This window comes from Raphanus sativus, chromosome 1 (assembly GCF_000801105.2).
Source record: "Raphanus sativus cultivar WK10039 chromosome 1, ASM80110v3, whole genome shotgun sequence".
NCBI lineage: Eukaryota > Viridiplantae > Streptophyta > Magnoliopsida > Brassicales > Brassicaceae > Raphanus > Raphanus sativus.
Window position 1 is genome coordinate 3300872 of NC_079511.1, and position 135636 is coordinate 3436507.

Below are 135636 nucleotides of genomic sequence, written 5' to 3' on the forward strand. Positions count from 1 at the left end.
TTAGAGTGGGTTTTACGTTCCCAAAGTGTTTGGTGATCTATCTATTTCTTTTAATTAAATGCGTATTAATCACAATGAATGAGCAAATTGACCATTTATAAATGTCTCTTTTGACACTCTACAATCTACATGGTTTACAACTTTACACAACGTTGCCACCAACTTCGTCACGATGTATTTTTTACCGTTTTGTAGCTCTTTTCTCTCTATTTACCATTGCAGCTTAGGCCCGACTATACATATTATTGGGCCTCAACTAAACCAAACAAAAGGTAGCCCAAAACGGTATTTGATAAAGAAATTGAAGATCAACTACAGATTTTGACACTTGAACCGGAGATAATAAAGCCCAGAAAATAGAATGCTACCACGACCAACTGAAAAGAGTAACCGGCCTATAAGCCTTAGCTATGTCTTGAGGCCTAAAACACTAGCTTACTGGGTCAGGTTTGATTGAGCTGTTATTGAGTAAGAAATGTTTGCTACCTTCGTAAACACTTTACTGGGTCGGGTGGATTATACTGACAAGTAACAACCTTATTGCTGTTACTCTCTGAAAACATCGGTTTAACACTTAACTAGTACTAGATTTTAACCCGTCCTTAAAAAGGCGGATATATTTTTTTTTAATTTACATTTTTAACATTTTTTGTGTGTTTTAATTATATATGTGTTTTATTTGTATAATATTTTCTTAAATGATTAATAAAAAGTTTTAATAAATATATTAAAATAATTGGATCACACTTATATTAACATGTCATGTTTCTGTTTTAATAGTATTGATATTGTATAACTTATAACCTTGTTGTGTATGTTTTCTATTCGATATTATTAATATATATTGATTTGGTTTGTACATTTTATTTTTTCAGTGAATAATATTTTTTTTGTTTTGTATTCTTGATAGGTTATAAATTTATAATTTTAAATGTATATGTTGGTGCTGATCCAGGCAACCTCACAAGTATTTGGTTTTACTTTTTTTTTTGAAAGTGAATTTTATTTTGTATGAATGGTATAATATACGTAGTGATTAATCAAAATAGTTTAGGTATATATTCTCTATATATAGTCGTCAGCCTAAATCAAAGGTATTGATGATATTGTTATCGATATAATTTATTGTTTGATTAGATTATTGTAAGTATTACTTAAATCTATTTTATTTAGAGAAACTAATTTATTGATTATCTAGATTATAGGAAGTAGTTTAGTCCATAATCTATACTATACTAAAAGGCAAATAATCTCATCATTTAGGTTGTCCACCTAGGACTGGAAAATCGTCCAATAGGAAGTAGTTTTTTTGCCATGTCACACAGGAGTTGGGCTGTTTTCTTTACTCGATCCGTGAAATGTAAAATTTGGCCCAAAAATCCAGTTCAAAAGAAACCCGACAACGTTTTAGATGAGACGGTCAATCTCTTCTGCCTCTCCTCCATTAAATTAAAGCTTTTTCTTTTTTTTTTTCTGCGTTGGTTCGTTTTCTCCAATCGAACACCTCCGGTTCGAAGCTGTCCCGGTAACGCTTCTTCTCCACTCCAATTGATACTGTTACTGTTGTTAATCATGGCATTTAAATGTAGATTCCCACTGCTTCCTCTTCAATTCATATTCTCTGCCTTCTATGGTACTACAGCATATAGACCCTCATGGAGTTGTTCCCATCAAAATCTTCGAGTAAGTAGCAACTTGGCCTGAATTTTACTGAAGGCATGACGTCTTCCAAAGCCTACCCCAAGGCGGGTAAGGATTTCAGATATTCGTTTGAACCTTTTTTTTTTTTAATTCGTTTGAACCTTTTGTTTCTGATGGTTTTGATTATGCAGTTAATGGATTGGCAAGGGTACGATAGAACCAGAGATTCTGTTGGTACTTTTTTTTCTATCTTATTGTTTGTAGATTATTATTCGCTGCTTTTGCTGATCAATTGTAAAGTGTGATGAATATTTTTTTTTAGTTAGATTTTTCATGATTTCAAGAAGGTGAGGACTTCATCGCTCTCATGGCTGACAAAAAGTTTTCATACCGAAACAAAGCAACTTTGCGATGCTGAAGGTTTTGTGTGTTTTAATATCTAACCATGGATTTTTGATTGAGTAGGTTATAGAACTATGTAGGAGCTGCTGGAGATGAGGTTTACACTCTCTGTCTTCGTACAGGAGAATCACATGCATCCCTCTGTTGACCTGGTTAGCACGCCTCTAATAGCCACACTATTTACATCTATGAAGAATCTTCGCTATGACCTTATGTGATTTATTTCTGGTTTTGTTGTTTCGATGTAGCTCTGACAAGATTGTGTATCTCACTTAATCTTGCCGCCAAATGTGTGCAAATCTTCTCAGTTATTTTACAGGGTTAGTATAGATTTTTTTTTTGTTTGTTTTCACATTGTTATCACTTACTTCTGAGTGCAAATATGTTTATTAAAATTGTTTCAAGAATGTCAGGAGCCGCCTTTCAATGAGGACATGCCGAGGTTGCAGATAGAGAACTTTTACTACACTCGTGAGGATGTTCTTTCTGAAGAGATCAAGTTGAAAGAGAGTGTGACTTGGTCTGTGCATAGACCAAACACTATCTTCGGCTTCTCTCCGTATAGCTTGATGAACATTGTGGGGACTCTCTGCGGCTACGCAGCCATCTGCAAGCACAAAGGGTCTAACTTGGTTTTCCCGGGAGCAAGAAGGCGTTGGAAGGTTTCTCGACGGTGTCAGACGCTGATCTGATTGCTGAGCAGCAGATTTGGGCTACAGTTGATCCTTACGCCAAGAACGAAACGTGTAACTGCAGCACCGCTGATGTTTTCAAGTGCACACATCTGGGGAAGATTCTTGCTGAGCAGTTTGGGATCGAGGAGTCTGGATTCAAGGAAGGGAAGAATGTGGGGTTGGTGGAGATGATGAAAGGGAAAGAGAAGGTTTGGGAGGAGATGGTGAAGGTCAGTTGCAGGAGAAGAAGCTTGACGAGGTTGGTGTGTGGTGCTTTACTGATGTTGTGCTTGGTGTTGAAGGAATGATTGATAGTATGAACAAGAGGAACGAGTATGGCTTTCCTGGTTTCAGGAACTCCAACAACTCTTTTATCTCTTGGATTGATAAAGTACAAGGCTTCAAGATTGTGCCTTGATACATATTCTACATAACATACGCTTTGATGTTACTTTGTTTATTTGTTTAATGTTTTGTTGGTTTCTAGGTTCTTCTTTTTCTTATGTTCTCATCACGAACTGTAAATTATTTTAGATCAAGTTAATGTTATGTTTTTGTATGGGATGTGAGTTACTTTCGTTGAGTTTGTTTTCTAATGATGATGAGACGTACGTGGGGAAAATATTAACTATGAATACAATGAAAGCTACGCTTCTGTTTATTAAAGTAAACAATAATGAGAGACGAAACAAAATTAGAGGCTGACATGGAAACAATGAAGGAAGATCTTTATACAAATTTGAACATATGGTCTTTAACCAAGAACAGTAGAGGGAGTAAAGTAAACAAAAAAAATCACAAGTATACTGTGGTATTTAATGTCTGGAGCAACAACAATATCTGCAACATCAAAGACGGGAAGGACGAAGGAACCTATTTTAACTTTATCCAAACTATTTTTGAACTCTTTGTTTTTGCATATTTTTCTTACTGATGAATATGAGTTGTGAACTGCAGGTACCTCCTTTACAAGCAAGTATTGTGTTTTCCTATTTTATAACTTGCATTTTCTTAAATTTAAATATGTAAAAAATATTATGTTTGCTATTGTGATTAACCCTTTTTCACAATCAGGCTAAAAATGTATAGTTACCTATAAAAAATCAGCCACTCCTCACTGCAATCATCGTAACAGGATCGCGTCTCTCAAGGCTGGGGATAAGAACGACGGTGTTATGCTACCAATTGTGGTGCTGAGAAGGTGAAAAGTGTAACGTCTGCTGTTTTGTGCTCTCATGGAGACCCACCGGATCCATGGCAGCCTCGGAGAGACGGAGCTTTTGTTACGGTTATCGGATCGAGTGTTAATATTATTCTGTTTTTTTTGGCAGTGTCAATGTTGATGAGTTGATTTTATCTAATAACAAACTAGATCATCACCCGCGCTTCGGAAGCGCGGGATATTTTATGATTCAAAATTTTGTTAACAATATTACAAATATTTAATATGTAAGAATTTTGTCTATTTAAAAAACTGCGTTTGAATCAACATTTTTAAATCCAATTTAGATCGTCGAGCCAGTAAACCCGGTAATCCGATATATAATTATGTTTGAATTGGTTAAAAGGTAATGGATTAATAAGATTGATTTGAATCCACTTTGAATATATCATATAGTACGACTATTATATAATAAGGAAATAATTTACTAACATTAATTGTTAGTTAATAGGATTAGAAAATATATCATATCTAATAGTAGGTCCAATTTTAAAATCCACCTAGAAAAAGTCACAATGTTTCTGTTTTAATAAGATAGATGAGACGTACGTATGTCTCATTCAACCGGAGTGGGGAAAATATTAACTATGAATACAATGAAAGCTACGCTTCTGTTTATTAAAGTAAACAATAATGAGAGACGAAACAAAATTAGAGGCTGACATGGAAACAATGAAGGAAGATCTTTATACAAATTTGAACATAGGGTCTTTAACCAAGAACAGTAGAGGGAGTAAAGTAAACAAAAAAAATCACAAGTATACTGTGGTATTTAATGTCTGGAGCAACAACAATATCTGCAACATCAAAGACGGGAAGGACGAAGGAACCTATTTTAACTTTATCCAAACTATTTTTGAACTCTTTGTTTTTGCATATTTTTCTTACTGATGAATATGAGTTGTGAACTGCAGGTACCTCCTTTACAAGCAAGTATTGTGTTTTCCTATTTTATAACTTGCATTTTCTTAAATTTAAATATGTAAAAAATATTATGTTTGCTATTGTGATTAACCCTTTTTCACAATCAGGCTAAAAATGTATAGTTACCTATAAAAAATCAGCCACTCCTCACTGCAATCATCGTAACAGGATCGCGTCTCTCAAGGCTGGGGATAAGAACGACGGTGTTATGCTACCAATTGTGGTGCTGAGAAGGTGAAAAGTGTAACGTCTGCTGTTTTGTGCTCTCATGGAGACCCACCGGATCCATGGCAGCCTCGGAGAGACGGAGCTTTTGTTACGGTTATCGGATCGAGTGTTAATATTATTCTGTTTTTTTTTTGGCAGTGTCAATGTTGATGAGTTGATTTTATCTAATAACAAACTAGATCATCAACCCGCGCTTCGGAAGCGCGGGATATTTTATGATTCAAAATTTTGTTAACAATATTACAAATATTTAATATGTAAGAATTTTGTCTATTTAAAAAACTGCGTTTGAATCAACATTTTTAAATCCAATTTAGATCGTCGAGCCAGTAAACCCGGTAATCCGATATATAATTATGTTTGAATTGGTTAAAAGGTAATGGATTAATAAGATTGATTTGAATCCACTTTGAATATATCATATAGTACGACTATTATATAATAAGGAAATAATTTACTAACATTAATTGTTAGTTAATAGGATTAGAAAATATATCATATCTAATAGTAGGTCCAATTTTAAAATCCACCTAGAAAAAGTCACAATGTTTCTGTTTTAATAAGATAGATTAACGATTTATTGTCATCTTTCAAACAAACACAAATCGTTATGTCTACGAAGAATAAAAACACCTCATTTATTTATATACATATAAAATTTTTTTTTTCTTTTCACACCTTATCAAGAATTTTTTTTGTAAACTTAACACCTATGTCATAATTTATTAAATATTGGTAAATGGTTTTAAATTTTTCATCTTCTTATTTTTTAAACTAAATCTATTGCCAAAAATTTAATAGCTTCTAAATCATTATAATTCATATTTTATTTTGAATCAAACCAAAATTATGACATTATTCTTTTTGTTAACAAATAATCATTTAGTGAAAATATATATTATAATTTTAAATAAATAAAACTATAATTATAATAAATAAAATTCATGAGAAAGAAGGTAAATCAATTTACGCAATTAATCTTTATACATTTCATTTGATTTATACCAACGAAAATAAAAATAATAAACAGCACCACCAATTTCACTAAATCTAAGTAAGGCAAAATGATGTGTCTTTGTGTTTTCTAAAATAAATAACTAATTAAGATATTGAGGATTTTATACTTTAGGAAGTCTCCCACAGTTACGTATATGCAAATATCGTTTTTATAAAGGACAATAGGTTTACTTAGGCCATCTAATTTTATTACGCTGGAGATCTCCAACACCTTTCTCAAACCAAAAGCTTCTCACCGATTCCCCTTGCTCAGGAAACTGGTATTGTTTAAGTTATTTTTGTATTCAAATTAAATATGAGTATATTCTGGTTTTCTAAATGCATGAGAATCTTTTTTTCCTGCGTTCTAGAAAAAGCGTTTTCGAAATAGCCATATGATACAAAAGAGTATGCGGTGTTTCAGGCTTTAACTCATTAGTACATTCTGGTTTCTAACGAGAGGTAGAGACTTATTTAGTTATCTTTTGGTTTAAGCAAAATGGTTAGAAGTTTCGTGGAGTTATTTTTTTATTGATGTTTCAAGCCAAAACAAATATTCTTAGACTATTCAAGAGATAGAGATTCAGTGTACGAATTATTTGGATGATTATTGTTTTAGTCACATCTATTATCATATGTATAAGTTTCATTTATGATTTTCTGTTTTATCATATGTGTTTTGTGTATAAAGTAAGAAAAAATTGATTTTACCTTTTATACATTAACTAAATTTCATTGATCTAATTTTAATTTAACAATATTATTAAATATTATCAAAATTTATAGAAGTGTAAAAAATAATGATGTATTACATTTTCAATAAAAAAAATAAAACAACGTTTTATTTCTACTTATATGAATAGTATGTATATAAATTAATTATTTATGAAAATGAAACTATATGTTTAAATCATTAACGAAACATTGTTATATTACACTAAAAATTAAATAAATTTAGTAAAACCAAAAATTAAAAATATAGCCGAAAATACATTAGTAGAACGGAAAATGGCCGAAAATTAAAAATATGTTGGAGGGAGAGTTTGTATTCTGGTCCAGGCGCCTGCACGAAGGATACTCCTATGTCGAATGAGACATTAAAGAAAAATTTTAGGGGTTTGAAAATATCTTCGGCCAAAGTATATAAATATCTAACTATGTAAATAAGTGTGTTCCATTTAATAAATGCAGATGACTCAGGTTTTGGAGGAACAAAATATTTAAATAATCATTATAAAAAATTAAGTAAACCACGTATATTCGGAATATTCTGGATAGCACGGTTTCTTAAAAATCACATCTATGCGGTATATTATGGATTACCAAATTAAAACCACTTTTTAATCTCGGCTAGGTTCGATTATAATTGGTTTGCTTTACCGAATTGAGTACTCCTAAATAATGCATTAACTTTCTCATTGCTGAAAAATACACAACACTCTCATTCCAAACACAAACATTGAAACATATGATCGGAAATAAACTATCAACACACTTTTCCGCGCGTAGCGCGGAGAAAGAATCTAGTATATGTAAAAGCTTAAATATCGTTTGATAAAGGTAACCTAAATGTTTGTATAGTATATACGTTACTTAAAGCATTAAAACATATATAAAAAAGAATTGATAAACATTTTCTTGAATGCAAGTAAAATAGAGTGAATAAGAAAGAGTTACGTGAGTGGACATTTGTAAAGAAATTCAGTTTAATTAGAAAGAATATTTTGGAACAAATTAGCAAATATAAAATGTAAATACAAATTTTATATTAAAAATGTAAACACAAAATGAGAAAATAGATACCAAGGCAGAAACTTTAACCATTCCTCTGTTTGTTGGAGTGCACGATGATCCAGCTTTGAACCGATGTCAGTGTAGATTGATTGATATTTTGATTTGTATTTACATTTACATTTGCATTTGTTTTTATGAATTTTGTTTTGAAAAGAAAAAAAAATTGGTGTACTGTGAAGTTCAAGTTGTAATGGTCGAGATGCATCTCTTGAGATGATGGACGTCTAGTTTTTGGAAACAAATTATATTAAAGTTCTATTTGTCTTTTTTTGAAAAAAAAAATAAAGTTCTATTTGTCGACATAAAGTTTTAATGGTTGTTGTTATACGTTAGTAATTTGTTTAGCGGTAGATTTAGGAAACTATTTGTTAAGATAGGAAAAGATAATGAATGCTTAAATTTAGGCTTAATTATTACTTTAATGGCATAGATATGTCAATAAATTATTTCAAGATAATTCTATTTAATTTTTAATGGCAATGAATTGTAATTTTTGTGCAAAACTAAGGGGTAAGTACTAAATGTACTTCAGTTTTAATAGATTAGAAGTTTACTGGGTCGGGTGGATTATACTAACAAGTAACAACCTTATTGCTGTTACTCTCTGAAAACATCGGTTTAACACTTAACTAGTACTAGATTTTGACCCGCCCTTAAAAGGGCGGATATGTTTTTTTTTAATTTACATTTTTAACATTTTTTGTGTGTTTTAATTATATATGTGTTTTATTTGTATAATATTTTCTTAAATGATTAATAAATTTTTTTAATAAATATATTAAAATAATTGGATCACACCTATATTAACATGTCATGTTTCTGTTTTAATAGTATTGATATTGTATAACTTATAACCTTGTTGTGTATGTTTTCTATTCGATATTATTAATATATATTGATTTGGTTTGTACATTTTTTTTTTCAGTGAGTAATATTTTTTTTGTTTTGTATTCTTGATAGGTTATAAATTTATAATTTTAAATGTATATGTTGGTGCTGATCCAGGCAACCTCACAAGTATTTGGTTTTACTTTTTTTTTTGAAAGTGAATTTTATTTTGTATGAATGGTATAATATACGTAGTGATTAATCAAAATAGTTTAGGTATATATTCCTATATATAGTCGTCAGCCTAAATCAAAGGTATTGATGATATTGTTATCGATATAATTTATTGTTTGATTAGATTATTGAAAGTATTACTTAAATCTATTTTATTTAGAGAAACTAATTTATTGATTATCTAGATTATAGGAAGTAGTTTAGTCCATAATATATGTAAAAGCTTAAATATCGTTTGATAAAGGTAACCTAAATGTTTGTATAGTATATACGTTACTTAATGCATTAAAACATATATAAAAAAAATTGATAAACATTTTCTTGAATGCAAGTAAAATAGAGTGAATAAGAAAGAGTTACGTGAGTGGACATTTGTAAAGAAATTCAGTTTAATTAGAAAGAATATTTTGGAACAAATTAGCAAATATAAAATGTAAATACAAATTTTATATTAAAAATGTAAACACAAAATGAGAAAATAGATACCAAGGCAGAAACTTTAACCATTCCTCTGTTTGTTGGAGTGCACGATGATCCAGCTTTGAACCGATGTCAGTGTAGATTGATTGATATTTTGATTTGTATTTACATTTACATTTGCATTTGTTTTTATGAATTTTGTTTTGAAAAGAAAAAAAAATTGGTGTACTGTGAAGTTGTAATGGTCGAGATGCATCTCTTGAGATGATGGACGTCTAGTTTTTGGAAACAAATTATATTAAAGTTCTATTTGTCTTTTTTTGAAAAAAAAAATAAAGTTCTATTTGTCGACATAAAGAGGGGTGTATTGGACCGAGGATTTTAGAGTGTTTTAATTTTTGTGGGATTTAGGTGAGTTTTGAAGTTATTTGAGTAGTTTTAGTAATAGTTTTAAAATTATAGGTGATTTGGTAAAATGTTTTCTAAAATTTCAGAGTTGTTTGGGTGATTTTTTCCATCAAAGAAATAAAAGTCGAGAGACTTGAGGCAAAAACATAATACAGTTTCGAAAACATACCAAAGCAATAAAATAACGTCTGTAGATGCCTTAAACTAGAAGAAACCTTCATATGAAAGAAGAGAATAGAGGTACAATGTGAAACCTCTTGTACCAGCAAGACTACCCAAGTATGAGACACAGTTAAGTGTGATCACTGCCTGTTGCTTCAGCTCTGAGAAGAGATGAAAGCCATGTAGGACCGCATCTGGACATATATGATTGAAACGTGCGGTATTTGGTAACACTTACTGAAAATTTTGTAGCTATTGCATTGACTTCAACATGACTTACCACTATTTGGCATAGATCGAAGGCGTTCAAAGAACGAAGAATCCTCGAAATCTCATGTGTTAAGTTAGGGAAAGACAAGGGTGATGAGAGACCTTCCCATGATGTTGTGGAGGAAAATTCAATGATCACTTTTTTTGTCAAACATAATTTTTGCATACATTATTGCCACATACGTCATGTCGTTACACTACTCATAAACATCACATGATTTATATTGCAATATTTTAGTTACATGTGCAAGCTTAATCCTAGCAATAGAAGAATAGTTTTAAAACCGTAGCCGTTTTAGTGGCTCAGCAAGAAGTTTATGTAATTCTCAGCAGCCACGGTACTTCACAAGACTCATAGAACTTGGTAGCTACTATGTAAAATTGTAACCATTTTAGTGGCTCTGCAGTTACAAATTTGTAGTCGTACAAAACTGCAGTCACCAGTTGGATTGTTATTTGGATTTGATTCTTACAACAGATCTTCATAGGCTTGACTTTGTGTTTTTGAAAAAGCGACCATGTTCAGGAAATTATTGAGGTTAGAACCTCTGCTTACGGAGAAGATTAAAGAGATGTGGAGAAGAAAAATGGAATCCAGTTCATAGAAATCCAGTTTGGACTGTGTTTCTTTTCTAAATACTGTCACACTATGATCCATAGAAACCCAGTTCCAGATCCTCCGTGCCAATTAATCATGACTCGACCACCGATAGAGTTTAGGCAAGGCAAGTCACTGATTCATACGCAAAAGATGAGAGAAACCCAATGAGGAACGACTGATTATTGAGAGGAAAAGAATTTGATTTAGATTTCAGTGTAATAAGAAAATAGATCTGAAATAATTCTGCAATTTTGTTTCTCGAATGTTATTTTATGAAGTCTCTTCAAATAACACATGTATAGCTGAGTTTTCTATACGGACAATTTATAACTAAAAGTGGATGCAAAGTATTCTGAAATCCAATTCACAATTATTTTTTCAAAATATTGTTTAGTTTTGAATAACACTGGATTTGATTTAGTTTTTATAAATTGTTAATTGAATAACATGAGATTACAAGTGATTTGAGATGATTTCACATAAGTTCCATGTTCAATAACACATGATTTGGATTTTGTTTTTAAACTCATCAGTTGAATAACATGGAATTTTAAACAAACTTCAAAACACTCTAAAATGCTAGGTTCAATACACCCCCCAAAGTTTTAATGGTTGTTGTTATACGTTAGTAATTTGTTTAGCGGTAGATTTAGGAAACTATTTGTTAAGATAGGAAAAGATAATGAATGCTTAAATTTAGGCTTAATTATTACTTTAATGGCATAGATATGTCAATAAATTATTTCAAGATAATTCTATTTAATTTTTAATGGCAATGAATTGTAATTTTTGTGCAAAGCTAAGGGGTAAGTACTAAATGTACTTCAGTTTTAATAGATTAGATTGTAAAATCACAAATTTCTTTGTTTTGCATTTAATATGCAAGTGAATCACATTTAATATGTAAAATAGGTAAATGGATCACATTTCAACTAAACTATGTAAATAATTAAAGTTCTTAAATGAGAGAACTTCAAGAAAATTGTAGACTTAACGTGTATTAGAAGCATTTAATGATAACCCAGTTTTCAAATTATTTTACCGTCTGAAAAAATATTCTTGTCAACCACCAAATGTATAAGCAAAGAATTCTTAACAGTATTGGTTATCCAAACAAGATTGTTATATTGGGCTGATGATGATGTTAGATTCGGGTTAATTACGAGATTCTAACTTAAAATCAATTGGTAATTAGTAGAATGGTTCTAACCCTTTATATATTAGTAGATTAATTCTTATATTTCTGATGTGGGATGTTTTTCATCAATATTCTTCCTCACGTTCAGACATCTAAGTCTGAAGCGTGGACAATGTGGGAATAACATCCACAGAGTAATAATTGTAGTAAATTAGGTCAAATGATCTTATCGCTCAGATAACATGTCAGAGTCGGGTTAATTATGAGCTTCCAACTTAAAACCAATTGACAATTAGTGGAGTGACTCTAACCCTTTATATAATAGTATATTAATTCTTATATTTCTGATGTGGGATGTTTCTCGTCAATAGATGAGTTTGATAATCTAAAGACTATTTCAATAAACAAACTAATGTTGACTTTATGTAATCTAAACCTAAACTTAGTTTGAGGGATTCATAATGACACAAATTAAAGAAGAAAGCAATGGCAGATTTAGATTTGCGAAAGCTCATTGACTGATGTTTACGAATCAAAGGAGACATGTAACCATTTCTAATAGAGGAAAGGAATCTGAAATGTGGCATTGAGATTTAGGTGATGACAGACAAGGGGAGTGGATGTTGACCCATCAACAAAATTAAGGATAATACTAAACATATCCAATTAAAATAACACTTGATAATTGAGATGTTTATAATAATTGTTGTTTTCATATGTTTATTTACGATTAATGCAAGATGGCTGTTTAGTGTTATCTTATTGGTCGTCTACATTATTGTCATTGTAAAATAATGTGTATTTTGGTTGAACTGGTAGAAGCGAAATAGTTTATTCAACTTAAATAAGGTAGGTTAACCGATTAGAGGAAGCTGTTCGGTATTGAAGTTTACAAAACTATTTGATCAAAAAAAAAAACTATATGTTGAAAAGAAAGTAAGAACTAAGCTTTGAGGAAATGGTCACGTATATAGTATCACTATATATATGTATATATCAAAACAAGAAGACTATACACGTAGTTGTATAATTATATTCATGCTATGGTTATCCCCCTCCGTATCCCAAAGGTCATTTAAAAAAAGAGCTACGGTTTGGATACAGAAACTCACTCGATTCTGTCTTATTTAGATATACATGTCAACAAAAATTCCTTTGTGACACAATATTACATTGTCTTCTAAATACATGTTTAAAATGTACTAGTTATTACTAAATATATGCAAAGTTTAACATTATATGATCTCTCATCTTGTATTATAATCATATAACAACATCATTAGATGATCCGTATAAAATAACCTAGATAATCTAGCTGGGGGCCTTGTATTCATCTAATCATTTAGAGAAGCAGAGTAGCTACTAGACTAAAATTATATTTACATATATCATATTCAAACAAAAAGTATGCTATTATTTTTTTGACAAAGTATGCTGTACTTTTCATGCCCATTCAAAGATTCTTGATAATATGCGAGGATTTTTCGTTTTTTTAGGGGGGAGGGTGGGGAGGGTTAGAACAACACACAAACTACTTTGAAATGAGAACCTCATGAAACATGCTGCGAGGGATAGTAAAAGAAACGTTTACCGTACTCCTTTCACATATACAAAAACGTAGTTATTTATGTATATAAATTCATCTACGTGAATATGAACGATAGAAAAGATGATAGATTATAAAAAACTTTGTGCTTGAATAAGCCCAAAAAGAGACTTGATGAAAAGGAGCCAATAAACACAAACAGGCGGTTACAAAGAGGGAGAGATTGTGGAGTAGGAGTCAGTGATTCTAGTGGGTTCCTCCTCTTTTTCTGCTCTTTTATTTTAATTTGATTTGCTAAAATACAAATCATCATTTAATTTTCTTCTCGATCCCTTTTTTCTACCTCAATTAGATTTTATGTTCGGTCCAATTAATCTTGTATCCAATCTTCTTATTATCTTCTACATTGGACAAATCTCTCTTCTTTAACAAGGATAAAGCTCCTTGAACTCTTATAATTTATGTCTTCAATAATTCGACTTATTTATATAGTTTCGATATGTATGGGATGTATTGTATAGAGATCGGCTTTCTGATCAAACACCGCAAATTACTAGGCTTTGACCCTTGACAGCTATAAAGTTGGTCAAGTAAATAGTTCTCAAGTTTTGTTGTACAATTTTTCAAACCCAAGTATTAGTCAGAAAAAGTAGTTATACACACACTATACAAAAAAAAAATAGCCGGGCGAGAAAGTCTGTGAAGGACAAGATCTTCCGTGTGATTTACCTTTAAAGATATACTCAGTATTTTGTTTTTTCGAAGTTAAGCAAGTGAACTTTGTGTTTAATTGCTGTGGAAATAGATTAGAGAAAGGTGGTGAAAAGGAAAGAACGGCGTTTTGCTGGCGGAACACTTTTTTTCTGTAAGATATTTTCTCCATATTGCTCTATAAAAGTCGTTTTAGTCTGAGAACGTCAGATCTGTGTTTAAGAGAGAGAAGAGAGAGAAGTTAGATCTGTGTTTTCACCGGCGCTCGGCCGGCGCGTGAGCGTCCGTGCCGGCGCCGGAGCCGTGTGTTGTTAATTCCTTTTGTTCTCCTTCGCTCTCTCTTTGTCGATCTATCATCGACAGCCTTGTCCGAGCTCTGAGTCCGTTAACTTCCTAAGCGGCGACTCGGTTTTGGAGCAACGACGCTGTCGGTTTGAGGTCAGCGGCGGAGAGAGCGACTTGCATGTTCGGTGGTGGTTTTTCTCCGGGAGGTGAAAGCTCATTCAGTTTCACAATCGCCGACCTTAGCTACCGGGATGGGAGTCTTCCTTAGATTCGCCTACGCCGGCTCTTGGTGACGGAGAGCGGAGGATAGCATATCTCCGCGCTGCCGTTTTTTGTACCCTTATTCGTTGGGTTTAGGTCACTATGTTCGAGGTGTGTTTTTTGCGCGGTGAGTTTGCCGTGAAGATGGGTTAGGTCACGGCGGAGAAGCTCTCGGAAGACGAGGAAGCTTCCCGGCAAGGTGACGAGATGAAAGGAAAGAAAGCATGGGTTCTCGGTGTGCGTGTCTAGCGTGTTTTGTGATACAGAGTCGGAGGAGTTCTCGAGGTTCGATCGAACTCTCCGGCGGGATGACTACGCGGTTAAGAGCGGTGCTGGGTCGGTCGGAGGCTTGGCGTTTGATAAGCGACGACGACTGAAGACTTCGAGGTTGAATGCTCCGGCGATGGTGTGGTGGTGGTGCTCGAGTCGAGGCAGAGACGACGCGTTTTCGCGTGTGTGGTGTAGATCTCGCCACGTGGCGAGCCAGCCTCCTCGACACGCTCCCCAACTGGTTCGTGCGGAGTTTGTATGTGGGCCGAGGGCCCGTTAGTGTTTGTTATTTTAGCCCTTAGTTGATGGGCTTGTAGTCGGATCTTGTTGTATTGAGGCTTTTGCTTCTTTCTGGGCCAGGCCCTTTTATAATATATTCACCCTTGACGGAAAAAAAAAAAAAGGTGGTGAAAAGGAGAGACTGATGAATCACAAAGGTTTCTTCACATACAAGTAGAGAGAGAGAAAGAATAATAATAATAATTTAATTGATTACAAAGAATATATAATAATTATTAATATTTATTTATCATTTCCCTGCCTAGACTATATATATAGACGCCCACATATTTATATATTTGTATATATGTCTCTGAAAGAGAAAAGATTGGACCCTCTTTGTTTTTCTGTTCAGCCATAAAAGAAGCTTTTGACGAGAAAGTTTACATTCTACTTTCTCTCTCTCCTCTTTTCTTCTCAAACACCCTCAAAGCAAATAGAAAACCTCACAAAAAGGTAATAAATTAAACACATAATATCTATCTTACTTTCATGTTCATCATCAACTAGCGTTCCTTTTTCATATTCCAATCATTTGTTATCCTTGGATGATTGGATCAAGAATTAATTAACACTTGCAATCTCCTCTCTCTCCTAAGCTCGAAGTTTCTATTAGTGAACCCTTCTCTCAATTTTTCAAGACTAACTAATGTTTTACAGAAAGACTTAAGAAGAAGACGACGGAAGTAGAAGGGAAGATCAAGAAAGAGGAAGATATCACCAACCAGGAAGATGGCCACAAATCATAACCATACTCATCATCTTTCTTATTCACTTCTTCATGGCCTCAGCAGCAATCCTCCACCTCCTGGATTCATGTAACAAAATCTCCCCTAAGTCTTTTCTTATTTTTACATACGTATGCATACATTTTTTTTTGTGACACACATATGTATGCATACATAAAAGCTCATTTTTTTCTTTTTCGTAGTTTAAAATTAAAAAGGTCTTCTTTTGCTAAGTAATATTCAATATTAATTATAACTAGTTAGTTCTGAATTTTCCTATGGGTTGTTTTATCCTCAAATTGTCATATTCTTAGTAGTAAGAGAATAAATGGTCAACGCATGAACTTAAAAATGGACTACATAATATGCGGAATAGGTTACATGTGTAGTAATTGTAATTCTGGTGCAAACATTAATTTTAACATAGGCGATCGTCTAGTTATGGTTATATTAATTAAACTGTTCTTTAAAATATTTTATATATATATATATAATTTGTTGCTAATTTTTAGTTCTGAATATTCTTTCTGTAGTGCTAATTGAATAATGAATTATTAAATGAAACAGTAACCAAGATGGATCCTCCAGCTTCGACTTCGGAGAGCTAGAAGAAGCAATTGTTCTGCAAGGTGTTAAGTATAGGAACAACGAAACTAAGCCACGTAAGCCCCTCCCTCAAATCTTTGCATGACGTGAGCGTTCCTTAACAAACTCCAATAAAGTTTTCTAAATTTACATTAAAAAAAAACGAAATTGGAAAAAAAGAAAATAATGATAAACCTGAGAGAGAGTCTGAACAAGTCTTTAGATAGGTTTGTGTTTTGGTGATGATACGGAGGCAAAAGAGAGCCTCGGATGGCGTGACTTGTTTATTTATTTCTCTTCTCGGTTTTTTTCCTTTTCAATAAAAAATAAATAAAAATTGTTTTACCAACTCTCTAACCTCCTCTATATCATATACACACAATATCTTTATGCTGACAAGTATTCGTAATTAAATTCGGTAAGCGTGTCATGTTATATATAGATCCACGTGATAAATGATGTGTTTAATTCTAAGCAGTAGATTACATCAAACTCACACATGCACATAACTTTCATATACTTCATTAAGAGCATATGCTAAATGTAAATGCGTAAACGTAATGATGGTAAACTTGCAGCTTTATTTGCAGGAGGAGCTACGACTCTGGAGATGTTCCCTTCATGGCCAATCAGAACTCACCAAACTCTTCCTACTGTACCCTTTCTTCTTCTTTGACCCTTTCTTCTTGTTTTCTTCTCCTTTTTCGGCATTCAAAAACAAAAATAAATGATTTACTCTCTTTTATATTTACATTTTACTCTTTTATATACATGTTTTAGCTTTCTTGTTTCTCTTACTATCTAATTATTTTTCCCTCAAAACCGAAAGCGATTTTAGAATTCTTAATTACTCCTCTCTGCTGACTTTATAAACTTGGAAGCAATTTGAATCATACCCATTTGTCAATTTTTATACGCTTAAGGTCAAATCCTCCTTAGTATTAATTATGCCTTTTCTGACTTTCTATTAATTATGGAGTTTTATCATACGGTCATAAGTACGTTTATTTTGTATTTGTATTGCAGGAGGAGAGTTCCAAGTCAGGAGGAGAGAACACCGATTCAGGATCAGCAAATTTCTCAGGCAAAGCAGAAAGTCAACAGCCCGAGTCTCCGATGAGTAGCAAACAGAATCATCATCTCATGCTTCAGCAGCATCAACGTAATAACAACATGGCAAACTCAGGCTCAACATCTGGACTTCCCTCTACTTCTCGAACTCCAGCTCCTCCAAAAGCTTCTGAGGATAAGGTACTCATTTCATCATCATCATCACTTTTTAAAAATCCAATTTTTGAGAAGAGATATAGGTATATGGAGCCATGTAACGTGCATGATGTGATGTACATGATATGTGTATATATGCTTCTATCTCTCTCTCCCTGTCATACTAAATATACATGCACATGCATTTCATATTTGTGTATGTCCTATCAAATCTTCCAATAAAACAAAAACCAAACACAGATCCCTAAAAGGAAACGGATCAGAGGAGATTCAGTTTTTGACCTCTCTCACTTCGTTGGAAAAAGACAAATTCAATATACAAATAAATAAAAAACCCCCAAAAGTGAAATAAAGCAGAATCTTCCTCAGTGTTATTTTCTTTTAGTTTTCCTTTATGAACGATTAAACAATATTTTTTCTTTTTCTTTTTGACATCCATTTATAACAATCTTAATTACACATATTTTATAAATTAATTCATAAACTAATATATGCCGTTTTATTAATTATATATAGATGTTTATCATATGACTCAGCTTAACTTACACAATTCATTTCTGCTTTTCTTTTAACTGATCTGAGTTCTGTTTTTATTTTTTCCACTCAATTGTTTTCTATTTTTATCTTTGTTCTCTGACACTGCAGAGGAAGGCTACGACTTCAGGCAAACTTCTTGATGCTAAGGTACTTTAACGTTTATCATCATTAATTCAGACACATTTATTCGTCTCCCCCGAGGAGACATATATCTATATACATATACTTTCAAGTGAAATTTTTAAGTTTTTGTTTGGGTTCATATTTTCCCCGAATTAGCTAGTTAACCTCTTGTTTAAAAATGTGCTTAAAATGGGATTATTTCAGACATTGAGACGTTTGGCCCAAAATAGAGAAGCTGCTCGCAAAAGCCGTCTTAGGAAAAAGGTAACCATTACAAACCCTTATCTTTTCACATCCCATTAATATTACTATCATTTTTTTAAAATGTTCATATTTTCCTTTATATTCATTTTTTTGTAACTTCCTTTATATTATTATTGTTGTCAAATAATAGTGTTTCACATATTTACAAAGATATTGCTATTGTAGTTCTCATCAGCTAGTACCTTAGTATGTGTATATATATAACATTTTTTAACCGAGCTAGTAATGTTGAGTTATATTATGATCATATACGTAAGTAATAAATGCATAAAATATATGGTTTGAGCAGGCTTACGTGCAACAGCTAGAATCAAGTAGGATAAAACTTTCCCAGTTGGAGCAAGAACTTCAGCGAGCTCGATCTCAGGTTTAATTTGAAATTTAAATAAGTTATAGTCTTATAGTATAACCTTATTGTGCTGATTAATTTATTTACCATATCTTATTATCTATGTCCATATAGGGGATGTTTATGGGTGGCTGTGGTCCACCTGGACCTAACATCACTTCCGGTACTGAAACCTAAAACACCATTTGCAGTATTATTTTATTAAAATACTGGTTGGACCCAACAACTATGTATATATGTGTATGATTAATTACTATTAACATATTGTACGTACGTAGGAGCTGCAATGTTTGACATGGAATATGGGAGGTGGCTAGAGGAAGATAACCGGCACATGTCGGAGATTCGAACCGGTCTTCAGGCTCATTTATCTGACAATGATTTAAGGTTGATCGTTGACGGTTACATCGCTCACTTTGATGAGGTGTTACGATTAAAAGCTGTGGCCGCGAAAGCAGACGTTTTCCACCTCATCATCGGTACATGGATGTCCCCTGCCGAACGCTGTTTTATCTGGATGGCCGGTTCCGTCCATCTGACCTCATCAAGGTTCGTCTTCTTTTCATGTCGCTCACATCAATGTGACGTTAATACAAAACAATAAAATATATATTTTTTAAAAATACTTTAACTAGAGAAACTGTATTCATTTCGTTATAAGTCAAAACTAAACGAGAGATGTTTTTTTTTGTTAGATACTTGTGTCGCAAATGGATCTATTGACGGAGCAACAACTGATGGGAATATATAGCCTACAACACTCATCGCAACAAGCGGAGGAGGCTCTCTCGCAAGGCCTCGAACAACTTCAGCAATCTCTCATCGATACTCTAGCTGCCTCTCCCGTCATGGACGGTATGCAACAAATGGCTGTCGCTCTCGGCAAAATCTCTAATCTCGAAGGCTTTATCCGCCAGGTTCTATTTTCTCATCTATGTATCTTTATTCTTATTTCATTTGCTTTTATAATTGCATTCTACATTATTATGAACACGTAATTATGCACGAAAATACCAACATATTGGTATTCTTTGAACATATTTGAAAAGAAAAATGAAAACGTAACTAGAAATTTAAAATACATAGAAAATAATTTAAATATATAATTTACTTTTGGTATATCCATATATTTTGCGTACATGTATTACAAACATCTGGGCCTTCTGGGCCTGGGATACCCCCAGGTTAAACAAAAAACATATGGGCTGGCTAACTTTGTCTAGTTAAAATTTGATCAGATGTTGCTTTCACGTATTGTCTTTTTGTGGATTATGTCCAATTGGCCTTGTCTTTTAAATATCATTGCCGCTTTTCCCTCTACCATATAATAATATATGTTCATTTCATCATTTGGTCTTAAATTTTTAATTATTCCAAGAACCAAAATTCTTTCACCTACTTGTTTTTATATACTAAATAGCTGAAGAAAAACAAAGAGAATATGTTAAAAGTATTATACATCTCTTTCAATTCTTCGAAGTTTTGTTTTGAACTGAATAGATTTTTTTTTTATTTGGATCAAATTGTTTTTTTTTTCATTGATCTGTTTACAAGCTATTGACTTTTGTAATACCCATTAGGCAGTAGGTGTCCCGTTGTTATCTTCTTTATAATTCTACCAAAAGAATTAGTGAGTTAGAATGTTAAGTTAAATAAACTGTGATAGCTAATTGTGTTCTTTTTTCTTTCTCAATGAAATTGTTAATTCAATTGAAGGCTGATAACCTGAGGCAGCAAACTGTTCACCAACTGCGTCGGATTTTGACCGTTCGCCAAGCCGCACGTTGTTTCCTAGTCATCGGGGAATATTACGGACGGCTCCGAGCTCTTAGCTCTCTTTGGTTGTCTCGACCACGCGAGTAAGTCACATAGTAATTCATTTTCTGTCTTATGTAAAATCATTAACTTATGGCTATTATTAATGTGAATAGGACTTTGATAAGTGATGAGACATCTTGCCAAACGACGACGGACTTGCAGATGGTTCAGTCATCGCGGAACAACTTCTCCAATTTCTGAATCGAAATGGAAGCTTTGTATGACTAAATGGGCCATGTCCCTTTGTCTTTAAGTTCACTCTTCTGCTACTCTGTTTCCTTTATGTTGTACTACTAGCAATGTTAGGATCTTCTTTCAGACTACAGTTTTATGCTATGAAATTAACGTACCACGTAAATCGAACCAACTTATGTGCCAAGTAAAATGAGAAAAAGAACAGCATCTCAATGTGTTCAAGAAAGAAAAAAGAACATCATATTCTCGATATGATTTCGATACATTCATGTTCTAACGAGAGTGTGTTACTTGGCTCCGCTTATTTTACAGTGGCACACTGAATTTCTTTCTCTGAAAAAATCAGTGAATACTTTTACATTTACCACAAGCGATGTACAGGCTTGAAGACAAAAAAAAACCATTTTATGGATTAGCAGGCCGTAACTGGGCCAGACGACACTTCATAGGCTAAACACGATAAACATCACAATGAAAGCCCAATCTAGGCCTTAATAAACCCATCTGACCTATTAACAAATGACAGACACACAGATGTCTTGCAATCAGACACATAGATGTCTTGTAAGAAAAAAAAAGTACATTCATTGGATAAGTACAACATTCGATTTTCACTTGTATACAAACAACTTTCAACTTTAATTTCCACTAATGACGACGACTGACTCTTCCGTTCTTTGTTAATACTATTCAAACTAACTTACTTGTTAATTAACCCAAAGTGACTCTGTTCAACAAAAGTCAAACAGAGAGACAGAGAGAGAGAGAGTTTGATCGCATCGCCAATGGAAACAGCAAAGCGTCGAACGATAGAAACCATCGTCTCCAAGCTCAGCTCCGTCTCCGAGCAAACCAGAGCCGCCGCTCTAGCCGAGCTCAGACTCATCTCCAAACAAGACCCCGACAGCCGTCCCATCATCTCCGACGCCGGAGCCATCCCCTACCTCGCCGAGACTCTCTACTCCTCCTCCCCTTCCTCCCAGGAGAACGCCGCCGCCACTCTCCTCAACCTCTCCATCACCTCCCGCGAGCCGCTCATGTCCTCGCGCGGCCTGCTCGACGCGCTATCCCACGCGCTCCGCCACCACGACACCACCACCTCCCCCGCCGCCGTCCAGTCCTCCGCCGCCGCGATCTACAGCCTCCTGATCGCCGAGGAGTCTTACCGCCCCGTCGTCGGATCCAAACGAGACATCATCTTCTCCCTCGTCCACGTCATCAGGCACCGAGACTCGCATCCGAGGTCGATCAAGGACGCGCTGAAGGCGCTCTTCGCGATCGCTCTCCACCCGGCGAACCGCGCCACGATGGTCTCCCTCGGCGCGATCCCGGCGCTCTTCTCCCTCATCGTGAAGGACTCGCGGTGCGGGATCGTGGAGGACGCGACGGCGGTCATGGCGCAGGTGGCCGGGTGCGTGGAGAGCGAGGAAGGGATGAGGAGAGTGTCGGGAGCCGGCGTGCTTGCGGATCTGCTGGATCCGTGCACCGGCTCGAGCCTGAGGATCAAGGAGAACGCGGTCAGCGCGCTTCTGAATCTCGCGAGGTGCGGCGGGGACGAGGCGCGTTTGGAAGTCGCGTCTGCGGTTGCATCGGGCGCGGATGAAGGAGCGATGGAAGGGATCGTGTACGTTGCGGAGAACGGGAGTGCGAAAGGGAGGAAGAAAGCGGTTGATCTGTTGAAGCTCGTTTCGAATGATTCACGTTTTGATCATCTGATCAGTGATAATGATAATAATCCAAGTAGTATCTGATCATCTGCTTATCATATATTTGTTACACTTTGCTAATCCATTACTTCATTCAAAACACACACTTTATATACATAATGTATTGTCATTGTTACACTTTGAACATTTTTTTTGTTTCTACAAATGAATCAAGAATCAAGAATCCTTTTTACAAACACCAAACAGATCAGACGTTGAGTTCAAGAAGTGGTTTATACAGCGTTTGTTCTTCACCGAGCAATAGAGCGCGTAGAATGGCATCGCAAGTGCCATCGTAGTGGACAATGAGATGTCCACCTTGAGGGATCTCGTGGTAGTTGATCAACGGCTGCTTCTGTAGGATGCATCTTTGAAGTTGAAACGGGACAACTTTGTCTTCCTTCCCATGCCAGATGTGGACAGAGCTCTCTCCTGTGATGTTTAGATCTGCTGGTTCGAAGTCCCATTGTCCGAAACAAGCTACTAGATCGTCTCTTAGAGTGTCGAAAACGTTTCTTTCCCGTAGCTTATCCTATAAAGTAGAGACATACATGTCACAACTGAATCCATCATTCATCGCAAGAAAACTAGGGAGTGAGTGTGACCTTAGTAAGCATGGGAAAGCCGGTGGTACGCTTGAGAACCTCCACGTCATGGCTGTTGAAGTAGACTGGATTGCTCTCGAGAACCGAACTGTTTGATGGTATGACCTTTTGTACAACCCACCAATGTAACAGTCCAGGTGCAAACCTCGATATCCTTAAACACCATCTGATAATACCTCTCCTGTAGTCTTTCTTTATAAGCTTCTTAGGAAGCGATGGCCACCGATAGTTCACAACCGGAGCAACGAAAGCCACGCCGGATAGCCTGCAAAGGAAGATAGGATTCACACTCCTACTAGTTACTTAAAACTTATTTGTTTTTTTTTAAGGAGTTGATGATTTTGCCTGTGAGGTATGTGTTTTAAACAACCCCAAGTTGGGTAAGATCCCATGGAGATTCCAATGAGGTAAAACTTAGGTCCTATCTCCAAATGATCAGCAAGTTCTGCTATGTCATCAACTTCACTTTTCAGGGAACGTTTAGTGTTTGCATCCGAGTCTCCATATCCAGAACGGTCGTAGAATAGAAGATACACTCCAAGCTCTTGTATAAGCTCCTGAAAAACTACATCCAGGTCAGTTTTTTTTTCTTTTTCCAAAGAAAAAGTATATAACAGAGGTTCTTTTTTTGTTTGAACATCCAGAGAATATTTAAAGAGCATGTTTTACTTTTGAGGCAGAGAAGTTCATGTCTTTAGAGCTTCCAAAGCCATGAACAAGAATGATCTTGTATTTGGCTTCCTCCTTTGAAACCCCACTTTCTCTATAAGCTAAGAATCTCCCATCACGAAGCTTAACTCTATTCGAGTTTAAACAAGAATCCTCCATCAAACACGGATATAATCACTATACAAGAAGAGAAAAGCTTTTTTTTAGTTCAAGATAAATGGCAAAACCAATAACATCACAAGTTCAAAGAAAAAGAAAGACATACCAGAAGAGGAGATAATTCGCCTTGAATCTGGGAGGAACAGAGAACGGATTGAATGGTCAAAGAAGTGATCTATTTTATCTTCTAAGTGTACAAGATGATTACTGATGATTGATAAAGAAGATGGCTACTTGTAGAAAAAGCAAGTGGCCTCCTTGGTGTATTGAATTTGAATAGGAATAAAGAATTTAGAAGAAGACCAAAACAAAATATTCCTCTTCAGATACCTTTGGCTAATAAAAACATTCTCCAGACTTTATCCTGTTCGCTGTCTTTGTTAAACTCCAGACGCCACTGTCAATTTACCAATCTCAGTTTTGCTTCTCCCACAAGTTAACTTTTTTTGCATATGGTATTCAGAAACTTCCCAGAATAATTCCTTGGAGATAGAAATAGAAATGTTCCCAACATCTAACTTTCTGGAGTTTTGGAATATTCCTTATCCCAAAGGAGTCTATACTTCTATGTCACATACCCGGTTTTGGTAATAAAACACAATGGGCTTTTTAAAATTGTCATAAATTATGGGCTTGTTTGTGTGCAGTAGATAACAATGAATGACTAAAGATGGTTACGTGAAGAGAAAGCAAGTAGCCAGACTCCTTAAACAAACTAAGAAGAACAAACATAATAATCCTCTTCTGATTTCTAAACCATCCATCATGTTTTTAATACATATGCTGGCTGTCTTTACATCTTAATTAAGTTCATGCCACTCCCAACTTACCAATCTCAGTCTTGTTGCTGCCTGCCACAGTTTTAGCTTCCTCCCCTAAGAGCATTTAGAATTCAATTTTGGCGCCGTTTCGCTGATTGGGCATGATAATCATTAACCTGAGATGACCTTCTTGGCATAGCTTGACAAGGTTCCTATGCTGTGTGAGGATGGCACTACTGTTGCCTAACAAAACATGAGCAATCACGTAACTCTCTCCTTTCTCATTTGCAAACTGCCACTCCTTCACCGTCAAATTGAAAGAATCTTTAGCTGCTGATACCGTTGCTTTCACCTCTATGTACTCTTTCTTCCCACCTCTGTTTTTGATTACTAGGTCGTAAGGTAACCCGGTCTCGCTCTGCTCGTTTATCCAACTAACCACAGCGTCCTTGCCGTATTTTGCAGCATAGTATCTGAAAGCGATCTCTTCACCTTTTTTACCAGTGTATTGGATCAGTGTAGCCCGATCTGTGCCGATGTGAAACTGGTCTCTTGTGCTGAAGTCAGTTGAAGGGGAATTGTTCCATTCGTGAACAAGATTCCCTGGCGTTGAGCTATTCACGGTATGGAATGGGATTGGCTTCGTAGCTCGTGAACTTGTGCCTGCACTATTATGGTATCCAGCAACCAAGTTTCTATTTGTGATCTCCATTGGTTTCTGTTCCTCAAGAGCCTCTGTTACAAGCTCCCTCTGATTAAAAGGAGGAAAAAAACAAAGTTACTATTCAATTACGGCAACTTTTCCTTCAGCGAAAGGAAAGACAGTGCAGCAGCACACTTATGGAACGCTGAACTAGATGCTTTTGCCACAGGACAACCAGATGAGAGGTGTAAACAGAACAGCAAGGCATAATTTCATGAATGCAAATAGGTTTCAGTCTCAGACATTCCCCTACAGATATGTCACAACGAAAGAATCTGAGACCTGAGATATCTTGGAAGGTTTCCATTAATTACTTCAACAAGAAAATATTGAGACGAAGTAGGGGCTGGAAGAGACAAGGGGGGGGGGGGGGGGCAACATTTATCCTTTTTTCAGCTTGCCACAGTGCAGAATCAAAGAGCAAGGCTGAACTAGGGAATCTTTTACATTTGCTGAACTCAACTCCAAGACTTTGCAACTGGGTGCTAAGTCTCAGCGCAAGAGCAGGGACGACTGAACCACACAGAAAAAAAAAGTGCACTAGAAGAACAGAAAAAAAAAACACGAGTAACAGCTTAAAACCAAGTAGTTGTATAAGTATGAGTGGAAATGGTCTAGCTTCGACAACGAGGCACCAAACAAAATACTCAAAATAGTGAGCCTGTCTTGCACAGTAAAAGATATTTTTCAACTTAGCAAAAATAGCAAAGGGGCACAAAGTATATACTCAAAGGTGAAACTATCCCGCATCCTTCACTTTTGAGAAACTATACTCACTTCCGACGGATATAAGACTCATAAAGGACACCATTTGGGACCTTCAAGATATTTTACAGAACGAAAAAAGGTGTTTCCAAAACAAGGAGTAGATAGGTTTCCCTAAGAACGGCAACTTCTGACATAAAAATATGATTAACAGAGACTGCTAACAAATCTCTTCAGTTGACTTAATAAAACACGGAATCAAAGAAAAATGCATTCAGGAAATCACACAAAAGAAAAATGCAGAAAACGTTAAACTAAAGTAATATTGACCACTGACTCACAGCGACATGTAGTAACCCAACAAAAGGAAACGATGACATCGCTTTAGCTTTTTTCTTGTGAGGTTTTACTTCTGAGCCTCCCAAATCGTAAAAAGACAAAATCTTCTCGACAAACTACAAAAATAAAATAGAGTATTAGAGAATAAACAAAACATTCAGCCTCACAACTCCTCCTCGCTTTAGATAACTCACTATCAGATTCAAGCAGAAATACATATATCTGATATACGGGTCCAATCCCGATATACTCAACATGGACTTACCATTGACATGCTTAGCTCTTTACATGTGTCCTTCCAAGTCGAAATGAACAATCTCAAAGCTCCTTCGGAAAGCGTGAAATCAGCCTCATTGACACTGAAAACCTGCTTAGTATCAGAATCATCCGCCACTTTAGGTATTTCTTGTTTCGCATGTTCTCTACGTAATTTAGAGGGGCTTCTTCTAAGCTGTTTGGACAAATCAGATTTTTCATGACTACGAGTTTCTGCCTTCCTTTTCTTAGTTTCTGCTTTCCTTTTCTTTTTAGACCTCCCAAGTTTCTTCACCTCTTCTGCAGCAGATGGATATGGACAACTACTGACATGGTCAGAGCCATTAAAATACTTAACCTCATAATCATCACTATCATCGTCATCTGAGCTCGATGAATTAAACCTTGTATGCTTGCCACAAGAATCCTTCTGATGTAAAGCAGCTAAGTCATTATGCTCAGAGACTGTAATGGATCTATCTTGTTGTTGTTTCTTTGATGAGGGGATGTGATACTTCTGGTGCAGCCCAGTCAGCGATATGTCCAGTGTTTCGCCTTCTTGTCTCTTTGCATCTTGAATGAAAGATACATACATCCTATAAAACAGTCAGCTATAATCAGCTAACGCATTTTTAAACTAGAAACATCTCCTAAGTTTATATAAAACCAAAAAGCAGAATCATACCGCAAGCTCTGAATACGCACACCAAGCATCTCCTTGCCCGTAACAAACTTCTTCTCAGCAACATAATCAAGGAAGTCATCGAGCTTAACATCGTCCACATCATGAATGCTCAGATAACTATCAAGAAATGATATTGTCTCCTCGCTAGTGATCTGAACTTGACCAGTAGAACCGGATATACACGGGAAATACAACAATACAAGTGGATGCCTTAGCAAAGGTCCCAACTTTAAATCATCGAAACAAGCAACAAACTCGTTTCGGCATATCGCAACTTCCAAATCATGCAGTGTCACGATCCCTCTAGCGCCAACGAAGCAGTGAATAAACGCATATATCTACAAGACATATATACATACTAAAAGATTCTCAAACGGTTAAAAAGTAAAAAAAAAAGGAATTAACTTTTTTTCAAATCTTTTTTACCTTGGCTTCAAGGGTCATAAGCTGGCGAAGGGAAGGAACATCGTGCATCTGCATCCCCAAGGAGCGCTGAGAATCAGGCTGCTTCTGTTTTAGTTGTGCTATAACAGATTGTGACACTCTAATCGAAGAAACGTTCTCTCCAGCGGCAACCAGCGATCTACGCGCCTCCTTGACGGCGTTATCGATTCCTAGCATGACTTCTTCTACATTGCGCCTTGAAGATGTCTCCCAGCCACTATCACCACCGCTCTGCCCATACTGGTGAGGACGGAAGCTTGGGATCTGTTGCGGATGGGGGAAGTTGAGATTCTGCTGGGTCTGGAGATTGTATCTGATCGGTTGTGGGATGTTGAAATTGGAGTAGACACGAGTGGGTTGAGGAAGATACCCGCCGCTCAGAACGTTTGTGGTGGCGCGTAGGGGCCACGAGCCGTCGCGATTCGTTTGCATTGATCGGCGCGCGAAAAGCGACTCTTCGAAAAATATATGTATTGGAGTGAAAGAGAAGGGGGAGATTAGGGTTTAAGGTCAAACGTACGGAGTCTCTAGTTGATTCGGAGGGTTTAAGATTCAAAACGTTCCGGATTGGAATTCCGGTTCCGGTTTAATCTTCTTGTGCGGGAAGGTTGACTAGCGGTTCAAGTACGGTCCACACAAAAATAAGCTCATACCAGACAGGAGGAGTCTTAGACCATATACGTATTGCATTAAATTAAACCGTACATTTTCCGTCGATTATTATAAGTTTATAACACACATACATTGAATAAGTTTGTAGTTTGGCTTCATGATTACTGTACTTCAGTTTATTTAATTATGTATTAGATCTTTAAGTATTTTATTCCTTCAGGTATTTGACTAAACTGCCGTTACCTTCAACATTTTCTGCGGTGAAGATCTTCCTTTTCAATGTATTTTATACTAAAATCTAGTGTTTATAGGTCAAACTCCACTACCTCATTCACTTTCAGATTAATCTTTCCAACTACTAATCCTTCATCCTTATTTAAAACCTTTTTTTTTAATTAGAACAGCTCAACTTGTCTTTCGAACTGTTAAGTCCTTTGACTTAAGCTTCGGGGTCTACCATTCTGTTATCTTCTGATGATATATTTTGGTATCGTTGAAACGTTTTGATTATCGTCCTTCAAGCGTTTATTTTCACTTACTGCCATTTGTATAGACTCAAGATATCTTTTAAATCGTATGTAAAATTTTAAATATTATATTTTGAGTGCACAAAATAAAAAGTTGAAGTGGAACAAATGCAAGAACACTATAGATTCAAGAAAGATAAATCTCAATCGAGACAAACATTGAAGGTGTGATTGTTACCATGATCTATTGTAATGGTACTAGATTCCATAGTAGAATCAATGAATAACCCATGTTCCTAAAAGATGGGTGCCTATAAATTTGTATTTGTTTTGATTTATATAATTGCAAAAGTGACGCCTAGAAGATTCGAGTCATTGGATGATTTATGTAATTGCAAAACGATTAAACTGTTAATTTTAAATATTACTATCTTACATTCTTACCTATTAAAACAGTCTCAATTATAACATGGAGTTGAGTCCTATGAAACTCTTAGAATAGTATAATGCATCATCATTCAAATTCGTGTATCTGCAACTTGAATCATCAAACGTCAATAAAAGAGAACGCGTGAGTTTATAGTAATTCGCTTTTATCATTCGTCCCTTAAAACACGGCTAAAATGATGTTGAAATTGTTGTTTTGGTGTAATGATGAATTTCGTCTTCGCCGGTCTATATGCACTTAAAAGATAATTATAATTATAAAATGATGAAATGATATCGTATTTGTTGGGGTATAAGATGTTACATAGTAATACTAATGGGAAAGGAAAAGAGTGTAAAGAAGAAAAAAAAATGTCTCAATGAATTGAGTCTTAGGATTCTCTTTCATTGAAAAACCTTGTGCTGGTGCATCTCCTTTTCACTATATGAAGTAAAGCCCCACCACACCATTATGAAGAAAATTACACTCTTTTCTCCTTAGTGTAAACGCATACGTAGACACGTGCGAACATTATCATATCTAACTATACGTATTGGGGGTAGGAAGAACAAAGGGGACCTATTTTGACGAACCTACACATATCAGGAAGGTTGATTAAATAACCTTATACTACTAACCCTACGCATATTTCGTGGGAGAGAGAGAGAGAGAGAGAGAGAGAGAGCGTGAGAGAGAGAGGGAGAGGGAGAAAGAGAAAGAGAGATGAGTTTGAGGAATCTTCATGAGATGGGTTTAAGTTTTGAATCTCCAAGCTTCATTGAATGGCTTAAAGCTCCATCGTCGTCTTCTTCTTCTTTGTTATTTCGTATCAAGACCAAAGATGTTGTTATATCAGGATCAAACCACCAGAGTATGTTGGAAAGAACGATGTTCTTATACCAACCACAAGAACCACTGAACACGTCTATTCGATGCTTGCCTCTTCTAAACAAGCTCATGGAAAATGAAAGTCAAGCTTCAGATGATATCAAAGAAGAGAAGGATGATGACGATGATGTGGTTACTCTCCAGATCGGATTGCCTAACTATCGGCGTGGTAGCTCTGTGGAGGATGATTCTGATACAACATCCGATCATCACCAGAAGAAACCCATCAAGAGAGAGATAATAGATGATGGAGTGGTGATGATGAAGAAGAGAAGAAAGACGATGGAGTTTGATGAGGAGATGAATGATTTGGATATGGAAGTCTGTGGTAAGAGGTTTTGGATACCAAGTCCCGCTCAGATTCATGTCGGTCCAATGCAATTTGCTTGCACTATTTGCAGCAAAACCTTCAATAGGTACAATAACATGCAGGTACGTCTATCTCTCTCTTATCATCTTTTATCCTAGTTGCTTTGGTACACATCCACTGATTCACCAAATCTTGCATTATATGTCAAAAGATTCACTTTGTGTCATATTAACAAAGAAGGAAACATTGTCACTATGTCAACTTTACCTTTGCATTTGTCCATTGTAATATTCATATATAGGGTATTTCATTTACGGTTATATTTTTTGAAAATAAATAATTATTGATATACCTTTAATTTTAAACAACTTTCCCCCTCCACAAATACAAATACATGATTTTTTGAACAAAAGAAAACAGATATAGGAGTACTGAAATTAACATCATTGCATACAGAGTATGGAAGGATTTTTTGCTCTGTAAATGAAAGATTATGAACTGTAATGACTTAATTATTACGGTAATTAATCTCGGTAGGTGAATCATCGTAGTAGTAGATATGCAACCCCAAATCAACTAAAAGAAGATAGTTGGGTACATAACCTCTGGATTAGTTGAGAAATCTTCATAATCTTTTTGACTTTTTTCATTTTTTACCTTGCCTTTTCGGTTGAAAAGCCAAAAAGCAAAAATAATCATAGAGTGGGATTTGGTAAAGTATAATTCAGAAAGAAACAAAAAAAGGAAGAAAAAACAATGATCACACTACTTTTACTGAATATATGCAATCGATTACTTAAACTAATGATAATATGAGTAAAAAACCTTCTAATTGAGTATCAATGATTTCTATATTTTTTTCGTTTAGCATTCTCTACTTTACCATTTAATATAAACTTATTTTTCCTCCCAACTTTAATTTACAAACATTAAACCAACCCCTGATTTTAAATAGGAAACAAGTTTTTCTTAATTCTATATCAATATGGTTTCTTTACTGAACTTGTGAGTGACATCTATCTTATTAAAACAGGAACATTACAACTTCTTCTAGGTGGATTTTTAAAGGTGGACCTCATATATTTAAATTAAATATCTCATTCTTTATATATATTACGTACCATAGTCTAACTTTGCATTGATGTATTTCCTTAAATACAATTCTTCTTTTTGTCCATATTCCATATATGATTTTTACATTTATTACATGTCAATTTAAATAAGATATATACTAAGAATACTAAAAAATATTAATCGTTCTATAATTACCCTATACAATTCATTTTAAATTGATCAGTATATTTTCATTGGCCATATTAATTTTATTAGTATGAATAACATTAGGTAGATAAGTCATAGACACATACATAAAGATATGACTATTCTTATAACTACATTGGGCCTAATCTACTTTCTAAAACAAATAACACATAGCTTCATATATTGTATAGAATATAGTAATATTGTATAGTATTATACTTATACAATAATACTAAAAACAAACCAAATGAAATATAATATATATCGAAAATGCTTTGAACCATTACACACAAAATATATTAGACTTCAGAGATAAAATTCGCTTTGAAATTACGTAATAATTATTTTAAAAAATTAAATTTCGTAATGTACAAAAAAACATAAGTTTTATATAAAATTTTGTGTTACAATAAAAAAACACAACTCGTGCTTGCAAAATGTTATTTTTACATACGAAAGACAGTTTTGATATTGTTCTTTAAACACAAAATTGAATTATACAAACTCGATACCACATAAAACTAAACAATATAGAATACATTTTAAAAATAAAATCCGTGCGGGTGTGCATATGTTTATATAATATATAAATATATTATGTTACACATATTTTCATATAAATAATACCCCAATGTAAGTTTTGTATGATAAATGTTGAAAATACAAAATATATAGCACTATATATTTTAAATAATACAGAAAAAATCTACTTTACGTTATTATAAAATTTAAAAATCAAATTTAGTAATTAAACACATTGCTTACTTAAACACATTAGTACACATTGTTATTTATCAAAATTTTATATTAATACACATTGGCGATCATGTATAACATTTAGTAAAAACAAAGATAAAAAAAAAATGACTCCCGCTCGGTCGAGCGGGTAATGATCTAGTATATATTAGAAGTGTACTCCTAACTTGGACAAACATTACAGTCCCATTTATAACATAATGGACATGAATATTCATAAACTCAACCATCTCACATATATAAACATAAACAAAGAAGTTATACACATCAATGCAATATTATATTACGTTCTAATGGATTAATATAAACAAACACAGATGCATATGTGGGGACATGGATCAGAGTTCAGAAAAGGAGGGGACTCATTGAAAGGCACGACCCAACCCGCAGCTATCCTGCGCCTTCCATGTTACTGCTGCGCGGAGGGATGCAAGAACAACATCAACCATCCACGTGCCAAGCCCTTGAAGGACTTCCGTACACTTCAGACACATTACAAACGTAAGCATGGCTCAAAGCCTTTCTCTTGCGGCAAATGCGGCAAAGCGCTGGCCGTGAAAGGTGACTGGAGGACTCATGAGAAAAACTGCGGGAAGCTTTGGTACTGTACATGTGGATCAGATTTTAAGCACAAGAGGTCTCTTAAAGACCACATCAAGTCATTTGGTGACGGACACTCTCCTCACCCTTCTCTTTCGTTTGGTGGGTTTGAGGAGGACACGGAATGTGTCACCACAGAGTGATGACGTTAGGTAAACTGGTGGGGACTGTGGGGAATCATCGGTCCATATAGGTAAGATCTGAATTTTCGAATGTTGCTTCTTAACTACGCCTGGCCATTAAAACATCTCAAGTCTAACAAAGAATTTCTATCTTGAAAAAGGGAGAAATTCTTTGTTAGACTTAGACTTGATATATGCAACAAAATATAACAATTTAGCAAAGAAAACGAAGCAACATTCTAAAATTTAGATCTTCTTATGGGGATATATATACGATGAGTCTACATAGAACCTGCTGTCTATCTAACACTTGTAAAATTTGAGGTCTTGAGCGTTTTCAAGTATTTGGTGTGTTTTAGCTCTCTATCTATTACCATGCATGTTTAGGGTGTATTGCGACTAACCTTAAGAAGAGGTTAATTAAAATAATGCTCACTAACAAAAACTTCTCTTTCTCCGAGGGATGTATTTGTCGGGGAGCATTTTGTTGCTTGTGTAAACCCCTACCTATCTAAGCAATTAGTAATAAGCTTGTTTGTTTCCTGTCTTAATTAGAGTTTCCCTTTTGTTTTTTTTATTAAGGGTGTGGGTTATCTTGTGAAGCACGTAAATTTTCTGTTTCTCTTATTCATGTATTTGTATTAGAAGAGAAAATTGGTGTGCTTCACATCCTCAATGTAGACTCTTCCTTATGTATTGTAATCTCTCTTTTCATTACATATGTGACACGTGCTTCCAATCTTATTTATTCGCAAAGTTACAAAAAAAAGTGTTATAGAATGTAAAGAGAACACATCATCGGAAACGATCTCAACGTTGCCTTCGGCACTAGATTGACATCATGTAAGAATATCTTCTAAAATTTACCATACATTTTCATCAATATGTGTGACATGACAAATCCAAATTGTATAGAACACTCGTACCCTAAAGTGACAGAGCACAAGCTTCTCTCTGACAAAACTTCTTTCAACGGTTATACACTATACTCAATGGTAAACTTTCACCGAAGGGATCTTGAATGCTTTCGGCAAGAAAGGAATCGCCCTGGGATTGTTCTCCAGGTCGTGATACAATCTGTACTCCGCTTCATAGTCATGAAGCTTCAGCTCTGTTTTCTGATTCGTATGGTAATGATGCTTGGTCGAATTCGACTTCCCGAACCCGAATACGCTAACTCTCTCACAGACCCCCACCGCGAGCATCACCGCCTGCATACCCGACGAGTAATGAAACAAAGAACCTTCGTGACTTTTACTCCAATCCCCAAACCCTCCCGCTCTCTTACTCTCTTCCAAGAACTTCTTGACAGAGTAGTACTTCACGATCCTAGCGCACAGGACGTCGAATCTCGGGTCCGTGATGACCAGAGGAGAGGGATGAGAGGGTTTGCAGACGGTGTAGTCCAATAAATGAATCGGCTGGCAGATGTACATGACGATGGGGACTGTTTCTCCGTAAGGATGGCAGTGGCAACGCTCTCTCCTCGCGCATTGGTGGAGAATGTTGCTGTTTATGAAAGATACGCTCGTTTTGGATCCGACCTTGTTCTCAAAACGCTGCGTTTTCGCGTTGTTGAGACGGATCACTATCTCGTGTTTATCAATGAGGTCACCGTAGTGGCTAGTCAGCAATGTACCACTGTTACCAACCACCGCACAAGACGAGTATCTTCTAGAGAGCGAAACGACGCCGTTTTGTTTAGAATCGATCCGGTTCTTGACTAGTTGGATCAGATCTAGCATTATGTGAGGCTCGTAAGCTTTTCTGGTACGAGTCCATAGCCTAAGGTTTCTTCTAAACTCTGACCAGTAACGAGAGACCTGAAGGGAGGAGCGAAGCGTCGTTACCGGAAACTTTGAAGGGACGTATCTTCTGCTGCTTCCACCGCCGCGGCGGCGGGGGGTGTCGATCGAGCTGAAGTAGCGGCGGTGGCTTCTCCGAGTGTTATCGTAATCGGAGATCAGATCGACCTCCTGGCTGAACTTCGGCTCTCCGGGATCGACGGCGGCGAACTCGAGCAGCGTCTCGTTGAACACGACCTCCTCGGCGGTCACGAATCCCGACGTGCTGCCGAGCTCGGCTATCGCCGAGCTGAAGGAGAAGCTTCTCCGGCGGATCGCGACTCTGCAGATGAGCGTCGCGGCGAGGAAGCAGAAGAGGAGGGCGCTGAAGAGAGGCCGGACGGATCGTTTCATCGGGATCTAGCTAGATGTTAAATCGAATCTGCAATGGTTGACTCCATTATCGAGAATGTGAAGGTGAAGTCAACATTGGTTTGTTGCTTAATAAAGTAAGGTGTGACAGAGATTTGGCACGCCTACTAAAATGGAGATCTGGAGAAGGAGGTTAGATCCGTCGACGATTCAACTCAACTGACATTAGATTAAATTAATCTTTTCTTTTTCTGGTAGATGACGCAGCACCCATGTTGTGTCCCCCTTACGCTTTGGAGCTAGAGTAGAGAGATAAAGAGTGTGTGTGTGTGGGTAGCATGTTATTTTGTTTTCAATTAATAAAATAAAGGGAAATTGGGCTGTATAGCTACAAAACAATTCATAATTAACTGTATAACCAAAAAATAAAGTACCTTCATTATTTATGAAATATATACTATATTACCCTTTTGTTTACCGGTTAAAGAAAGAGAAAACATATTTTTCTTCTTCTTCGATTATCATCTACCACCATTCTTCTTCTATCTCCACCGCCTTATCTTCTGTCACTCTCATCACAAATTATAATCTGTGTTTTGTATTTATTTTGTCTTTAGTCAATATTTTTTTCTATAATCAATATCTCATTTTTTCATAATTATTATCATCTCATTCATATTCACATTCAGCATTGAGCTACCATAGACATAGCCATCACTACCAACTCAGATCCATAATCTTTACTACATATGTCGTCTCTGCTTCTGAAATCTACAGATCGTGATGGCATTACGCGGTTAAGTCGCCCTCATTTGTCATGTAAGTTTTCGGTTGTACTATGTTATTTGAATAACATGTACTATGTTATTTCGTTTATTACTATTCTATTTTGATAATATTTTATATTATGCACTATGTGCATATTCTGATATTTAGGTTAGGCTTTATATTTTTTTTTATGGTTTAGTGGTTAGTGTTTTGGATATAGTTTAACGAAAGATTTGAGATAATTTTGGGATAAGCATAACCTCATTCTTTGCAATCATGGACATTTTAAAATTTAAAAAGTAATATATACTATGTTATTTCGCTTGTTACTATTCTATTTTGATAATGCTTCATATTATATACTATGTGCATATTTTGATATTTAGATTAAGGTTTATATTTCATTTTAGGATTTAGTGATTAGTGTTTTGGGTTTAGTTTATGAAAAGTTTGCATTGACTTTAAGGGAAACATTGCCTCATTCCCTACAATTAAAGACATTTCAATATTTGAACATTAATATGTACTATGTTATTTCGTTTGTTACTATTCTATTTTGATAATGGTTCATATTATGTACTATGTGCATATTTGATATTTGGGTTAGGGTTTATATTTTCTTTTAGGGGTTTAGTGACTAGTATTTTGAGTTTAGTTTATAAAATGTTTGGGTTGACTTTAGAGTAAACACTATCTCCACTATTAGTAAACTATTTTTTAATTTCATTCATATGAACTATTCCATTTATAATGTTCTATTCTATTTATTCTGTTCATCTTTTTCCACAATATTATCTGTTTCTCCGATCATTGCAGTCATAGCATGGCCAACATCGTATGAAAGATGACTGCTTCTTTTTAGATTGACGATCTCTGTTTCATCTGTAATCACTCTATCGTAATCACTATCTTCATAGTTATTGTCACCGCCAGTTCGATAATCATTGCCACCGTAATCATCAACATCTTTTTTAACCATTTTCTTTCCATTGTAATTTTCATTAATCTTACAATAATCAACATCACCATAAAGTTATTGATCACAATTTTTTTTCAATTACTGGCAACCGGTTGAAAAGAGGGACAAAACCGAAAAAAAATAGCACAAATACTAGCAGATCTAATAACGTCAAAATCAATGCTATATCTTTAATTTTGTTCTCAAATATGGCTATTTGGCCAATAAGTCCATTAATAAACTTCTTTTATTGGATAGAAAGAAAAAAACAAAAATTCAGATCATACATGCATTTTTAATAAACTTTTTTTTAGGTGGATATTTTGATTAATGTCTCATTACTACTTCCTGACTACTTCCAATGACATATTTATATTTTTTGCCAACTAATTTTTTATTAAGAAGCATCTGTTTATTAACAATTATATTTTAAGAAAAAAAATAAATCGAAAATCTTGATTTGGAAAAATAAAATCATCATATAGAATTTTTTATATAAAATAACTCGAAATAATTTTAAAATGGTTAAAAGTAGTAAAAATAGGATTTCAGACATAAACTTTGATGAGATGATTACCAAAAAAAAAACTTTGATGAGATAAAATTACCGACTGGATATAATAATTTTCTCAACTTGTTATAAAACAAATAAGGAAAGGGCCGGGTTTGATTTGATCTTCATGTAGTCTCCAACAGGCCTTCATGTAGTTTCCAACAAGCCTTTTCTTTTTGGACTTCGGCCTAAACCACCTTGCGTGCTTATAAAAACAGCGAGTATTTCTCTTGTCATTCATCAAAACGGTTGGAAACATCCTCTCTTCCGCTAAACGAAAAAGACACCCTGACGTTTTCGTGTTATACACAGAAACACTCGGCTGTTTTCTCCCGACATCATTAAGTCTCCTTGTTCCTCCTCATCTTTCCTCTATAATCCACCTCCTTTCCTTTTCTATACTTCTCTAAGAAAATTCCTGATCATGAATCAACCACGCTTCTAGGGTTCCCACTAATCATCTCAATTTCAATTCAATAAACAACTCTGAATTTTGATTATTTTTCCTCTGCAAAAACCCTAAAACAAAAAAAACAAAGAAGAGAGGATGTACAGCAATTTCAAGGAGCAAGCGATCGAGTACGTGAAGCAAGCGGTCCAAGAGGACAACGCCGGGAACTACAACAAGGCCTTCCCTCTCTACATGAACGCGCTCGAGTACTTCAAGACGCATCTCAAGTACGAGAAGAACCCTAAGATCAGAGAAGCCATCACCCACAAGTTCACCGAGTATCTCCGCCGCGCCGAGGAGATCCGCGCTGTTCTGGACGAAGGCGGGTCGGGTCCTGGATCTAATAATAACGGAGACGCGGCTGTTGCTACGAAGAAGAAGACGAAGAGCAAAGGGAAGGACGGAGATGGAGGAGGGGAGGATCCGGAGCAGTCGAAGCTCCGAGCTGGGTTGGACTCTGCGATCGTGAGGGAGAAGCCTAACGTGAAGTGGACTGATGTCGCGGGGCTTGAGAGCGCGAAACAGGCGTTGCAGGAAGCTGTGATCTTGCCTGTTAAGTTTCCTCAGTTCTTCACAGGTATATAATAAAGCTTCTTACTTTATTGGATGTATTGATCAAGTTCTGTTGATCGAATTTGATTTGTTGTGATTTAGGGAAGAGGCGGCCGTGGAGAGCTTTTCTTCTGTACGGGCCTCCTGGAACTGGGAAGTCGTACTTGGCCAAGGCTGTTGCTACGGAAGCAGACTCCACGTTTTTTAGGTAACAAGTTTGTTTGCTCTCTAAAAATTTCAGCTTTAACTGTTTTTTCATTGGGCTTTTGATTATATCCCCTTTTATAAGACATGTCAAGGTTTACACTTTGGTGCAAATAATAGTGTTTTCCAGAACCATATGTAGCCTGATCGAGTAGCTAAGTACAGGTCATATAGTTGTTATGTAGTTTAAATAGCTTTTATCAGAGGAACTGTATATTTGGGTTTTGACCTGCCTCAGTTTCTTTCTTTCTTTATACCTTGCCTTACCATGGGAAAGGTTTTAACTTTGATGAGTATTATGTGCACTATGTATATAGTGATGTTTGAATAATTGTTTTTTTTTTGGCGTCCCAACTATCAGTGTGTCGTCATCGGATTTGGTGTCAAAGTGGATGGGTGAAAGTGAGAAGCTGGTATCAAACCTTTTTGAGATGGCCCGGGAGAGTGCTCCGTCAATTATATTCGTCGATGAGATAGATTCTTTGTGTGGTCAACGTGGGGAAGGCAATGAGAGCGAAGCTTCAAGACGTATCAAAACAGAGCTTCTTGTGCAGATGCAGGTGAAAAGCTTATATTTTGAAAAAAATTGAATTATTAGCAGAAACTTGACTTTCCCTCTCTCCTTATATTATTGTAGGGAGTTGGACACAATGATGAGAAAGTTCTTGTACTGGCAGCAACGAACACACCATATGCTCTTGATCAGGTGAAACACTTGATAGTGAACTGGTTCTTCGAATTTATTCCCAGCTTTTAGAGTAACACTGAAAACTAAAATACCATGTTGATTGTAGGCTATTCGGCGACGTTTTGATAAGCGTATCTATATCCCTCTACCGGATGTGAAGGCTCGGCAGCACATGTTCAAAGTAACATTCGTCAGAGTAAAATTATTTAGTTTATTAAAATCCTTTTTGGCTAATGATGTCCGTGTATGATACAGGTGCACCTGGGAGATACTCCTCATAATTTGAATGAAGCTGATTTTGAATATTTAGCTCGCAAGACAGAGGGGTTTTCTGGTTCAGATGTGGCTGTTTGTGTAGGTGGCTTCGCCTGAGTTGTTATTACACATAGCCATATAAATAAACAAGTCTTTATTCTGAATGGTTTCTACTCTGTGGCAGGTCAAGGATGTTCTGTTTGAACCTGTCAGAAAAACCCAAGATGCCATGTTCTTTTTCAAGTCAGCTGATGGGACGTGGATGCCATGTGGGCCTAAACAACCTGGTGCCATTCAGATTACAATGCAGGATTTAGCAGAAAAAGGGCTCGCGGAAAAGGTATGCAGTTTTTCCTTGAAGCTGTTTTTAGTGATGATATGATAAGACTATAGAAAATCCTAATGGAGAGTATGCAAAAGAGCTTATGTTTCTTTATTTTTGTTTGGATTTGAAACAGATTATTCCACCGCCCATCTCAAGAACAGATTTTGATAAGGTATTAGCAAGACAGCGACCAACTGTGAGCAAGTCTGATCTTGAGGTCCATGAGAGATTCACAAAGGAGTTTGGAGAGGAAGGTTGATGAATGATCACATGGTTCTAGTGTCAGGGGAATCTATGTGTACCACAAAGAACAAATCGACTCTTGTTTCATCCATATCATTTAATTTTCTTTATTCCTTAACTGTAAAAATTATTGGATATGAATGGCGCTCTTGGTATATATCCAATATAATACTTATCAAATTAGTTATGTTGTCATATAATTTTTAAGAAAAATAATGAGCCAAGCCAAGATCGCTAGTTACGTCTGTAATGAGTCTGTTGCTTGCTAACGAATGCAATTATAACAATACTTCTTGCCCACAACATCATTTTTGAGTCATATAGGGTGTTAATAAATCTATGCAAAAATCTATAACCTATGAATGATGTCTTCCGGTATTGGTTTGCCAGCTTCCGGTGGGATCTATAATCCAAGATGTGCATTCTTCCAACAGTTGAAACTTCTGGCGCTTTGCTATATCCAAGAAAATCTCCATCCTCTTGCGGAACTCAGACCCGCTCTCCTTGCATCTAAAGGATCCAGAACACTCACACTGCTCTGTCAAATGAGCCGCTTTCACCTGATTGCACCTCGTGCAAACTAGATCCTGCATGTGGTACATTCTTTCTCTCTGTCTCACCATCTGGAGAAGACTATTCTCCATCTGCTCTCTGTCATATATCTTCCCACATTGTGAATCTACGCAGCACCATTCTTTCTCTGTTAATAGAGCTGGGTCTCTGCCTATATCTAGGTCTCTGTAGGCGTCACAGTTGCTGCAACAAGAGAAAAAACAGTACAACAGAACTCAGTAATTACATATCCGCTTCTCTACTTCTTGCTTACTCTTGCAAGAAAGTCAAGTATATGAAACGCAATAGGTATGCCTTTGGAAGTAAGATAAAAGTACAACTAATCTTTTTTATAATGGGATTTGGGGAGTCTAAGGCAAGTTTCGTTTCTTTTAATGTGACTAAACGCATCCTGCGTGTTGCAAACAGACTACGTTTTTGCTATAATGACTCACAAGAGTGTGCCAGGAAAAGCAGCACGTTGTCAGGGATTTTTGGTTTTCTAATTAAACTAGTGGCCAGAAGAAAAGTCGATTTCGTAAGGCTATTTCTCTATTAACTAGATGTAGAAGGCACCACAATGCATATCTCAATCACGAAAACTGAGCATATCTGTTTAGTCAAGTAATACCTGCAAGCCACATTAGGCAAGATAAAGGAGGGCCCAGGGTCAAGAAATTCGGCTTCAGCCGCAAATTCTTTTACGTTAATGTACTTTAACAGATTCCTTTTCAGTACCTATAAAGAAAAAATTATGTCAGTAAAATTGTATGTCTACAGAACAAACATGGGAAGACAATAGTAAGCACGTATATGAAAAGATATTTAGTTTCACTGCAGAACATAGTTTCAAGAACAAGATTTCAAAAGGATAGGTGTGAATTACTCAATATGGTTATCCAGTAAAATCAGTATCAGGTAAAAAGAAAAAGGAATGAGTGGAGTATTTACCAGAACATCTTGCTCGACATTTTGGTCAAGAGCCATAACAGCACAGATAGTTTGTACGAACTCTAACGTGTAATCTCTTTTGGGAGCTTGACTAGAATCTCGAGATGTATCTGAAAAGTCTATCTCCTTCATGTGTGACGTGATATCATTGATTTTTGTAACAAGCATATCCATATAGCTCGATGGTATCTGCATTAAAGAACAAAAAATGAGCCAATCTTTTGAGTGGATGAACAATATATCAACCGAATTGGCTTTAAGACTACCTGTTTCTTTAGATATTCTACCATCTGTGCCTCTAAACTCTCTGAACTGCCTCTTTTTTTCTCTAAAGCGAATTTCCAGGGGTCAAATATAAACTTGGCAACAATTATGATGAAATCCCTCTGCCAAGACAGATGAAATGCATGAGTGTACAAGAAAAATGGTCCACACGCGGACACAAGAAGAATTGGCTAAATGACCATTGGTTTGAGTGAGGGATCTGTATGCAAACCTGAATATACTCAGGGAAAAGTCGAGCAACACTCCACTTTGGTTCAATAGTCACTTCGTCAGGTGAAATTTCATCGTCAGTAGCTCGGATACCAGCATAGTTATACTATAAAACGTAGAAGAAAAGATACATCTCGATGAGAGGAAAATTATTAAGAAAATATGAGATCAAGAACTGACGAAGGAGGTGTTGACAAAACCAAACATAAAGACAAGAACTAATGAAGGAGGATGGAATTTTCGTACTGCAGTTTTGATATAATTTCTCAACCATCCAAAAGAAAATATTTTTACTTATTAGTTTTAGTTCTTTGGCCCATTTTGTTTTTATACTGGAACCCTGCATGCATTGCAGGTTCCATGGTTTTTTAGTTTTTCATTTTCCTCTCTTTGAGGCTTGATTTTGTGTTCACGGCTTCACAATTTTACAGTTTAAAACAACTTTGCACTGTTTGGCAATCAGATATTGGAAATACAAAACCGAAGTATAAGACATAAGAGATCCAACCTGGTCCATGAAAAGTAATGAGTGCCAGTAGTGAACCGGTTCGAGCGAGATCCACTCAAAGATATCGCTGTCAGTGGCAAAGCATTTAGAAACAGTGACAGGAAATGAGTAGAGTCCACAAGATATTGAAATTATAGACGTATATATTAGGCAACGAAAAACCAACCTATTCCCCACAGCTGTGATTAAGCTGTCACAATAAGCATTAGCAGCAGATAGATCAAATTTCCCTGTGTCGATGACGATCTTTGAGAAGTCTGCAAATATTATTGTAGCACCTAATCTCCGCAAATCAGTCAAAAGCAGCGCAAACACCTTTTGCATGACCTACAATATTGATGAAAGCCACAAGATGTCAAATGGATTTAAAAGTTAATAAGCAAATAAAATGTGAGTGTAATAGGCATATCAAGATATTTAGGCTGCATTGGGAATTCCAGCCTATAACAAGCATACTGCAGAAACCAGAGATGCATAAAAAAAGAATCACACAGAGATGCAAGGAGAAATTAATATAGTTTGCTGCCATTTAATAGCACCCACTAATTTATATCTTATAAAAAGCACAAATCACTAAATGGCAGTCTGTCACTTACCTTGTGAAGCATGAGATGAAGAGCTGGATCATGAAGCTTCGAGCAAGGGCTACAATATGAAATCACTAATTAATTGGTATTTAACGAGTTGAGAATAAAGCGAATATGTACAGGATGTGACGTAATCATACCTGCAGAGCCACCAAGACAAACGTTGCAAAATGGAATCAGCATATATATTGCGTGATTTACACACATCAGTCAAGCAACTGTGAATCAACTGTTTCAGGACTCGAAATGCTGGAGCACATCCAGTGGTCTCATCAAAACTGGCGTTAACATTCGAACTACTTCCTCTGGAATTCCCATCCTGTTCAAATCCCAAAAAGTCACCTCCTTCCATCTCACTCACCAGGTTGCTTTTCAGAAGGGCATTAACAGCCAAGTGATGGATCTGCACGATGCATGTTAAATTAGAGAAAAAAAATCCAAATATAATAAAAAAAAGAATTAAGCAAAAAATTTATGACCTTTAATTCCACAGAAACTTTTCTATACGCTCCAGGATATACCAAACTTGTCTGTTGCACCTGTGACAAAAGAAGCATCCCAGTTAACAAGAGGTGGGCGAAGGTCATGACAAAGGCCACACAAACTAAAACGCAAAAAGGAAAAACTATTTGACATACCTCATCAGCAAAGAATGTCTCTTCATTGCTTAGACCACCAAGGTCTGGAACACCATTATCTGACACCCAAAGAACCTATTATACAAATAAAAATCAAATGATATGGAAAAGCTGCTTCTCTCTTGAGTACAGATCGACATTTCATAGTCATAATCAGTTAACTGGACGCACAGAGCAAGAGCAAAAAGGCAAAGAAAAAGAAGGGAGACAAATAGTGCAGTAGTTGAACTATTATAACACTTGCAAGCTAGACGGAGAGTCAAGATAGAACCTGCTGTTGGTCACGGAGTGCCCTGGACAGGAAAATGTCTATTGTGAATGTTAACCAATCTAGTCCAAAATTCCCCAAAGGCACCTAATCAGTTGCATAGGAAATGTCAATAGCTGCAATAAAGCAAACATTATGAAGAGAAACAGTTCCACTTTACAAGCATAACCTACATGGGCATATCTTGACTGAGAAATCCTCCGATCCAACCACTGAAATGCTGCCGCACAACGAAACACTGCTAATTTTGCTGCCGGACGTTGCCAGGAGACAGGCTATGCATCACAACCACATCCACACAAACATATTTATCATTAGTTGATCCAATGAACGTCTATCGTGACAGAAGAACTAAAAAAAAAAAAGAAAAATAGCCAACTGGTGGATCATTCAAGGAACCTGATAACTATTGTCATCGCCGTTGAAGGGAATCCTCACACATGGGAAATCATCCAGGGCTTTTATACTCTCCTTGATGGAATTAAAGTCAGGGCATTCAATGACTGCAACAGTTGGTCCAGAATTTTCTTCTCTGCAAGAAAAGGAAAAAAAATGGGATAAGTCAAACCAGAGTGGGATGACCTGATATTGCCTTGCAAGAGATTTACACACCATACAATCAAAAAAAATTGTACTCAGCAGTTAACTAATACAGTTTATCAGATAAGACGTAAGCGAAAGAACTAATTCACGCGGGAACAAATTAATTAGGAAAAGCATGGCCAGCTGATCAGTATTAGAAAAACTATGGGTTCGCCAGGCCACAGAAACATAAACAGGTTGCACAGTTGTAATCAGGAATATGAGTTACCTGTATTCACTTATCGCTTTTTGTATAATCTTTTCGGCAGCTTCGGCATGGTCAACATAGTCTACCTGATAACATGATAATAAGCATTCAGAATAGCTTAGAAAGTGTAGGATTGTTATTGAAGGGGTTGTACGTAACGGTTTTAGAGCTAACCTGGAAAACGATACCATCCCAAGACAACGACTCGAGTGACAATTCTTGGCAACCATCTCTAAACTGTCTCTCTAGGGCGGATGGTAATAACTCCTTGTCGCCATAAGGATTAACTACCACGGCAGACATAAGCTTCGATGCATGACAATATAAAACATATATAGCACGTAGTGTTGAGGTGCTGCAAACAAGCAAAGCATGGATCCGTGAAACAATCAGTATGTAAAAAGGAACCTGTTTGTGAAGCAACAGAATTAAACAAATGATCGAATAATATGACTTGAAACGTAGACAAGTAAACAGTATATGATTGTGACTAAGAAATGCACTGAACAAAAATTAAGATCAAAGCCTTCCTTCAACTCAAATTGAATGTAGTAGAAACCGGCTTCCATAAAAAAAGGCACCATGTTACTTAGATTTCTACCTGTTATACAAGTAAAGAAGTGGAATTGATCGCTCCAAGTAGCGGCATTCCGTTGTAGTTTTCATATGAAGTTCACCAACTTTCCATCCATCTTGCGTGTTACGGTGCTTGGCTGTGTTATCAATTTTGCATACACATCCAATCTGACATATAGCACTAAACTCCAGCGGCACCTTTGTTTCATATATGCCCTGCCAAAGTCAAATGAGGTAAGCAAACACAAACATGGTATTCTCCTTGTGCAAAATAGGTTCTAAAAATCGGTATAGGCAGCACCTTGGCCACGCCCAGGCGGTAATAATTGGTATTACCCGAAACTATTTTTATAAAATCCTATTTCTATGTATCATATCGGTTTAAACCATTCTAAATCGGTAAATCTAATAAATTAAGCAATAATGTTAATACAAATCCATAAATTTGTCTAATTAATCTAAAAATTAAAATGTCTTTTATTTATATAAGATAAATCAATAATTTTCTAACGCCTGAATAATCTTCCTAGTTGCTAGTTCTTTACAAAAGGCCTAGTTACAGCCTAGCGACAAGTCATTAAGCACCAGAACAAAAGTTCAATTCCCACCGTGCTGACAAGTCACCGAGCCCATTCACAGTTCATTCAAATAAGAAATTAAAAAGCATGGCCACCACACAAGTACACATAACTGAGATAAAATAGCTACCATCGCTAGTGAACTCTATCTCCAGAATTTTCCTTACACAAGATACTTTATGCAGCCAAATTTTACAGTACAAAAAATTCAGATTCCCAGACAGCATGTACAAGTTCTCTATTCACCAGAAATAAAAAGATTCCTAACATTTAAGCCATGTAGATGGGTATTTCATAAAAGGTTGGGCTACTAATATCTATATATTACTTTATTAGATATCTCACCTCAATTTCAGGGTCTGCAAGAAGAGCTGCAAGCTTCTTGCTTTCTTTTCTAAATTGTTCTTCCTGAATTTCAACCTGTAAAGAAATAAACAAAATTATAACCAACTAGAAGGAACTCAAGGAGAAAGATGCACAGGGGTTAAAAGACATGCCTCAATCATATTATAACAAGGCCTTCCATGAGGAAGAATCTTGTTGACACACTTTCCCGGGAATTTTCCATCTATAGGAGCTTTGGAATTAATGTAAAACACTCTTGGGATCGTCAATGGTATTTTAAGCATCAATCCTTCCACAACCACCCAAGCGAAAAATTGTCCACTCTGTGGACTTGGGACCAGCTGTATTATCTGAAAAGTCGGAAAAAGAGCGTTGAGTAGCAGCAAATGATTAGCAAATATATAAAATACATTGAGATCGACATGCGTACCTGCCAATGTGAGCTAGTCAAAGCTTCTTCAGGCCTCCTAAAGAATGAACCTACACCTCTTCTAACCTGTGAGACTTTTTTCTTTATCTCATGAGCATCAATCTGCTTTAAAGATCGTTGATCACCCAACCTACAAAAAGAAGGGTCACCGTCAACGAGTTAATCCACGCTCCTTGTTGTAAGAGCAGTGGATGCTCTATCGAACTACATTTTGATCCAAATCAGAACCTGCTAGTTGTAAGATGAACTCCAGGAGAATATATACAATCATGAGAACTAACCTTCGTTTCTTCTTCTTCTCCATAATTCCTTTCCATTTTCTTTTTCTCACTTCAAGCCAACCTTGGTAATCCACGTTCTTGTCAATGTTCTCAAATGAAATATCGTCATCGCACTTTGGATCCTTGCTCTCTTGCTGCTCACGTCCAACCTGTTCTTTATTAACTTCATAAGAACGTGCAATTGGCTTTGGCTCCTTTACGCCAGGCTTGTTTTCTTTGCAAAAATCCTCAATATCGTTCACATCATCTTGAGCCACCGAATGATTTTTGTCAAACACGCCATCTATGTTTGCTGAGCTGAACATATCAGCTAGTTTTCTCTGGCGAAATTTATCATCTTTCTCACGGACTTTTTTATGAAGCCAATCAGGATGAAGCACCCTAGGCACGGGATTTGCCACCTGTAAAAATCATAATCCGTTAGATATATAGCGAAAGAACACCATAAAAAAAGTAAGAATAATGAACCTTCTGCATTGCAGCGGGAATGGTGATAACTTTTTGGATAGCTGAATTAAGACGCTGCTTGTAATACGACCAGTCAATAATTAAACGAATATCAACTTTATGGTCTGAACTAAGGCGCTGCTTGCACCATTTTCCCAGATAAAATTTCATTCTTTCTGTAAAGTTTGAAGATTTACATCACATTTGGAGTCAAGACACAACAATACATAATCTCACTAAATAACAGAATATTTACCAGGTTCCGTCTTAGATAAGGTAAATATGGCAACAGGGACAGCACGTTCACTTACAGGTGAACCCTGATCATCAAAAGATGTTAAGTTATAAGGGTTTAAAATACTATGAACAGTATGGATGAAGCGCTATGCTCAATGAATAATGATCATTTAAATATTTTTTGAGATGTAAGTAACATTCCTAATATAGAGACTTTGCATTTGAAAACATTCCAAGTTTGACAGAAATGTACCTTTGGTTCACAAGCAACAATGTATTGGCAACGCAGTCCTTTATCTTTGACCATTGTATCACCAAGAAAATCAGCCAGGCGTTTTGCTGTGGTCACTGCACATGACTTTTGCTCACCATAATCTGCTAAGGATTTGCTCATGGTGCTTGATTCTGATATATAATCTAGTAGTTCACTGTCGGCAATATCTTTTCCTTGATTCTGAAGAAAATATGTAGGGATATCTATGAGCAAAAAATGACCCAGTAGCAAATAAGAGAATTTAACAGCACCTGTATGAAATTCTTCCTGCTCAGTCAAGAGATAATCGAGATATATGACTTACATCGAGCAGGTCAAGCCACCGATTTGCAACGGCTGCAACAGCAGAATAACACTCTTCAAGAGTTGACCCATGGAGAAATTTGTCAAAAAGTTCGGCCTGTAGATAAATAAAAGAAAAGAAAATAATATTCACTTCAGTGTCTGACAGCTCCATGAAGTGTAAATTTTTTTAAAAGTTCAAGAACTATGCTGAGCTAAATTTTCGAGACAACTACACATACACACTATTCAAGTAAAAGACCTGTTTTTTATTGAGATACTTTGTCTACCAAATAATAAACGTCTTACTACATTAGGCAATATATGTATGTAACAAGCTCAAGAAAAAATAAGAATCCAATAAATAGGATGGCAATTTTCAAACAAAATATACGGAACAAAAATTTATAAAAAGCAGAAATTTTACTAATCACTCCTTTCTTTTATGAAAAAAAAAGAAGGAAGAAAATGAACTCTCGCATAATTACTAAATGTTCACCTGGACAAGCAATTTAGAACCATTAGAATTTTCCCAAACAGAGAATTACTTAACCACAGATATCAGTATTACACCTTCAAACTGCTGTTAGAATACTAGTGGATCAGGCGAAATACACTAAAGCGCATTGAGCCTAAATATAGATAAAGCAACAATTTGATGAATCATTACAGCACAAGAAAGTGAAATGATACCTGGAAAACTTTAATGAGCTTCAGCTCCCCTCGACGCTTGATCTCAAATCCCTTGAGTTCTGCTAAGGTTCCGTCATGATTGAAAACAGCATACCGCTTCTTAAGTAAGATTCCTTCTTCTTTCGATGCCGGAATTATCATTGCCTGAATCGAGAGAATCACAATTACTTGTTTGAGAAGAAATCAAATAGCAAAACTCGACTAAAAGTCATAACGTGTACGCATACCTTGTACGGTCCATCCACTTCGAATTCAATGGAGCATTCACTATGCGACTCATACGTCTTGCGTACAGGATCTACAAGAGTCTGTTTCCAACCAAAAACAAAAGGAAAAATAGAAACTGAACACAAGGCAAAATGCTTTCAGAACCAAAAAGGGTTTGTTATTTCATCTACTTAATTAAGTCTGAAAACAAAAGCTGCTTTAGAGAAAGGGCAGCTCAGGTATACCTGATATTGATCATTTGTATTATTTTTAGCCACGTCAACATTAAGCATTACACACGGATAAGAGATCGTTAATTTCTTCATGTCTCTGCAGTAAACAAAAATCACTGATATATATATAGATAAAAACAAAAACTCTTTCGAATATCGTAAACCACCAAAATACTGCTATAGAGTAAAAAAAATAGAACAAGTTACTGATATGGAGATTGCAAAATCTTACATTGTCTTAAAAGTAAAGTTCTCAGGAAAAGATCCAGGAAGACAACACCATATACCATCTGTATCCAGCTCAAGTGGTCTCCCAATACGCTCAATAAGCAAACGGGCATTCTGGATGATTTTGGCTCCAGTATAGGTAACTACACCAGCCATTTCCATAGAGTACCATCTTGCACCCCTGGAATTGGTTTCAAGTAGAGATTTGGGTCAACAAAAATAGAACAGACAATAAGGGTATAGCCAAAGTGCAGGCTCTTTGCAAGAGATCAGAGAACTCACTTTCGCATGACATATCCATAGAAGGAATTAAGAATACACTTATGAGCTAGCTGCAAGGAATCGTAAACCACTACCATGTCCTGTCGCAAAATTTAAAAGCCAATAACCATCCAAAGGAAGTTCCGGAGATGATATATATGATCAATTATGCAAGATAATATACCTGTGCTTCCTGGATCTTGATTGAATTGCCACTTGCCTTGGCCTCTGACAACTTTCCCTTCCAGACCTTGTTAAGTGTTTTGTATTCATATCTCCTATCTCGAAAGCTTTAATTACGTACAAACACCATAAACAAAAAGCAAAACAAGGATAAGTATTTAGGACTTGGCAGAATTTACATCAAAAAGATTGCTGCTCAAAAAGACAAGCTAGTCCTAACATAGTTTCAATCAAGAACAGGATTGGGAAAACAAAAGTCATGCACCTTCGAACAGTGTCTACATAAAACGGGTTTTCTCTCATGCATATCCCAGCCTCACGAACTTCAGTGATTGGCTTGTCAAGTACTCGTCGATATGCCTATCATAACACAAAACGGCTTGCCTTTATATAATGACATTGTGGAGGGAATATTATCAGGAGAAGGAGATAGAATACCTTTTGACAATATTTTTTCAGTCTTTCTTTTAGTTTAGATTGTTGTTCCACCTTTGGTAGATCAAGGAATGATTTTGAAGACTGAATATTTGCACCAGCATCAACAAATTCGGACTCAATCTGCTTCTTCAAATGGTAATAATCACTGTCAAGCCATTCGTAAAAAAGTTGAGAATTTAAGACTAGACCTACATATTTAAAAAGAATGATATATAAGTTGAACCTTTTCTTTGCCATGAATGTCACCCCACGCCAAACCCATTCAAGTTTTCGAAGACACGTTTTTCCCGGGCGGTTGAAATCACATGCGGTGCAAATTTCATTCGTAACTATTGATGGTGGCTGGCAATGAAGAGGAAAATTTCACTTAGCATAATATTCCCACGGGATTCATAATCTTGACAGTGGCGGTTGTGTTGATTTGGTAGATATTAATTTACAATTGCATGTTACATCATAAAATCAAGAAATCAGTTAGAAACATGCAAAAGGTTATTTGATGTACCTGAAGCCTATTTGTTAAGATGATATTTGGATACATCGCTGCAACATCAAGGTGATAAATAAGAGGTCCCTCTTCACGTATAGGGCAATCTCGTAACTTCTCCAGCTGCAGGGCAATAAAACGGCCAAATCATAACAGAACTAAGAGGACATCCAAAATCAGGTAGTACAGGGAAATAATGTATAAAACTATCAGGTTTTTATGTCATGCTTTCCAAAACCCACGCACGTATGTGTGTAGTTGGTGACAACTACTGTAAATGGAGGGTATTTGATGGACTATCTCCTCAGGTTAACTGTGTTCTTTCCGGAAGAACTATTGGGGTTACTTTACACGAGAGAAGGATCGTCGATATGAGCTTAGCATGTATGAGAATGCAAAGGAAAACTCTTCCAGAATGAAATGTGTATGCAGCGTCAGCCATTCAAAGAGACAAGAGAAAACACACGCTGACAAGAAACAAGGGAATAGGCGTCAAATCACTATCTATAATTCAGACGAGGAATCCATTACCTTTTCCTTGATTTTTTCCTTCACTTCATCATAGTTGGAAACGGAATCCATTCTCATTTTCCCTTCTACAGTGATAGCATACTCCAGATCCCGGTCAAGGTTATCGATCAGTTGCTGGCAATTAAATGGTCCAATATCAGATAGGTGCATAAAATAAGTGACATTTGAATAGAACCATATCAGAAGAAGTAATGTTCAGAAAAAACAAGAAAAATCATATTGAGTAAAGTAAAGCAGATTACTAGCCTGGTATGCTGATGTGTCTAGCTTAAAACTGGTTGGAATGTCAGAACGGAAAACACCACTTTCGAGGCACTCTACATGGCCCCCAATATATGTCTCACTTTCAAGAAGGTGACTTTGGTAGAACTTCTCAGGGTCAGCTTGGTTTTTATTGGGACATACAACATTTGCCTTATACGCCTGTACAAAGAATGGAAGACGTCCAATTAATAGAATTGTCATACATCAAAGATTGCTAAAGACCTTGTAGTAAATGGAAGTCACGTCACCTCGACCATCAGAAGCATTTCACAAAGGGTTCCACTTCCTTTACGTAAGACCTCATCAGGGACCATTGGAATGATAGTTGCGAGAGAGAAAATGAACGGATGAACATATGTCATGTATAGGTAATAAGTTGCAACAGCATCAGAGACCGAATAGGAGGCCATTGTCTGCAACGTGGAACAGAAAAAAAAGATATAAGCACCCAATTCCACGCAATCACTGTATTAACTAAAAAATCCACAGTTGCTGGACGTTATCAGTCACAACATACATGTTCGCTCCTAAATTTTGCGTAATGATAAGAGATGGTGTTTAACTGGAGCAGGAGAACATTTCTTCAGCCCTTAGAGACTAATTACTAGATTAAAGATCGTCATACTCTACCCCATTCCAAAGCAATCAAACTACTACTCCAGTTCTTAAGAACCCTGATTAATTTATCAGCAGTACCTGTGGTTTTTCCATGGCAAACTGAACCATGTCTTCTGGGTTCACTTCCAGTGGATCATACCCCAGTTTAGCCTTTGTAACAGCCTGGCATTTAATTAAGAGACGAGCATTACTCAAAACATAATATGTATTCCTCTAAAAGCGAAATATAAGAAAAGGATAAACAATTGCGAAGAGAAAGAAGTCAAATGAACCTTCAGACCATGGCTTCCCTGAGGAAGATAGCTATCTCGTTTCACCCAAGCAAAACAATCTAAATGGCAAACGAATTTAGCTCGACATTCACCTTGATTCTGATCACAACGGAATCCCAACTCCTGCAACCATGGGGAAAGAAAACAAAATATACCAGTCAATTGTGGAATCATACTTGAGATCACATTATGCTCTAAAGTTAAGAATAAGATAGGAACTAAATAGTAAGATGCAGAGGATTAAAAGAAAGAAACAAGAGTGATGCATGTTTTGAAATAGAATTGAGAACAGAACCAAGGTTCAGGATGAGTGGCACCTGCCAACTCTCAGAAGACTTCAGTGTTTAAACGCAAAAACATGTCACTCAAGATGAATATTATATTTCACGGAAGATGACAAACACTTTGTAGAAAATAGGAATGCAGGCGAGGATGTAGGAAGATCTTAAGCAGTGATACTGTTCTATCATTAAGTAAAAAAACACTCGCAAGGGCACAATAGCTTGTCAGCAAAACTTAACAAACTTTTTCAAACAGGATTTCTAAGTATATCATATAATTCCTTTAAGTCACGCAGACATAAAATTTTAACAATACCACAGTGAAGGAAACCTGTTGCTTACCTCATTCATTTTGATCTCATGATGGGCTGCTCTCCGTTCTATAAATGGCCAGTCGAAAAAGTCGCCGTTATATGTAACATAAATACCGGGTTTAACCTCTTGCATATGGGAAAACCATTTTCGAAGGAGTTCAACCTACAATACAAAACCAAGAAAGAAGCTTGATTCTAAGTACATCAATGTTTCTGATATAATACTCAAATCCAGACCTAAATTACCTCGTTGCTAACGTTAGTGACTTTGAAATATCCTTCAAACTCTGGTTTGGGTGTATACTCCAGATCTTCTATGTCTTCGCCAACACACTGGTTTAAAATGAAAAATACAACGTGTGTAACCAAACAAGATTGAAGTAGTCCAAATATTTATAGGAAAACCAGAGTTGACAATGACATGCAATGAAATTTTTATAACGAATCAGAAATCATGTTTTAAAAACATACAGAAAAAGGCTACAGTTATCCACAAACAATCTTTATGCCACATCATACAAAACCAATCAGGATAAGCAGTATAAGTTTATATGGATCATTTATGATATCCCCAGGATTGAGTTAATCTTTAAAGAAACACTGCATTAATGAGCTTTTCCTCTACTGGTTGCTTGACATAATCAAAAAGATGATAAAGCAGGGCTATGATCTCTTTTAATGATTTGGAGATCATGGTCATACATCATGTATGATATTATCATCTATTAAATCATATTCAGTACAGAAAAATGTACATGGCATTTACCTCTCTGTTAACAATTAGAAAACCTTGCCCATCGACCATGTAAGATATCATCATAATTTGATCATATTCAGCATCCGGAAACTTCAACTCAAGCTTTGTTGTCTCTATATCGAATGCACAAACACGGACTTCTGCGCGCTGGAGAATATCTGTCCTCTTCTCTAGTGTGACATCAGTGCTGGAAATACTGACATTGTACCATTGCCCACTCCGCACATCTAGACACCAAGAAAACGTCATGTTTTGACAATCTTTAGGACTAACCGAAATTTAATTTTGACTAAATGTGTTACCTTTATCAACTGCAAATCGAACATGATAAGGAACATCGTACTCGCGGAGGTCCACTAAAGAGTCTAAGCAATCTTGAAGACGTTGTTCTCTGCATTCCAAGAATAAAAAGAAAAGTTACCACCGGTATCTAAAGCTTGAGAATAACTAAGAAACAAGAGAGATCAAGAGGAACAATTTGAAACATCGGAAACGTAGGCAGTTTAAACAACAACGATACACCGTCTTACCGTTTTCCAGCCAAAATGGATTCGTATGCTTCAAGTGCGTCAAATTTTGCCTGGTTTCGTTCGACAACATGCGATAGATCCCTCTTGACTTCCATTAATTGTTGCACAGTATCAAATGATACTTTTAGGTATTTCTTTCGCAGGCCAGATAGATGATTTTTCTGCTCATGAGCATAAGAAAAAATAAACACGAATTGGTAGGTCAAAACAAATGTTAAAAAGACACACTAAGCGGAAGGAAGACTATAAAAGTCATGAAAACCTTCGTATCTTGCATACTATTGCAACTGAACATTAAACATTTAAGAAAACTAACATCAGCAGTTGCAGCCCACGTTACATACTCGCAAACACCTAGAGATTTTTGAATACAAATGCAGGATCACGTTTAAACTTATTACGATACTTACTCAGTGTTCAAGTTACAAGAAGAGGATAAAAACTAAAGATTGCAGTAGCTTTTGTTCAAATATGCGTCCTCTAAAGAGCAATACGAATCATTAGGTAGACTAACTAAATCACATTAACAAGTAAGGATTTTACGGACTTACAAGATCAAGATCCTCTTTTTCAACAATCTCAATATCAGCAACTTGTCTTTCATATCGGCGTCTTAAGTAGGCTTCAACTTCCAATTCCATTTTATCCTGCAATTGGCAATGCAGCTTTATTGACATCCAGAACAAAACTACGTGACTGTTACAGAGAGCATTCAGAAGAAGCACAAAAGAGAAATCAACATACTTTCGTCGCTGCATAGAAGTAAGGGCGGAACTTGTATTTTGTCTTGAAATAAAACCCGTCCTGGTAAAAAAACAAATCCTCACAACTTAGTCAAAATTCAGAAGAAGAAAATGCGACAAAAGAAGATTAATCAACTTATATGAAGCTTATAGAGTAATGACTAAACAACAGCTCTCACCTGAGTAACGAAGTAAAGGTCCACACAGCTATAAGTTTTCCCAGTATCAGGATCTTCCCAAGATGACTGTAAAACGTAGTATCACAACCAATCAGTGAATCTAGTACTAATAAGATCAAACCACATACTTTGTCTTAAGAACCGAGTTCGAAACCTAAGCTCGATACCCAAATTGAGTTCATAAGAGAGTGTGCGATGGAGACTTACTGATGCGAATGTGAGTAGCCACCCGAGGCGCGTTTCACCTTCGGAGAAAAGCCCAAATCCGAGTTTAGATTCGAGTTCATCTTCCGCCGTTTTTACGACCTTCTGCGTGTTCGATCTCCGCGAGTCCTTTCGATCCCATCTTCGATTATCTCCGCTCATTTGTTTGCCTGAGGAGCGGCGATTAGTAAATCACGAGACACAGAGACTCCTGATTTGGAGCTTTCTTCCCACTGGAGAAGCTTCGAAGGCGATCTCGTTCTGAGAAAAAAAAATTAGGGTTTGCAAAAAAGGTTTCGCCGGTGGAGCTTCCTGGATGCAGGAAAGAGAGTGGGACACTACAGAGAGAGAAAAGATTTTATCATTTTCCCGCGCTTTCGATTTTACTTTTGCCCTCGGTTTTGGGATCTAATGGGCCGATGTAGAAGCCCATCTAAGCAACTTTTCAGATCTGCTCCAACATCTGCCACCAACCCCCATTAAATAGTAACTCAAATTATATGTTCAAACCAGATCTCGGTTTACTCCTGGTTTGGTTTGGTTTTCTCGGTTTTCTCAGTTTTCTTAAAAAGAATCTCCAGAGACCGACTCATTCACATCAAATTTAAAATCTGGATATTTATGTGAATAAAACTTTATTCAAATCTTTTTAAACCAAGTTTTTTTATTTCTACAAAAGCGATTACAGCAACAGCAAATGACCAGTCACAAATTGAAATAAAATATGTTCGGTATTATACGACATTGCACTTGGAGAAGGAGCGAAACTGATTGGTTAACCAAAACACTGGTCACTTGGAAGTGGACCAGGAACCGACCCGTTACCCAAGAACTGTAAACCGAACACAACAAGAATGGCTAGAAGCGACAGGTAAGACAAGCCTTCGACCGCACCCAGCAAACCAAACGGCCCGTTTGGCAGACCCGAGCCAGTTTTGGTCTTGGTGTACAGTGACCAGCCCACGATTCCCAACACCACCAAGTAGCTCACACCTTCCAACGCGCCGATTGAACCGGCCGGGCCTGGAGGTAAACCACAACCAGTGGTCTTCAGAGTGTAGAGTGACCATCCAATCACCGGCGTCGATACTAAACCACCGGCTATAGTCGCATTCTCGAGAACCACGCCAGACTCGGTGTTGTCCTTGGCCTTTGCTATGATCCTACATGACGTCTTAGTTGGTTGCCGGATCAGTGTTGCCCGGTGAAACGACGGTGATAAAGAGGCGTTGATCGGAGATAGCACCAGCATTTTAAGGGAGAGGGGAGTTAGAGAAAGACTGGCACTCGTTACCACAAATTTTCGGTATGGTGTGTGGAAGTAACAAAACTTCTGGATGAGCTTTTTAACAAGCTTTGACGACCGTTTGATCCAAATACATCATCACACGTTACACAATCTAAGCAACCACTAACCAACTATGATATGACATGTGTAAGTGTATTGGATGTGAAACAAAGGACGAGATATATAAACTCAAAAGATTATTCCACATAAGCATCTTACAAATTGAAGTAACAAAATTTATTTGTGTATACACTAAGCTTCAAGCAGATGAATACAAAAGTTTCCACCGTCACTGCTTATCCAACGAAGAAGGTCCAGTTACAAGAGTCTTGAATAAAATATTGCTTACTATAGCTTAGTATACACGAGAACAAACAAACAACTCTGGATTCAAACATGATGTCACGTGAACAATCCATCATCGAGTGTTATAAATAGAGCCGGACCATTTTATCTGTTAAATTTGGTTTCGTTATTTCGAAATAAACTAGTTATTAAAAATTAATATCCGTGAAAAGTAAAACAAATCACAAATATTAAAAAAAAACTTTAAAGTTGGATATTCCATCCGTTTCGGCTTATATACAAATAGGTATATATCTATAACTAATTATAGAGTTTTAAATTTATAATCTTATACAACTATTATTGAACATAAATTTTATTTATAAATCTACTTATAAAATATAAAATCTTTAATGAAAACTATAATTTAAAAAAAAAATTGTTTTATAAAAAATATTAGTTTTAAAACTTTATATAACACATAGTTTCATTAAATATTGGTTTATCTTTTATATTATGTAAAGTTTATTTTAAGAAAAAACAAATTTGTATAATGTTTTGTAAATTTATATATAATATATAAATTTGATAATAATTTGTAAATATTCATTAATATTCGCAAATATCTATAAAAAATTCGGATGTACGATAAATCGAAAAATCAAATATCATTAACGAATCATAAATGCTGGAAAATGTGGTACTATCTGTTCACAATAATAATTGAGTTAAGAACCTTCATCCTGTAACATTATTTCCACGTGGGAGTGTGACTAACAGTCGCTGAGACTGGTAGTTTTTTTTTTTGCCATACCGACGAACCCAAAAGTATCCCATCAATCCACATGTCTTTTAAATATCTCTCTCTTCCACACCCATTTTGATTCCATTGCTATCTTCGTAGCGTGAGAGATATCATCACGCGGCTTCTCTCTCTCTCTCTCCCCCCACCGACAAAAATACAATGGCGAACGCGGCCGTTAGATTGGATCTGGACGGAAAGCCGATCAAGCCGATCACGATCTGCATGATCGGCGCCGGAGGTTTCATCGGCTCTCACCTCTGCGAGAAGCTCCTGAACGAGACTCCACACAAGGTCCTCGCGCTCGACGTCTACAACGACAAGATCAAGCACTTGCTCGAGCCTGACACTTCCGAGTGGGCGGAGAGGATCCAGTTCCATCGCATCAACATCAAGCATGATTCTAGACTCGAGGGACTCGTCAAAATGGCAGATCTGGTAAATCTTCTTCTCCGTAATGCTGATTGTGTGTGAAGCTGATTCATAGTGATAGTTACTGCGTTTGATGATTACACGCTCAGATCTGATCCGTGATCGGATAATTTGGATTTCAAATTTTGATCTGTTGTTTTTTTTGTTGCGTTGCAGACGATCAATCTCGCAGCGATCTGTACACCGGCTGATTACAATACGCGTCCTCTTGACACTATCTACAGCAACTTCATCGATGCTCTCCCTGTGGTAATGCTTAGGATATGTTTACTTTTGTGAAATTGTGATGCCGATGCTTAAGATTTAGTTGTGTGACGTTTGAGTGGTCAATGTATGTAGGTTAAGTACTGCTCAGAGAACAACAAGCGTCTTATTCACTTTTCCACCTGTGAAGTGTATGGGAAAACTATTGGAAGCTTTCTTCCTAAGGATCATCCTCTGCGTCAGGTCTGCCTTTTTTCTCCTCTTCACTCTGATTATGTCATTTTATTCCTCTGCTGAAACTCGCTGTGAAGTGGATCAAGGAACTATGTTTTTTTTTTGGTACTGGCAGACTCTCTAAAGATGGATTCATAAACTTTATATTATATGGTCGTTGTTGTTGGTTAAGACTTTTTATTCCGATTCATTTGAGTAAATTTAATAGTACTAAGCCTAACATCGAGAAAATGTAGTTTTCCCCTTGCAATTATCTGAGTATGGCTTTGAGTCCCAACAACTACATGAAAATTGGTGTTTTTTTCTTAGTTTTCTTATGCCAAGTTACAGTTTGTTTATGTCACGTGGTTCTTATAACTACTTTACTCGGTATTTGTTGTTCTTCACTGCTCACGAATGATGACTGTCTTGTTTTATACAGGATCCTGAATTTTACGTACTCAAAGAAGATGCATCCCCTTGCATTTTTGGCTCTATTGAGAAGCAGAGGTGGTCATATGCTTGTGCGAAGCAACTGATTGAGAGACTTGTCTACGGTATTGCAGTTTTTCTCTTACATGATAAGAAAATTCAATGTACACCTAGAGCAGAGGCAAAGAAGTTATCATTTATTTTGTTTGTGTTTGCAGCTGAGGGTGCTGAGAACGGACTTGAGTTCACCATTGTAAGACCGTTTAACTGGATTGGACCTAGGATGGATTTCATCCCTGGCATTGATGGTCCTAGCGAGGGTGTCCCTCGTGTCCTAGCCTGCTTTAGCAACGTAAGTATACAGTCTCAGTCCAATAACCCGGCTTCTTCTCGTCGCTGCCGCTTAATTGCTTTTTACATTTTTGATATACTTTTCAGAACCTTCTGCGGCGTGAACCTCTCAAGCTTGTGGACGGTGGAGAATCGCAGAGAACCTTCATCTACATCAAGGATGCAATTGAAGCTGTCCTCCTGATGATTGTGAGTTTCATTCATTACTTATCCCTGTTAATATTTCGTTTTTGTTACACTATTACCAAAGAAGTTGCATCTGAATTCTTTATGGTATCTTTGACAGGAAAACCCAGAGAGAGCCAATGGGCATATCTTCAACGTAGGTAACCCGAACAATGAAGTGACAGTAAGACAACTTGCTGAAATGATGACTAAGGTGAGAACACTTGTTCACAAATAAGACTTGATTGATTTTGGTTATACTTATGGCACGCTGAACTGCTACTAAATAAAAACAAAATTTTGGACAGGTTTACTCAAAAGTGAGTGGAGAGACAGCAATTGAGAGTCCAACGATAGACGTGAGCTCCAAAGAATTTTATGGAGAGGGTTACGATGATAGTGACAAGAGAATCCCAGACATGACCATCATCAACCGTCAACTTGGTAATCTCTTTGTTTTAGCTGCTTTGCCTCTTCAAATTTAACCAAACCAATTGTTTATCTGATATTTTTGGCGTGGACAATGATTAGGATGGAACCCGAAGACTTCTCTTTGGGACTTGCTCGAGTCGACCTTAACTTACCAGCACAGGACCTATGCGGAAGCCGTTAAGAAGGCCACCTCAAAACCTGTCGCTTCTTAGAGGTCCATCATCACTTCGAATCATTTGGTGGCTACTATTCCATTCTTTTTTTGTTTTTTTTTTTAATTCACCCATATCACTAAAAACAGGCCAGTTCATGCGAGTGATAACATCATGGTCGTTGGTTCTAGTTTACGCGTTATTGCTATATAGTATATGTTAATGTCTTTAAATTCGTTGTTGACGCTTTTATACTTTGTACTTTGGCCGAAACTAAAAAAAGGAATTGTTTTTTTCAAAACTATAATGTTCATATGTTACATCTCTCTGGTGGATTCCACACTTTTATTGCAAGGTTGGTGAATATATATGATCTTATTTGGAAACACAATAGGGTCTAACCAAGATTTTAGTAACATGGTTTCCCAATAGTTTGCATGCTATCATGTACTAAAAAAAATTACCAGAAAATTATACAATACAGGCAGCTAGTCATGAGAAGTGAAGAAACACAACATGTTAATGTATATTTAGGGTACTTATATTTTTTTATACCAAAAATGCATTAAATAGCATGACATTCACATTCAATAAAACGGGAAGTGTCTTTCACAAACTCTGGCACACATTAAATTATTGGGTCAATGTATATCTCTCGCCTCTCTTTACTTTTGTTGTTATAATTTAGACTACAATCAAGGAAATTTTCCTTCTTTCTTAAAAAGAAACAAAAAAATCGAAGCACACCAAAAAAATATTTCACAAACACATGCAGTCGCTACCGAGCGGACGCAGCAGCGGCAGTAGTACATAATATGCACCGTAACCGAGACCTCCCAGACCTGTCTCCATCATTACTGTCATCTTCTTCCTCATCCTCAGTATCTTCCTCCTCCACACCGTTATCATAGCCGTATCCATACCCCGGAGAACCTTTGGCTGTCTTATTGTTGCTGTCGCTGAAGGCAGCATCCATGAGACACGTCATGTGGTAAGCATGACAGCAAAAGAAGACCACCACGGTGTCCCCTCTTATCGACACCGGGTCGAAGCACATGCAACAACGTGTGTCCCCGCGTGTCTTCGACTTCACCTCTGTCATCTTTATGCTCAATGATTTATCTACTACCATTCTCTGTGAGATCGATCGATTAGTGTCTTCTCTCTTTCCACGGGATTCGTCTTCTTCGTTGCTTAGGCAGACCCCACGTCTCGCCTCGTTGAAGCACTTGATCAGAAGATTCACAATGTCCGTCTGTAAAATTCCACAAGCACAACCTCCACAACGTCAAATTCACTGGAGCCTGTTCTAGACTCTAATGAGAAGAAGTATACTAGTGACACTAGATTAGTACCTTGAGAATGTCATTGCAACCGTGTCTAAGAGATGTCTCGGTTCTGTAATCTGTCACGATTTTGACCAATCGATCCCTTAGTCTGAAAGAAGAGAAAATGAGGAGAACATTACTTTGGCACAAAATTATCAAAAATCATGTGATATCTGTGCACACACGCACACATCGCTTTGAGTAGACCAAAAGGGGTGGCATCAAATAGAAGAGCGGCCATGTATAGTTAAGGAAGAATACGTGATTGAATACAGTATCAACAAGGCAGTGTAATTAAGACTCACCGAGGTATTTCCAAGCCATTTGGGACCATATTTACGATGTAAAGAGGGTCAAGGTTGCCAACCGTGTGCTCCAACAGTAAGCCTACCTGAGATAGGTGGAAAGGAACAGAAGAAAAGCAATATAAGGACACAAGTTTCCTAGAATGGAGGTTGTTTTGTGGGGGGTGGTGATTTGATTCACAAACACAGTTTGTACCATCTCAGGCTTGTTCAGACATTGTTTTATCAGTTCTTCCCAGAGATCATCGTCGTGCTGCATGGACACAAATTCCACAGCCTGCAGAAAATCGATCAAGTTTAAATACCATAGTTCGTATTATTTACAAACAGTCAGTAAAACATCAACTAGAGAGTGAAAGAAGACGAGTTACTAAAAACAGAATATTCAGACAATTACCTCTTCTATATCCCCTAATTTATTTATGATGACAGCAAGAGCTTGTTTTGCATTTCCCATCCTTCCAAGTACAAAAACTTGCTCTTTTAGCAGATCTTTCTTGACACAAAGTTCATATGCCTGAGATTTTGCAGCAAATTAAGTTCACATACACATAACCTTGAAATAGTTCATTTCAGTCAGCTCTCTAGCTTGTAATGTTGACTACCTTTTCTAACTTGTAATGTTGACTGCTACGTAGGAATGGAAGCAGCATCTTAGTATCGTATTCCGCATATAGTTCTACCTGCAGCACGTATGTATTTAAGAAAACATTTAAGCAAAAGGAGAAAGAGAGAGACAACATTCAATCTATATATTATTGAGTTAACTACAAATACCTGCATATCATGATAATCCTTCCCACTATTTGGACCGACTTGAAATAACGCATGTAGATATAAGTACAAGTAATATCTTGAATCACATTTCTTGCCAGCTCTCAAAAGTTGTGGGACCACTTCAGATGGAGCAATCAAATCCCTGTTTTGGATAAATAAGGCAGTGGCACGCTTGCAATCAAGCAACATTAACTGGACAACCTACATAAGAAAATAAGGGAAACATTCACTAGTCTGTGCGACATATTTATGGGAGTTCTATCGACAGCCCAGCAGTGAATCTTAGAAATCCGATTATGAATGATGTAATTCATGAACCACTACGGCGCCAAGCTAACAATAAGGGCGGTTAATAAATTTAGATCGTCAAGGAAAGCCCTATGTAATGCTTTCAGAAGTCTCAAACTGTCAAGAAAAAAAGAAGAAAAAAAATTACTTGTATACCTTTCCACGAATCGCCTCATGCAAATTGTATTTCTCAATGAAGTCGAACACTTCTGGTTTGAGAAGCTGTATTAAAATAAGGGAAGGAGCATTTTAGAGGACAGTCGACAGAAGAATCAGGGTAAAAAAGTTTAACAAATGCGTCACTGTATTAGTACACACGTACATCAGCATATAGGGCGAAGGCTTTCTCGTGCTGTCCATCAATTACATACAGCTCTGCCAGCGCCTGATAAATGAAATGATAAGACAACTTTGACTCTGTAAATGTCAATAAATCTCAGCTTAACAACAATGCTGACCTCTTTGAGGGCATCAGTCATTGAAGATGTGTTCAACTGAGGCTCTATTGCTGAGATAACAGGCAAAGCAGAGTATACTGAACGCGGCCAAGATTTAACAGTGGACAAAAGCTCCTTATGGTATGAGGGGTTTGTTGCCAGTGCCACTAGAGCAACCTGAAATATAAACACAAAATAATTCCTATGACTAAACTGTTTCAAAAAAAAAGTTTTCGCTTACAAGTTAAAAGTTTTAATCTAAAATTTTCCAAATTTCTATCCTATTTTCTTCCATTAGTTCTTTACTGTATCACATGCATAGAAGGATAATGAGACGAAAGAAGTGAGAAGTTGATATTTACAAACCTCATAGACAGTATCCTTGAGCCTTGGGTTATCGGTAGGCATGAATGGAACAAGCACAGGCAGCTGGCGTAGTTGAGCAAAATGGAAAACCCACCTGACAAGAGAAACACAATATCAGATACGTAAACAATAACCAAAAACAAGCGCTTAGCAAACATGAGATACTAATTTGTTCAAACCTCTCCCAGGCTGAAGCAGATCCTCGTAACAATTTTGGGCACAACGATGCTGCTTCGGCATATTTTCTTTCCACAATCAAATGATCAAGATACCCAGCACCCACCTAATAAAAATGTTAGGTTAACTCAAATATCATTACACCAAAAATTACAACGATAGAAGAAAATAGGTTGGTCAAGGAATACAAGATGGCCCGTAAGATTAAAATATCGTTTATGTTAAAGAGTTAAAAATCAATAACGCAAGAAAGAAAAGTGGAGAACTTGACAGTAAATTATGAACGGCTCTTAGCTATGCATTTCATCCAATTTTAGTAGAGAAAAGTGTAGAACAAAATAATGAACCATAGGGCAAAGACAAATAAAAGATAGTCACTAATTATTTTTGAACAACTACCTTATCAATTAGTTCGTTTCGTCCTTCACCAGCCTCAACAGCTGCTAGTGCTTTCTCGTGGAATCCATGTTGCAAAAGCCAGTTAATATGATCTTCGGCATCCCTAACAAGCAACAACCCAGAATACGTAAGAGACCCTTAACGTTGATTTAAAAAGAACTAGAATAACGTGAACAAAACAAACAGCGACCACAAAGATCTACCTGGGTTTTGCAATCACAACATCCTTTGGAGACACGATATAGTACAGTGGTTCATCTCCAGCAGCCCACTGCCCCCCAGCATAGCTACTACCTACACTCGCTTCAAATTTCCAAGTAAGTACTGGAAGGCAGGCTTTCATTCCCCCCCAGGAAACAAATTATTTTCCTAACAAAAAATCTAACCTGGGAAAGGAGCATGAGCAAGGGAATAGTCTTTCGCCTTGTAATGCTCAAAGCCATGTACCGGAAGCGCATCCATTGTAAGTTCATCACTGTTCCATGATACAATACGTACTTCAGGCCTCTGGGCATTTCCCTGGATCATTTAGAATCAGACTCAGCAACTCTAGTCGAAAAGGAGAAACAAAATATATTCCTATTCCTCATATGTAACACCAAGTCAACCACGAGGAGAAAGAGTACCTGACGAGATAAAGTAGTGGTGCTGCTAATTTCTTTCACGCCATCTTCTTCAGTGGGTATATATGCAAGAATAACTAGAGAATCACCAAAGGGAGCAATCCCCGAAATGAAATAGCTAGTCTGGAACGATGCCACAATGTCCACTTGGTTTAGACTAGACATCTGAACCTGCCTATATGTTCCATATGCTGGTTTTTGCTGGTCTGATTTAATCGAAGCAATTTTGACAGATGTTCCCCAACCAATCACAAGAAGAGTGTCATCCTATAAATAATTAAAAGTATATCCCTCTTACGTACGAACACGTTAAAGTAAATGTAAAGAAGTATACAGATATAAAGAGTCACCCAGACCAACCTGCCAAACCAAGTGAGGAATCAAAGCCTCAGGCCGGGGACTTCCTCGTGGTCTTTCAATAAAAGTAACACGCTGATCTTTGGCTGTATCATAAACTTTAACACCAGTATCATTAGCCCAGGCGATGAGACTTCCTCTCCATTTCACAGAATGGATTGGACCTTCCCCAGAATGCAGCACCTACAAGGTTACCCTCTTATCAAATTCACAATGAATAGACTTGTATTGCAAAAACTTAACTCTACACACAATTCCCACAAACCTGATCTTTATAACCGAACCACTTCTTTGAGTTCATATACAAGTGACCAGCCAATCCACCAGCCACAAACCTCTTCGACTGCTTCTTGGTGTAATCCGGATCCAAGGAAATCGCCTTCATGGGGCGATGATACTCGAATCTCAGCTTCTCATCATCAGTGAATAGACTGTTTATCACAACGGAGCCATCGTCTGAACAGCTTCCGATATACTCTCCCTCAGTGTCAAAGCTCAGGTCATTAACCGGAGCAGTGTGGGCACGAAACTCTTTAACCTGAACCAATCGAGTTAGCACATAGCTTAATGTTTACTAAACCAATCGAACCTAACGAAATGCAAATCATTAACCGAAACATTTAAACCTAAAATTGAGAGAGAGACGAAAAAAAATAAAAACTCGCCTGATTGCCGAGGAAATCGAGGATGTGGACCGTTCCGTCGTGAGTACCGAGAGCGATCATCCTTGCGGCGACAGCGATGCAGGAAGCAGCGTCGTTGGAGAGCAAGGAAGGTACGTTTCCACCCATCCGTTGGTACTTGAGACGTGGCTCCTCCTCTCCCTCTTCTTCTTCTTCTCCGTTCTCTTCTTCTTCTTCTTCTTCTTCATCTTCCTCCTCCCTCTCGTCATCTCCGTCGACGCCGTTTTCAGACGGAAGCGAAGCCATTACCACCAAGTCGCAATCTTATTCCTCCTCCACCGATCAGAATCTGTAAAACAGATCTTCAAAATTATCGTGCAGGTTTTTTGGTATCGGTTAACAAATTTAATTTAATTGCTGGCCCGATGACAGAGTGAGAGAAAATATAAAAAAGTTGGAAAAAATAATTAATGATTTGGAAGGCGACAAAGAAAAAAGGTGCCATGTGTGGGATCGGAGTGTTTTCTCTCTTTTTTTTTTCCCCTCCTTTTCTGTTTAGATAGAGACGTGGTGTAATGTATGTAACCCATTCGGTGAGAGCCTCAAGCCCAAGATCTGTCCTCTTCTTTAAGCCTAACATTGGCCAAACTTACTAGTAAAACCAAATGTACATTAGGAATCCAATAAACGAGGGATTATTTTTCTTTGACATAAAACATTAGCCTTTTGTATCTTATAACTACATTTGTTCATCTAGACAAGACTATAATATTTTTCTCAAAAAAGACAGGCCTATAATAATATGTGATCGATAAAAGACTGTGTATACGCAAAAGGTGATTGTGTTTTTTTCCACTGAAAAACCAGTCCATTAAGGCATTAACTGGATGGTAAAAGACACTGTGTACTGGGCTATTTTAGAAGAAGTATGGCCCACTCTATTTGCTTCTCGAGCGACATATATGAAAAAGCCCCTTGGATGTTTTGAGCCCATCAATTGGCTAGTGTGATCGATGGAACTAGTAATACTTTGTACTAAGCATCTGCCTAACTTTTTTACTTGGGAAAATTTCAAACACAAGTGGAGGATGACATGGCAGTGTTTGATTGGGCCATACAATAGGTTGCGAAACGAGAGTCGGAAAGTAGACACATCAATTATATGAAAATATCATATTTTTAAGTCGTGAAATGGGTATCCTATGCCAAGCATTTGTACGTATCTAGACATACTAGATTGACGTGACACATGAGACTTATTTTGGATAAGCTTCTCCGTTAACTTTCAGTATTTATCAAAAAAATTAAATTGACAATCAAGCTGCACAAAAAAAGTATTGATATATCCGAATATTCATTCGATATTTAATACCGGACATTTCGTATAATACGAACTCTTTATTTTCCTTTTCCTCTCTCTCTCTCTCTCTCTCTCTCTCTCTCTCTCTCTCTGCCAATCACTTTGTATATTCCAAGTTCACTTTAATATTCTTTCCTTCTGGAAGGCAAATCACACGAAATTATCATATCCCGTGTGACCATGTCCAAAGTTCTCGAGCCCCTAGAAGAAGAGAAAGTAGAACATAAAGCAAGAAACCAAGAAGAAGAAGAAGAATCGAAGAAAGAAGAGTTGGTGGGATCGCTGTGTACACCAACATCAAGTGATCATAAGATTCCGGAGGTGGATACTTGTCCTCCGGCGCCAAGAAAGCGACCACGTGAGATTCCTCCGACAAAGAAGAGAAGATTGTCCAAAAATCCTCGGTTCTTTGAAGCCACCGACGTCGGGAGCCACGAGGTAGAGACTCTCTTTGTTCATAACTCAAACCCTGTCCGTAAGAAACGGAAGAGTAATAGCGCCTGAATCTCTACTGTATTTTTTCTTCCCCACAAACTTGATTGTGTAATCCTTTCGTCGATCCTTTCTATACCTTGATTTTTAACTCGTTTCGTGTTTTATTACTTACTTTTTTTATGGGATTTGAACTCTGTTTATGTACAGAGAGTTTTTGTTAATATATATCGATCTTGTCTAACTCTCTTACAATTTGATTCTCATGTCTCAAAGTATGATGTTGATATTTGTTTGTAAGAGTTAGCAATAAAAATAACTTAAGTTAATAGTACGTGGAGTTTTATTTTTCTTCTCCAATGATGTTTTCTACACATTTTTTATGTTTGTATTCATATCGATCTACAAATTGGACATGTTTGTGCTAACAAAAAAAAATTGGACATGTTTGTATTCTGTATTATAATTTTTATTAGTTGATTCAAGGCTCTTGATCTAATCAAATATAAAATGATATATCCTTACTACGTGTGGGGAAGAAATAGCTAATCTTATATGTAGATGATGGATGATTCGGACATCGAATAAGGCATCACGAGTACATTCACTGTTTACTTTATATCGAATACTAAGTTCATCAGTGTTGTTTCAAACTTCCATGTGGCCTCTAACTAAAAGAAAATAAATTCTGATGTTTGACACAAAACATAAAATAAAAATAAAAAAAAATTTGTAAGAGTGATTCACTCTAACCTGTAAGTTTTCAAAATACCTTTTCTTTGTATAACCACCACGTAGTTGGCAGCAGAGCACCAACATTACAATCTTGAACGACACGTTTCACCACATGTCAATCCAAGAATTACCGTTACCCAAAACCCAATGAGCCTTCTCTTTATTTAACCGCTGAACATTATTACGGTTTTACTAACAAAGACGAATATGGCGCCGAGAAAATCAAAGAAAGTGGTTTCGGTGACTAAGAAGAAGAAAGTAGTAGAGGAAACAATCAAAGTTACTGTCACGGACGGAGTTCCAAATGTTACCACCGAGACCGACACACAAGAGACACAAAATCTAGAGACACAAGAGCTAGACACACAGGAGCTAGAGACACAGGATCTGCCGTTGTCCATTCCCATAGAAGAAGAAAACGTCACCAGGGTTGAGATTCCGGTCGATGTTGGAGATGACCGGTCCCCACCACCACCTGAAACCGTCGCTCCCCCAAGTGAAGGCACCGTGAAGGAGACCCATAAGGTTGAGATTCCGGTGGAAGATAGAGATGATCGGTCCCCTCAGCCACCTGAAACACCCGCTCCAGCAAGTGAAGGCCCCGTGAAGGAGACCCATGAGGCTGAGGAGAAGCAGGGGAATAAGAAGAAGACGTTAAAGAAGAGGAAGAAGAATAGGTCTGACGTACCCGGAGATGAGTACAAGAGATATGTGTATAAGGTGATGAAGCAAGTGCATCCGGATTTAGGAATATCGTCCAAGGGTATGACGGTGATTAACATGTTCATGGGAGATATGTTCGAGAGAATAGCGGCGGAGGCGGCGAAGTTAAATGATTATACAAAGCGGAGGACGTTGTCTTCCAGGGAGATCGAAGCAGCGGTGAGGCTGGTTTTACCTGGAGAACTTAGCCGACATGCCGTGGCTGAAGGCTCCAAGGCTGTTAGTAACTTTGTTGCTTATGGTGTCAAGAAGCGTTAGTTTAGTGTCTTTCTTTGTTATTTCTTTCTCTCCAACTTGACGGTTAGGTTAGGGTAAGGTTTAACTTAATAGGGTTTCTAGAGTTGTCAGGTCTCTATGTGTGTCTGTGATAATGTCGTTTCTGTTCTAGATTTGTATCTTTCTGTTCTGTAAAATATGTTTGTTTGCTTTCACATCTTAAGAAATAGTTACAAAATCAAACTAAGTGAATTATGATTTACTTCTTTTTAAAATGTAGTCTTCTAAAAATGTGGTGGTGTTAAGTGTAGATTACAAGAAGCAAAGAATTAGAACAAACAAACAAAGGTATGAATCTTCCGGCTTACAAGATTTCTTGATTTATTCACAAGCAATGCCAAATAATTAAAGAATTACGTTAATAGTCTTGAGACTAATCCTTACACAAAGGCAAAGAATCTAGCTATCCGTGTTATAGTCCCCTTATATGTAACGTAACAAACCATAGCAACACAATCAGATTAGTCATTACCATCTACCTTTTTCTAACAGTTAGCTATAAGTTATATACATTTCCATCACAAGCATCTCTAACAATGGTTCCTCCAAAACCACCGCCTCCACGAACGCAACCCCAACCGCTGCCGGGTAGACGTTTGAACCCCGTCCTATGCATCATTGTGGCCCTTGTCCTCTTAGGACTCCTTGTGGGTCTCGCAATATTGATCACATACCTCACCATCAGGCCAAAGCGACTAGTCTATACCGTAGAAGCCGCCTCGGTCCAAGATTTTGCTATAGCCAAGGATGATCACATTAGCGCCAAATTTAACTATGTGATACAACCCGGAGAGACACGTCTCTGTGAGATACCACTCTATGCGCATCTCCACGGCTCACCATAACCAGTCCGTAGCTCACAAGGAGATCTCTGCCTTCAAGCAGCGTCCTAAGAAGGAGACGAGGATTGAGACGCAGCTTGTCTCGCACAACGTGGCACTGTCTAAGTTCAATGCGAAGGACTTGAGGGTTGAAACGACGAAAGGGATGATCGAAATGGAAGTGTATATAACGGCTAGAGTGAGCTACAAGACGTGGATATTTCGGTCGAGGAGACGTACGTTGAAGGCTGTGTGCACGCCGGTGATGATCAACGTTACGGAGAACTCGTTGGATGGGTTCCAGAAAGTTTTATGCCAAACTCGTCTTTAGTTAAATTACTTAACAACTTGAATTGTTTCTATTTGTGTGCTTATTATTGTGTACTTTGTTCCATTTGTTGATTCTGTGTATGTGCGTGCTTCTTTTATTGATTTTCTGATTCTTGTGTGCATTTTACACTTGCACAGTATGTGTTTTCATTATCATTCTTTTAAATATTTTACACTGTAATCAATTTGTTGAAATATGGAATTTTTATTTGTATCGACAATTTTGATTAACAATACATTTTAGACATGTACAAGATTTAAGATCTTTCTGTAAGAAAACATCTTTTTTACTGATAAATAAAAGATAAAATTAAGTAGACTAAAATGAGGATAAAAATAATACGTACTTGGCTTTGATTACTAACCACTATATGCATAGAAAAGCTAAAAAAAAATTCATTAGAGGAATTGAAAAAATAGAAATAAAAAATTTCCTCATTTTGTTTCTCGTCATAATTGAAGAGGAAAAAAAATTCTTTACAAATTCATTCCTTATAAGGAATTGTCAAGTGTTTTAAATTCAAGTTTCTAAATGACAAATGAAACAATTAATCAATTAATGAAAATTCTTAAATTTCTTACAATCCAGAAACAACACAGGGCCAACAATATATATGTATGAATTGTATTTATAATAGTACAGCTAGTTCTTAATTACAACTGAACAGCCATTCTAGCCTAGATCGATGCGAAAATTAAATTGTATTCAACAAAGATGCAAAAACATTTAACAGCAAAAAAAAAACATTTAACAGCGAATTAAAATACTTTAAGCATACGTAATTAATCTGCAACTTTCGACAGTACCCATTCTTATATTGACAGGAATCATGAGTTGGAGAATATGTATATATAAACAGACAATAAAAACAAAGTAAAACCGGTAATTATTAGCTGTACTTGAGACGCGCATCTGTTGCTTGCTGGTTATTCGAGTTTTAGTTATTTTCGAAGTCAAAAATTTATAACAACCCCTTCTTGTAGTCTTCTTCTCCCACACATCCATTGAGCTACAAACCTTAAACCATTCCATTAGATCTTGATCTCAAAGCTTCTCTTCGATACCCAACTCTCTCTTTTTTTTTTGCTTCTCGAAAAATGAATCTAAAAAAATTGTCAGACGCGGATTACGAGGAAGTCCAACGGCACGGCTACAAGGAAGGCAAGAACGGGTCTCTCTTCTGCGAGTCACATCCTTACCTTATAAACTCGCAGGGGGTATGGGAGATATTGAGTTTCAAAGAAAGCGGGATGAGCTTCTGGGAATATCCTCTCCCCAATCTCGAGATCATGATATTTTCAACTTATGTTATTTGGCGGCTCTTCGATTTCTCATGCACCAAGATCGGTCTTCGAGTACCTAGATTCACTCATATGATGATCGTGAGTTTCTAATCTTAATATCCCTCCTCCACGTTTTTTCATCTCAACAACTTACAATGCATTTCTTGTTGTCGAAGGCAGGGGTGATCTTAGGTCAAACTTGTTATGTAAACAACAAGTCATGGCTCCATAACATATTTTTTCCTGATGATGTCCGAGCAAAGGTCGCCGAGACACTGGGGGCCTTCGGGTTCCTTTTATATTGGTTCCTAAAGGGTGTGACAATGGAAGCTGGAGCAGGAGTGAGGATGGGTAAAAAAGCTGGTGTGATTGGGTTCACCACCATGTTTGCACCCTTGGTCTGTGGCAACCTCTTGTTCAGATGGAGAAAAAGAGGCAATATAAGCGTGTCAATTAATGAATACAGGTTGATCATATTCATGCAAAGCATATCCGCGTTCACGAGCATCGACACACTCTTAAGAGACCTCAAGATCAAACACTCCGAGTTTGGAAGGATAGCACTTGCCGGGTCCATGGTGACCGACATGTTGGCCTTTTTTGTAACGTTTTTGAACGCCATGCATTACGAAAAGTCTATCGGGGTGAGGCAAACCATATTCAGCTGCTTATTTTTCGCCTTTATGGTATTCGTCGTGAGACCAGCTATGTATTGGGTGATCAGGCAGACTCCAGAAGGGAGGCCGGTCAAGGATTTCTACATCTACTTAATTTTGGCGCTTGCTTGCGTATCGTTCAAATATTTTGACCTGATTCATTCGTATGGACCCGCAGGATCGTTTGTTTTTGGCTTGACCGTTCCCAATGGATATCCTTTAGGTGCTGCCTTTGTTCAAAAGTTTGAGAGCTTTAATTTTGGTGCTATATTCCCACTGTTTGGATCATTGACTTTGATGCAAGTGGATGTCCCGTGGTTATTGAAAGAGTGTGGAAATCTCATACGCATGGAGGGTCAGCTTTATGAGGTTGTTTCCTTTACTCTTTTTGTGAATGCCACAAAGTTCATCGCTTCCACCATAGCCGCATATTCTTTTAAAATGCCTTTAAGAGACTCCTTTGCTCTAGCCCTTGTTTTAAACAACAAGGGGGTCTTCGAGCTCGCTTACTTCGCGTATGCAGTTGAAACAAAGGTACAATCTATGTCTATATATAAATACATCTCTAATATTAATGATAAGATTATATAGTTAGACCTCTTTTTGTTGACAACAAATCATTGAACATGCTAAACAGAAAGTAAGGCCAGAGGTTTTCACAATCGTAGCTGCAATCATCCTCTTAAACTCTATCTTCGTACCAGTGGCCTTGGAGCTAGTCCACGACCCCACCAAAAGATTCAAAAGCTATAGAAAAAGGAATTTGGCAATCTTGAAACACGGCGCAGAACTCCATGCTCTCGTGTGCGTATACAAACCTGATCACATAACTTCAATGATCAGCCTTTTGGAAGCTTTTAACCCTTCAAAAGATTCTCCAATGGCGTGCAACGTACTCCACCTCATCGAACTTGTGGGTCAATCCACTCCTATGTTCATTTCCCACCAGTTGCAAAAACCGGAGCTCGGAAGTATCTCTTGTTCAGACAGTGTCATAACCTCCTTCCGTGGCTTCCACCAAAAAATCTGTGAACATACATCATTGGATATATTCACTTCCGTCTCGGTGACCAAACACATGCATGAGGATATTTGCTGGCTAGCCCTATCCAAAAGCACGTCTCTGATTATGCTTCCTTTCCACCGAACCTGGTCTTCTGATCGATCCACGGTGATCTCTAACGATGATAAGCTGAGAATAATCAACATTAATGTCCTGAGACGATCCCCTTGCTCTGTTGGAATCTCCATCTATCGCAAACCCATCGTGGAATATCACATGACTGCCTACCACTGCAAGGTACTACTGATAATAACCCAAATAACACGTTTCAGTTTATTAATTTAACTCTAGAGTCTATTTAGAAAAAAATAAGAAGATTCTTTTTTTTTCAGTTGTGTTTGACGTTAAACAATTGTCTAACCTTACCAATCTCTCAACTATATTCAGATATGTCTGATATTTAATGGTGGAAGGGACGATAAAGAGGCTTTGGCGATAACGAACCGACTGAGACAGACTAAGACACGTGTAAGCTTGTCTATCATAAGATTCACTCCAACATTTTATGAAATGAAGGACCAGGAGATGGAGGAAGCCTTCGAGATGGTTAGCCTGAAGGAGACCGTGACTAACATCGTCAAAGAAAAGGATGAATCTGTGACATATATTGACAAATCTATTTCAGATGGATCTGAGACCTCCAAGATCTTACGAGCAATGGGAAATGATTATGATTTGTTCATAGTTGGAAGAAGCAGCGGATTAGGTACTGAAATTACTAGCGGGCTCAGTGAGTGGACAGAGTTCGAGGAACTGGGTCCCATTGGAGATTTATTAGCATCACATGAGTTTCCTTCTAGAGCATCAGTGTTAGTTGTTAAAAAACAAGAATACATTCATAAAACCAAAAGCCAAAAAAGAAGATCCGAGTGATGCATGTGAGATATATGTATCAAAGATGCTGTTGTACAGCAGAAAAAAAATTCACCAAAATCTTGTGTGTACATTGTTATCATATATACATGGTTTAGGCAAAAGAGACCAAACCAGTTGAAATGCAAGATGAGTCCAGTTCTGTTTTGCTTGATTTCTGATTCTTTATTCGTCAAACGATTTTTAGCATAGAATCACTTGATGTATCTGATTGGAGAAATTTGAGATCCGTTCAACAGAAATGTGGAAACCAAACTAATGAGAAAGCTAAAGAACACATATTATAGAATAAGTCAGCTACTCTAATTGATCAAACCAATGGTTAAGTTAAAAGATGTGTATTTAACCAAATATTATGCAATATATCAACTACTCTAATGCACTTCATCAAACCTGTGATGCCAATGATGATGAAAGTAAAAAAGTTTGAAAACACATTCGTTGGAGATAGGAGGGGAACTGGAAGGGGCCATGAAGAGAACTTCGATCAGGATGTCGGCGTTAGAAGTAAAATCAAGGAAAAAGTTTCATAAAACCATTTTTGACTTGATCATGGACTGTGTGACAATCTATTTGTGTGTAACTAAAAGGAGAGTTAACCAAAGATTATACAATAAGTTAACTACTCTAATTGATATAAAGCCAATGGTTAAAAGAAAACTTAACCATAAATTATACAATAAGTCAAGTAGTTTAATAACATGTTCTTTTTTTTTTCTTTTTTTGAATGAATGTAAAATTTATTCAAACAAAAACTTTTTTACAACTATGTGCCTCAAATTTGAAACTACAAATAGAGCAAAACCAAAAGATAAAGACTATCACTTTCTCTTCACAATGAATAAAAACAAAACTACTCCAACTCCAAATCCCCCTCAAGCTTAACCATATGATATAAGTCAAACTTGGAAGTGCCAAGAGAATCTCCTCATTAAAACCCTCATTAGAGAAAACTCTATTGGGACAAAACTCTTAATAACATGTTCAGTGCCCAGCTCTTTGATTTTGTGCATTGTCATTAAAGTTTAGTGATGTAAGAAATGTGTGATATATGGATTTCGATGAATCTATTTTTTTTCCAAAATTTTGATCCTTCGCTTCTTGGTTTATCAAAATTAGACTAATTTTATTGCTTGTTTAGGAAAGGTGTTCGCCGTTTCAATTCAAACCAAGAACCGCCAAGGCGCCAACTATATGTATCTTCATATTTAGCTCGTTTTTTGCACAAAAAAAAAATAAAATAAAATCAGTTACATATGAACCCTGTCTAGATCTTAAGTTATGCATGAGCTGTTGGCAGAGAGCCACCATAATCTTCTCCAGCTATAGTTGCCTTGCTATCACAGTTAGGGCTGGGCGCTGGGCAATTACTTGCCAATTTTTGGATACTTGTTATTTGACTTGACTTGTTCAAGTAATTCCATTTATTACTTGTATTTGACTTGCTTGTAACGAGTACTTGTCTTACCAAGTACTTGCAAAAAAAATTGATACTTGCAAGTTATTTGATTTGCCTTGTTACTTGCCAAATTAAATAATTGTCTCTCATTACTTGTAAGATAAACATACAATTACATACAAAAAGATACACATATTTCAAATTTAACATTTAAAAATCATATGAGCTCTCGAAGAAGTAGACAAAAATGAAAATAAACGTTTGAAATATTAAAAACCCACATAAAACTCATTTTCTCGTTTTTATGCTCCTTTTTATTTTGATGCTCTATATATTGGCAAAACTAACGGTAAATGTGGACTTTTGATTTTTATTAAAGAAAAATGAGTTTTATTATCTTATCCAATAACAGGTTGTCTAGTATATTAAGATAATATTGATATTATTGTAGTAAAAATGAAAGACAAATATTATTTTGTAAGTAAAAAATATTATTTATATAGCAAATAACGAGTAACGAGGCAAGTATCAAAAACCTTAACGATACTTGATACTTGCCTTGTTCTTGCAAGTAGTGAACTTCTTTGCCTTCTTACTTGCCTTGCCAATGTCAAGTACTTGCCTTTTTAAGGCGAATACGGATCAAGTCACGAGTATAAGGCGGGTATCGAGTACTGATGCCCAGCCCTAATCACAGTTCAAAAATAGTTTCTCTTACGATAAGATGGTCGTCTGCTAAACATGCATTTTTAGAAATATTTTTGAGGTCAAAGATGGATAAACATCTCATTTTGTTATCTCACTGATTAAAAATGGCTAATATTGTTTATTTAGGTTGTCCTAGTTAATGAGATCATGTTATTTTAAAGCAATACAGCTTTCAATCGCCAAAACAAACAGGAGAAAACATGAACACTATATTTAGCCCTAATCTGTGCTTATTTTAGAGATATTTATGGGATTTGTAAGAAACCATTTGACCGGTCTTCTTAATTCTCTTCTCCCTATGACTGGACAAAACAAAACATTTTCATTGATAAGATTTTCTCCAAAATGGATGCGCAAGAGGCAGCTTGGCATAGAGAGATGTGGAACGGCCAGGTGAAAAGAACAGACACGGGGAAAGATATGTTTTGCGATGTATCTCCACATATAATGTTGAACTCGCACGGCGCCTGGGAGAAGTTGGCTTCTGGATCTACGGCAATGTCATTCTGGGAGTACCCTCTTCCTAAAATAGAGATTGCAATTATTTCCATATTCCTATCCTGGCGTTTCTTTGATATCTTGTTCAAGAAGTTAGGTGTTCCTATTCCAAGGTTCACCTCCATGATGCTTGTACGTAATTAAGGTTTTCGATAGTATTTAGATATGTTCCGGCTATGTTCGCATAATAATATAACACATTTCTCTTGTTCTTTGAAGGTTGGGGCACTCTTAAGCGAGACGTTTCAGTCGAGTAAAATGTCATGGTTTCGAGATATCTTTATCTGTGACAAGTATATGCCAAGGGTTGCTGAGACCATTGGTACGTTTGCCTTTGTCCTAAACTGGTTCCTAAGAGGCGTGACTACAAATATTGGCATGGTGAAACATTTCAGAAATAGGAGTACAGTAATCGGAGTCTCCGCGATGATAATCCCATGGTATATCGGAAAATTAGTCTATACCTACAGAGAGAAATCTAGTAACCTAACGATGACGAGTACGGAATATGCTATAATTATATTAACCACGAGTATGGCTCCCTTCACTTGCATCAACATGCTCCTTACAGACCTCAAGGTAGTTCACACTGAGTTCGGACAGATCGCTCAGTCTTCCGCTATGGTAACCGATGTGCTTGCTTTTACCATGACCATAGGGTCTCAGATTAGCCGTGAGTATCGTTCTGGTATTCGGATGGGGATTGCTATTATGATCTTCTTTGTTTACTTGTACCTTGTACGACAAGCAATGCTTTGGGTGGTTAGACATACACCAGAGGGAGCACCTGTGAAGAACACCTATATCTACATTGGTCTCCTCCTAGGTTACTTGGCTTATATTTTCTGGGACCGCTTCTTGTTCTTCGGACCGCTCGGGGCCTTTGTTCTTGGTTTGGCTATCCCAGAAGGGCCACCTTTAGGGTCAGAGTTTATAAGAAGATTCGACAGTTTCAATGAGGGAATCTTCTTACCTCTCTTTGGATCGCTTACCATGATTAAACTAGATTGGACATTTATAATAAAGGAGCTTGGAAGTGGAAGGCATCTCCATGGACATACCTACGAGTGTTTTTCATTCCTTTTCGTCATATATATGGCAAAATTCATGACTTCTGTTTTAGCAGCCATAGCTTCAAGGATGCCTTTGAAAGACTCGGCTATTCTAGGGATCATTATGGGCACCAAAAGTAGTTTTGAGTTGGCTTACGTACTCTACGCATTCGATAAAGAAGTAAGACTCTTGTTGCGACGATTATATATATATCTTCATTTTGTATTATCTTCATTTGATTGTTTCTCCGTTTTTGACCAGAGAATCAGCTTGGAGATTTTCACGCTCATGGGCATATACATTCTCGTAAACTCTTTGGTAACACCAATGGCTATACATTTCTTGTATGACCGAAAAAAGAGATTTGCGTCCTACGGAGAAAGAAGTCTCAAACAGAAGCGGGAACTACAAATGTTGGTGTGCATTAACAAGCCTGACAACATAACATCCATGATCAATCTTCTAAGAGCTATTGCCCCATCTAAAGACGCTCCGTTAACTTGTTGTGTTCTTCATCTAATAGAGCTTTTGGGTAAAGCTACTCCCACGTTTATCTCCCACCAACTTCAGAAACCAAAGCCTGGAAGCGAATCTTACTCGGAAAATGTCATAAGATCTTTCCAAATGTTTCAAGATATTCATCTGAACTACACATCTATACACATGTTCACCTCTTTAACTTCCGCTAAAGAGATGCACGAACACATTAGTTGGTTTGCTCTTGATAAAAGTTCAAATCTTATTCTCCTCTCTTTTCACCGCACTTGGGGACCCAATGGCTATGGCATTATCTCCGACGATCAAACACAAAGAAATCTTAATCGTAACGTCCTGAAACGAGCACCTTGCTCTGTCGGAATTCTTGTTCACCGGAAACCAATATGGCAAGCCAAATCCGTAGAATCTCCATGCAGGGTACGTAAGTTAGCTTGCATGCAAGCATCCCACCATAAATAATAACGTGACACTATTTCATTTTGTAATAAGATTGTCACACAACACACATGCAGGTATGCTTGGTTTCCGTGGGAGGGAACGACGACAAAGAGGCATTAGCATTAGCAGACCACATGAGAGGTAACCCAAAAATGAGTCTAACGGTGCTGACTCTGATCCCTATGTCTACAGCCAAGGAGGGAAGCGGCGAGTGGAGCCAGAGCCAAATGGTAGACACGTGCCTGGTCGAAGAGAAGCCTGGAGACAGCTCCATAACGTACATTGTTAGAATGGTGGCGGAAGGGGGAGAAACTTCAAAGATTCTACACGCGGTGGCGTATGACTACGATATGTTTATAGTCGGGAGAAGTAGCGGGAACGGTACCGAGGTCACCAGAGGACTCGGGGACTGGACTGAGTTCGAGGAACTTGGTATCATTGGAGATTTGTTAGCATCTGAAGATTTTCCTTCTAGAGCCTCCGTTCTGGTCCTCCAACAACAAGAATCATGAGAGTTAATTAGTTTCCTTTAGCTTCGGTCTTCTTTTCCTTTCCTCCTTTCTTTAGTTTTTGTCTATTGATTGCAATGATAACAACACACAAAAGCTTCTTTTTATTATTTTTCGTGATGAAAATATAGAACGTATATTTCAAGATCAATACTTCATCGAAAAAGTAATAGAATTTTGAGAAATTTACCATCATTAACCCAGTCTCTTAACCGGGTTTCTTAGATTCGGCTAAAACGGTTGTTATTTTTTCTTATATTTTAACTAAGAAAAAATAATCGTTTCTTAAATAATGGGACAATGGGTAGAATATATCTAATTAAAGCCTAAATTTGCCAAATACCCATCGATTTGTTATTATAAAAAAGGATAGTCTTTGTGTCTTGGATAGACGAAAATGCCCTCATTTTATTCCAAAAGAAAATCAGTGGTAGCATGCTTCACCTCGGACTGTACTATTTGGTGGGGAATTGTTCAGAGCAATAGACCTGACACTAGGAGACACAACATACAAATATATGTTGTGTAAAAGGATGAGTCTCATACTTATTATATATCTGATAACATATTGGAGAAAGAAACAACATTAAGGTTTATAGAGTCGAATATATATGCTTAGCAGATGATGAAATATTTTTGTGGGATCTGAATAAAGACTTGGCCTTTGTGATAAGAACAAATTTCGTAATAATTTATGTTAGCTGCTATTTATTATGTTTGTGTGATATGAATGCGTTTAACAATCATTAACATGTTTTATCGATTTAACAGTAGAGAGTAGTTGTCTTGCAGGACATAGAACATAACTTAATTAAATACTAATTTTTGTATTTTTATAATGGATTATCAGCCTCATTTAAAATTTACTAATTAAAATTTTATATGATTCTCCGGTTTTAGTTGATGAACATCAAGCATGGAATTAAAAGCCTTATGTGATTTTATATACACTAATGTCAGCACATAATTTAATAACCTCGGTTTTATTAATTGATAAAAAACAAATATGAAACATAATTTCTTAGTTTATAAATAATATGTTATCTGTTTTATTATTGGTTTATCAGTTTTATAGGATTTTTATAGGCTATCATAGTCGGGTATTGTTAGTTGATAATTAAAATGTTATCTGATAAGAGGATTGGTTATCAATTATAAATAATAATATCTACATGTGACTAAAAACACTGAATTTTGTGTGTAAACAAACATGAAACATATTTATGTGCTAAATATACTGTTAACAGTAACGAACATAGTTATCAAATACTCCCTCTGTTTTTTAAAGATGTATGTTTTGGTGTTTTCACACATATTAAGAAAACACATTAACTATACATCATTTTTAGAAATTATCAAATTCCAATGCATTTTAACCAATAGTCTTTCAATAAATTCAATCAATTTTATTGAAATTTACAATTTTGTATAGGAAACATAAAAAATACATCTTTGTGAAACAATTTATTTTTCTAAAATATCTATCTTTAAAAAACAGAAGGAGTAACATATTGCTTGGCTTTTACCTCATTCATGAAACTTGTGAATGGAATGAGATTAAACAAAAAATATTCGCTCATCACTTTAAATTAACAATTAACATGTTTAAATATATGTGAACATCCAAAAACAACTCCTACTGTGATTATATTTTCATAATAACATAACAATAAATTACTAATATTATTTGTTAATAGAATAGTTACAACGCTAATACAATTATTATCTGATAATATGGTTTCTAACGAGTAAACAAGTTATGGTTGTGCTAAAAAATAACTTCTATGGAAAAATAATTTATTCCATTATATGAACATTCTTATATGGCTCCTCTTTGACATTATTCTATGGAAAAAATAATTTCTTCCATTATATGTGAAATAAGTAAAGGGATTTAGAATGATAATCAAAATTGAAAAGGAAATAACTTTTGGAGAGAGATTTGATGAGTTAAGACGATGATTGAATTTTTTCTGAAAAAAATAAAAAAGCAAAATAGTGGTTGGGAAATAAAATTAAGAGAAAATTGGTCTATATGCCTCTAATGAAGGCTCCAATTTGAGACTTACCATATTTGACCAAACACCCCTACCTATCTATTCACAGGCCTAGAATCAACTCTGATTGATGATTGAACCCTTCTGATTCCTCTAACTCATTTTTTTCTTTTATTTTTTTCTTTTCTTTATTTCATTTTCATCTCTTTTCCTAATTATTTTTCATTTTCTTATGTTTTTTTCTCTCTTTTCACTTATGAACAATATGATATCTATTTTTTTCTAAAGTATTCAGATTAAGTTATATTGTTTCTTTGATTTTTTTTTTAATTTCTTTGTTAAGTTCATTAAAATTTTATTTTTTATTTTTGGGTCTGATCCTTTAGATTCGTGTTTACAAATTAGGAATTGAATAAGTCACACAAGTTCATGACTATGCTTCTGGTAAGTTTTTCATTATGATTGTCTAAATTTGAAATAAATTTATGCATTTTATAGTTAATATTATTTTAATATTAACAAATTTTGTATCATGTTACAAAATTTGTTAACTCATTACATATTTCGTAACATGTTAACAAATTTTGTATCTTTGTTACAATTTTTGTTAACTCGTTAACATATTTTGTAAAATGTTGGTGGTCAAATTATTGACGAGTTATAATGTAATTCTATTATAAACCTAGTTAAAGTTGATGTTATTTTAATGCTAACAAATTGTATATCATGTTAGCGAGACTATAGTTGATGTTATTTTAATGCTAACATATTTTGTATCATGCTACAACATTTGTTAACTCGCTAATATATGTTGTGACATGTTAACAAATTTTGTATCTTGTTACAAATTTTGTTAACTCGGTAACATATTTTGTAAAATGTTCGATGGTCAAATTATTGACAAGTTATAATGTAGTTCTATCAAAAATTCAATAAAAATTGATATTATTTTAATTTAACGAATTTTGTATCATGTTAGTGATACTTTAGTTGATGTTATTTTAATGTTAACAAATTTTGTATCATGTTACAAAATTTGTTAACTCGCTAACCTATTTTGTAATATATTAACAAATGTTGTATCTTGTTACAAATTTTGTTAACTCGCTAACATATTTTGTTAACTCAATAGCATATTTTATATAAATTGAAAAATAAAAGTTTAAATCTGAGTTTAATAAAAAATTTGAATGAAAAATGAAAATGATGAAAAAAAAACTCAGTTTCTACCAAGATAAAAAAAAAATCCATAAAATTAATTTAAAAATTCAAAGGAAAAAAGGTATGGAAGAAAAACATGCAGACATATGGCATCAATCACTCTTCCCAAGCATGACCTCTGTGTTTTCACCAGTTGATTTGTCAGAAGCCAATGGAGTTTTTAGTCTATTTGTTATCTAAAGTGTATGAGCAAAGTAGATAATGTCAAATTGTCAACCAATGAGTACTTAGCTAACTTGGGTGGTTGTTATGGGTAGTTAGCCAATTCACCCTAAAATTAATTTCAAAGAAACTCTTTGACTCTATGAAATGAAACGATGCAACAAACTTTTTTTGTCTACTTTTGGGAAAGCTCAGAAACTTTGCATTATCCAATGTACTGAACAGTGTATTATGTACACCACAGAGGGGCTAGACATAGTAAATGTGTTAGGTTATAGGGATAAAATAACCACGTTAAATCATCAGTTCCTTGCAGAGGTAAAACACTAATATAAGTCTCATTTGGGGTACTACCACCAATTAATTCTTAAATAATAGATATAAAGATTGTTAAGAAAAATGTAAAAAACAAAAAAATATTAAATCATGAGTTAAAACCCGATAAGAAACCGGGGTTAACAATACACTAGTATTAAAATACAATTTTTTGAATTAGTGATAAATATTTAAATAACAGCTGTTACCATCAAACATTGATTTGCAGATGATAACATGAGAACTATTTTAGAAAACCATGAGAATTAAACAATTTGAAATGGCTAGTATAAAAGTTATTTATCAATTAATAGTCCTAAGTTAATTAAAATCAAACTAGAAAGAGTTTTAGTAAGAAAAACCCAAATTAGTAAAAAAGAGAGCAGAGAAGCGGGGGGAACTTTGCCGCCATATTCCCCTTTCTTCGAGGTTCTCTCTAAAACCCTAACCCCCAAAAAACTCTCTCTTCCTCACTGTCTGTGTTTTTTTTTGATGTTAACGATTCGACCATCCAATTACTTCCGATGCATATCTTCTCTCTACACTAAATCCCTAGTTTCTCGATTCTCCTCCGTCTCGCTCTCCTTTAACCGTCCAATCTCCCACTCCCCCTTCACCTCGCCCCGCCGCAGAGCCATGTCCTCCTCTCGCCCCTCGGCATTCGACGCTCTCATGTCGAACGCTCGAGCATCCGCCGCCAAGAAGAAGACCCCCCAGACATCCTCCTCCAACCCGCCTCCCTCGCCGAACAAGAGAAAAATCGCGAAGACCGAAGACACCGATCCGCCCAAGACCGAGGACACGGGCTCCGATTCCGCGAAACCCGGATCGGATCCGACTCCAATCGCGGAGGATTCGAAGAAGGGGGCGAAAAAGTCCAGGACTTTGACCCAGACGGATAAGATCGAGTCGCTAAAAAGCAAAATCGCGTCGCTGAAGAAGAAGCCAGGGGAGTTCGATCCGGAGAGAGTGTCGTGCTGGGAGAAAGGGGAGAGAGTTCCGTTTCTGTTCGTCGCGTTGGCGTTCGATCTCATCTCAGCCGAGAGTGGTCGGATTGTGATCACCGACATTCTCTGTAACATGCTGAGAACTGTTATCGCTACGACTCCTGACGATTTGGTCGCTACTGTTTACCTCGCGGCGAACGAGATTGCTCCTGCGCACGAAGGGGTTGAGTTGGGGATTGGTGAAGGTTCTATTATCAAGGCGATATCTGAAGCTTTTGGTAGAACGGAGGCTCAGGTTAAGAAGCAAAACACGGTACGTTGTGATCTTCTTTTATAATTGTGTGGTGGAATGTATTTGATTTGAAGGTTATTTTTTTTTTGTATAGGAGCTTGGAGACTTGGGGCTTGTAGCAAAAGGAAGCCGTTCGTCTCAAACTATGATGTTCAAGCCAGAGGCATTGACTGTTGTCAAGGTTTTCAACACATTTAGACAAATCGCGAAGGTACTTTAAAGCATGGCAGCCTTTGAATGCTTGGAATTTAAGTTATGATTCGAGTGAGATTCAGTGAAACCTTATTTTGACTATGGCAGGAAAGTGGAAAAGATAGTACAGAAAAGAAGAAGGATCGAATGAAGGCACTCCTTGTGGCAGCAACAGACTGTGAACCTCTCTACTTAACTCGTTTACTTCAGGTATTCAAATTAAAAAAAAAACGTCATAATTTGTTCTGCTCATTTCTTTGGTTTCCTTGTTAAGCCCTGCTGAGTTCACCTTTCAGGCAAAATTGAGGTTAGGGTTTTCAAATCAGACTGTCTTAGCTGCTTTAGGGCAGGCAGCTGTTTATAATGAAGAGCACTCAAAGCCACCCCCTAATACCAAGTCTCCTTTAGAAGAGGTTTGCTTTCTCTATCAGTTTCTAATTTCTCATTTATATCAGAATCCATTCTTTGTTAGCTTTGTGAGAAGCAATTAAGCTTGTTGAACTACTATAAAGATGTTGTTTGTGGCTTTAGTCTTTCTGTGCTGCATTCTTCTAGAGGCCTCACAGTTTATCTCGTATGCATTTTTTTTGTTAAAAAGATATATTATAATGTGTTTAATGTTTCGTCATTTACATTTCTTTCCTCGATTGATCCTTCTACTTCTTTTTTGTAGGCTGCGAAGATTGTTAAACAAGTATTCACTGTACTTCCTGTATATGACATTATTGTTCCTGCTCTTTTAAATGGTGGTGTGTGGAATCTTCCTAAAACTTGTAACTTTACACTGGGTGTTCCAATCGGACCCATGCTTGCAAAACCAACAAAAGGTGTAGGTGAGATACTGAATAAATTCCAGGACACCGTTTTCACATGCGAATACAAATACGATGGAGAACGTGCACAGGTGATATATAACCCATGTATGCTATTCCTAGAGCGGAGTTATTTAAATATGCTGTTAAGGTTTGGCTTATCATCAGTTCAATTACTGCAGGTACATTGTATGGAGGATGGTACATTCGAGATATATAGTCGAAATGCTGAAAGAAACACTGGGAAGTACCCTGATGTTGCTGTTGCTTTGTCAAGGTATTAGACTTCTGGTGTAACATGTTGAAAACATTAGAAAGAGCCAATTTTCTAAAGTTAGTGAATCTTCACTATGCAGATTAAAGAAGCCTTCTGTGAAATCTTTTATTCTGGATTGTGAGGTTGTTGCTTTCGACAGGGAGAAAAAGAAGATTCTACCATTTCAGGTAACTCATAAGCGAATAGCAAGGTTCTGATATTCAAGTATGGTTGCAATCTTCAGTTATGTCTATTATTTTGAAGTATGCAATCCTAAAGATCTGGCTTGCTGGCTAGTTTAATTTACTTCACTATAAGCTAGCTACTTTAACTATATGGCCTGCTGGCTAGGTGTTTATAGTGCTTTTTTCCTTTTTCAGATTTTGAGCACTCGAGCCCGTAAAAATGTGAATGTCAATGATATCAAAGTTGGCGTATGTATCTTTGCTTTTGATATGTTATATCTAAATGGCCAGCAACTTATCCAGGAGAATCTTAATATTCGCCGAGAGGTGAGCCAGTAAAATCATTTTTTTTTCATGAAGTAGATGCGGTGCAAATATATGATCTTTGTATGTTCACCTTGCTTCTTGCAGAAACTATACGAGTCATTTGAGGAAGATCCTGGATATTTCCAGTTTGCAACAACTCTAACATCCAGCGATATTGATGAAATACAAAAGTTTCTAGATGCGTCCGTTGATATTGGGTATAGATCTCATACTTCTTTGAATCTCTAAGATGTGCAGTAATCTCTTTGTTGTTCCAGTTTTTCATCTATATATGTTCTATTGCAGATGTGAAGGGTTGATCATTAAAACATTGAATTCAGATGCTACCTATGAGCCTGCAAAGCGATCGAATAATTGGCTAAAACTGAAGAAAGACTATATGGACAGGTAAAATTCCTTCCTAAAACTTTTCTTTAAAATTGAAAATCTGAGTCCTTTACTGACCCGTAGGATTAAATATGCAGTATTGGGGACTCTGTGGATCTTGTACCAATTGCTGCTTTCCATGGACGTGGCAAACGCACAGGTCCAAAACCATTCAAACTATATGGGGTGACACATTTACCCCTTCAGGTTGTTAACAAAGCAACATGCTTGCAGGTGTCTTTGGTGCATTTTTGCTAGCTTGCTACGATCCTGACAAGGAAGAATTCCAGAGCATTTGTAAAATAGGTCAGTCTTATGCACCTTTGCATTTCATTTTGTTTTTGTATGTGTGCTATGTTTAGTTTCTCTAGTTTCTTATACGTTCTGGGCTACGAATAGGTACTGGATTTTCTGAAGCCGTACTTGAAGAGCGGTCTACCAGTCTTCGCTCTAGAGTGATTGCTACTCCGAAAGTAGGATTATTTCTCTGTTCTCTTTGGCTGCAATACCATACTTAAATAGTTGTTACTGATTGTAATGGTTTCAAATATCCAGCAATACTACCGAGTTGGAGACAGCCTCAATCCAGATGTTTGGTTCGAACCCACTGAGGTAGGGATTGTGTGTTTGCGTTGACAAATATCTGCGAAACCTGCGTTTTGTATAACGAATTCTATATGCCTTTTGCTTTAAGGTCTGGGAAGTAAAGGCAGCTGACTTGACAATTAGCCCTGTACATCGTGCAGCTACCGGCATTGTCGACCCTGATAAGGTTTTAACATTATCTGACTTTTTTTTTTTTTTTTTAATCTTTTGTTAGGATCTTATCTGATATTTGAGCTATTTGATTGAATGTTTCGATTAAAAGGGGATATCTCTACGGTTTCCTCGTTTACTCCGTGTACGAGAAGACAAGAAGCCAGAGGACGCAACATCATCTGAACAGGTGTGAAAGTCTCATCCTAACCACCACCAGTAAATGTTGTTATAGACAGATGATGAGACTGGTTTTGAAGTTCTTTTCTCTTTTTTTTTTTGTTTTTCATTTATCTCTCTGCATATTTTTTTTCAGATTGCTGATATGTACCAAGCTCAGAAACACAACCATCCGAGCAATGATGCCAAAGGTGAAGACGATTGAACAACTGTAGTCTGCTCTACGTAGCATATACGCACATCGTGTGTTTCAGTTTTTAATCTTTTAAGTGCTTTTGAAAAAACATATTTTTAGGGAAAAAATTAATGTGAGGTTCTGAATCGTTGCCACGTTACAGGCCCATTGTGACATGCTAGAACATAAATCAAATGTGCAAATAACTTGGTACATTCATCAACCACGCAACAGTGTACACTCCTGAGATGACTCTGGGATTATTTGACATCGCATCACTGAGTTGTCTGTGTTGTGCTCGACTGTGGAATAAGTTTACAGTAAAAACCGGACAATAGTAGCAAGATGGTAATCCCATGATTAGGCTATTTGGGCTAATTAAGCCCAATAAGCTTTTGTTTTTGGTCAAATAGTAGTAACAGGCCAAATAACATTTTTTCCAGGTCAGACAAGCCCAATAAACCTTAGTTTACACAGGTTCAAGAAGTGGTTTTCGTTTCCTTTTTCTCAACTGAAACTGAAGCGCCTTTACGAAAACACTCTCCCTGCCTCTCTGGTCTGGTCTGGAGAGCATCGATAACTAGCCGTAGTTTGTGCTTCGTCGGGCGGAAAAGCAAATGGATCCCGCCAGGTAGTCCACTTTTATAATCAAACTCCACTATATGGTCTATCATGATATATGTCAGTTTTGGTTTCATCATAATCTTCGCGGAAAAGAAAAAAAAAACAAATTTGGTTCTGGAACGATCATATTAGCTATATATATACTTCAGTTTGTCTGGTGGTTGTTTTCAAATTCGGACCTTTCTTACACAAGTTGAGATCTTATTGTTTCAGGTATAATCATTACTAGCTAGATTCTTGTCTAGATTCAGTTTATGTTCTGGTTTTCATATGGATAAGTTGAACACAAAATTTAACAATATTGATGTATTTCTAGGGTGAATTCTCCAAGCACGTGTACAGTAACCCTTGAGGTTTTGGGGCACAAATTAAGTTTTGCTCAGGTATGATGATGAATGACTCGTAGTATATATATTCCTTGAGTAAGATTTAAAGTTGATGTTTTTTTGCTCTTCCTAACGCTATGTTGTCATGATTACGTGGAAGGATCCAAACTCGAAGCATCTAGGAACAACCGTGTGGGATGCATCCATGGTGTTTGCCAAATATCTGGTATTATCCTTATCCCTAATGAAAGGATTTGCTATTTGATATTTATCAAAAAAAAAAAAAAGAGATTAAGTCCTTGGAGTGTGTGGTTTAGATTTTGTAGAAGTATAGGTCACACTTAATCAATAATTTATTGTACTCCGGTGATACTTTTGATAGGTTTGGTTTGTGATCTGGTTCTTTAAATGATCACAAACCTATTAAGCTTATAAGTTGTCTCGTCGAACATTTCAGGGGAAAAATTGCAGGAAGGGAAGGTTTAGTCCGTCTAAACTGAAAGGGAAACGTGTTATTGAGCTAGGAGCGGGTTGCGGCGTAGCTGGATTTGGTATGTATATTATACATGTATGTAATTGATATCTTCTTGAGGGTTCTCCTTTCTTATGTATGACTAGACTACATATCTGTTACAATGGAGAACATGGTTTGTGTCTTTTATGTGGATCTTGTGCATCATGTGTCAGCTTTGGCGATGCTGGGCAGTGATGTGGTTTCAACTGACCAGAAGGAGGTATTGCCACTGCTAAAGAGGAACGTAGAATGGAATACCTCCACAATCTTGCAGATGAACACTGGTTCAGGTTTGTTGTCAATAATGTCTTTTCTAAGTTTCCATCTCTCCTTTTTTTTGGTTTCTACCGCTTTTCTTCGTTTCGTTAGAATCTTGTCATGTCCAGTTACAAGAAACTATTGGATGGTTTCATTAGTTTCATTCCTTGTAGCATCATTTGGATCGCTCCGAGTTGCAGAACTTGACTGGGGAAATGAAGATCATATAAGGGCCGTTGAGCCGCCTTTTGATTACGTCATCGGAACTGATGTTGTAAGTTGATTAAAATCTTCGTAATGATTTGCCATAACACAGACTTGTTTCAGCCAAATGGAACGACTAACCTCACCTTATTTTGGTTAAAAGGTATACTCTGAGCAGCTTCTGGAGCCTCTGTTGCACACCATACTCTCGCTGTCAGGACCAAAGACAACAATTATGGTACGAATTATAATAATATGTGAGATTGGCTTAGTATTATCATTAAAATTGCAAGATGATTCGGTTGTTGTTTTCTAGTTGGGATATGAGATACGTTCGACGATCGTTCATGACAAAATGCTTCAGATGTGGAAAGACAACTTCGAAGTCAAAACCATACCAAGATCCAAGGTGAAAAGCAACACTGATTATAGTCTCTGTCTTAAGATAGGTGTAACTACATGACCGCTTATTATACTAAATTGAAATCTGCAGATGGATGGTGAATACCAAGACCCCAGCATTCATCTCTACCTCATGTCACAGAAATCTTCTGCGGAGAGCTCTGGAAACGCGGTCCAGGACGAAGCTGTTGTGGCTGATACGGCTGAAACAAAGTGTGAGAAGGAAGTTTCAACCGTAGATTCTTCTTCACCGAATCTGTTGGAAGAGGAAGACGTTGCTACACACCGTCCTAAACTTAGAGAAGATAGTTTGTTGATGAGACTACGAGACGGGAAGATGAGTGAATGGGAGATGAGAAGGTATGGTAAAGTTGCTGCACAGCTTCTCCGTGACGTTAAGATAGATGTTCAGGTGCGTATATACCAGTGTCTATACGATATCTGTCTGTCCTAAAGAAAAAAGAACTGAACTCTTACTTAAGTTGCTATTCGTTTATTTTTGTTCGTAGGTGAAAAAGTGACTCTGCATAAGCCGCCTTCAGAGGCTTGTTCCTCAAAATCTCAACCGTTTTTTGTTTTTACTTTTGGTATCATAGACAATGTATACAAGTGAATCCTCCTCCAGACTCTTTGCGTTTGCTTGTAATTCATGAACCGAGACAATGTATAATGGTTAAGTTCATTCTTGTACCAAATAACAACCAAAAATATATTAAGAAACAGATAACATTAACACATTGACATCAAACCAAACTGATTCTCATTGATAACAACTTATTTAACTCAACTCATTGTTAATATCAAGAAAAAGACGCATTGATAACGTAGTTTCTTTTATTCGTTGAGACAGGCAACATCTTTATTTGTATTCAAGATCAGGTGGAAGGAACACAAGAAGAAGACAAACAGCACACAATCTGTACTTCTTCCTCAGGCTGCGTTTCCGGCTGTTGTCCCGATAGTCTTGAGATCAAAGATCTCGATCCAGTAGCCATCAGGATCCTTTATGAAGGCTAAGTTCTTCATCTTTCCTGCCAGGTTCACATCGGATTTAAAAGAATAAGAACCAGCTTTCCCAAAACAGAGTCAAAATCTTTAATAGTTTCAGATGGTAATAGGGTAAAATACCATCGTTAGGTTTCTTGACAAACTCCACTCCGAGTTGTTCAAATCTCTCGCATGCCTTGTGCACATCATCAACTGTAACCCCAATATGCCCTGCAGCGCAAAAGCAGTGAAAAAAGTCTTTGTGTTAGGCTTATAACTGGTTCATATTTGATGATATGCAACATAGCCTTTGACCAGGGAACTAACCAAAAACTATTTAATTAGTGAATGTAGAGAATAAAAAGGTAGAGAGACTTTACCAAATCCTTTAGGTTCGGAGTTCCCATTATGATAACCTTTAAACTCGGGATCACTCTCTGTGCCCCAGTTGCTGAGAAGAGGTATATTCATATGTAAGGGAACGTCTAATGAAAGAAAAGAGAGAATGTAAAGGCAGTAACAAGTGCTTCTTACTGAGTCAGCTCAATCGTTGCTGGTCGACCAAAGGTCCAAACCGTTCTCTCAGTTGGATCCGTTGGAGCTGTTGAAGTATCCTGCTCCACAGTAAATTAGTCAAACAAACTCAGCTTACTGCTCTCTACTAAAACCAGTAAGGATTTAAAGCACCCAGGAGAATTATCTATATTCGTCTAATGGACGCAGAACAAGAAACCAAAATAACTGTAAACCCATTTAACTTGGCTTCACTTTTACAACAAATTCTGATTAAGCATATTGATCCATATCGATTCATGATGCAAATTACAAAGTTCTATACTTTGTTTCTATTAAGATCCACTCTAGCTTGGTGAATAGTTAACAGGTCACAGAACAAATCTTTTACCTCGTAGCCCACGAAGTACAAGCTGAATTTCATCTCAGAGAAATCTAGCCTCTTCAGCAATCTGGCAAAAAGAAATATAGAACAGTCCATAAGCATTAAGAACATAAGAGTTCTTTTGTTTCCCTGAGGACTTAAGGTTAACAAAACAAAAGAAAGTATATGCATTTGTAACTTAAAGAGAGAAGAGGTGAAAAAAAAAAAACTTACGACATTCCGAGGACACGTGAGTAAAAGTCAAGACTAGCTTTAGGGTCCTTCACTCGAAACATCTGAAAAAAAAATGGCACAGTGGAACAATATCAATTGTTGAAGTACCAAGACGGACTACTACTACAAACTTTGTTCGATGTCCTTCTGTAAATAGTAGTAATCATAGTTCCATCCCATAAATTAATAGAGTGAAGATGGTATTGTAGATATCTCTTTCAAACATGTTTCATCAAATAAACGTTCACAGAGCACATGTATTAAACAAGCTATCAAACATGTATCCAAGCACCTAAGATCCCCCCCCCCCCCCCCCAAAAAGATGCAACCTTTTCGATTCTAATTAAGGGATTAGAAGCAGAGGAAGCTTACAGTCTGCTGCATGATATACCCTTTGGTAGCCTCATCACGAACCGTTGACAAGCCAGGATTGTTTGCTGGTGATTCCTTCGCTTCCGACGCCATTGAGAACACACGAAGCTGATCAAATCTCTACAAAACAAAACCAAACAGAACCCAAATGACTTAACAAACAACACACACACAGTCACATCCAAGAAAAGAGATTTCCTAATAGAAAAAAAAGCGTAAACCTTTGGCCTCAGGGCTCTGTTGCAAGGGCAATTGATGTAAGAAAAAGGTTTAACGAAGCGGGTTAGAGGCGCAAATCGAGATATAGCACTGGCTATTGAGTACGAACCCATTTACGTTTTCCTTTGCTTTTTCAATTCGTGCCACAGAAATTATTAGAGGAAAAAAAAATATGAAAAAGGAGAGATTTTTTTATTACCGATGTACGATGAACCGACCGAGAGCTGTGTCTGTGTCTGTGTCTGTGTCTGTGACTGGAGGAGAGTGGCTTTGGTAAATAGACTCGGTCTGCTCTAATGCGTTTTGTGTCCAGAGACTACGGGATTAGTTACAAAAACGACGTCGTGGCGTGTAAATAGATTTTTACAAGGGCTTTCGTATTGATTTTACGTAATAACAGAATATTACAAGCCCATAAGGCTGTAGTGTTTAGAGCAAAGGCCCAGTTGATTAGCCTGATAACAATTGTACAGTCCGAAAGATCTTAGTTGAACCAATTTGAAATTCAACCATTACTACTAGGTTGAAGACGTTTATATTAAGCCATCTAAAAAAAAATAACTCATACGTTTATCATTACGTTTTCCTGATAGTAATGGCTGTAATTTTTCTTGATAAAAATCAAATCATACGTTATCATTACGTTTTTCTTTTCAACATTACGGTGTTGTGATTACGTTAGATAAATAAACCAGTTTGGATTGAAGTGAAAACTTTAACCTATGTACTTTACCGGCCAGAAAATTTGACCTATACATATATATAGCCAGGGCCGGTCCAGAGGGGAAGCCACCCAAGCCGTGGATTAGGACATCCAAATTAATGGGCATATTTTTTGAAAAAAAATCTTATTAGTATTTATAAATGAATAAATTTTTGTAGAGAGATTTTCAAGATCGATTATCTCAATACACTCATGAATCAAGTTCTACTTCCCTTGAATCGAGATTTGAATAATTCCAAAGATATGAAAAAACTTTTGGATTTTTTTTGCTTTTAAAAAAGTAACAAATGCAAGTGATGATACATTGATGGTATTAATCTTGAATTTATAATTTTTTTAAGGAGTGGTACTCATTCAGACATAGCTGTTATGTTTTTTTTTATGGAAATAAAGATTCTTCGAAAATCAATACCCAAAAAGTTCGAAAACCTATTGAAGTGTTTGATTTTCTGAAAAAAGAGAGAATTGCTATCAAAATATTCTTAACGCATATTATTGAACATTCCGGTAACGATTACCACAACTGAATGTTGGTTATTATATCAATTGAAACGAAAATGGTTGAAATACTTGATTCTATAAGTTTAATGGATAATTTTGTAAGAAAAAAATGTAAAAATATCTATATTTTGACGATAAGTGTTCGTAATATCACCATTTTTTTATAAATAGACTATAGACTTTGATTTAAGTTGTTTTTAATACTGTTTTGTGATTTTGATAAAATTTATATAAGGGCATAATTCAAAATTTTGGATTGGGACATTATAAAAAATTAGTCCGGCACTGTATATAGCGTATTGTATTCGTGATCCACCAATATTTTCTCATAATCAGATTATATAAACGCAAAGTTTTAAATCTGCCCCGGCGTTTCCAGACTTTAAATGTTAACTTGGACTTCATATTTTTTTAATTAGTGGTTTAAAGTTTGAATAATACGATCAAATTGATTTGACAGCATCTGAAAGTTGAAAACTATCTCCAACATATTAGTATATTATATAACAGTGACATCATCAAAAAGTTGACTTTGCAAATTTGGACAGCGAATTATTGTCTTTTCTCAGACCTCAACAGGCCTCAACACAGGGAACAGCGGGAACGTCAGCAAGATTGGTTTATACAAGTACCAATAATATGGTACGGCAACTTTGGTCACATGCACATATATTATCTACACGTAAATCAGCTCCTTGTCCTCTACCAAGTACCTATAGTATATTTTGGTTATGGATTAGTACAATATAGGCATGTCTACCTATCAATTCGCCGGGGTCGGTTTGAACCTTTATACGTACATAAATTCAAAACCAATTTTAATTAAGTATTAGCTAAAATTAGGGTGGGCACTTTATCCGATATCCGAAGTGGCACCCGAACCCGACCTGAAAAATCCGAACCGAAGTAGTAAAATACCCGAACGGATATTAAGTTAGGAGAGATTGGATATCCGAACCCGAACGGATAATACCCGAACCCGAATGGATATCCGAAAATAACCGAACATAGGTATACTTACCCTTATATTTCTAGTTTACATCTCTCATTTTATTTAAAATATTTATATTGATGTTAGACATACTTTAAAATCATATAGTATATATATAATTATGGAGAAAATAATTTGATATTCATTTAAAATGCATGTTAAACTTTTTATTTCATATATTAACCAAAGTTACATCCAAATTTTAAAAACAATAGCCAAATTAATATTTTTATTTTGGAAATGTTATCTTCAAATCTATTAATCATTCAATCGAAAAAAAACCAGTTAAGTAAAATCTATATTTTTAAAAAGAAAATTTTATTTTTATTTCTTTTAAAATCTAAATATCCGAACCCGATCTAAAATAACCGAACCCGAACTAAAAATACCCGAACCCGATTCGAAGTTCAGAAATACCCGAACGGGTATTATACTCCTATACCGAAATACCCGAAAATCCGAAATACCCGATCCAAACCTGAACGGGTACCCGAACGCCCACCCCTAGCTAAAATGACTAGGAATTAAAAAAAAAGTTCTAACTCTATGTAAGAATTATTTAAATTATATTTATGGGTTTTGTCTTCGTTTTTTCTCTCTCCAAACAAGCTAAACATGTTTTAATTTGGGGATTCTTTCATCTGACTGGTTAAAATGCATGCATATTAACTGTCCCTTATTCTACGTAAGTATGAGTCTAATGGTATAGGGTGTAAAACTGGTAATGCCTATCAAATTATATTACATGGTATAGATGGTTGTGCACTTGGGCTTAGAATCATAAGTCATGTGATATATATATATAGATAGATATTATGTACGTATGATAATCCATAAATATTACTATTATGTACGTATGATAATCAAGCTTGTTTACCATGTAATATATACGTACATATATATAGATAGATATTATGTACGTATGATAATCCAGTTTGAAATATTACTATTAAGTGATCGTATTGAAAGTTAAGAGACAACTAATATGCATCTAAGGCCATGATAAATTCGATCGTCGGAGAGACATCAATTATATTACTCAATAAATCATAATTATTCATATTCTTGATAACATTCGATATAGACACTTTTTTTTCTTGATAACATACGATATAGACAGTTACATTGTTACCCTTCGAATTATTAGTCTAACTGCATAATTAATATAGAGAATTACAATGACAGCACTTCATTATAATGATTAGAAATGTAGATTTAATGGTAGCGTGATGCCAATGTGCTTGTTCCCATTCCGAGAGAGTGCCAGCTTTATATTGAATGTCCAGACTGAAACAAAAATAGTCATTGAAACAAGTGGAAACTTGTTTTGACACCACCTGCATAAAAAGTCTCCAAATTCACAAGGCGTATTAAAAGTGTTAGGATTTAAGTCACACGAACTAACAAAAGGTCTCATACATAATCTTACAATATTGTTGAAAAACCGTACAGAGAGTAATAAAGCCTCTCGAATTTTAACTCCAACCTCAACTATCCACGAACCTTTCGATCCTAAATTACATATGTTAATAATTGAATGTCTGAAAGTTTCGATTGTTAATGTGTTATATTTTATTTAGACATGTCAAAAGAATTCCACATGTACAATGACTTATGAACCAGAAAAGAAGGAGAGTTGTCATTTGAGAAATAGACAACCTTTCGGATAAGCGAGGGGACTAGGCAATAGATTCCTCCAAATAATACCTTAAAATTGTTGTCGTAAAAATAATTTTTTAAAAAGAAATAATAATTTGTTAGCTAGCCGTTGAGAATCTCCAAAGAATGCATTTTCAAATATGAATCCTATATAAGCCCTCTTGTAATCCCTAGACATCAATAAACACAAACTTGAATCAAATATTAACTTGTAAAGGAACTTAGACCAATGGGGGATTCTACTGGCGAGCCGGGAAGCTCCATGCATGGAGTCACTGGTAGAGAACAAACTTTTGCTTTCTCGGTGGCTTCACCTATTGTCCCAACGGACAAGACAGCAAAGTTCGACCTGCCGGTGGACTCGGAACATAAGGCAACGGTTTTCAAGCTCTTCTCCTTCGCCAAACCCCACATGAGAACGTTCCATCTCTCGTGGATCTCTTTCTCCACATGTTTCGTCTCGACATTCGCAGCTGCACCACTTGTCCCAATCATCCGTGAGAATCTCAACCTCACCAAACAAGACATTGGAAACGCCGGAGTTGCCTCGGTCTCGGGAAGTATCTTCTCTAGGCTAGTGATGGGAGCCGTGTGTGATCTCTTGGGTCCACGTTACGGCTGTGCCTTCCTTGTGATGCTTTCCGCTCCAACGGTGTTCTCGATGAGCTTCGTGCATGATGCCGGAGGCTTTATAACGGTGAGGTTCATGATTGGTTTCTGCCTGGCGACGTTTGTGTCTTGTCAATACTGGATGAGCACCATGTTCAATAGTCAGATCATCGGTCTTGTGAACGGGACAGCCGCAGGATGGGGAAACATGGGTGGAGGCATAACACAGTTGCTCATGCCGCTTGTGTATGAAATCATAAGGCGTTGTGGTGCGACAGCGTTCACGGCCTGGAGGATTGCCTTCTTTGTCCCTGGTTGGTTACACATCATCATGGGAGTCTTGGTGCTCAATCTAGGTCAAGATCTTCCTGATGGCAACCGAAGTGCCTTGGAGAAAAAGGGAGAAGTTGCCAAAGACAAATTTGGAAAGGTAAACTGTATACATATGTGAATATGTTATCGTTGAGAGCTAGATGATTAAAGTTTGTAACATATGTATATACCTTTGACTTATTTAGCAAAGAAAAAAAATGTTTTTAACTCTTAATTTTGTATTAAATGGTGTAGATTATGTGGTACGCTGTTACAAACTACAGGACCTGGATCTTTGTCCTTCTCTATGGATATTCCATGGGAGTTGAGTTGACCACTGACAATGTTATCGCCGAGTACTTTTTTGACAGGTTTAGTTTTGATTTAAAACCGAATAAAATACAGTTTGGTTTAGTACGTTTGCATGACCTAAGAATAAACATGTACATGGTTTTGTTTAGGTTTCACTTGAAGCTCCACACAGCTGGAATCATAGCAGCATGTTTCGGTATGGCCAATTTCTTTGCTCGTCCAGCAGGAGGCTATGCGTCTGACCTTGCAGCCAGGTACTTCGGTATGAGAGGACGGTTGTGGGCGTTGTGGATCATTCAAACGGCCGGTGGTCTCTTCTGTGTGTGGCTCGGTCGTGCAAACACCCTGGTCACTGCTGTTGTAGCTATGATCCTCTTCTCTTTAGGAGCACAAGCCGCTTGCGGAGCCACGTTTGCAATCGTTCCCTTTGTTTCTCGGCGAGCCCTTGGTATCATCTCTGGTCTAACCGGAGCTGGAGGCAACTTTGGGTCAGGGCTCACACAGCTCATCTTCTTCTCGACCTCAAGGTTCACGACCGAACAAGGGATAACATGGATGGGAGTGATGATAGCTGCTTGCACGTTGCCTGTGACTTTAATCCACTTCCCTCAATGGGGAAGCATGTTCTTGCCTCCCTCCGGAGATCCAGTCAAAGGTACGGAGGAGCACTACTATGCTTCGGAGTGGAATGAGCAGGAGAGGGAGAAGAACATGCATCAAGGGAGCCTCCGGTTTGCTGAGAACGCCAAGTCTGAAGGCGGCCGCCGTGTCCGTTCTGGTGCTACGCCGCCTGGGAACACACCCAACAATGTCTGATCACACCAATGATCTGTCAAGAAAATCAATAATTTCACTATTGTTAAATGGAAATAAACAGTGGAAAGTAAAAACCTATTTCTTTCTTTATATGCTTTTATACTGCGTTTTGCCTTTTGTTATGCTTGTATATAGTTTGAATGTTTGTGACGAGCGTTTTAAAACTAAAACTCCTTTTGATTGAAGTGTTTACGTGTTGGGAATTTTACTAAAAGTCTATAAATTAGGATTTTAATAATACATACGTAAGTGTAAATGACATTGTTCTCCGGATCACGAAACACAAAGTCCTTTATTCAACTACACATACAAACTGATGCTTCTTTTCGTCCAAGAAGAAGAATAAAATATTTGCTTAAGATATGTACACCAATACTAAAAATAAACTTTTGATACCATTCTTGTTAATATTGTATATAGAACATCGCATTCACACGTTATGCCGTAACGTTTCGTCTGATACTTCCACTATTTTTAAAAACATCTCCGTCTTCATAAAAGTCATTGATAATGTCTTTTCAGCTAAAATGTCAACTTTAGAAATTTTATTTTTTGAAAAAATAGTTGTGTGTTTAATGCGTGCAGACACAAAATCAAAATGTCAAAAATAACAACTAAACTAAATTTAATTAAGATAGTAGAGTAGGTAAAAACTAACATAAAAAGCAGTCCTCCCATAATGTTTTTAAAGTATCTTATAATTCATATTTTAGCAAACAAAACAAGAGAAAATACATCTTGATTAGAAGAATATTTTTTGAAGCCGTACGTAAACAAAACAAATGTTTCTTCAGTGAAAGAAAGAAAGAAAGAAAGATACACAATAAATAACGTCCAGCAAGCATTGATAACATACGCTTTGTTTTCACTACTATGTGGCATATAAATTCTCATCTGCGACCATCCTTTCACTGTATGATCAAACATTGTTTGGTGTGTTCTCAGGCGGCGTAGCAGCAGAACGGACGCGGCGGCCACCCTCAGACTTCGCGTTCTCAGCAAACCTGAGGCTTCCTTGATGCAGGTTCTTCTGCTTCTCCTGCTCATTCCACTCAGAACCATAATAGTGCTCCTCCGTTCCTTTGACTGGATCTTCGGAGGGAGGCAAGAACATGCTTCCCCACTGAGGGAAGTGGATTAAGGTCACAGGCAACGTGCAAGCAACTATCATCACTCCCATCCATGTTATCCCTTGTTCGGTTGTGAACCTTGAGGTCGAGAAGAAGATGAGCTGTGTGAGCCCTGACCCAAAGTTTCCTCCAGCCCCGGTTAAACCTGAGATGATTCCAAGGGCTCGCCGGGAAACGAAGGGAACGATTGCAAAGGTGGCTCCACAAGCAGCTTGTGCTCCTAAAGAGAAGAGGATCATAGCTACAACCGCAGTGACAATGGTGCTTGCGCGGCCGAGCCACACACAGAAGAGACCACCGGCCGTTTGAATGATCCACAATGCCCACAACCGCCCTCTCATACCGAAGTACTTGGCTGCAAGGTCAGAAGCATAGCCTCCTGCTGGACGAGCAAAGAAATTAGCCATACCAAAACATGCTGCGATGATCCCGGCTGTGTGAAGCTTCAAATGAAACCTGACCAAAAACAATGTATATATTTTTATTCTTAGGTCATACAAAAGTACTATACCAAAAGAAAGAATATTTTGTTTCCAATCAAAAAAGCAAACCTGTCAAAAAAGTACTCGGCGATAACATTATCAGTGCTCAACTCAACTCCCATGGAATATCCATATAGAAGAACGAAGATCCACGTCCTGTAGTTTGTAACGGCGTACCACATAATCTACACCATTTATACGACAACACGAGTTATACCTTTGATTATTGAACTACGAGTATTATGACATATTCATACTAATAGATTTTTTTGATCAAACTAATATATATATTATACCTTTCCAAATTTGTCTTTAGCAACTTCTCCTTTCTTCTCCAAGGTACTACGATTCCCATCTGGCAGATCTTGACCTAGCGTGAGCACCAAGATTCCCATGATGATGTGCAACCAACCAGGGACAAAGAAAGCGATCCTCCAGGCCGTGAACGCTGTTGCACCACAACGCCTTATGATTTCATACACAATAGGCATGAGCAACTGTGTTATGCCTCCACCCATGTTACCCCATCCGGCGGCTGTCCCGTTCACCAGACCAATAATCTGACTATTGAACATAGTGCTCATCCAGTATTGACAAGACACAAACGTCGCAAGGCAGAAACCGATCATGAACCTCACGGTTATAAAGCCTCCGGCATCATGCACGAAGCTCATTGAGAACACCGTTGGTGCGGAAAGCATCACAAGGAAGGCGCAGCCGTAACGTGGACCCAAAAGATCACACACGGCTCCCATCACCAGCCTAGAGAAGATACTTCCCGAGACCGAGGCAACTCCGGCATTTCCAATGTCTTGTTTGGTGAGGTTGAGATTCTCACGGATGATGGGGACAAGTGGTGCAGCTGCGAATGTCGAGACGAAACATGTGGAGAAAGAGATCCACGAGAGATGGAAAGTTCTCATGTGAGGTTTGGCGAAGGAGAAGAGCTTGAAAACCGTTGCCTTATGCTCCGAGTCCACCGGCAGGTCGAACTTTGCTGTCTTGTCCGTTGGGACAATAGGTGAAGCCACCGAGAAAGCAAAGGTTTGTTCTCTACCGGTGACTCCATGCATGGAGCTTCCCGGCTCGCCAGTAGAATCCCCCATTGGTCTAAGTTCCTTTACAAGTTGATATTTGATTCAAGTTTGTGTTTATTGATGTTTAGAGATTACACCTACGGTTTATATAGGATTCCTAGCGTTGACAATTTCACAAAAAAAAACACTCTTTGGAGATTCTCAACGGTTAACTAAACAATTTAAAAGTATTCTTTTGAGGATTCCATATTCGCCGCACGCATCTTCCCAGTCTCTCCCTTATCTGAAAGGTTGCCTTTCTTATTTCAAATTACTGGCGTACCCTTCCATGTGGCTAGGAACATATGGTTGTGTTAGTAATATTAACTATTATCAACTGTTTGCTAAAAAAAAAAAAACTATTATCAACTGCCTTTGTCCAACAAACTAATAGCTAAACATCGTGTCTGGTTCTGTACAGACTAGTAGAAAGAACCTTTTTGTAGTTTTAGGGGGTGATTGGTAGAGGCAGTAGAAGCTGTGGACAACCATTTTAATTTCTACAGCTTTTTTTCAAGCAATCATGCTTTTATTTTCAAATTTAAATATAAAGCCAAAATATTATAAAAGAAAATATATTAACTTTAGACAATACTTTTTTTAGAGATTTTATTCAGTGCTCTGAAAATTCTTTACATCAAAATAAAATTAAAGCCAAAGCTAAAAATCTAAAGCTTAAATCTTAGAACAAAAAATAGAAAGCCACAGTCTCTACCAATCATCTCCTTAAGTTCGGTCTTTCCTGTGATTACGTGAATATAACCCACTCAAAAGAGACAACCAGTTTGGTTTTTTTTAACTGTCGTCCTCTAGGTGGATTTTAGTATATATGGTCCAGTTGGACCCGAGTCTAAACGGTTTAAACCGGCCTTAAATGGCGGAATTGAATCACTCAAGGACCTTTTTATCTATCTTATTAAAGTAGAAGTACTTTAAGCTTTTGTTTGGTAATAGAGATAAGAGTCTTTAAAAAAAAAAATTTTTGTTTGGTAACAAAGATAGTAGAGAATTTTGTCTTTTCCTTATTTAAATGATAGATTTAAGTATTTAATGTTTTTTCCTAATTTAAATAATAGATTTTTTTAATAGAATGAATCTTAACCAAAATAGATTTCCTTATAAATTTTTTGTTAACATTAAATATTTTTCAATATTTACTAATAAAAATAATAAAATAAAAATCACACATCAAAATCAATTTATATATCATATAAATAAAATATAAAATATTGTATTTATAAATTGTTAGTATAACACTTTTATAATATAATTCCAATTAGTTATAAATATTAGATTTTTATATGATACACTATGATATAATAGACGATTAAAATCACATAATATAATTATTTAAAGTAATAAATAAAAAATTTGTTTTAAAATGGTATACTAACAATTATGTAATACATATTAATTTACATATATATATATATATATATATTATCATTAGAATCAATACTATTAAAACAGAAGGTCCTTTTTTGAAGTATCCTTCTATTTCAACAATATTTACAGATCTCTGCCACTAGAATATTTTAAATCTATAGTTTTTATTTAATTATTTATTTTCCAAATTTCCTTTTATTTAAAAAAGCAGAAATCATACATTATTTTTCTTTTCAGCTTAATTAATTAAGCAACATCCTTCAATATAGGAAATGTAACAATATATATATTTGATTGAACCAGATTTATCGTTTAATTTTTCTAGGAAATTCTAAATGTTCTAAAACATCCGAATAAAAATTTTCTTCAGCCTTCTTCACTCTGCTCCTTCTTTTTAGTTAGTCTCTCTGAAGAAAATGAAGAGTCTCCTTCGATGAAAATGATGTATTCATGGCGTAAAGGTTAGGGAGTCCTAAAAGAAGATATGTTCTCCCCATTTCTCCTTAATTTTTAGTTTAGACTCATAAGAAAATCATTTTCTAGATTCGTTTTTTATTTCTGGGATTTTCATGGATTTTATTTTATGGAATTTAGGTGTTGCCATAATCAAAGCTATGATTGATGTAAGTGATTTCATTTTGTGTTAAGCTTCTAATGTGATTATGTTCAGCTTGGGTACATACTTATGCATTGTTTATTCATGAACACCTTCAACGCTATGTTTTAAAATATGATACTGAGGCAGAACATCTTCCTTAGACTACCCCAGGACAGGATAAGGGATAAAATATTCCTATACTTTGTGATTTGTCTTGGTTTCAACCTTTTAACAGATTGTTTCGATTCTGCGTGTTGTGGATTGGCAAAGGTAGGCATGGGCATAAAATCCGGAACCCGAAATCCGAACCGAACCCGAACCAAAAAACCTGACCTGTTATCCGATCTGAAATGTAAAAATACCGAATGGGTTTTGAAGGGTCGTATAAAAAATATCCGAACCCGAAGTGTTATTAACCGAACCCGAACGGGTAACCCGAAAAACCTGAAAATAATAGTTAATATAAATATTTTGAAATATATATATAAGTATTTTAGTTATTAAATTTAATATTCGTGGTAATATGATATATAATAATAAATATTAACAATATTAAAAATGTTTTAAGTACATAATTAGTTATAAATAAGTAATTTATAATTTGTTCATTGGAAGAACAAGTCTACTCTCTATGATATAATGTATATTTTTTATAAATAATGTTTGTTTTCATGCTTAATTTAACATTTTATTGTTATTTTAGCAATTTTGTGTGTGATAGATTAGTTTTTATTAATTTAGTTGTTTTTCTTTATATTTTTCTTTAATTTTTTGTTTTTTTACTTTGGTTATATCTGAATCGAACCGATATAATCCGAACCGGAATGATATATGGTTACTTTATGGGTTTTAGGACGCAATATAATTTTTAACCGAACCTGAAGTGTTATTATCCGAACCCGATCCGTACTAATGAAATATTACTATGGGACTTAAGAGCGTAAACCCGAAAACCCGATCCGAACGCCAACGGGTACCCGAACGCCCAGGCCTAGGCAAAAGTATAGTAGAACCACGGATTTTCAACAAATTCTTGAATATTAATTTAAAAGTAGATTTTTTTTTGGTCAACTTAAAATTAGAATTCTTGAATACTAAATCTACTATACCATGGAACTTATTTGTTGTTGTTTATCTAAATCAAACTCCTTAGGACATGTTTATTACGGGTTTTAGGATGAAGTTTTTGGCGTAATATAAAAACCGTTCTTAACTTTGAGTAAGAAAAACTAAGAACCGTCTCTTAATAACTTTTTACTTAAAGTTAAGAGACGGTTCTTATATTACGTTAAGAATCTCACTTTAAGAACCCTACATTAATAAACATGGTCTTATTATACTAATTTCAATTTCGAATTGTGTCTATTTTTTGCAGCTATATTTATAGGTTCAGAGATGTGAGAGAAAAATTAAATATACCATAGAGAAAAATTAAATATTAAGAGATAATTAGTTACCGCCTGGATTTTATAAAAAATATATTTCTTAAAAAATATAAAACCAAAAATATATCCGTACTTTTAAAGGCGGATCATAAATTTGGTTCAACTATTTGGAAAATCGATTTGCAGATGCGGGTTATGAGTATTTTATCAGGGGTGGATGTGGATTGGTAGATTTTGGATTGCGGGTATCCGTCGACCCGAAAAGTATTTAAAAAAAAAGTAAACACTTTTTTAAAAATATGGTAATTAAAAAAACAATTCTAAAATTTTAATATATATAATTTTTATTATAAATATAGTTTTATAATAATTAAATTATATAATTATTTTTTTAAAAGTAATCTATTCTATTAAAACAAGTATGACCAGTTGATATATATTGTATCCAACATATTTTATAACTGTCAATATTATCTTAATAAATACTTTGATCAACATATTTTATAACCTCTACTTATAACTCCTGATAACCGCAAAATTAAATGAGATGGGTGCCAGTATAAATTATTTGTTTGCGGGTTGTACGGGTCATATTTTTTTACCAAAACAGAATTGAAACATGCGGGTTGGCGGGTTTGACCGACAATCCAGCCCTAACTGAGGCTATACCAGATCAATTCTTAAATTGCTATTGATTTATTAAAATATATTTTAATTAAAATTTATACACAAATATGATTGAAAAAATAAAACAAAAAATATACCCGCCTTCTATAAGGCGGGTCAGAATCTAGTTATTACTTATAGTAACATATTTAGTTGTCATCTAGATCACGTAAGATAGTGTACAATTACAAGTCATGGAGGGTTATCATTGTCATTATCTACTCTAAATAGTATCCACAAAAGGAATATATGATCCTTTAGTGAATAAACTAATTGATCTCACAGACGGTCGAATTTAGAGTTGCCTTAGCTGCGCATTAGTTGTCTCTTCAATTTGCTTACGATTGCATAGAACTTTAAACGACAACAAAGAGTCTATATATAGTGATTCTATATCATTATTGATCTCGATCCGTGACGTAAAAATTACTATAATTTATATAAACATGCATTTTTGTGTAAATTTCATCAGCTAATCTCAGAGCGACAACCTTTAGGTTTTGTTGAAAGACAAAAACTACATATATAATGTGTGTGTGTGTGTTTGGGTGAACACAAACAATCTTTTTTACTTTTGTTCAGTGCAAGAGAAAGAAAAAACTACAAGAAACCTTAAAAGAAGATAGCAAAATAATCTTATATACACAAACAACATAAAATACAGTTTGAACTTCTTGTTATAGCCTTTTAGGGTTATCGTAACAGCTAGTGAATCTGAATTTCTCAAAAGTTCTTGATAGAACAACAGTCATTAGTTAACAACAACAAAAATTCAAAAAATATCATACAAGTATATAACCGATGATGGGGCATTGATATGTAGATAGGCGTATAATCAAAATATTTATATATGCGAAATGTGAGTGCACGAAATTTCCGTACGATCCGAGCCTTGACGGCAGGCCAGTTGAGCAAGCTATGGGTTGTCTCGCGAAGGGTATTTGAAAACGTCAAATGCTTATATCAATCAATCTTGCTGACGTGACGACGTTCCAACAAGTTGGGATATAAAAAAAACAAACATAAATTCCTTGTCGAAAATGTGAAAACTCGAAAGTCAACTACATTGATGAGCTCAGCACCTCTAAGCAGATAATTTTGGAACATGTGTACTTTTCATGTACATTACTTTTCCTTCTACTAGTATTATTTATCATTTATCACGTAATTTATGTAAAGAGAGTATTTGCATTAATATTTACCAATGATACAAGGGAGATTATATACACAAGATGTAGTTAGGAGTTTCCTAAAACAGAGGAATAGAAAATTTATAGTATTTGTTTTGATTAAAATTAAGACATCTACGTTTATGCTGAGCAAAATGTGAAATTAGACTTACGCAATTCCAAAATAAGTGCTTGCATGCATTGCAATACAGCAAACCTGCAATGCTTCTAAAACGATCGTCGACTAATATTTACTCAAGAGTCTTATGATCGATTAGGATTCCAAGTCGGCCAAATGTTTTTTTTTTTATCAAAAAGGGTTAAACCCGGGTTAATGATGACACAAGCTTAACCCCCGGGTGGAGGTACAGCCCACGGATAGATCCTCTCCTAGGCATTCAAATGAGTCGAAAGCAATAACTCATATCCGTGTGGCCGGTGGGGTTTGAACCCGGATTCACCTTATTGGGTTTCTCAATTCTCTCAAGCGTCACTAGGCCACCACCACCGGTTTTTTCATTTTTTTCATCATCACTGCTTAAGTCGGCCAAATGTTGATAGGCTACTGGTGCTTATTCGCCAACTAACTACACATTTTTTTTTTGTATGAACATCTTGCATATGTACTTACATAATGTCAAGTAGATGAAGTCATAACTCAAATAAACTAATTCAGATATTTCCAAACTAGCGCTTGGGCTGTTGGAAAGGCTTTGATTTTATCTATTTATATAAAATAGAGTTTCCTCCCTCCTGGTGATGCCACATCAGATTCCAGGTCAGAAACTCAAACTCTCTTATACTGACACGTGTCCAAGACCATAATGCTTTGCGTTTCATTAATCTGAAAAACCAATTGAATCGGGCTTTATCTATTTTGGGCCTTTTGTTATGTTATTGTCAATTCCACCGACGAACAAAGCTCCTCCTCTGAACACACATTCATCGCCAATTATGGTTTCTCACCGTCTTCGTCCTCAGCCATCTTGGACCTGACAATTCAGTTCGCTTGGGATCCCATACCGTCCTTTGGCTTTCCGTCCAAAGAAACTACACAGTTTCTCCTAGCCTAAAACTAACACCGAGTACAGACCCTCATTTTCCTTGCTGTTTCAGCCTCGACCTTCTACCTTTCCAATTTGACGGTTACAGTTATCAGACCTCATGTGGTGTTAATCTCGGCCATCCACCATCGGTATTAACTTCCAATTAGATCTCCAAAATATAAAACGGCCATCACCAAACTTTCTTGGGCTTCTCCTCACCCAATCTATATAAACAGATGGTTCATAACTCTCCTCCTTTCACCGTAAACACACCTTCGAAAGCTTAATTTAGTGTTTCTCTTCCATATTGTTTTTCTGGAAGCTTCAAAGAGGTCTCAAACGTCGGCAGTCATGGCGATTATCGCGCACCAACGTTCAGAAGATTATGACACAACCAATTGTACGTTTACTTGGATCTCCTCTATTTCTTATAGTTGTTGTTTGACTAATTTTCTCTTTCTCTATTCATTGACATAATTCAGCTTTGTTGTGGTTTCAATGCATCTAGAACTTGATTTTCTTCAAAGTGGAAGCTTTAGAATAGTACATGCTCTTAGGTTTGTAGTACGTGCTCTGATTCATGTTCTATTCATTTTGTATTTGTGATGCAGAAAGCTCAGATCCAGATTTGGCTATTTGAGCAGAAATGAGGACTTAAGGAAGAATTCATGTAAGCAATCATATATTCTTCTTAGCTACACATTTTCCAGCGACGAATCTGTTGCTAATGACATAAGTATTAACTATGTGATTCCTCAGTTAGTTGTCTTGGAAAATCGAGTTTGAATACATCAACACTATGAATAACTCTCTAATTCAGTTTTTAGAAAAGAATGGCCAGTTACTCAATTTCACTTTCCTACGATAGGACTCCTACTTTGCCAGGTCTGTCAAAAAAAAACCAAGGATTGATTGTTTCAGTTTTTTTTTGGTATTCTTTATATTTAGTGTGTTGGCGTTAATTGGGATCTAGAGAGAACATTAATCCTTCCAAATACCAAGATTCTTTGCTATAGTAAGTCTACTCTGTATTTTGTCGGTTCCATATTATTTGAAGTTACTTTTCATGTATTTTTCCATGTATCAGTTAATAGGATTACAGCTTCTCAAGACTCGGGGGAAATTAAAAGTTGATAGATCTGTTTGAAAATTAGGATGGTTGTGATTGTTGTTTTGATAAGCGACAGAAGACGAAACCAACAACACGTTACTCACCAGGAAACTCTTTGAAAGCACACTGACTCATCCCATTTTTCTCAACAAGTATGATCTCTTGGCAGATAAAGTCGAACGAGTTCTTGAGAGACGATTCGAGTGGTTCCAATATTCTTATTATGTGGTCAGTCATCACCGTTCCGAAAACTGTAAACCCACTTTGGGTTGCTCGCGTTCGGTAACTTCCGTCACATGGAAGTTAAGTGGGATTACCATACCTTTACTGGTAAAGATGGTAGTTCTTCGAGCAAAAAAAGACCCCCACCATGTTGATTCCTATCTCAAGATGGAGATTCTCAAATGGAGTGACAAATAGAATTTTTTAAGCATGAGTGATTACTCTGTGTAACATTGAGCGAAGTGCCTGCTCAAATTCAAGTTTTCACAATAAAAAGTCATGTAAATGGTAACCACTTTTGTTAAATCAACCTTGAATCTTGTGGCAATCAAAAGGAGTACAGAAAAATACAGAAATAGCAAGATTTTTGTTTTTTATCATAAATTAATCATTCTTATAATTCAACCACTATATTGCTTATGTCCATCACGTTCAATAGCCAGACCTTAGACATTTCAGATCAAACCCGTCTTTTTAAAAAAGCAAAAAAAAAATCAACAATGAGTATTAATAACTGTTAACAAATAAGGACTAAATTATAAAAGTGAAATTATAAAAGTAGCAACATTATAAAAGTGAAATTATAAAAGTAGTAACATTATAAAAGGGGAATAGTAATATTTGGTTGAAGTTACATTGTTTATACTGGTGGAGAGATTTTGGTAAATTTTGTATTTTAATTCATAAATGTGCAGTAGTAAAAGGAATGTATGTTTTAATTTAAGATCAAAATATTTTTTATCCATGTTGTAGTTTGGAGATTTAATTTCTTTTAGAAATTTACTATGATCTGAAACTGTGTATGCCATGCCATGACATGATTAATTTTTTTATCCATAATTAATTTTTTTACATTATGGAGTAAATCACTTAATTCGAAGTATGTTGATCTTTGGATTAGCAAAAATTAGTCTGGAGTTGGGGGAGGGTAAAGTTGTTGGATGAATATATTTTTATTCATATCACATGCCAAATAGAATTAAGAGGCAGAAGTAATGGCCACATTTTCAAATTTGTAGAATTACGATAAGTAGTAGAATTTTTGTTTGCTGTGGCGATGAAACTTCTTTTGTCCGAACCAATGGTCTGAAAGTGTCTTCAAAAACACAAATTATCAAAAATACCAGTCAAATTTATAAATTCATGAAACAAACGAAAAAATAAATGGACTTTTGTTGATATTGTTTAGTAGATCTCCCAATCCCAAACTACATCCTACAAAAGAGTGGTTCTAAGAAATTGAGAACAAAATTTTTTTATTGAGATTAAGCTAAAATGTTCTCATGTGCAAAGACTTAAGATATCTAATGCTAACATAGACCATGACTAATTCTACTTGAGATGGTTAATGCTAACTACAGATTCATATAAATCTATTTGGCTTTGTTTTTTTCCACAAACTCCATTTATAAATCATAATTTCTATTATAATAGATTCTATAAAGTAGGAGAGATTTACATATAATCTAATCCCTACAAAGAATATAACTTTAAGGATATAATTGGTACATATGCTTCAAGGTTTTTTACAGAAAATAAGTATTTCTCGATTTTGAATGTGGTTTGATAATAATGTAAGAGCATCATTATCTCAAGTGCTTATGGGGGTTGCTTAACAAAAAAAAAATTAATATAATAGTGAGTGGGTCCCACAAAAATTTTATGCACCAGCACTTCTGAAATCTATTTAAGCACTATTGTTTACACTATTTACGGGTTCCACTGACACATGACGATCCGCAATTAGTTCATTTATTAATTTTTTTAGTCCATAAAAAAAAAATTTAGACAACGCGTTATGGGGTATCTGTATTAATGATGTTCCAACTGCCTAAACAACAAATATATGGTGGTTTTGGTTTTGGAAAATCTACAAAATAAAAATTAAGACCATGATCAACTTAAGTTTCAAGTAAGCTAAATTTAAATATCCAAATGATATTTTATGTATTTTTTGAATTTGACATCCCGCCCGTAGGGCGGGTCAACCCTAGTATTTGTATAATGGCTTCATTGACCTGCATCGTGTTCTGCCAACTTAATCAAATGCTGGCAATTCAATAGTTTAGAAATTTGACGAGGACGTATAATTGGACTTTTCGTGTAATTTTCCCATTTCAGATATAGACGTCCTCGCTGACTCGAGAATTTAACTACTACCGTTAAACTATACTTCGATCGAGCCATCTAAGTGTAGTTAACTTTATAACTTAGAAAAGTAGTTTCTAGTTATATGTTGCATATATATAACAAGAGTGTTTTCGTATGTGCTAGGAGTTAGCCGTTTGCTAGGAGCTATCGAACCACACCATACATCGTCTAGTTGTGTGTGTGGACGTTTACATATGGTAGATTTTTGTTCTCTATGTACTTTTAGCCAAAAAAAACAATTGTTAATAAAACGTACCAAAATCATCTTTCGCAAAATCATTTTTCAACATAAACTAGAATAATGTTATTTCCGAAAAAAATAACAAGAGTTAAAAGTTTTTGTTCTGTGGAAGCCCCTTGATCCAGTAGTTTGACTAAGGGTTCAATTGCTTTTACATCCGGAAGTCTCAGGTTCAAACCCAGAAAATACCAAATTATGCAGATTATAGAGAAACATGTTACAAGAGATCTTCAGCTTGGTGCATGGCTCAGACGTGTATTCTCACAGAGTGGTAGAATTGTCGGCTGTAAAATCGTCTTTGTAATATTCTCATCATTGTAATAGCATAATTAATTGATAATAATCGAGTCAGACGTTAAAAAAAAAGTTTTTGTTCCAAATGGGTTAGATGTGGGCACATTAGCGTGCTAGTAATAATATTAGGCCCATGAAAAACCTCAAAATTTGAAATCTGTAACCCAATATTTAAAGAAGCACTCACTAATAAAATTAGGCCCATGAAGAACCTTAAAATTTGAAAGTCTTTAACCCAATATTTAAAGTATCATTATAATTAGGCCTAAGAAGAACCTCAAAATTTAAAAGTCTATAACCCAATATTTAAAGTATCCTTAAAGTTTAAACCCAATGTTATTTCCAAGACCTAATTTTAAAGCACTCCGTAGTCAATGGCTTAGTTTCAATGAACGAATTCAGTCCTTTTTCTTCTTTATCAACGACAGAATTCTCACAACAGAACAGTATAACGTAAATTATGAAATACGTATGCGGTTAGATGAATATCGAGATTAAATAAATACGTAATTTTTTAATGAAGTTCAGTTTTTCTTATTCCTCATACGACCTTATTTCTAAATCTTGCAATTTAAGCAATAGTGGAACCTCCGGCAAGCACCTCAAGCTCTGTAGTCTATCCGCCATACAAAGACGACAACAGAGATCAGACCAAACTCAACCGATGACAACAATGCCGTGATCTCAGAACTACGTTGCAGTCTTTTACTATTATTTATCTAACTCACTCTAAATTTCTCCTTATCTAAATTTACACAAAATACCATTATTTTCCTTCTCTTTGAAAATCCATTCTCTACAAACTACCACTGTGACGTAGTTTAATTTCTAGAGTTTGTACTCTTTTGAAGAGAATAGTATCTGTCTATGTTCTTGTGGTGTTGTAGTCAACAACCAAAATTATAGCTCTGGTTTATGATGCCTGAACATACTCTTTCCAGTCGTCTATCGTCTTGATGCAATTAGGAGACTCTTCACAAATATATTATGACGACACAAAGACATGTCAAAGTCATAAAAGTTGGTCTCACTCGTATATTTTGGCTGAGTATATTCACACCTTATATATCTGTAATCACGTGAACTAGTTACAGTTAAGAGTTTGTTATGATAAATTGTTGTTAAGAAGCGGAATGAATGATGAGAGCAATGTAACATTGAGCAGAATGATTATCACTACGATGAATTTTTATAGTGCCTGTTAACCAAACTTTTTCAATGTTGTTAATTCTCGGGTTCTCAAATAAACTAAACGTTTAGTTTAACCTTTTCGTTCAAAATCATTTTAAGCATTTGTCAGATCAAAGTATATTAAAAAGAAAAAAAAAGGAAACACAACCTAATATAAAATTATGGTTTTACAACGTTTATAATTAACTGAACTGAAGTACGCTATAGTTTTTCATGCTGCCCTTTATGTAATAACTCCAAGGTGATTATAATGTATAACCGGACGGATCAACTTTTCAAGATGACTGATCAATTAAAATTTGACTTGCAATTTCGTTTGAACAAGGATCACACACAAAATAGGAGATAAGAGGATGGTTGAGACGTTACAACTAGGTATGAGACTTAATTGTGTTTACATGAAATTTTATAAGAAAATGAGACGTCACAATTAGGTTTCTAGAGATGATACGGCCATTAGACTTATAGGAATGATAATTTCAACATTTACTTGCTTATAATATAAGGTAAGGTGAAACGATTCGTTGACCTTGCCGAATCCAAATGGTGAATTTTCTATTCTTTATAATTTTTTAAAGAATTGGTGAAAATTTATCTAACAACACTAAACAATTACTTTTTGACTAATCGTCTGAAAATTTTCAGATCTTCTCCTGAAACGAGTTGGTTCTAGGCAGGAAAGTAACGCGAGACTTCAAGATGTTGTTTTCATGTATTGGTTTTCATCACCTTTTTCTTGGTGGTTGTTCTTCTGTCAATAAAACTTGAATTTGCAGTAAACTTTCCAACAAAGAAAATGTATGAAAGTAAATTATATATTAACTCAGTCTAAAATTTATTAATATTTGTGTAAAGTTTCTTCTTCTTAATTTTTTATCTTCCCCCTTCCCTTTTTATTGTTTCTTCCTTCCTATTTTGTTTCTTTAAAATTTAACTAGAGGTAACTATGAAAAATCTAGCAAACAAGGAATTATGTTCAATATTTTACAATCGACGAGAAGGTTGTATGTCAAAGTTCCTAATTTATTTTCATCGGCACTAAATTTGTGAATGATTTGTCAAACTTTCTGATATCATGATATTTGATTAGCAATGAAAATTGTCATTAATACAACAGAAGAATTTAATTTTCAATAATATTATACTTAATTTTCTATTATGTCTGCTGAATAAATAGGACAGTTAATGATTCAGATGCGAAATTGTTTCTTGCTTATACTATTTCTCGAAAGTAAAAAAATGTGTGCCATATCCTTGTAAACCACTGACACATATGAATGAACGCAATAAATTTCACTGTGTTTTTTCATACTATTTACTGGAAATGACAACAGATTTGGTGATGAAAATGTGGGTTTGATTCACACCTGCCTTCCGTTCACAAATTAGATATAAACATACCTCCAATAGAGTCAAAGTTGTCGTCTGGAAGAAAGAAAGCATGGGAAGTCTTGTGGACTAGTAACCCAACGCTTTTAACATATCCGTACAAAATCGTCCGTCTTCACAAGTATTTATAGTTGCATGTGTTTCCCAACCAAAATACGTAATAACTTGTCTTACAATTTAAACACTAAACCCCATTTTCTCTTCTCTCTAACAAGACAAAACCAAAGATGGAGAACTCATCACTCCGATGCATCTTCTTTATTTTCATCATTTTCACCTTAGTTTCGCTTTCTACTGCTGCTTCAAGTCATGGAGAAGTTGGTACGTATAAGTTTTGAGCTATTGTATTTTTTATATTGGGTTTGACGGTTTGTGACAAACTTGATTTTTTTATTATTATTTATTGGTGATATGTAGAGGACGAACACGAGTTTAACTACAAGAGGAACGATGATAAGGGGCCAGAGAGATGGGGCGAAATTAAACCGGAATGGGAGATGTGTGGAAAAGGAGAGATACAGTCTCCCATTGATCTGATGAACGAGAGAGTTAGGATTGTTTCTCATCTTGGAAGGCTTATTAGGGATTATGAACCTTCCAATGCCACAATCAAGAACAGAGGCCATGACATTATGGTATACATTATAATACCCTGAAGATCTAGCTATTTTCTGTTTAAGCACATGCTTTTCCTTTGATTTTGTTGAGTTTCTACCTTAACAAGCCAAAAATGAAAACCACTGGGATTTATGTGTTTTTACTAATTACTAGTTGTGACCTTTGATAAACCAATTTTATTATGTGTTGATATTGCTGAACAGCTAAAATTTGAAGATGGAGCTGCAGGCAGTATTATGATTAATGGTTTTCAATATGAACTCCAACAGCTTCACTGGCACTCTCCCTCTGAGCATACAGTCAATGGAAGAAGGTAGCCAATTTATTTGAGAATTAAAAAAATATTACACCCAGTCTTGGAAATATATGATATTTATAGTTTAAAAAGCAATAACTCTGTACTTGTTAAAGTATAATAAATCAATAAAATTTGATGTATATGACTCTTGGATATAATCTAATATACGAAATATTTAACTTGCAAACCAGGTTTGCACTTGAGCTGCATATGGTTCACGAAGGCAAGAATGGGAGAATGGCTGTTGTGACTGTCTTGTACAAGATTGGAAGAGCTGATACTTTTATCAGAACGGTACACAAAATGAAAACTTAATAGTTATTATTATCAATTAATATTTCTACTTGTTATCAATAGTATTAAATGATTTATTCATCTCTGATTTTTGTTTGTGTTAGTTGGAGAAGGAACTAGAGGCCATTACTGATCTGGATGACGCAGAGAAACATGTAAGGATGATTGATCCCAAGCAAATTAAGATCGGAAGCAGAAAATATTACAGATACATTGGTTCACTTACCACTCCACCTTGTACTCAGAACGTTACTTGGAGTGTCGTTAGAAAGGTATCCGTTAATATTTATCGATTTTAAACTTCATGTTTATTGTATTGCATGGTACTACTGGTTAGTAGCAGTGTTTGTTTCCTTAAAACAAATATATCATTTCAGATTAGGACCGTGACAAGAGAACAAGTGAGACTTCTCCGTGTAGCTGTGCACGATGTAAGTTTTGTTTTTTCCCCTCATCGTTTCACACTTGACAACTAAAGTAATGTCCTATTCTTTATATAACATCATTAACTTATGTCCTCACACTGATCTCAGTCGCATGTTTCACAAGTCATGATATATAAGTCCATAGTGTGTGTACATGATAAGATTAAGACCATGATGATTTGTCGTCCAATTTATTCACCACACTTTTCCATTATTTTGAATGTTGACTAATATTTAACAGGACTCGCTGACGAATGCGAGACCGGTTCAACCAATCAACAAGCGCGTGGTTCACTTATACAGACCAAGAGTTTAGTTGATGAAGACACATTACAAGTTCTTACCAATCCTTAATTCTTCATATATACACTAAAATAATGGTTTCACTAGTTACGGTGCTGTTTTGATGTGTATTTGTTTATTTATCGTCTAAAAATAATAATGTTATTAGTTGCTTTGATGATAACGACTACCCAATCATACCGTTATTAACATTTTGAGTTACTAACAAGGCCCAAAAAGAAACCCAACAACGAACTAAAATAAAGTATTTGTAAATAAAAAGCCCAGTAAGGCCCACGAAGAAGTCGTGGCGGGTAGTTTTAAATACTCGTTAGATGCGATAAGAAGAGAGTGATGGCGCCTCTTATCCTCCCACCTCTCGCAGCTCCCTCGTCTTACCCATTCCACTTCCTTCCTTCTTCTTCTTCTTCTTCTTCCTCTGATCCTCCCTACGACATTCTCCGAACCCACCCTTCTCTCTCCCTCCTCTCCAATTGCAAAACCCACCAATCTCTCCGCGAAATCCACGCCCAGATGATCAAAACGGGACTCCACAACACCAACTACGCTCTCAGCAAGCTACTCGAGCTCTGCGTCGTCTCCCCGCACTTTGACGGTCTCCCTTACGCGATCTCCGTCTTCGAAACGATCCGGGAGCCGAACCTGTTGATCTGTAACACGATGCTTCGCGGGCTCGCGGCGAGCTCGGACCCTGTTTCGGCTCTCGAGCTTTATGTTCGTATGGTTTCTCTTGGGCATCTTCCTAACTCGTACACGTTCCCGTTTCTGTTGAAATCTTGCGCAAAGTCGAAGGCTTTCGAGGAAGGGAGACAGATCCACGCGCAGGTTTTGAAGCTTGGGTGTGGTCTTGATCGATATGTGCACACTTCTCTGATCTCTATGTACTATAGAAACGGTGGATTGGAAGATGCACGCAAGGTGTTCGATTCAAGTTCTCACCGAGATGTGGTTTCCTGCACAGCTTTGATCACGGGTTATGCTTCAAGAGGCGATTTTAGTAGCGCACGGAAGGTGTTCGATGAAATTCATGAGAGAGATGTAGTGTCGTGGAATGCAATGATTACAGGGTATATCGAAAACGGTAGATATGAAGAAGCGTTAGGTTTGTTTAAAGAGATGATGAGGACGAACGTTAGGCCAGACGAGGGTACATTGGTCAGTGTAGTTTCTGCTTGTGCTCAGTCTGGTAGTATTGAATTAGGTCGTCAGGTACATTCATGGGTTGATGATGATGATGATGATGATCATGGGTTTGGTTCAAGTCTCAAGATTGTTAATGCTCTGATCGATTTGTACTCGAAATGTGGTGACGTGGAGACAGCATCTCGTCTGTTCGAGGGATTGTCGTATAAGGATGTAGTTTCCTGGAATACATTGATCGGTGGTTACACGCATATGAATCTTTACAAAGAAGCGTTGCTGTTGTTTCAAGAGATGCTGAGATCAGGTGAAAGTCCAAACGATGTGACAATGCTAAGTGTTCTTCCTGCTTGTGCACACCTTGGAGCCATCGACATTGGAAGATGGATTCATGTGTACATCGACAAGAGGTTAGAGGGTGTTACAAATGAAACTCCTCTCCGGACTAGCCTTATTGACATGTATGCCAAATGTGGAGACATAGAGGCATCCCAACAAGTGTTCAACAGCATGCTTTATAGAAGCTTGTCGTCTTGGAACGCAATGATATTTGGATTTGCGATGCACGGGAGAGCCAATGCAGCATTTGATCATCTCTCAAGAATGAGAAAGAATGGGGTTGAACCAGACGATATCACCTTTGTTGGTTTGTTGTCTGCTTGTAGCCATTCAGGTTTGTTAGATCTAGGACGCCACATTTTCAAATCAATGACACAGGACTACAATTTAACCCCAAAACTAGAGCAGTACGGGTGCATGATTGATCTTCTAGGCCATTCTGGTCTATTCAAAGAAGCGGAAGAGATGATACACACGATGCTGATGGAGCCTGATGGAGTGATTTGGTGCTCTCTTCTCAAAGCTTGCAAGAAGCATGGGAATCTTGAACTAGCGGAGTCATTTGCACAGAAGCTCATTAAGATTGAACCAGAAAACTCAGGTTCTTATGTACTTCTATCAAACATCTACGCCACAGCAGGAAGATGGGAAGATGTAGCAAGAATACGAGGGATCCTCAATGGTAAATGTATGAAGAAAGTTCCCGGTTGCAGCTCTATCGAAGTAGATTCTGTGGTCCATGAGTTCATCATTGGGGATAAACTCCATCCACGGAGAAGAGAAATCTACCGTATGTTAGAAGAGATGGATGTGCAACTTGAGGAAGCAGGGTTTGTTCCGGACACTTCTGAAGTGTTGCAGGAGATGGAAGAAGAATGGAAAGAAGGAGCGTTAAGGCATCACAGCGAGAAGCTAGCTATTGCATTTGGGTTGATCAGTACAAAGCCTGGGACTAAACTTACGATAGTGAAGAATCTAAGAGTGTGCAGAAACTGTCATGAGGCTACAAAGCTTATATCAAAGATATACAAAAGGGAGATTGTTGCTAGAGACAGAACTCGGTTCCACCATTTCAGAGATGGTGTGTGTTCTTGCTGTGACTACTGGTAAAAAGAACACATTAAGCAAATGGGATGGTAAAAAATCTAAGAACATTCACTTATGTAAGTGTATATACATGTGAAGAAATAGCTTTGGCGAATCCTTTTGGGTTCTTTTACTTTGTGTAATTATTCTTTTCAAAAAAATAAACTAGTTATTTATGGTTAACATGTGTTCAAAAAAAAAAATATGGTTTAACATTTGAAAAGTTTGATATTTATACAAAACGGAATTGATTTTGTATTTTCCTTCTCAACTAGATTAATTTGCTCAAGTTTTAATATTTTACCAATCTCTGTTAATCAAAGTAAATTAGAATCTTCGTAACTACAGTAACCTTATCACAGATTGAGCTTAAATTGAATTTTTATTTCTCATGTTATGAATATTGTGTGATGTCTATTATGGAATGTTCTAGATTACTTGTTCCCTACTCCAAGTTACTTGTTCCCTACTCCAAGTTATTAGACTTTGTCTCCAAGCTATGTAATCCTATATAAGGAACTCATTACTCATGGAATAATAACAATTCATTCATCTCTAAGTCATACGACTCTCTCTCTCTCTCTCTTTAGTTCGATCTATTCTAAGACAATAACACTAGGATTAGAACACGTTATCAGCACGAAACACTAAACCCTAGCTAAAATCCGGCGACCACAAAAACCCTAATTTTGGCCGTAACTTCAAACCGCCATATCTCCCTAACCGTAAGGATCCAAACGACGAGTAATATATCAAACTGAAGCTCTTGACGAGAAGAATCCAGCGCCGCAAACCACGCAGCAATCCGACTCCGGACGCGCCGTCACCTCCCAGTGCAAGCCGCGCCGTCAAAGATCATCCAAAACCCTAATAGCCGCCAACTCCTTATCTCTCTTAATTTCGATATCTATTGTTCTTAGATCTCATACTAATCCAACTTTGAAACTTTCATTGTTGATTATTCAAGGTTTCTAAAAGAGAAACCAAGGAGAAAAGATCGGCAAAAATTAAGGTAAGATCTCAAGAACCCTAATTTTTACTTGTGGTTCAAGCAATTCGGATTTCAAACTTCTCTTCATCTTAAATCCGATTTAAAAGTTTTTGCGATTTGATTTGGTTGATTTTAGTTCTTGTTTTATTTTAAAATCAAAACCCTAAACCCTTAATAGTTTTACATGACTTTAGTTTTGTATGGACAACAAGTGATACCCCTTTAAGGATGACACGCTATATGTCCAAACAAAACTTGAGGTCAATGTTTAACCTAATCCTAAAATCAGATTTGAATTTTAAACCCTAATCCTTAAAGTTTAAATCCGATTTTAAGAAACCCTAGCCCTAAAATATAAAGCATGTGATTACATGACTTTCGTTTTGTGTGGACAACAAGTGATACCCCTTTAAGGATGACACGCTATATGTCCAAACAAAACATAAGGTTAATGTTTTCCACATCTTTTGATCGATGATGCACACCATAGTGTGGCTAGACCATGATTTTCTTTTAGGTCAATGATGCATACCAATAGGTATGACTAGACCATATGAAGTAAAGGTCGATGATACGTACTCTTAAGTATGATTAGACCATAAAATAAAATCAATAGTCGATGATGTTCACCCTCAGGTGCAACTAGATTTTTCACCCGTGATTCACGGTGATCATCCACGATGATCCGCGTTGATCTATGATCCATGATGATCCTCGATGATCCGCGATGATTTACGATGATCAGTGATCCAAGGTGATCCACGGTGATCCTCGATGATCCACGGTGATCCACAATCACCGGTGATGGATGATGCGCACCACAGTGCAGCTAAATCACGATCTGTTTTATTTGGTCGAGGATGTGTACCGAATGGTACTACTAGACCATTAAACCGCATGGGTCGATGTAGCATACCATATGGTATGGCTAAACCATGCACTCGTCCATCCCACTATTTTCAAGGGATTTATAAATCAAACAAGTTGATTAAGAGATGGATGAGTTATGAAAAAGTAAATTTCTAAAGAGAATGCAAACTGGCCGTATGGCCCTCTTATTTGTTTGCTGGCAGTGTGATTTAATTGTGTAATAGCCGAATGGCATTGGTCACACAAGCCATATGGCTTTATTGTTTACATACTGGCCGAGTGCCTTTTATTTCTTGGATAGCCAATGGCATCAGAAATTGTATGTACTAACACAAAATCATTTTGATATGATTCAGATGTCGAGACTCCATCACTCGGATTACCCAGCCCTTGATCTCAATGGAGACAATTACCTTGATTGGGCGATGAACACTTCAGCCGATTTAAAGTCTAAAGGACTTGGGAAGTGTATCAAATACGGCAACGATACCCTTGCATATGAAAGGCGTAGAGCTGTTTTGATAATGAGAAAGCATCTCGTGAAGGATCTGTATGATGAGTGCAGCTACATCAACGATCCTTACGATCTCTGGTCGAGATTAAACACCATGTTCTTCGAGCCATTACTAGATGAGTCCATGAAAGAATGGAAGGCTCTGAGGTTCCAGGATTATGAATCCGTGGATGACTATCACTTTGATCTTGTGAGGATCACCTATAGTCTTAAACTATGTGGTGGAGCGATAACAAACTATGACTTGTTAAGCAAGACTCGTGACACGATCCATTCAAAGGAAGTGTTGTTATCACAGAAGGCTAAAGGTTTCACAACCTATTACGACCTTCTCTCATACTTTTCAGCTCTTGAGAAAAAGAAGTAGAAAAGGAAAGTCAACCTCGACAAACTCGACTATGTTATGGAGATAAGTGCCGAGTATCAATGTGAGATGATATACGGTGATGCTGAAGAAGCTAAGAAAAGAAAATTCGGGTGGACTCATATAGATGATGAGATTGGTTTATTCATTGAATAGAAAACCAAATGTGAGCCACGTCCAAGATGTTATTATGGACTGGCTGGCTATTGTTTAAGCCTTTTGACATTCTGATTTCATACTTATGATTTGGTATTTTGTTTTAAATATAATTTGTCATTCAAATTTCATAGCATTAATAAAAGTTTTTCTTTTATCTTGATTGATTTGCTTGAAAAATATTTTTTTGATTGACAAATGAGAATGAAAACTCGAGAAGAGTATGTCTAGATCACCACGCCTAAGGCATGGCCTTAAGAGGCAGGAAATTTATCACCTAAGACCCATTGAGAAAGACCCAAAATCCCCACTGGCCGTGGACAAGGATACCACAATAACCGTGGTTGTAGATCCAATCATGGCCGAGGAGGGAGTAAAGGTCGAATTGGCATTACAAGCCACATCAAAATGGTTTCTATAATAAACCAATGGGCAAAGCAAAAGGAAATATCCCTTTAGCTTATGAAAATCGCCAAATGCATATATATAAGAGAGGTCGAGACTACATTCTCCCTACTGATCTAATACTATGCTAAGGATCAGTGTGATAAGGCATAAAAGCCTAGGTAACCAGTAAGGTTCACCAACGAATTTATACACTTTATGGCATGACCGGATTCGCCATCCTGGTCCGAACTTGATGCAAAGTTTAAAATTACTAAGGCACAAAGAGTTATCCCATAAGATCTCACGTTGTGAAACATGTACACAAGGGAAACTCACTAGGCTTCATTGTTCCAAGCAACACGAAAGTATAATCTGATCATGAGGGTAGTGAGGACAAAACCCGTGATCATGACCAGACCACAAATACATGTATCATGGTCTAAAACCATGCTGGCCGTCCAAGCATTACGTTTAAGTGAGGACAAACAAAAGTATTTTATAGCATGTTCATGAGGGAGAGAATAAACACTCCGTGTGGTCCATGACCATACTATAAAACCCGAACATGATAAGCCTGGCCGAAGGCCATAAGGCATTATAGCTTGGCCGTATAAGGCATAACCTATAAGGTTGAGACTTCAAAAGTCTATAAGCTTGGGTACACCACAAGAATACATGTATGAAAGATAAGATATATCAGGCCATATAAAGTGAGCATAGATATTCCCGTCTAAAGATGATAAAGGGTCATAGTCCAGATATAGACCATCCTAAGACTTTATGGATAAACCACCACATACCTATGTGCCATCTAGGATGGAATATCTCATATAAGGATGAGATGAAAATCGGGAATATATGTTGGATAAGAGAACATGATCTTTCTCCCACGAATTCAATGAGACCATGAGCCAAACAAAGGTGATCATATTGTGGCCAAGGTACACGGATTACATACAAGATGAATCCGACTATCCAACATCATGGAGAAAGCTATAAGCTGGTAAATAGAAAGTGAAAGTGGAATGGTTTTAACCATCCAAGTCTTGGCAAAGATCCTCGGACCAGATATATATGTACTGGACGTCCATAAACAAAGAAAGAATGATAGCCAGACAGACCCGAAAGAATGACTAAGTCATACCAGCTTAGCACCACTATATAAATGTCCTAGTAGAGACATAATCAAGTTGCTGTAGAAGTCTATACAAGATAGATCAGTATGTTCCATATACAAGGAACCTCGGATAGAAAGAGATAATGTGCTCATAATGATAGATCCGGGTTCATGAAAGAGAAACCATACTAGACAATGAGATCAGACCGGCCGGTCCTAAGGTACAGGTATCATACAATGTAGCCTTGCAAACTACAGAGTATTCAATGATCCTGATAATAATAAAATCTCATCGATTGTATCATGTCTAGAACGTGATAGAACGCGATGGAACAATATATAAAGTGTCGACACATACACACACTCATAAGTGATAAAGAGAAAGCACTTGAGCATAAGAGATATGCGAGGATCACTAACCCACGTAAGAGTACTCATAGAGAATAAAATGGGACGTGGAGTTAAATCCAAAGAATGTATGAGATGGGCGTATTGGCCAAATACATAAGATAGACGCCATCTAACCAGTGAACAGATGAGTCTTGTGAGGAAAAGAAAATCGTGAGCTGTAGAACATGAAAGTACAGACAAGTGGTCGTACATGTTCTACATAAAGCATTCAAAAGGAATGGCTTGATCACACAAGGATACTCACAGGGACTAAGGAACAAGGAAATGAATTCCTAGGTGGTGAATGCTACTACCCAATATCGAAATTAATAAAGATTTGGACATCTAAGGAAGATGTAGTAGACATTGGATATATCACTGGATATAAAGGTAACATAAGATACCTTGAGAAATGAGAAAGAAGTTCTCATAGAACAACATTGTTCCTGCGTTGTTCATGGACTGAAATGCAGCTGCATGCGTGTATGTACACACGATATGATAAGACTAAGTGATGCTTAGTAGAAAGTTCTATAAGAACGTTTCAGATCAGTCCATATAGTAGTCAATATATTCCTTGTGTTCATACTTAAAGAAAGGATGATTAAGATGATTGATTCTTGGAAAGGCTATGAAGAGACTACGATGATCTATAGTAGAGATCATTAGCCGTATATGAATGTTGGGATCTATGATTAACGTACCAAGAATAGATTGATCAAATGGTCTGAGAATCCATCAGATTCACGACCAAAGGGAACCATACCGACTAGGATCATGTCCGACCTAGTTCGACCTTAATCATCATTGGTCCCGACCAATCCATCCCGCTTGTTCCGACCAGTTCCTCTAGGTCTTAAATCCGACCTAAACCATCCAAGTGAGAGGAACGTCCTATTGACCAAAAAGTGGCTTAGTTTTGATTAAACTTCAAACTATAACACAATAGCCACTTCATGAACAGACCGTGAACATATACTAAAAGTTCATAAAGAGTTTTGGTCAAAGGATATGAATAAGATATGGACAAGAACATAATCCGGATGGATTATGGATGATGTCATGATCCAGACAGATCATGGACATACAAAGACATTCATGGTCGAATTTATCCAAGAGAGATAAACCATATGATCCGAATGGACCATGAATATCATGAAAGCATTTTGCTGATGCAGGTTACCAGTCCGATCCACACAGTGCTAAGTCCCAAACCGGCTATGTTTTCACATATGGAGGCACGACCATTTCATGGAGATCAGTCAAGCAGACTATATCAGCCACATCATCCAATCACTCGGAGATATTGGCGATCCATGAAATAAGCAGAGAGTGTGTCTGGTTGAGACTCATGACACACCATATTCGGACAGCATGTGGGATCACAGATGGTAAAGACGAGCCGACCGTTCTTTACGAAGACAATGCGGCCTGCATAGCTCAGCTCAAAGATGGTTACATCAAGGGTGACAAGACTAAGCATGTTCTCCCCAAGTTCTTCTTCACCCACGATCTTCAGAAAGAAGGAGAGGTCAAGGTACTCCAAGTCAGATCCAGCGAGAACTCAGCCGACCTCTTCACTAAGGCATTACCAACATGCACGCTCAGGAAACTTATGCAGCAGATTGGTATGCGATCACTGAGAAGCCTTCAGTGGTGTTCACTTCAGGGGAAGTAATGCGGCTGTACTCTTTTTCCTATCCATGGCTTCCCGTTTTTACCACATTGGGTTTTTGGGTTTACCATGGAAAGGTTTTAACGAGGCAGTATTCCAAACGCATTACAAACTCTAGACGGTTATGGCACTACAATCTCGGTTTTTAACGAGATATCATCTTACACGCATAATGGACATCAAGGGGAAGTGTTATGAATATTGTGTGATGTCTATTATGGAATGTTCTAGATTACTTGTTCCCTACTCCAAGTTACTTGTTCCCTACTCCAAGTTATTAGACTTTGTCTCCAAGCTATGTAATCCTATATAAGGAACTCATTACTCATGGAATAATAACAATTCATTCATCTCTAAGTCATACGACTCTCTCTCTCTCTCTCTTTAGTTCGATCTATTCTAAGACAATAACACTAGGATTAGAACATCTCAAAACTACTCTTATTTGTTATTTTTATTAGAAAACTCTTATTATCAGTTACTACACCGTAGAATTTTCATAACGACACTTACACGGTTGAGTTTAAACTGAAAACCTATACTATTAAAGTACCAGCACATTTGAATTTTTACTCTTTTTACCCCTACTAAAGAGCATTTCTTTTGTATTCATTAAGGGTATTCTGGACGTTTTACGCCAGTTTCTTCTTAATTATTTTTTGGTTTGTCATTAATCACCGGTTTCCTAATTTAATTTCGGTCTGTGATTATTTCTCTGTTTGATACTGCATCGATTATCTATATTATTAAAGTACAAGCACATTTAGATTTTTACTCTTTTTACCCCTACTAAGGAGCCTTTTCTTTATATTCAATAAAGGTATTCTGGACGTTTTACGCCAGTCATTAATCACCGGTTTCCTAATTTAATTTCGGTCTGCGATTATTTCTCTGTTTGATACTATATCGATTATTTCCATGTTTGATACTGTCATTAACCACCGGTTTTCTAATTCTAAAATTATTAATTTTGACAACAATCATTATCATTTAAAACGATTTTGAAAAATATAAATATATTTTAAACAAATTTCCAACTTATGATCACCGAATTTGCCTTATCATTAGAAAAAAATCACAATATTAAAAATACCGGGTTACCAACCGGTAATTCGTTCAACCGCAGGTCCGAGTCGGGTTTCAAAACACTGATCAAAACTATAAAACTGTTATATTGATTTATATTTAAAATATCTAATTCAAAATCAAAAACCTAAAATACATGTACAATATAGTTTTAACCGAACATAAACCCGGATATAAAACACATATATGAGACGGGTTATATAAATGCATATATAAGACGGATTATATAAATGTGATTATATAAAAATTTTACCAAACATAAACCCGCGCTTTGAAAGCGCGGATCAAAATCAAAGCGCGGGTCAAAATCTAGTCTATCTTATTAAAGTAGAAGTACTTTAAGCTTTTGTTTGGTAATAAGGATAGGAGTCTTTAAAAAAATTAAATTTTGTTTGGTAACAAAGATAGTAGAGAATTTTATCTTTTCCTTATTTAAATGATAGATTTGAGTATTTAATGTCTTTTCCTAATTTAAATAATAGATTTCTTTAATAGAATGAATCTTAACCAAAATAAATTTCTTTATAGATTCTTTGTTAACATTAAATATTTTTCAATATTTATTAATAAAAATAATAAAATAAAAATCACACATCAAAATCAATTTATATATCATATAAATAAAATATAAAATATTTTATTTATAAATTGTTAGTATAACACTTTTATAATATAAGTCCAATTAGTTATAAATATTAGATTTTTATATGATACACTGTGATATAATAGACGATTAAAACCACATAATATAATTATTTAAAGTAATAAATAAAATTTTTGTTTTAAAATGTTATACTAACAATTATGTATATATATATATATATATATATATATATATATTATCATTCGAACAAAGAAAAAAACTGAAGTGAAAGCAAATATTTATACGGCCACGGATCAAACTATAGAAATAAACAATAATGGCGTAAGATTTTTTTTTTAACAAATTTATTTTAATTTCAAATATGTTTATATATTTTACTTATTTGTAATTTTTTTTTTAATAATGCTAAGATTTTGGAATTGGAAAAAATTATGACTCATTTCTATATTATTTTAATTAGGAATTTAAAATTTATATCAAAATATTTTTTTAAACTTTTAATTTTTATTATAACTACAAATGTTAATTTTCAATCTAAATTTATGTTTAAATATTACAAATATATAATTTATAAATAAAAACTAAAAACATAAAATAAATACCCGCCCGGTTGGGCGGGTCAAAATCTAGTTTTAAATTAAAACTGCTCCTATTTGTTATTCATATACTCTTGTCAGATTGTAGACTGTAAAAGTATGAATAATTAACAAATGTAATAATTAGAAGCTAGTAAAATTTGGACACACGATCTGTTTTCTTTAAGAGTCATTCAACTTCTTTGGAGAATCACACCAAGATTGCATTTACATAATGCATGATACTGCTAACACACACAAAGATATCCTCCCCTTTTATAGAACCATGAAACTTTATTAAACTACCAAAAACAAAAGAAACATAAAGGAAACTAGAGAAAATTAAGGTGAAGTCAGGAGCAAATTAGAGGCATTTAAGATATGCTATCTTGACTGAGAGAAATAGACGAGAACAAATACAATTGTTTATCACCATAACCCCCCTAAAGTGTCTAATCTTCTTTCAATATTTCTTTTCTCTCGAAACACTTCTTTCGATATTTCACTCCCTGGTTTATACATAACATAAGACAATGAAGATACCATCAATTGTATGCGTCGTTTTCTTTATCGCCATCTCTATTACCATTGTTTCGAGTTCACCAGACCATGGAGAAGTTGGTAAGCTATTCTTAATTAAATCATCTTTAAATGTCTATCAGTATGTAACATATAGCTTACCTAAAAAAGTTATTGTGTTTTTGAGAAATCTTAATCTAAACACACTTAAAGATTCGAATTCCACCAACGGGCAACAGTCGTTTAGTTTTAAGTTCTGAAAATCCAATGAACGTTCACATGTTTTTCACCCCTAAGCTGACTTGTAAACTAGCCTCTTCTAAGCACATCTTTCATATGATTCGTAGAGGACGAAACGGAGTTTAACTACGAGAAGGGAGGAGAGAAGGGGCCAGAGAAATGGGGAACACTAAAGCCAGAATGGAAAATGTGTGGAAACGGCACGATGCAGTCACCTATTGATCTTACGGACAATAGAGTCTTCATTGATCATAAGATTGGATCGTTACACAGCCATTATCTACCTTCTAATGGCACCATTAAGAACAGAGGCCATGATATCATGGTAATAATCAACTAATATTTGCTTTTCTAATATAGTAAATGTTATAACTCTGAGGCATATATACAATAATGTTATTTTCTTGTTAATGTTGTAGTTGGAATTCGAAGGAGGAAATGCAGGTATGGGTATAACTATCAATGGTACTGTATATCAACTTCAACAGCTTCATTGGCACTCTCCTTCCGAACACACGATCAACGGTAAAAGGTACCTCTGCTCGTGTACCTTATTTGTAAAAATGGTTATCTCACTGTTAAGAAAATATTCAAGTACCTCAAGGGTTTATTTGATGTGAATAGCTAGCATATAATGATCGGATAATTCTATATACTGTATATAGGTTTGTTCTCGAGGAACACATGGTTCATCAGAGCAAAGATGGACGCTTCGCCGTTGTGGCGTTCCTCTACAATTTGGGAAGACCTGACCCTTTTCTCCTTTCGGTATTGCAATCTCAACCCTTCATAGCTAATATTTTATCAACCATTAGCTTCTATAAAGTTACATACTTATTAAAAAAAAAGATATTTATTTGAATGTTTTTTTTTTTGTAGTTGGAAAGACAATTGAAGAGGATAACTGATAGACATGAGTCCGAGGAATTTATCAGTATGATTGATCCTAGAATGATCAATTTCAAATCAAGATTCTATTACAGATATTTAGGATCACTCACAACTCCCCCCTGTTCTGAAAATGTTACTTGGTCCATTTCCAGAGAGGTAATAACTAGTTTATTGCAGTGCTTAACACATACAAAAATTCTTTTTATTCTACCTGGTTTTATAATAAATTTCTAAATATTTCCAGACGAGGACTGTAACGTTGAAACAGTTGAGCCTGCTTCGTGTGACTGTACATGATGTGAGTGTCTCTAATCTTCTTTTTAATTTTCTAACTTAGCTGTTCGAAAACGTGACAGTTCTTTGTTTTATTTCTTAGAAAGATTACATTTATAAGCTACAAAAAAAAATTGCAAGTCTAATCTAACTCTCTTTGTTTTTGTTTGTTTCTGCTGCAGCAATCTAATTCGAATGCTAGACCGCTTCAACGTCAAAACCAGCGTCCAGTGAAATTCTACTTACCAACATGGCATATTTAACCAATATAAAAGTTGTTGTTCACTCTATTTGAGCTTTGGTTAAACCTAGTTTTCATTAGTTTTATGTACTGAGAACCAAAAGAGAACACTAATAAAAAAAAATTGTTTTTGAGTTCATTTTAAAGAGAGATATCACTTAAAATTTGAGTACGTAGTTCTTGTTCTTTCCTAACAATCTTGCAAGAGATAAGTTTATGGATTCATCGGAATTAACGTACTCTTCTTACAAGCCTCTCGTTTTTCTAACCGGTGAAATTTACTAGTTACCGCCACTCGCGTCCTATATTTACTGCACATGGTGATTATGAAAGGGAGAGTATTTAATTCGTTTATTACATATGAACCTCCGAACAAACAAAAAAAAACGACATATAAAATGTTGTCACGAATCGCAAAAAGCCTTAAGAAGAAGAAAGAGTGTCCTTTGCCGCTTTAGCGTGAATTTTTGCTAATCGCACAGAACCCCAAAACGCGCGTGAAGGTTTGCATAAAAGCTCGAAGAGGCGATTCATACGACGATTCCGCACCGTGAGATCTCAGATTCGCGTTTCTTCGCTCGGAGTCAGAGACCTCAGAAAAAGTCCGTCAAGCGAATCGATTCTGCTCATTCCTCCTCCTCTCTCTCTCTCTCGTCCGTGAAGGTACGCTTCGTTCCTTTTTTTTTCTTTCTAGGGTTTCGTTTTTGGTCTCGACGGAACGATTTAGGGCTCTAGAGACTCGCGTATACTGTTTGGAGAGAGAGTTTCTTAGGCGTGCTGTTAGATTGTTAGAGATTGATCTTAGTGTTTGGATCGTTTCTGTGAATTGTGATTTACAGAGGAAGATATGAAGAAAGATGAGAAGAAGAAGGTTTCTACGGGAAGGACTATTTGCACGAGATCTTCAGCGGTAGCTTCTGCCTCTACAGTACTAGAAACCACTCCTCTGAGGAGGTCAACCCGGGGAACACCGTCTACTTCTACGTCTACGAAGCCTATAACTCCAGCTTCTAGTATCAGAAGGTCTGGTAGACTCGCTTCCTCACCTGCTTCTCTTACAAAAATTTCTGGTAGAATTGAGAAGAAACCCGCAGCGAGTCCCTTGGGAAGGTCTAGTAAGAGAAAGACTGTACCTTCGGAGAATCCAAAAGGATCATCGTCTAATAAGGGAAAGACTGTACCTTCGGAGAATCCAAAAGGATCATCAGATAAACCTGACAGGAAAGCAAACACTTCGTCATTGGATGTTGAAGAGAGTAATGGCAAGAAGATAGACAGCGTAGAGGAGCCGTCGACAGATGAGATCAAAAGACGGAAGCCTGGAATGACGGGCCGAAGTTACAGGGCCTTGTATAGAGGGCATCTCAAGACGGGGTCTAATACTTCTTCAAATGATGAGGAACTAGTAGTGGTTGGTTGTTCTCGCCGAGTACCTGCGGAGAATGATGATGCTAGAGACGGTAACAGTCAACCATGTGCAAATTCAGGATCCAAAGGGCTGCCGGTTGGAGAAATTAGTTTAGAGAAGGGACCTGATTTTCCTGTTGAAGTAACGAAGGATACAGAAAAGATGGTGGTTGATTCATCCCCCATGGTTGAAACTGGGGATGGTAGTGTTATAGGTTCACCATCTGAGGATTCAGAACCACAAAAGCTTCGTGACAGTGAAGCTAGCTTGACAACCGATGTAGACTTGGCTCTGAAAAGAAAAAGAGACACTGCGGAAGATGATGATGCCAGAGACGATAACAGTCCACCACATGGGAATTCAGGACCAAAAGGGCTGCCGGTTGGAGAAATTAGTTTAGAAAAGGGCCCTGATTTTCAAGTAACTAGGGATACAGAAAAGAGGGTGGTTGATTCATCCCCCATGGTTGAAACTGGGGATGGTAATGTTATAGGTTCACCATCTGAGGATTCAGAACCACAAAAGCTTCGTGACAGTGAAGCTAGCTTGGCAACCGATATAGACTTGGCTCTGAAAAGAAAAAGAGACACTGCGGAAAACGATGATGCCAGAGACGATAACAGTCCACCATGTGCAAATTCAGGATCAAAAGGGCTGCCGGTTGGAGAAATTAGTTTAGAGAAGGGCCCTGATTTTCCTGTGGAAGTAACTAAGGATACAGAAAAGACGGTGGTTGGTTCATCCCGCATGGTTGAAACTGGGGATGGCAGTGTTATAGGTTCACCATCTGCGGATCCAGAACCACAAAAGCATCGTGACAGTGAAACTAGTTTGGAAACCGACGTAGACTTGAGTCTGAAAAGAAAAAGAGACACTGCGGAAAATGATGATGCTGGAGACAATAACAGTCCACATGCGAATTCAGAACTGAAAGGACTGCCAGTTGGCGAAATTAGTGTAGAGAAGGGCCCTGATTTTCCTGTTGAAGTAACTAAGGATACAGAAAAGATGGTGGTTGATTCATCCCCCATGGTTGAAACTGGGGATGGCAGTGTTATAGGTGCACCATCTGAGAATCCAGAACCACAAAAGCTTCGTGACAGTGAAAGTAGCTTGGAAACCGGCATAGACTTGGCTCTGAAAAGAAAAAGAGACACTGCAGAAGTTGTGATGGATGCATGTACAAATGCAGATGAACGCATTATGAGTACTCCGTTTCCACCAGTGTGCACAAATACTAATCAACCTGAAAGGTGCAGCACATGTCAAAAACGGCAAAAGTAAGAATTTTCGACTGTTGTCTGTCATTTTGAAACCGTTTTCCAATTTCAACCGATAGGTTTGATTTAATATTTAGGATATATATTATTTAAAATATATGTTCTGGATTGTAATTTTAGTTTTGCAAAAATTTGAAGGGTCAATGGTGATTTTGAAGATCTCAGTGTTTGCTCCTGCATTGCTCAGCCAGTTCAAGAATCTGATCAGGTGGCACAGGTTAGTTTCTGATTGCTTACTTTGGACACACGTTAAAAAGTGGTCTGTGAAATTTACTTATCCTTTACTTTTAAACTGCATATTTTATTCTGCATTGCATTAGGATATGAAGGAATGTCGACCCTCTACAAGCAAAGACTATGGGGAGAACAGGCAGAAAGTGCAACAAGATAAAGCATTTGATCCCAAATTGTTATCGATGTACACCGAGTATTGGGTTCCAGTGCAGCTATCAGATGTACAGGTGGAGCAATACTGTTGGACTCTCTTCTCCAAATCTTTATCTCTTTCTTCGCTGTTAAAGAATGATCTTGTTGGAGCTCTCGAAGAAACTCTCACTTCTGTATGGAAAGTAAGTTTATTTGATAACTAATTTTATTCTTCAATGTGCTTGTGCGTTAAGTCCCCACTTAACAATGGAAATTAGTGAAAAGAAATAGATAAGGTGTTCACTGCATTGCTGCTAGAAAGTATCATGTGTCAGCTCCTAAGAGGTTGTCACATAGGTGTTATGCGTTACGGTTTTAATGTTTACTAGGGAAAAGGTTTTGGTCTAATTGCTTTATGATTTTCCGTAATACATTGAACTTGAAGTGCAAAAAAGACAGGTTAGGGTCTGCTAAGATATCTGACTACTGTCTGTCAGCATCACGTTTTCCTAAAGTCACATTGAATGTTAATGTGTGGAGATATTAAATACCTTCGTGTAATTGCAAATTTATTGGCAGATCTGTGACCACCCATATGTTATGGATGCATCTCTGAAACAACGGCTCGTCAAGAATCTGGAGTTGCATGAAATCCTGGATGTAGAAGTCAAAGCAAGCGGGAAACTTCCCCTACTTGGTGCAATGCTTACTCAGATAAAAGCAAAGGGTTTAAAAGCAGTTGTCTTCTATAAGGTGTGTTTCCATCACTTATGAATGAGGATAGTTCTCTGTTTGTCATAGACACTCACTCACTGCAGTTTTAATATATATATATATATATATACACACATAATATCATGGCCTTTACTTTGAACAATTGAAGTATGTTTTTGATCATGTGATCATGAGCTGTGTCTATGAGATATGCTAAACTGTGATGTTTGTTCTTGTCTCCTTTTCATTGTCTATATATGTTTCTCATGTACGTTTGAATAGCTGTTTTTTTTTCTCAACAGGCAACACAAAGCCCTGAGGGACTTCTGCTTGGTAATATTCTCGAAGATTTTGTGAGTCAAAGATTTGGTCAAAATTCTTATGAGCATGGGGTCTCTCTTTCAAAGAAGAACGCTATAAACAATTTCAACAAGGAGAGTCAGTGTTTTATTCTGCTGTTGGAAATACGTGCCTGCAGTCAAAGCATTAAACTCTTACGCACTGAGGCTCTTATACTTTTTGGAAGCAGCTTGAATCCATCGCATGATGTTAAGTTCTTAGAGAAGATTAAGATTGAGTCTTGTTCTGAAAGAACTAAGATATTCCGGTTGTACTCAGTGTTTACAGTTGAAGAAAAAGCCCTGATTCTGGCTAGGCAAAATAAGCCTCTAGAGAACCTAAACCGTCCTCTCACACATGCACTGCTCATGTGGGGAGCTTCATATTTATTTGATAAGCTGGAACACTTTCATGGGAGTGGAACCCCAGGTTCAGGAGTTCCATTTGAACAGTCTATTGAGGATGCCGTGATTCATGAATTCTCGTCCATACTTTCTTCCAGTGTTGGAGAAGAAAATGAAGGCAAGCTGTGTCTACTTTTGGAAGCCAAGCATGCTCAGGGAATTTACAGCACTGATGCTACTCTATTTGGTGAAGAACATGTCAAGTTATCTGATGAAATTAGTCCAAGTATGTTTTGGTCAAAGCTGTTGGGTGGAAAGAACCCTATGTGGAAATACTATTCGGATACTCCTCAAAGGAGTCGAAAAAGAGTACGGCATCTTCAGGGCTATGAAGAGACTACCATAGTTGGCAATGGCGGAAACTTAAAGAAGAAAAAGAAGGCTTCAGATGATGTCACAGTAGATAAGGCTGAAATAAAAGCCTCTGGGAAGGATCACATGGGTAAAAGAGTTCACTTCCTGCTCCTTTACCTCTAGTGTTCATTGAATGTTCCAGTTACTTTGCTTACTATCTTTCCTTCAGGGCATTTGGAGTCCCCAAAAGTTGCAACACTCAAGTCATCACCTG

General features: G+C 36.5%; 25 protein-coding genes, 1 long non-coding RNA gene and 2 pseudogenes across 32 annotated transcripts in view; 20 read left to right on the forward strand and 8 right to left on the reverse strand.

Moving 5' to 3' along the window:
* Positions 1-1718: 1718 nt before the first annotated feature.
* LOC130495464 (3-oxo-Delta(4,5)-steroid 5-beta-reductase-like) lies at positions 1719-3345 on the forward strand (annotated as a pseudogene).
* A 12273-nt stretch (positions 3346-15618) lies between these two features.
* Positions 15619-21324, forward strand: LOC108834011 (transcription factor TGA9). The gene is given in 14 exon segments (XM_057005181.1): positions 15619-15750; positions 15955-16112; positions 16590-16684; positions 17186-17262; positions 17634-17858; positions 18480-18518; positions 18699-18758; positions 19048-19125; positions 19222-19270; positions 19386-19628; positions 19631-19656; positions 19803-20024; positions 20824-20966; positions 21039-21324. Coding segments are annotated over 13 exon segments (1431 nt in total). The 5' UTR covers positions 15619-15750; positions 15955-16026; the 3' UTR covers positions 21127-21324.
* Positions 21325-21694: 370 nt separating this feature from the next.
* LOC108839644 (U-box domain-containing protein 4) lies at positions 21695-22957 on the forward strand. The gene has a single exon (XM_018612402.2). The coding sequence runs from the start codon at positions 21906-21908 to the stop codon at positions 22869-22871; it is 966 nt and encodes a 321-aa protein (XP_018467904.2). The 5' UTR covers positions 21695-21905; the 3' UTR covers positions 22872-22957.
* Positions 22853-24775, reverse strand: LOC108839655 (uncharacterized). Its single transcript, XM_018612408.2, has 5 exons — positions 24366-24775; positions 24101-24277; positions 23777-23988; positions 23432-23696; positions 22853-23358 (listed from the first exon to the last, which is right to left on the reverse strand). The coding sequence occupies exons 2-5, from the start codon at positions 24257-24259 to the stop codon at positions 23035-23037; spliced, it is 960 nt and encodes a 319-aa protein (XP_018467910.2). The 5' UTR covers positions 24260-24277; positions 24366-24775; the 3' UTR covers positions 22853-23034.
* Positions 24776-24979: 204 nt separating this feature from the next.
* On the reverse strand, positions 24980-28626 carry LOC108831431 (protein NO VEIN-LIKE). Its single transcript, XM_018605008.2, has 5 exons — positions 28134-28626; positions 27708-28045; positions 27033-27618; positions 26770-26883; positions 24980-25771 (listed from the first exon to the last, which is right to left on the reverse strand). Exons 1-5 carry the CDS (start codon positions 28581-28583, stop codon positions 25145-25147), a joined length of 2115 nt encoding a protein of 704 aa, XP_018460510.2. The 5' UTR covers positions 28584-28626; the 3' UTR covers positions 24980-25144.
* Positions 28627-30231: 1605 nt separating this feature from the next.
* On the forward strand, positions 30232-34334 carry LOC108810633 (zinc finger protein WIP3). Its single transcript, XM_018582737.2, has 2 exons — positions 30232-30977; positions 33189-34334. The coding sequence occupies exons 1-2, from the start codon at positions 30381-30383 to the stop codon at positions 33612-33614; spliced, it is 1023 nt and encodes a 340-aa protein (XP_018438239.1). The 5' UTR covers positions 30232-30380; the 3' UTR covers positions 33615-34334.
* A 101-nt stretch (positions 34335-34435) lies between these two features.
* On the reverse strand, positions 34436-36976 carry LOC130509354 (beta-1,6-galactosyltransferase GALT29A). The gene has a single exon (XM_057005213.1). The coding sequence runs from the start codon at positions 35789-35791 to the stop codon at positions 34583-34585; it is 1209 nt and encodes a 402-aa protein (XP_056861193.1). The 5' UTR covers positions 35792-36976; the 3' UTR covers positions 34436-34582.
* Positions 36977-38366: 1390 nt separating this feature from the next.
* On the forward strand, positions 38367-40929 carry LOC108862760 (protein SUPPRESSOR OF K(+) TRANSPORT GROWTH DEFECT 1). Its single transcript, XM_018636995.2, has 8 exons — positions 38367-39056; positions 39134-39239; positions 39597-39795; positions 39873-39941; positions 40030-40104; positions 40179-40277; positions 40363-40518; positions 40637-40929. Exons 1-8 carry the CDS (start codon positions 38576-38578, stop codon positions 40760-40762), a joined length of 1311 nt encoding a protein of 436 aa, XP_018492497.2. The 5' UTR covers positions 38367-38575; the 3' UTR covers positions 40763-40929.
* Positions 40930-40962: 33 nt separating this feature from the next.
* LOC108862749 (DNA polymerase epsilon catalytic subunit A) lies at positions 40963-56753 on the reverse strand. 2 transcript variants are annotated; one of them, XM_018636987.2, is made up of 49 exons: positions 56412-56751; positions 56205-56270; positions 56027-56086; positions 55834-55929; positions 55283-55443; positions 55055-55143; positions 54762-54979; positions 54242-54328; positions 54024-54158; positions 53401-53523; positions 53207-53290; positions 52759-52923; positions 52493-52669; positions 52247-52360; positions 51734-51838; positions 51452-51570; positions 51229-51373; positions 51056-51150; positions 50792-50897; positions 50629-50708; positions 50351-50527; positions 50131-50215; positions 49906-49986; positions 49679-49822; positions 49008-49103; positions 48683-48883; positions 48449-48512; positions 48214-48368; positions 47746-48146; positions 47465-47594; positions 47187-47384; positions 47035-47109; positions 46137-46327; positions 45710-45890; positions 45557-45621; positions 45145-45277; positions 44919-45020; positions 44749-44832; positions 44478-44552; positions 44319-44378; positions 43980-44242; positions 43849-43897; positions 43419-43579; positions 43253-43319; positions 42746-42850; positions 42516-42635; positions 42250-42438; positions 41930-42036; positions 40963-41502 (listed from the first exon to the last, which is right to left on the reverse strand). In XM_018636987.2, exons 1-49 carry the CDS (start codon positions 56568-56570, stop codon positions 41103-41105), a joined length of 6543 nt encoding a protein of 2180 aa, XP_018492489.2. In that variant the 5' UTR covers positions 56571-56751; the 3' UTR covers positions 40963-41102. The 2 variants fall into 2 exon arrangements, with proteins under 2 accessions (XP_018492489.2, XP_056861183.1); XM_057005203.1 differs by lacking the exons at positions 40963-41502; positions 41930-42036; positions 42250-42438; ... (1 more) ...; positions 42746-42850; positions 43253-43319 and having other exon boundaries at positions 43573-43707; positions 56412-56753.
* A 299-nt stretch (positions 56754-57052) lies between these two features.
* On the reverse strand, positions 57053-57749 carry LOC108854798 (uncharacterized). The gene has a single exon (XM_018628466.2). It carries the CDS (start codon positions 57658-57660, stop codon positions 57184-57186), a length of 477 nt encoding a protein of 158 aa, XP_018483968.2. The 5' UTR covers positions 57661-57749; the 3' UTR covers positions 57053-57183.
* A 1035-nt stretch (positions 57750-58784) lies between these two features.
* On the forward strand, positions 58785-61465 carry LOC108856488 (UDP-D-apiose/UDP-D-xylose synthase 2). The gene is made up of 9 exons (XM_018630671.2): positions 58785-59221; positions 59372-59464; positions 59555-59662; positions 60075-60189; positions 60283-60416; positions 60503-60604; positions 60702-60794; positions 60889-61024; positions 61112-61465. The coding sequence occupies exons 1-9, from the start codon at positions 58946-58948 to the stop codon at positions 61222-61224; spliced, it is 1170 nt and encodes a 389-aa protein (XP_018486173.2). The 5' UTR covers positions 58785-58945; the 3' UTR covers positions 61225-61465.
* Positions 61466-61725: 260 nt separating this feature from the next.
* LOC130509359 (vacuolar protein sorting-associated protein 41 homolog) lies at positions 61726-67287 on the reverse strand. The gene is made up of 19 exons (XM_057005223.1): positions 66887-67287; positions 66487-66759; positions 66225-66404; positions 65868-66131; positions 65628-65760; positions 65445-65535; positions 65242-65344; positions 64845-64948; positions 64666-64759; positions 64321-64476; positions 64185-64247; positions 64019-64084; positions 63575-63775; positions 63403-63480; positions 63195-63314; positions 62994-63074; positions 62798-62883; positions 62520-62601; positions 61726-62419 (listed from the first exon to the last, which is right to left on the reverse strand). Exons 1-19 carry the CDS (start codon positions 67148-67150, stop codon positions 61943-61945), a joined length of 2916 nt encoding a protein of 971 aa, XP_056861203.1. The 5' UTR covers positions 67151-67287; the 3' UTR covers positions 61726-61942.
* A 969-nt stretch (positions 67288-68256) lies between these two features.
* LOC130509372 (cyclin-dependent protein kinase inhibitor SMR2-like) lies at positions 68257-68970 on the forward strand. Its single transcript, XM_057005245.1, has one exon. It carries the CDS (start codon positions 68385-68387, stop codon positions 68706-68708), a length of 324 nt encoding a protein of 107 aa, XP_056861225.1. The 5' UTR covers positions 68257-68384; the 3' UTR covers positions 68709-68970.
* A 130-nt stretch (positions 68971-69100) lies between these two features.
* On the forward strand, positions 69101-70553 carry LOC130509364 (histone H2B.2). Its single transcript, XM_057005234.1, has one exon. The coding sequence runs from the start codon at positions 69579-69581 to the stop codon at positions 70350-70352; it is 774 nt and encodes a 257-aa protein (XP_056861214.1). The 5' UTR covers positions 69101-69578; the 3' UTR covers positions 70353-70553.
* Positions 70554-70693: 140 nt separating this feature from the next.
* On the forward strand, positions 70694-71742 carry LOC130509369 (uncharacterized protein At1g08160-like; annotated as a pseudogene).
* Positions 71743-72537: 795 nt separating this feature from the next.
* Positions 72538-75433, forward strand: LOC108843112 (cation/H(+) antiporter 6A-like). The gene is made up of 4 exons (XM_056989429.1): positions 72538-72904; positions 72982-73995; positions 74099-74761; positions 74912-75433. The coding sequence occupies exons 1-4, from the start codon at positions 72620-72622 to the stop codon at positions 75395-75397; spliced, it is 2448 nt and encodes an 815-aa protein (XP_056845409.1). The 5' UTR covers positions 72538-72619; the 3' UTR covers positions 75398-75433.
* A 2416-nt stretch (positions 75434-77849) lies between these two features.
* LOC108843121 (cation/H(+) antiporter 6B-like) lies at positions 77850-80503 on the forward strand. The gene is made up of 4 exons (XM_056986864.1): positions 77850-78134; positions 78222-79235; positions 79317-79970; positions 80066-80503. Exons 1-4 carry the CDS (start codon positions 77850-77852, stop codon positions 80501-80503), a joined length of 2391 nt encoding a protein of 796 aa, XP_056842844.1.
* A 4110-nt stretch (positions 80504-84613) lies between these two features.
* LOC108806676 (DNA ligase 1) lies at positions 84614-88843 on the forward strand. The gene is made up of 17 exons (XM_018578847.2): positions 84614-85455; positions 85529-85645; positions 85735-85836; positions 85923-86039; positions 86300-86530; positions 86621-86715; positions 86795-86882; positions 87075-87206; positions 87291-87403; positions 87492-87593; positions 87671-87732; positions 87807-87878; positions 87972-88045; positions 88128-88184; positions 88267-88344; positions 88441-88518; positions 88645-88843. The coding sequence occupies exons 1-17, from the start codon at positions 84688-84690 to the stop codon at positions 88711-88713; spliced, it is 2355 nt and encodes a 784-aa protein (XP_018434349.2). The 5' UTR covers positions 84614-84687; the 3' UTR covers positions 88714-88843.
* A 313-nt stretch (positions 88844-89156) lies between these two features.
* LOC108806685 (uncharacterized) lies at positions 89157-91693 on the forward strand. Of its 2 annotated transcripts, none has more exons than XM_018578866.2 (10): positions 89157-89314; positions 89624-89690; positions 89794-89859; positions 90091-90184; positions 90321-90437; positions 90579-90679; positions 90773-90847; positions 90926-91018; positions 91103-91423; positions 91521-91693. In XM_018578866.2, exons 1-10 carry the CDS (start codon positions 89301-89303, stop codon positions 91530-91532), a joined length of 960 nt encoding a protein of 319 aa, XP_018434368.1. In that variant the 5' UTR covers positions 89157-89300; the 3' UTR covers positions 91533-91693. The 2 variants fall into 2 exon arrangements, with proteins under 2 accessions (XP_018434368.1, XP_056861244.1); XM_057005264.1 differs by lacking the exon at positions 89157-89314 and adding an exon at positions 89349-89520.
* A 55-nt stretch (positions 91694-91748) lies between these two features.
* On the reverse strand, positions 91749-94011 carry LOC108806705 (lactoylglutathione lyase). 4 transcript variants are annotated; one of them, XM_018578894.2, is made up of 9 exons: positions 93900-94011; positions 93703-93718; positions 93482-93601; positions 93110-93171; positions 92903-92963; positions 92533-92612; positions 92379-92449; positions 92140-92229; positions 91749-92042 (listed from the first exon to the last, which is right to left on the reverse strand). In XM_018578894.2, exons 3-9 carry the CDS (start codon positions 93572-93574, stop codon positions 91942-91944), a joined length of 558 nt encoding a protein of 185 aa, XP_018434396.1. In that variant the 5' UTR covers positions 93575-93601; positions 93703-93718; positions 93900-94011; the 3' UTR covers positions 91749-91941. The 4 variants fall into 4 exon arrangements, with proteins under 4 accessions (XP_018434396.1, XP_018434388.1, XP_018434404.1 ...); XM_018578886.2 differs by having other exon boundaries at positions 93703-93828; XM_018578902.2 differs by lacking the exon at positions 93703-93718.
* A 3762-nt stretch (positions 94012-97773) lies between these two features.
* On the forward strand, positions 97774-99714 carry LOC108853244 (high-affinity nitrate transporter 2.1-like). Its single transcript, XM_018626685.1, has 3 exons — positions 97774-98614; positions 98752-98867; positions 98958-99714. The coding sequence occupies exons 1-3, from the start codon at positions 97805-97807 to the stop codon at positions 99622-99624; spliced, it is 1593 nt and encodes a 530-aa protein (XP_018482187.1). The 5' UTR covers positions 97774-97804; the 3' UTR covers positions 99625-99714.
* Positions 99715-100304: 590 nt separating this feature from the next.
* Positions 100305-102386, reverse strand: LOC108840690 (high-affinity nitrate transporter 2.1). The gene is made up of 3 exons (XM_018613522.1): positions 101533-102386; positions 101306-101421; positions 100305-101210 (listed from the first exon to the last, which is right to left on the reverse strand). The coding sequence occupies exons 1-3, from the start codon at positions 102340-102342 to the stop codon at positions 100544-100546; spliced, it is 1593 nt and encodes a 530-aa protein (XP_018469024.1). The 5' UTR covers positions 102343-102386; the 3' UTR covers positions 100305-100543.
* A 6050-nt stretch (positions 102387-108436) lies between these two features.
* Positions 108437-110321, forward strand: LOC108857800 (uncharacterized). Its single transcript, XR_001950385.2, has 3 exons — positions 108437-108962; positions 109174-109232; positions 109511-110321. It is a non-coding gene; the product is annotated as an uncharacterized LOC108857800 (long non-coding RNA).
* Positions 110322-114785: 4464 nt separating this feature from the next.
* On the forward strand, positions 114786-117284 carry LOC108853427 (alpha carbonic anhydrase 7). Of its 2 annotated transcripts, none has more exons than XM_057005296.1 (8): positions 114786-115268; positions 115377-115482; positions 115579-115796; positions 115983-116092; positions 116269-116371; positions 116476-116643; positions 116749-116802; positions 117038-117284. In XM_057005296.1, exons 2-8 carry the CDS (start codon positions 115389-115391, stop codon positions 117110-117112), a joined length of 822 nt encoding a protein of 273 aa, XP_056861276.1. In that variant the 5' UTR covers positions 114786-115268; positions 115377-115388; the 3' UTR covers positions 117113-117284. The 2 variants fall into 2 exon arrangements, with proteins under 2 accessions (XP_056861276.1, XP_018482343.1); XM_018626841.2 differs by having other exon boundaries at positions 114787-115282.
* Positions 117285-117376: 92 nt separating this feature from the next.
* On the forward strand, positions 117377-119844 carry LOC108857237 (pentatricopeptide repeat-containing protein At1g08070, chloroplastic). The gene has a single exon (XM_018631200.2). It carries the CDS (start codon positions 117433-117435, stop codon positions 119686-119688), a length of 2256 nt encoding a protein of 751 aa, XP_018486702.2. The 5' UTR covers positions 117377-117432; the 3' UTR covers positions 119689-119844.
* Positions 119845-120192: 348 nt separating this feature from the next.
* LOC108862147 (uncharacterized) lies at positions 120193-122722 on the forward strand. Its single transcript, XM_018636195.2, has 2 exons — positions 120193-120676; positions 121882-122722. Exon 2 carries the CDS (start codon positions 121882-121884, stop codon positions 122404-122406), a length of 525 nt encoding a protein of 174 aa, XP_018491697.2. The 5' UTR covers positions 120193-120676; the 3' UTR covers positions 122407-122722.
* Positions 122723-128715: 5993 nt separating this feature from the next.
* LOC108862138 (alpha carbonic anhydrase 5) lies at positions 128716-130696 on the forward strand. Its single transcript, XM_018636183.2, has 7 exons — positions 128716-129014; positions 129260-129477; positions 129572-129684; positions 129818-129920; positions 130032-130199; positions 130288-130341; positions 130499-130696. Exons 1-7 carry the CDS (start codon positions 128927-128929, stop codon positions 130577-130579), a joined length of 825 nt encoding a protein of 274 aa, XP_018491685.1. The 5' UTR covers positions 128716-128926; the 3' UTR covers positions 130580-130696.
* A 255-nt stretch (positions 130697-130951) lies between these two features.
* Positions 130952-135636, forward strand: part of LOC108862087 (helicase protein MOM1) — a 9425-nt gene continuing 4740 nt past the window's right edge. Inside the window, exons 1-7 of the mRNA XM_018636121.2 lie at positions 130952-131220; positions 131397-133245; positions 133384-133462; positions 133566-133814; positions 134191-134364; positions 134628-135510; positions 135592-135636. The exon at positions 135592-135636 is cut by the window's right edge and continues 188 nt beyond it. Of these exons, the coding sequence (XP_018491623.1) occupies positions 131405-133245; positions 133384-133462; positions 133566-133814; positions 134191-134364; positions 134628-135510; positions 135592-135636 (3271 nt within the window). The 5' untranslated portion in view covers positions 130952-131220; positions 131397-131404. The remainder of the gene's footprint in view (positions 131221-131396; positions 133246-133383; positions 133463-133565; positions 133815-134190; positions 134365-134627; positions 135511-135591) is intronic.

What these genes read in the sequence shown, in the direction of transcription:
- LOC108839644 (XM_018612402.2), top strand. Translation starts at nt 21,906, where the DNA reads ATGGAAACAGCAAAGCGTCGAACGATAGAAACCATCGTCTCCAAGCTC.
- LOC108839655 (XM_018612408.2), bottom strand. Translation starts at nt 24,259, where the DNA reads ATGGAGGATTCTTGTTTAAACTCGAATAGAGTTAAGCTTCGTGATGGG. An exon ending in TTAAAACACATACCTCACAG is followed by an intron (nt 23,697 to 23,776) that starts GCAAAATCATCA and finishes CTTCCTTTGCAG; the next exon opens with GCTATCCGGCGTGGCTTTCG. An exon ending in GCTTTCCCATGCTTACTAAG is followed by an intron (nt 23,359 to 23,431) that starts GTCACACTCACT and finishes TCTACTTTATAG; the next exon opens with GATAAGCTACGGGAAAGAAA.
- LOC108831431 (XM_018605008.2), bottom strand. Translation starts at nt 28,583, where the DNA reads ATGCAAACGAATCGCGACGGCTCGTGGCCCCTACGCGCCACCACAAAC. An exon ending in GTGCGTATTCAGAGCTTGCG is followed by an intron (nt 27,619 to 27,707) that starts GTATGATTCTGC and finishes ACTGTTTTATAG; the next exon opens with GATGTATGTATCTTTCATTC. An exon ending in TTGGGTTACTACATGTCGCT is followed by an intron (nt 25,772 to 26,769) that starts GTGAGTCAGTGG and finishes CCTTTTAATCAG; the next exon opens with AGGGAGCTTGTAACAGAGGC.
- LOC108810633 (XM_018582737.2), top strand. Translation starts at nt 30,381, where the DNA reads ATGAGTTTGAGGAATCTTCATGAGATGGGTTTAAGTTTTGAATCTCCA. An exon ending in ATAGGTACAATAACATGCAG is followed by an intron (nt 30,978 to 33,188) that starts GTACGTCTATCT and finishes AAACAAACACAG; the next exon opens with ATGCATATGTGGGGACATGG.
- LOC130509354 (XM_057005213.1), bottom strand. Translation starts at nt 35,791, where the DNA reads ATGAAACGATCCGTCCGGCCTCTCTTCAGCGCCCTCCTCTTCTGCTTC.
- LOC108862760 (XM_018636995.2), top strand. Translation starts at nt 38,576, where the DNA reads ATGTACAGCAATTTCAAGGAGCAAGCGATCGAGTACGTGAAGCAAGCG. An exon ending in GTTTCCTCAGTTCTTCACAG is followed by an intron (nt 39,057 to 39,133) that starts GTATATAATAAA and finishes GTTGTGATTTAG; the next exon opens with GGAAGAGGCGGCCGTGGAGA. An exon ending in GTTCAGATGTGGCTGTTTGT is followed by an intron (nt 40,278 to 40,362) that starts GTAGGTGGCTTC and finishes ACTCTGTGGCAG; the next exon opens with GTCAAGGATGTTCTGTTTGA.
- LOC108862749 (XM_018636987.2), bottom strand. Translation starts at nt 56,570, where the DNA reads ATGAGCGGAGATAATCGAAGATGGGATCGAAAGGACTCGCGGAGATCG. An exon ending in AACTTTACTTTTAAGACAAT is followed by an intron (nt 50,216 to 50,350) that starts GTAAGATTTTGC and finishes TGTTTACTGCAG; the next exon opens with AGACATGAAGAAATTAACGA. An exon ending in AAAGCGATAAGTGAATACAG is followed by an intron (nt 45,278 to 45,556) that starts GTAACTCATATT and finishes CTTTTCTTGCAG; the next exon opens with AGAAGAAAATTCTGGACCAA.
- LOC108854798 (XM_018628466.2), bottom strand. Translation starts at nt 57,660, where the DNA reads ATGCTGGTGCTATCTCCGATCAACGCCTCTTTATCACCGTCGTTTCAC.
- LOC108856488 (XM_018630671.2), top strand. Translation starts at nt 58,946, where the DNA reads ATGGCGAACGCGGCCGTTAGATTGGATCTGGACGGAAAGCCGATCAAG. An exon ending in TCATCGATGCTCTCCCTGTG is followed by an intron (nt 59,465 to 59,554) that starts GTAATGCTTAGG and finishes CAATGTATGTAG; the next exon opens with GTTAAGTACTGCTCAGAGAA. An exon ending in GATTGAGAGACTTGTCTACG is followed by an intron (nt 60,190 to 60,282) that starts GTATTGCAGTTT and finishes TTGTGTTTGCAG; the next exon opens with CTGAGGGTGCTGAGAACGGA.
- LOC130509359 (XM_057005223.1), bottom strand. Translation starts at nt 67,150, where the DNA reads ATGGCTTCGCTTCCGTCTGAAAACGGCGTCGACGGAGATGACGAGAGG. An exon ending in GTTGTGATTGCAAAACCCAG is followed by an intron (nt 65,345 to 65,444) that starts GTAGATCTTTGT and finishes GTTGCTTGTTAG; the next exon opens with GGATGCCGAAGATCATATTA. An exon ending in GTCTGAACAAGCCTGAGATG is followed by an intron (nt 62,884 to 62,993) that starts GTACAAACTGTG and finishes CACCTATCTCAG; the next exon opens with GTAGGCTTACTGTTGGAGCA.
- LOC130509372 (XM_057005245.1), top strand. Translation starts at nt 68,385, where the DNA reads ATGTCCAAAGTTCTCGAGCCCCTAGAAGAAGAGAAAGTAGAACATAAA.
- LOC130509364 (XM_057005234.1), top strand. Translation starts at nt 69,579, where the DNA reads ATGGCGCCGAGAAAATCAAAGAAAGTGGTTTCGGTGACTAAGAAGAAG.
- LOC108843112 (XM_056989429.1), top strand. Translation starts at nt 72,620, where the DNA reads ATGAATCTAAAAAAATTGTCAGACGCGGATTACGAGGAAGTCCAACGG. An exon ending in GATTCACTCATATGATGATC is followed by an intron (nt 72,905 to 72,981) that starts GTGAGTTTCTAA and finishes TTGTTGTCGAAG; the next exon opens with GCAGGGGTGATCTTAGGTCA. An exon ending in TGACTGCCTACCACTGCAAG is followed by an intron (nt 74,762 to 74,911) that starts GTACTACTGATA and finishes AACTATATTCAG; the next exon opens with ATATGTCTGATATTTAATGG.
- LOC108843121 (XM_056986864.1), top strand. Translation starts at nt 77,850, where the DNA reads ATGGATGCGCAAGAGGCAGCTTGGCATAGAGAGATGTGGAACGGCCAG. An exon ending in GGTTCACCTCCATGATGCTT is followed by an intron (nt 78,135 to 78,221) that starts GTACGTAATTAA and finishes TGTTCTTTGAAG; the next exon opens with GTTGGGGCACTCTTAAGCGA. An exon ending in CCGTAGAATCTCCATGCAGG is followed by an intron (nt 79,971 to 80,065) that starts GTACGTAAGTTA and finishes ACACACATGCAG; the next exon opens with GTATGCTTGGTTTCCGTGGG.
- LOC108806676 (XM_018578847.2), top strand. Translation starts at nt 84,688, where the DNA reads ATGTTAACGATTCGACCATCCAATTACTTCCGATGCATATCTTCTCTC. An exon ending in CCAAGTCTCCTTTAGAAGAG is followed by an intron (nt 86,040 to 86,299) that starts GTTTGCTTTCTC and finishes TCTTTTTTGTAG; the next exon opens with GCTGCGAAGATTGTTAAACA. An exon ending in TTTGGTTCGAACCCACTGAG is followed by an intron (nt 88,185 to 88,266) that starts GTAGGGATTGTG and finishes TTTTGCTTTAAG; the next exon opens with GTCTGGGAAGTAAAGGCAGC.
- LOC108806685 (XM_018578866.2), top strand. An exon ending in TGGTGTTTGCCAAATATCTG is followed by an intron (nt 89,860 to 90,090) that starts GTATTATCCTTA and finishes CGAACATTTCAG; the next exon opens with GGGAAAAATTGCAGGAAGGG. An exon ending in ACGTCATCGGAACTGATGTT is followed by an intron (nt 90,680 to 90,772) that starts GTAAGTTGATTA and finishes TTTGGTTAAAAG; the next exon opens with GTATACTCTGAGCAGCTTCT.
- LOC108806705 (XM_018578886.2), bottom strand. Translation starts at nt 93,813, where the DNA reads ATGGGTTCGTACTCAATAGCCAGTGCTATATCTCGATTTGCGCCTCTA. An exon ending in GGTATATCATGCAGCAGACT is followed by an intron (nt 93,172 to 93,481) that starts GTAAGCTTCCTC and finishes TTTTTTTTTCAG; the next exon opens with ATGTTTCGAGTGAAGGACCC. An exon ending in CTCCGAACCTAAAGGATTTG is followed by an intron (nt 92,230 to 92,378) that starts GTAAAGTCTCTC and finishes TTTGCGCTGCAG; the next exon opens with GGCATATTGGGGTTACAGTT.
- LOC108853244 (XM_018626685.1), top strand. Translation starts at nt 97,805, where the DNA reads ATGGGGGATTCTACTGGCGAGCCGGGAAGCTCCATGCATGGAGTCACT. An exon ending in CCAAAGACAAATTTGGAAAG is followed by an intron (nt 98,615 to 98,751) that starts GTAAACTGTATA and finishes TAAATGGTGTAG; the next exon opens with ATTATGTGGTACGCTGTTAC. An exon ending in GCCGAGTACTTTTTTGACAG is followed by an intron (nt 98,868 to 98,957) that starts GTTTAGTTTTGA and finishes GGTTTTGTTTAG; the next exon opens with GTTTCACTTGAAGCTCCACA.
- LOC108840690 (XM_018613522.1), bottom strand. Translation starts at nt 102,342, where the DNA reads ATGGGGGATTCTACTGGCGAGCCGGGAAGCTCCATGCATGGAGTCACC. An exon ending in CTAAAGACAAATTTGGAAAG is followed by an intron (nt 101,422 to 101,532) that starts GTATAATATATA and finishes TAAATGGTGTAG; the next exon opens with ATTATGTGGTACGCCGTTAC. An exon ending in GCCGAGTACTTTTTTGACAG is followed by an intron (nt 101,211 to 101,305) that starts GTTTGCTTTTTT and finishes GTTTTTGGTCAG; the next exon opens with GTTTCATTTGAAGCTTCACA.
- LOC108853427 (XM_057005296.1), top strand. Translation starts at nt 115,389, where the DNA reads ATGGAGAACTCATCACTCCGATGCATCTTCTTTATTTTCATCATTTTC. An exon ending in ACAGAGGCCATGACATTATG is followed by an intron (nt 115,797 to 115,982) that starts GTATACATTATA and finishes ATTGCTGAACAG; the next exon opens with CTAAAATTTGAAGATGGAGC. An exon ending in CTTGGAGTGTCGTTAGAAAG is followed by an intron (nt 116,644 to 116,748) that starts GTATCCGTTAAT and finishes ATATCATTTCAG; the next exon opens with ATTAGGACCGTGACAAGAGA.
- LOC108857237 (XM_018631200.2), top strand. Translation starts at nt 117,433, where the DNA reads ATGGCGCCTCTTATCCTCCCACCTCTCGCAGCTCCCTCGTCTTACCCA.
- LOC108862147 (XM_018636195.2), top strand. Translation starts at nt 121,882, where the DNA reads ATGTCGAGACTCCATCACTCGGATTACCCAGCCCTTGATCTCAATGGA.
- LOC108862138 (XM_018636183.2), top strand. Translation starts at nt 128,927, where the DNA reads ATGAAGATACCATCAATTGTATGCGTCGTTTTCTTTATCGCCATCTCT. An exon ending in ACCAGACCATGGAGAAGTTG is followed by an intron (nt 129,015 to 129,259) that starts GTAAGCTATTCT and finishes TATGATTCGTAG; the next exon opens with AGGACGAAACGGAGTTTAAC. An exon ending in CTTGGTCCATTTCCAGAGAG is followed by an intron (nt 130,200 to 130,287) that starts GTAATAACTAGT and finishes AAATATTTCCAG; the next exon opens with ACGAGGACTGTAACGTTGAA.